The sequence below is a fragment of the Rhamphochromis longiceps genome, linkage group LG6 (assembly GCF_057381845.1).
Source record: "Rhamphochromis longiceps isolate RC_006_pf linkage group LG6, R_longiceps_female_GT1.1, whole genome shotgun sequence".
NCBI classification, from domain to species: Eukaryota; Metazoa; Chordata; class Actinopteri; order Cichliformes; family Cichlidae; genus Rhamphochromis; species Rhamphochromis longiceps.
The window spans coordinates 38,531,380-38,672,283 of record NC_140562.1 but is presented as its reverse complement, the minus strand read 5'-3'; the positions used below and the strand labels follow the sequence as shown (position 1 = coordinate 38,672,283).

Genomic DNA, 140,904 nt, shown 5'->3' with positions numbered 1-140,904 from the left:
CTTTTTGGCCAGGGTGAAGGGAGTATCTGCCATCAAACAAGAAGACAGCCGCATGTAGCTATGATGATGTTTGCTAGTTCACCTTACATGCATTAATGTAATAACGTGGTTAGCCTACTCAACGTAAATTGCACACGAACAACATGAAGCTACTCACGCAGAGAAGAACGGCTGCTGCTGCATCATCATCCGTCATCATTTCTGCTACACTGGCAGGGCTAGGGGCCAGGACTCTATTCTTCGGGTTTTTGGGGGATGTTGCTCCGGGTCCGATAACTGGCAACCCACCCGACGTGCACGGTATGAGGTCTCGCAGCAAGCTATCAAATACGGCACATTTCTCGGCTTTTAAAAAAAACGCTATGCGTCGCCAGCTGTTTAATCGGATTCTTGGTGTTACCTCCTTTGACAGTATCACAGTATCACCTTAAAGCACTTGTTGCAGGCTGCTGAGTTTGCATATTTTGCTGTGAAGTACAGCCAGACTTTTGACCGCTTCGCCTTGGACATTTTTAATCTGTAGCTCTGCTCTAACAGAACGTACGTACCTGGCCCCGCCTACTATCCTCGGAAACGTAAAATGATTGGCTAGAAGTGTATCACAGCTCAGGAAAAAAAGCACCGAAATGTGCGCTGCTTTTCGGTCTGGTTACTACCGTTTATGTCAGAATGGCACCGGACACCGGTACCCATCCCTAGTCCTCTCTGTCCAAAATATGAACATTGGCATCCTCGAAAGAGTGACCTTTGTCCTTAAGATGCAGATGGACTGCTGAGTCTTGTCCTGTGGAGGTGGCTCTTCTATGTTGCGCCATGCGCTTGTGAAGTGGCTGTTTGGTCTCTCCGATGTAGAGGTCTGGGCATTCCTCGCTGCACTGTACAGCATACACCACATTGTTAAGTTTGTGTTTTGGAGTTTTGTCTTTCAGGTGAACCAGTTTTTGTCTGAGTGTGTTGCTGGGTCTGAAATGCACCGGGATGTCATGCTTGGAGAAAACTCTCCTGAGTTTTTCTGATACATAGGGGATGACAATGTTGTTGCGTCTGGACAGAGAGGACAGATGGTTTGAAAGAGGAGTGAAAGAGAATCTATGTCCACTGTGAGCGACCATCTTTGAACAGAGGCGGTGGTTTACGACACCAACTCTCTGCCATCTATAATCCAGTTTTGAGTTCCCTCCCCAGACGCCTTAACGCCCACTCACAGCCTGGGCCATCTGACCTCAGGAATTCGCATGATAAGGTGGGGCCAGGTTTCACAATGAGCTCACCCAAAACCCTGGCTGATTGGGACACACACCCATTTTCACACCTTGGCTCAGGCGATTAGAGGATCATCAGGTTATTAAGGTGGAGAGGTGAAACGTCTTCAAGCAACCTAAATAAGTCCAGACGCTATTCTTTGCAAGCTCCTTTGATTGGATGTTATGTACAAGCTCCAAGTGACTCTTCATTGTGTCACATAAACAGAAGCCTCCTACATAGTGCAGTGATGCTCTGCAGGGCTGCACAAACTCCAAATATGGAACCAAAATTATTGGGAAGTGACCAAATTCTTTCAAAGCTTACTGTTTTATTTTATTACAGGGGGCTGTTTATAATGATGCCTCATTCAGCAGCAAGTACAGGCTAATATAGCCGCCCGCCCCATCTTAATCCCGCTGAGGGGAAAAAACGCAGAGTTTGGCTGATGAACAAACGTTGACTCATGTAGTTTCATAACCGATTGTTCACTCTCTCCCCTTGGACTCATCATGTTCCTCTTTCACTCTCTGTGAAGGTTCAAGTCAGCAGCAGTTCTTTTCAAACATGAAAACACCATCTAAATTAACCCTCGAAACACACACTTTAGTGATAGTAAAAAAAAAAAGAACTAAATAAAACAAAACTTATGTTAGTTTTTTTCCAATTTCAAAGCTCACTTTCTTATAAGAGGCAAACAAACTCATTGTGTACCATTGTTAAATCCACACTTAGAGAGACAGAGTACAAAGATTGTATATAAAAAATGGAAATAGTTGCTGTGATGCCACCCACAGTTTCAAAAGACTGTGGGTGACATCAGTCTTTTGAAACAGACTGGAAAAAAGTGCTATCAACCTCTAGTAAAGGAACTGCATTTTTTTGGCACCCGGAGGCCTTGGAGGTTCCTGCTTGCTAGGGACCAACACACAGAGGCACAATAATTCATTAAGGTGATAAGGCACTGTCTACAAGCAACTGCAAGTTAAATCATTTTTAGTCCCACTGGGGTTGCAAACAAACACTAATGACCTTTTCATGATGAATCTTGCTGATATAATATTGGCAGACCTGTTGATGGAGTTTAATGGTGTGTTTCTGTGGCAATAAGTAAGACATACATCTGCCTGGTTGGATTCAAAGCAGGACTTTGTACCAAGTGTGTAAACGAAATGGTGACTATAGTCAAACCAAACAAGGTGACTAATAATAGGTTTATCAGTCTCTGCCTCTTAGTGTTTCTGCTTCCACACAAACACCTCTGTCTCTCTGCATATTTAGCTGTTGCCCTTTTTATTCTCTCGAGAGCTGTTTTTAGATGTTTGTGGAAGTTGGCCAGCAGGCTCCACCTGGTCCCTTTGTGGATAGAGGATAGCAGTCCAGTAACCCAATGTCCTCTCCACCCACAGTACACAGAAGCCAGTCAACAGTTTTTCACCAAGGGATTTTTACATCATACTCTGGAGCTATAAATTTTAAATTTCCCATAAATTCACACAAAGACCACTTCAGGTCCTGATGCATGTTAAACTGCAAAGTTTTAAAATATTATTGTGCAATGACTTACAAAAAGCAATCCACCCAGACTCCACAGAGAAATAAGCAAACATGAGATCTGCATAGTACAAATCTCATGCGAACAAAAACAGAATAAAAAGTTCAGCCAGTCGGCTGCACAAACTGCCAAAAAGAATGTACTGTACTAAAATCTGTGAAATTACAGGATTTCCAGCTTCACACCCATTGGATTAAGCCTCTATGTAGTTTCATTTTTCATCACTTCTTATAATTGTGCTTCTTTTCCCATTCTCCTCTTTTCTGTTGGGATTAGTGTTTCATGAGTTGAAACATTCCAGAATGCCGTGGAGATCTGAGGTCATACATGGATAGCAGTGCTGCTACCTTTGGTGAAAATTAGGGACTGCTCACTGTAAGAAGGAGCAAAGAGGAAAAATTGTACATTCCACTCTTGCTGCACCTGTTCCATATTTCATAACCGTTTGGTGCCAAGTTGCCAAAGTGGATTCAAAAATTTATTTCACAGTTTAATAAGGCTATTTGAAAACACAGACCAAAATGCAGAGACCCAGGGAGTCAGTGTTCAGAATACAAACAGAACCATTTATTAAGGCTGGTTACAGGACACAGGATAAAGCAGGAAACAAACAGACGGCAATACAACAAAAAACAGAAATAAACTGAGGGCTTAAAGACATGAGAGGTAATGAAAGAAGCAGAAACAAGTGGAGAACTAAACATAGCTGAAACTAACCAAGGATGACAAGACAAGGAAGGTAAAGCTAGGAACGAGACATGGAAGATAACAGCTTCCAAAACAGAACAAGAAGTGACACAGACTTAACAGGATGCAATGGAACACAGGTTAAACTGAAGCTCAAGGACCCCCCAAAAGGTTAATTCTGTTCATCTGGAGGTTTTCAGTGGGAGAAACATTTCGTCACTCATCCAAGTGACTTCTTCAGTCTCAGGTGACTGCAGCTTTCCCCAACCTTAAACATAAACATTGCATTTGCATTTACATTACTGAGGAACAATGGGCTGTGACGTCAGTTTCTTGATTATTAATGTGCAAATTGTCATGACCATTGATCAACAACCACTGATCAAAGCCCATTAATCCATAATCAATGACCATTGATCAATGGCTATGAGTACCATTTACAGAGAGTTAGGGAATGGCTGCAATCACAGCATTGTAAGATGGCGATGTACCCTTAGGCTCCCTCCTTGATTCAGAGATGGTCTTTCCCTTTTCACGTAAATGGCCTCCTTGACTCATCTGGACAGTTGATTCTGTCCAGATGCACAACAACAACTTTTTATGATTTCCTTACCATGATGATTGAGCATGCATCATGAAACTCAAGCCTTTAAATATAAACTCTAACAATAAAATAGAAACGTCACTGTAAAACACAACAAAAATGAAAATAAGAAAATCTAAACCGAGAAAATAACCAACCAGACAATCTGTAACATAATAATAACACAAAATTCAAAAAGAACTCAAAACTACAAAGGACAGATGCTTAAAAATCGGATGAGTCAAGTGGAGGATACCAAAAACAAAAAGGTAAAAGTTCAAGAAGGTGACAAAAGAGCTCAGGAAGAGCTCATCACCAAAGGAAACAGGCAGGTTCAAAATCCAGAGTCAAGCAGCAAGCTGGAACATTCAGTTCCAGTTCAGTTTAGATGCTTAAGATCTGACATAAAGACGCTCTAAGAAGGAATGAAAAAGGTCTTATCACAATGCAGCCTGTAACCATGTTTGCTTCATTAGTGTATTGGTGTTAAACAGTTCCCTACACTGGATGCTGTTCTACATTAAAAAGTGTTAAGTGGATGTGTTGGTGCAGTACCTGTTCTGTGTCCAATATAAAGGAAAGTCCACACAGTAAAAGATACAAGTCCCATGTGTTTCTTTCAGAATCCTTCGTCTGTTTGGGAAAGACAAAGGTATCCTAAAGCTTGCTGTTCTTTTTTCCTCCCCTACATGTTAATTAAGTAGTAAAATAATCCAACACCGCATCAGCTACAGTGTTGACTCTACACTGAGTTACACTTGTCACAGAGTGGGAGGGTGTATGGTATGGACTGGAATTGGGCCGCAGACTATAAACACACAGAGGGATACCAATTAGGCACATGTGCAACACATTAGAACAGGAGAAAGCAATCTTCCTGGTGGTAAACACAAGAGGACAAAAACTGAAACCAGAGGAGTGGGGCGGTGTTGGGAAATAAAAGAAAAGAACCGTAATTTACGATGGAAATAGTGTCTGACTCAGAGACAGACAGACAGAAACAGATATAGCTGATTATTTTAACTTCACAGGTGCAGCTGACATGTGTCAAGTAGACTTTTTAAAAAAGATTTAAATACAGCATTGTGCTAAAGGTCTGTGACTAAAACAAAATATCCCACAATGATAATTTGGTAGCCTTGCCAGCTGAAGATCAAACAGCATTGTTCTTGTAAGTAATACATATGTAGCAATCTCATATCATCACATCATGATGCTGCCTCATAACTGGCTCCTGTGAAACTACTTATGATAGGTTGAAACTAGTTAATGATATTAACTATGGATATACTACTGAAGTTAATGGTTGCTTACATGAGAGAAGATGAACATGTATCATATAAAAATATGCACTTTTCCTTCCAAAGGCAAAACTATTTGCATGTAGAGTTTGCTGCCTTGACAACCTCAGCCATACAGTGTCAACATAAGGAGCAACTGAAAGCATCTGCACTTTTATGCTAAAGTGTCTAAGACAGGATTGGACCACTTAGTGCAACAGATATGGATTGATACATCTGTTGTGAATTGCTAGCACAGCCTTTTAGGTTGTCAGCACTTCCATTTAAGTTTTAAAGCAAGTGGCAATACTGTTTCTCAAGAGGGATCTGTGGGACATCTAATGGGTTTCCAAGTAATAACTTGGATATCCAGCAAGTGTAGGCCAGGAAATAAACTATATTTCCTTACTGGTTTTACCGGCAAAGTCTAAACGTTTATTCAACTGTTTCAATAAAAAAAAAAACCTCATTTAGATTCCAGATGTTTCAATAAAATCAACCAAGGCAAGTAAAAACACAGGTAGCTCACAATTGGCTGCACAGCTCATTTCCTCTTCTAGCTGATCATTTTAAGGGTGAGGCATAGCCTGTATTTCAAGTTAATGGATATGTACAACATGAAGACTCAAACACTGAAAACCAGTGCTCTGAGATGGGCCTAAGTTCAAAGGAAAAGAGATTTACCCCAGCCAGACTTGCTAATGATACGCAGATGCAGATTAGTCAATTGTTCAACAGTCTGCTGAATGTCATAGCCAAGGTTTTCCAGCACTAGTTCTTTGGAACTATACTTTGGAACTATTTGGCATTTATTTCAACCTTTCCCTGATGACAACTGTAAGAGGGCTGCTGATGTGGTGGAGGAAACGCACTTGGAGACAGGAATTCTCTTTATTTAAAAATGCTGATAACAAGGCAGCTCAGGTATACAAAAACACAAAAGCATAACAAAGAAATTCTACTTACCACAAGTCTCTTCTTACAAATACACAAGTGTGTTTGTGATGTTTAAAAGACTATTTGAAAATATTAACAATAAAATTATAAACTTCGCTCTGTGTTAGCCAGTTAGTAAGCTCCAAATCCCCTTTATTTCAAAAATGTTTGGACAACGCCACTTCCTGATTGATAGTCTGGACTTTGAGGATGGCAACAACCTTCAAGCATTTGCAATAATAAATTAGATTGGATGCGTGAGCCCACTGTTTAGTTATATTTATAGTATGACATGAATTATGTTAATGCTTATGAAAATTACAGCAAGTATATATCAAATTTATTCTAGCTAAGTCTCAAGAAAACCAATGAAGGACGGCCCACAGCATTAGCCTCACATTCACAACTAAAACAACTTTGTTTTGCCTGCTAGATGTAATAGAGCAATAGAAAACATTAAGACACATTTTATTTTAAACTTAACAGACAGAGTTGAAAGAAATAAGTCACCGCTGTATGCTGACTGTCTCTGCAGCACGAGCCTCCGGTCACGAGGAGTTTATAATTGCCAGCGCCAGTGACGTGTTCACTTAACATGAATTCTCCTGGTTTAGTTCATTTTTGTTTCAAAAGCAGTATAAATCAGCACTTGACCTACTTTGAACTGACATGAACATATCTGAAAATTGCCAACAGATGTCTGACAGGAACTATTACTGTTGTCACGCATACATAAATATCTTATTACTAAATATTTGTTATTACATGTAATAACACTGTTGGACAAACTAGAGTTTTAAATTAAGCTTGAAATAGAACTGTCATCATCATACCAATCTTATGTTCACCATCCATCTGTCTGTTTAATCACTTATCCAGGGTAGGCTAGTGTGCACCATGGACAGACCATTAGTCTGTCAAGTCCATCACAGCCATAGACTGAATAAAATAAACTTTCTTTCTTTCATAACTATGAAATCTAAACCAGAACTCTGCATTTAAAAATGAATGATTTAGGCTGCTTCTTCATGGTATTTGTGGTGTTTGAAATTATTTCCTTTCTTACAACATGGACGCATTTAACATGGTAACATTGACTGCATGAGGATTCAGTATGAGAAATTCTAACAGAGAAATCGTTAAATGACAGAAAGTTGGCACCAGTCAAGTCACTCTTCATAAAACTTTGGCTTTCCTTTGTTCTCAGTATTAAGGCTTAGTTCTTTTCTTTTTGCACTTTTCTTTTAAAATTTCCTTTCTTCTTCTTCCATTCATTACCAAATGACAATTTTATTTACACACACTCGGCTCATTTGTTTTGCTTCTGTTTTTAGAGACAAAAAATCCAAGATTCAATTTATTTTTTCTCTAAATTTGATCTGCAATATGTAAATATGTTGGGAGGAAAAAACAGCCATTACATATCCACAGTGTTGGGAAGGTTACTTTTAAAATGTATTCCATTACAGAATACAGAATACATGCCCCAAAATGTATTCTGTAACGTATTCCGTTACGTTACTCAATGACAGTAACGTATTCTGAATACTTTGGATTACTTAATATATTATCATGCTTTTTACAACAACGTGAATGTACTATTGCTGTGTGATTTATTACTATTACTGAAGGTCCGCGACTCCGAACTGTAGTAAAGGGACCTCTGACTAATACGGCGGGGTCCCTGTCGGCTCGTAGCCGAAAAATAGCTTTACTTTGTTGTGTGGGTCAACTTTTCTTGCGAGAGATAGAGAGAGGCGTTGAAAGGCTGCTCCAACGGAAATTATTGTTTCGGAGGAAAACATGAACACGGTGTACAGTCGAGTCTTAATAGCTTACTTACAACTGGGCTCGTCAGGCACTCTTCTTGGCTGCAGTGGTTATTATTATATTTACATGCTTCCAGCTCCCGTTTTTGCTCGATGACAACTCGTACCTTTCCACTCCCCTTTTTCTCCCTCCTCGCGCTCACAGACCCATAACGTGTATGGCAGTGCATTCTCCCTGCAACACGGACTACACTGCCCATGATGCTACATTCTTTAGAGCTATGCTTGTAGCATTCTGCCTGTTAGCTTAGCACAACAACAACAACAACGAAAAGGCGCTCTCTCACCCAGGAAACACACAGTCGCAGAGAGAGAGAGAGTCGCCCTGTAACCATGGCAACCGTAACGCTGCCGCCTGGAACAACAGAACGTAGCTGTCAAACAAAACCCAAACAGTCCTGACCCGCGACAAAATGAAACAGGAAAGTACTGCAGTGTAATCCATTTATTTCAACAAAGTAACTGTATTCTAAATACCACCTTTTTAAACGGTAACTGTAACGGAATACAGTTACTCATATTTTGTATTTTAAATACGTAACGGCGGTACTGTGGCGGACCACCAGGTGGCTCCACTCACACACAAGTTGAAGGGAAGTGTGGGGGTGGAGATTTTGGCGCTGACTATATGTGAAGTTCTGTCAGTTAATAAAGTTGTTGGAGTGAGACACTGAGACCTCTCCTGTCGTTGTTACATACCTCCACATTGGTGACCCCTGTAGTGAACATGCTAAGGCTCCACGACGAAGCCAGCTCTGGCCTGGAAGCATCGGCGGCCGCCGGACCTTCACCTCCGCCGATGGCTGCGTTTGCTGTGGCGCTTAAATTGCCGGATTTTTGGCTTCACGATCCTCCTTCATGGTTCATGCACGTAGAAGCTCAGTTTGCTCTTCGTGGAGTTTCAGCCGACGACACTAAATACCACCATGTGGTGGCCTCACTTGACCCGCTGTCAACCCGCCGTGTGATGACTCTCCTCCGGGATCCCCCAGCCCAGGGCAAGTACGCCGCCCTCAAGGGGCTGCTGCTGCGGCGTTACTCCCTCTCTGATGCTGAGCGGGCCGAGAAACTCCTTTCCATCGCGGGCCTGGGCGACGGCACCGCCCTCGAGCTCATGGAGAGCATGCTGTCCTTGCTGGGCGCGGAGGACGGAGGATGCAACACTTTTACACTCAAAAATAATGAGTAAATGCAAAAACAATCACATCTCTTAAATACACCTTATTAATTGAGTAAATCCAACTAAAATGGAATAAGTTGTTATGAACAATTAAAGATGTTACAGTAACATACAAAATTGAGTAAATACAATTGAAAATCTAAGTTAAAACAACAGTAACCAAAAGTTCAAACTACATAAAATATTAATTAGGAAATGCTGAAATGCTTGGCACATTTAACCTACACCATTACAATTATTTGTTTTTAAATAATGGTGCAATTTACTTAATATTTTTAAGTTAATTTAAGCAAAAACGTTAATTACAATTAAGTGTTTATTTTATTTATACACACACACACACACACACACACACACACACACACACACACACACACACACACACACAGGAAAAAAGAACCACGTCAATTCAACATTGTTCACAATGATTTATTTTAAACAGCTTTTTTGTGAATCACACATTTAGCAGATTCCTTCTCTGAACACAGTGAGCTGAAATCTGTTCTACATTCAGTGGATAAAACTTGGATAAAATTTCAGTCACAACAGCCTTATATAATAAAATTGCATCCAAATTGGCATGCTTGATAAAACTCTGTAAAACTGGCATATTGATGCTAACAACAAGAAAAATGTACCTGCCATACAAAGAATAAAAGTGGCTCAAGTGAACGCAGTGCTTTACCTTTTCAGAAAAGGTCAAATGACAAAAATAAAATTAAGATCCCAAAAAGATATAAATCCTGAAAAAAAAAACCCATTTGCACTGTGACATAGTTTTTGAACATCTTATTTTGATTCCAAAAAATTGGGAAGATTAAAACTAAAGAGTGACCAAAAAACATCCATAATGATACTCTACCATTTACACCTTAATGTGAATCTGGAAAGTTAATACAAAAACACAGTTTATGGTACAAACATTATTTATGAACAGGAATGTCAAAACAATGTAATGTCGCAACTGAACCTTTTGATGAGCATTACATGTCACTTAACAAGTCTAACACTTTAAGAACAGCCCTGTGAAATTTTGTCTACAATGAACAGAGGTCATTTTTCAGTCTTTGAACCTTGACAGAAAGGTTTCCTGGATCCAGCTCCATGAACACTTTTCGAAATGCTTCAAATGTGCATTTGAAATTCTTGGGGTATTTCAGATCCAGAGCATAGCACAGTCCCAAAAGATAGCAACAGGCTTTGCTCAGATTCCCAAGTTTGCCCAGAACAGTAACGCCTTCAATAACAATACCCACATCAGTAGGTTCGCCTGACCTGTCTTGATTCTGCAGCAGGTAAATCTTCATCACCTCCTCAGCCAAAGCCTCTTCAACAAAGACAGCATCAGCACCGTCCTTTAAAAAGAGAAACAACTGTTTTAAGCTCACATATTTCCAAACATTGAAACAAAAAGTTTCATTTGTATGACATCACCGGTACTCATAATATGTAGACACTGTGCTCCAAAATCTTATAGCAATAGCAAATGCAAATGCTATTCTTTTGTATGCTTTGAAGTGTTTTTTTTTCTTTAGAACAGTATCTTAAAACTTTTCTATGATCTCACAAGCTAAAATAAACTACCGTAATTGTCGGGCTATAAGCCGCTACTTTTTGCACCAGCTTTGAACCCTGCGGCTTTTAGTCAGGTGCGGCTTTTCTCTGGATTGTCCATGATTTTTGTCATATCGTAAGATTTGTTTTGTTTGTTCCGCTGTTGCCTGGCGGAAGGGCATGTGATCAGACACACAGTATCGGGGTTCAAGAGTGGTATGTTGGTCACATGTCCATCCGCCAGGCAACACAGTGCCGTACAAGTAGCGCGAAAAACAAACTTCAAAGTAGCGCTACGCGTTCAGCGGGAGGCGTGGATGACGAGCGGTGATAAACTTGCGAAAAGCAAGTTATGCTCAATTCCACCGGTGGATTCTGACAGCGTGGAAAAGTGTGAAAACATCCACGATCACCAACGGATTTGAAGGGCTGGACTGTTGCATGATGGAGAGGAGGACACCGCCACGGCCCTTCTGAGGGTGTTCGACTCTGACACTGACAATGAGGATTTCTTTGGTTTTGAAAGTGACAACGAAGGAGAGAAGCTGAGAGTGGATGACGAAGCCATCCTGAGCCTGTTCGTTTCCGACACTGGAGAAGAGGACTTTGGTGGTTTCAGTGCGCAGGAAGAAGAGAAAGATGGTGGTGAATGACTGACTTTTCTTCTTGTTAAAGCCGTGTCGCTGCACCTGAGCCTAAAAGGTAGTCTGAATCTATTTTTCTGGTGTGCTGCAGGTTATTGTTATGTACTACATTTGTTACTCATTTATGAAGCACAGTACATGTGTCCTACTTGTAATTACCGCTACTTGTACATATACCTAAAAAGTTATGCAAATATGTACCCATAACTTGTTTTTCAAGATATTAATAAAAGGGGTGTGTCTCCAAACAGCCATCTCTTTCCTGACAATTCCCTTTGTGCATATTCTCTTACATATGATAAGTCAACATTGAAACACCTGCGGCTTTTGGTCAGGTGCGGCTAATGTATGTACAAACCAGGATTTTCCCCTGATTTTAGCTTGTGCGGCTAATATTCAGGTGCGCTTTGTAGTCCGGGAAATACGGTACTAATATTCCTAAAACAGATTTATTGCACCAACCTCAAAGGTTTTGATTAAGGCACTTGGATCCTCTCCCAGATGGTCAATGAAACATCTGATGATGACTTCTCGTTTTTTCTCGATGGAATTTCCACTCTGTAAAACAGGAAGTCTCAACTGAGGCAAAATTTGCACATTTAAAACATGACTTACCATTTCTAGCTTAAACATAACTATTTTTTTTCTGTTGTTGACCTGTTTTCACACCCACCATCAAGGTAAGAACACCTGTGGAGCTAAAATATTGAACAGAAACCTAAGAAAAGCCGTTTTTAGTGGAAGGGCCTCTTCAATGCTGTGTTGGAACGTTTTTGTGGTTAGAAAATGCAATCTTCCTTACCTGAAGCAGAAGGTTTAACTGTGCCCTGTGGCGTTGTCCAGCAGCACCTTTCTTGGCTTGAAACAAGGACAGGAGTTTGGATGAATACAAGTCCAACGATGACATGAACTTTGGTTCAAGGTTCAGGGTCGTGATCCTATGAAACGCTGCACTGACCTGGATGGGAGAGGACAAAAAATCTGAAGGCCAAAATTCTGATTCAATCAAAAAAAATAAATAAAAAAATAAAAATCTACCATTTTTTGCAACCTGGACCTTATTTTCTAACATGCAAAAGATTAATTTACACATCCAGACATAAATCCATATAAGTGGAGTTGTTCAGTATGCAGACTAAACCCTCAACATAAAGTATTATCTTCCACTAAGCTTCTAAATTTTATGTTATGAATTGCTTGCACTATTTCCCTGTGAGATTGTATAATCTTAGAGGGAAGAGGCGGAGCCAGGTTGCCCTCTGAACCATCGTCTGCCAGGCAGCGATGCGAGAGGAACACACCGCTGAAGTGGCGCACATATTCAGAATCGTGTCAGCGGCTTTACAGAGAAAGCCTTTCAGCTCCTCTGGCAGCTCTGCTTCCTCCACCTTCCTGGAGATGACAAACGCTAGCAAATCAGTGTTGTTAGTCAATGCAGCTGACTGAACAGTGCATTGATGTGCGCGATCAGTGAACCTTGCTATCAGCTGGTCAAGTTTGGCGGGATGGGCCGGTCGCTGTCCAACGACCTTGGTCATTTTGGTGCCGAAAACTGAAGCGAGGCTCGGCTCCAGAGGGGGAACAGGCGGAAAACTCCGGTCTGTGAAGCCCTCTGTGAAGCCCTAGGTAGAGACCGGCGCTCTAATCTTCGCTGGCTCTGCTGCTGCCTCAGAGAGGTTGGTCATCATCCCTGGGAACTGAGGCCAGATGGGATCTGGGCAACGAGAGTGAGTGGAGCCATACCTTCCCGCCAGATCATGGCCTGTATTTATATAGCGCTTTACTAGTCCCTAAGGACCCCAAAGCGCTTTACATATCCAGTCATCCACCCATTCACACACACATTCACACACTGGTGATGGCAAGCTACATTGTAGCCACAGCCACCCTGGGGCGCACTGACAGAGGCGAGGCTGCCGGACACTGGCGCCACCGGGCCCTCTGACCACCACCAGTAGGCAACGGGTGAAGTGTCTTGCCCAAGGACACAACGACCGAGACTGTCCAAGCCGGGGCTCGAACCGGCAACCTTCCGATTACAAGGCAAACTCCCAACTCTTGAGCCACGATCATCAGATGGGGGTGGAGCAGGCTGAGGGACGGGAAGTTCCTTCTCACCAGCTGCCTCCTGGATGATGCCAGGCAGATCCAGGAGCAGCGCACCAACAACTGGGAGCGGCGTCCTTGCCGACATGTGAAGGCCAGGGGTGGATGAGCGTCGGCTCATCCACCCTTCTGTCACCAGGCTGCCCAGCTGGGAGGCAGTGGAGCTGCCACCACTGCCGTTTTCCTCACGGTGGGTGGAATCATCCAATTCCGGCCCACCATCGAAGAACTCGATGGCTTCTTCCAGCGAGTGCCTCTCTTAGTGGGAACGCCTCCTCAGCATCAGCCTTGAAAAAGGCTGACCTCCGCTGCTTTTCCTCTGGCGGGAGGAGCTAACAGGAGCAGCAATAGGATTAAGGTGTGAGGGCAAGGTCCGCATGGTGAGGACCGAGGCAGCCCACGCAGACGGCATGTCGGTCATACGACATGATGTAGCCGGTCTGGCAGGATGGACACAGACGGATGGTCTCGCTGGACATCTTCTGGCTGGCTGAAGAAAAACGGTAGAGCCGATTTCCTGGTCTCACCGTAACTTATACTAGACCAGGGTGAGGCCCACACAGCAGGTGGGCGTGGACTAAAATATGGTAAATGGTAAATGGCCTGTATTTATATAGCGCTTTACTAGTCCCTAAGGACCCCAAAGCGCTTTACATATCCAGTCATCCACCCATTCACACACTGGTGATGGCAAGCTACATTGTAGCCACAGCCACCCTGGGGCGCACTGACAGAGGCGAGGCTGCCGGACACTGGCGCCACCGGGCCCTCTGACCACCACCAGTAGGCAACGGGTGAAGTGTCTTGCCCAAGGACACAACGACCGAGACTGTCCAAGCCGGGGCTCGAACCGGCAACCTTCCGATTACAAGGCAAACTCCCAACTCTTGAGCCACGATCGCCCCAAAATACTTCAGTGCTGCGTGCACAAGGGGAATACCCACTTAAAGGGCTGCGCCTATACTCATGGTGACACTGGATGACAGGCCATGAACTCATCAATATATTTACCGAACTGAAAAATTCTCAAAATTTAGATTTGGCATTTGTATGACTAAAATAACCCACCACAAAACCAGTATAAATATTTAGGTGGTATCACCATCCACTACTCAGCTTGTATAAAACAATATCATATCCTTCCAAAATTTAACACATCAAGTCCTCTGAGTAAAATTACCTGCTTTACTTTGTAGTTGATGCAGATTTTTTTCCTGGTGGTGAAGATGGTGCTGAAAAAATACAAATCAAAACTTTATCATTACAAAACATGTCACTGAGTAATCTGCCATAACACCAATCTCTTATAAGAAAGTTTAGCTTGGATTGAAATAAACATTTATTTATGTAAATTGGGAGTAACTAGGCAAGGCAAGGCAAATTTATTTCTATAGCACAATTCAACAACAAGGTGATTCAAAGTGCTTTACAGAGAAACAAAAACAAATAAAAAGCATGATTTAAAATTGATTAAAGCAAGCAAACAAACTAACTAACAAACAAAACAGTATATAAAATCAAAACATAAAATCACAACAGTAGATAAAATCAGTAGTTAAATGTAAGTTTTGAAATTTAAGCTTAAAAGTGTGGATTTGGTGCTTTATTCAAATGCAGCAGAGAATAGGTGAGTCTTCAACCTGGATTTAAATAAACTGAGTGTTTCTGGAACTATACTATACTAACTATATACTAACTATACTGGAAATGAGCTTTTTTTTTTCATTATTTTCTGGGATCTGAAAGGAAGTAGGGCCCCCAGTCTAAATTTACTTAAGGCCCCATAGTACTTTGGACCGGCCCTGGATGAGGTAATCTGCTGACCCGGGCGGTCCTGTCAGCGTTCTCTCAAAAACTGGCCCTGTTCGGGACAAAGCTGAAAGCAGCGTCTTATATGCTCTGAAAGACCCCACATAGAACAAGAAAGCTAAGCAGCATGGTTGCTGCTATGAACTGTTCCGCGGGCAGGTCTTCTTAGTTACCAAAGCCATTGATGACGTCTGTTCATCTCCTCCTGAACAACCTGACAGAGTGAGTCAGGCCGCGTGACTACCGCAGCTCCCGCACCGCGACTCAACAGGGCCATTTTCTAGAAATGTCTGAGCACACCTGCTTTCACGTGGTTCCTAAAATGCCCCCAATTAAACGGTCAGGTCGCTGGTACCGGGACATTCCGGTCAAATTACCCGGAACGCAGATAGCGACTCAGAACGTAAAAGGATAAAAGGGTGCGGTTTCCCGCCGCCTTGACTGGAAGACGGGTTGAAAACTTAAATTAACGTGCACAAACACGCTGCGAAAAGTGAGCCACCATGACAAACGCTTTCTTCAGAACATGTTATAAAAGAACGGTGTGGATAAAGACAGCTAATGTAAGAATTGGTCACTTACCTGAAAACGTTACCAAGTCTGCAGTGGATGTGTGTCTGTCTCGTTCAACGTGCAGAAAATCTCCCATGAGGCCATGCTCCTCGCGTGCGGTACATGCCAAAGGTCATTAGTCTTACTCAAAGTTTTAAGTTAGTATTGGGGGACAAAATGATATTGATTTTTGAACCATTAATAATTAAAGTTAAAGACAATGATAAGTATGAATACCAGTGTCTCAGTTATTATGAGTACTTTCTATGAGATATATTGAGTAGATTTAAATAATGCACCCTGTGTTTCAAATACAGAATTTTTTCTTTTAAATAAACTTGAACAAAAGAGCTCAGTTCAACTCAAAAACTGGTGTTGAAAATTTAAGCATTCTTTTCAGTATTTTCAACTCAAGATAACACTTTTGTGATTTTCAAAGATTTAATCAAGGTCATCTAACTTAGAATTATAATGATATTTACTAAGCCCCTGAATAATTTTTTAGGGTGTGGCCGGAGGCGGTCCCCCTGGCGTCCACTACCGCAGCAGTGGTGGCCAAGGCGTTTTTGTCGACCTGGGTCTCGCGTTTCGGCCCACCCGCGGACATTACGTCAGACAGAGGCCCCCAGTTCATTTCCGAGCTTTGGTCGGCCATGGCTGATGGACTGGGGGCTAAAGTCCACCGCACAACCGCATACAACCCGCAGGCTAATGGGATGTGTGAACGGTTCCACCGGTCGCTGAAGGCTGCCTTTCGCGCCTCCTTAAAGGATGGCAATTGGGTTGACCGCCTCCCGTGGGTTTTGCTTGGGCTGCGCTCTGCGGTTAAGGAGGATCTCGGCGCTTCCCCAGCTGAGCTAGTGTTTGGTCAGCCCCTCCGCGTGCCTGGAGAATTCTTGCCTGAAAATCCTCCTCCCTGCTTCGATCCATCGGTGCTCTCTCTCACCCCGCTTTTGCACTCGCTTCGGGTTCCTGGTCCGGTGCACCATTGCGTGCCTGACACCTTTGTTCCAAAGACTTTAGAGACTGCTAAGTTTGTTTTTGTCAGGCACGATGCCCACAGGACACCGCTGCGGCCGCTGTATGACGGCCCGTTCAGGGTTATTGAACCGGGCCAGAAACATTTTGTTTTGGATTTTGGGGGTCGAAGGGAGACTGTGTGTGTTGACAGACTTAAACCAGCACATGTTCTTCCGGACAGTGATGTAGTGCCGGCCCAGGCCCCTCGCCGTGGCCGACCTCCTGCGCTGGGGTTGACAGACTCTGGTTTTCCCCCCAGGACTACCCCCGGACCACCAACGTTTGAGCCTCCTCCTGCCTTTCCTGCTCGCCTTCACCAGCCTCGTTCACAGGATGGACCTTCCTCTGCCTGTTCTCTCCCTCCCAGGTTCAGTCGTGCGGGTCGTTTGCTTAGACCCAGGGTCCTGGACTGAATGGAGACCTGACTGTGTGTTCAAGGGGGGGTATGTGTGGCGGACCACCAGGTGGCTCCACTCACACACAAGTTGAAGGGAAGTGTGGGGGTGGAGATTTTGGCGCTGACTATATGTGAAGTTCTGTCAGTTAATAAAGTTGTTGGAGTGAGACACTGAGACCTCTCCTGTCGTTGTTACATACCTCCACAGTACATGTATTCCGTTACTCCCCAACACTGCATATCCAATAGTTTAATCTTTAATATTAGGAAGCAATAGCCACACTTTTACACAATAACTATATACTTCAGCAAAGAATTGCAGACTACTGTGAGCTGAGAATACTAGAATGTATTTTTTATTTAAATTATAATCTAATTTACATTTAAATTAGATTATAAGTGACACTATTAGGAATTATCAAAGGTTTTATATATTTTAATAACCAAAAAGCACATCATGGGCTGAGGGACTTGTGTGGTTGTACTGTAGCTAAACAAATACTCTTACCTGTCAAAACAGCCAGAAAAAGGGAAGGTCGTCTCATGCTGGGTTAAAAATGTGCAACTAAAGCGTCCTTTGAAATGCTGCCAAATGATACAAAGTACTCATTAAAAACATCCATTAACTTCCTTAATGTCTAAGTAGCTAAAATGAGGTTAAATCAGACACTGCTAGTACTCCTGATTTGTACCCCTGTAGACCCTACATTTACAGTAAAAAAAAAAAAATGGCTGTGATTTTAGACAACTTTAAAAGCTCTGTTGTTTTTTAAGGTGGAATATTTTATAGACCTGCAGGTAGTCATGCATGCTTTTCACTTCATGTAGACTTGACTCGTGAAAGTTTGGTATGTTATTTTTAATATTTCCTGTCTTGCACATCTGCAGATGGTACAAAATGCAGCAGCCTGTCTTTTAATAATTTTAGCCTCTAACCAGATGCTTCTTGTGGTTACCTAACAGGAGGATCATGCTTTTCAGGTTGCCGCCATAAAGCTTGAAGCGTGAAGCAATTTACTGCTTTTTATCAGATAAGCCAAAATATTATCTACTTTTAAATCAATCCTTTACACCTGCTGTTTCCAGCAGACGTTTGGTCCAGCTTGAGTTGAGACTTATTAATATTTTTTTATCCTGCTATGAGTAAGCAATAACTTACTTATTATGTATTATTTGTGCCCATTGTTTGAGATAGTCAGTGTGTTTTTCTACGTGTGTGTTTGTGTTTTAGATAGCCTTTTTTTCCTGAGAGTTATGCGGCACTGCTGTAGTTTTGAAATAAGGTCTTGAAGTACACTTTGACTTGACATACAGGGTGAAAGGTCAAACAGAGGCCAGCCTCAGGTGCTGTTGACTCTCAAAGACTTCAGATGCGTTATATATTCTCATTAGTGAATCAGGATGATCAAGAAATGTCAAATTTCATATTTAACAGTGTCTAAACTATTATCCATTATAATATTTATGACTGACATCTGCTCTCAGTATGTGCAAAATGTGAAAAATTCACTCTCTTGCCCAGATCTTGTAAAAAATACTTAGCTTACATGTTATTGATTCCAGATGATTCAAAGTCTGGATTCTCATTCATTCTTTAATCAAAAGGCTATAATATATTAAGAAAAACTCACATTTCTGTTTGAGTACTATATTTATATTGAGCTATGTCTGAAATTGAATTTTAGTTAACTTTTTTCATTTATTGCTTTTACAGTAATTCCTTCTGATGTCTAACAGATGCAAATTAAGCTCAAACTGCTTTTTAACCCCGTAAAATGTGGGCTGTAGTGCCCTAACATGGATAACACTGCGACAGTGTGTGGTTATGAAAAGCAGCTGTTTGTCCCAAACATGTGGTTTTGGTTCAGTGTATGAGGACACGGGGTCATTCAAACATGCACTCGTGCTGTTAACACACCATACATACAAGCAGGAGTTGTGGAGACCTTGCTATTTTACTGCCTTTCACTGAGTTTATTGTGTAAATAAGAAACACTTACAGAATTCAAGCTGGAGTGTTTCCAATGCGATAAGAGGAAATTACAGTATAGGTCACAAAATCAAGTCGCTCTTTTATGCCAACTGCATTTCTTGGCCAGCAGCTCTGTCTCTACCCAACTCTCCCATGTTTGTGAAATTGCACTGTAAGGAGTGATGTAATGTGCTTCTTTTAATGCCCGTCTATCTAAAAGTAGTGCTATCATTACCATCCATATTTTTCCATCAAGTTTCATCCTCAGATATTTACTGCAGAGATTGTAGCAGACGTCCACCTACACAGAATAAGCTCCACGTTACTAAGTGGAAACTTGCACATCAACACGTCCATCAGAAAAATGTTGTTCAAGCACAGCCAAAATCAGAGTGCTGGGATTTATGTGCATTTTTGACTGCATATGTCAATGAATATGTTTGTGTATTTATTTGTGCAGTGTGCACATGTATCTATAAAGCCAGCTCACCCAAAGCATGTTTATAATCATGTTTAGTTGCTTGTGACTAAAAGCCTTGTGTGATATTTGGTCTCTCAGTGTTTCATTAACAACACAGGACTATGAACCGTGAATATATACAAACAGTGAGCCATGCACCAATCACACCAAAACATTAAAACCATTAACAGCTGTGAACTTCCATTTTTAAGCTGGCAATGAAAGTATTAGTGATCCATGTCATTTCTCCTAATGATCCGCATACCATAATCAGCTACAGTATCTTACAGGAGCTTTTAAAACCCCTTTGGTCCAGTTATTTTTCTAATACTTATTCTTTAGAAATGCAGGAGCTTCTGAAAGATGTGTCCCGGTTCTGTGTTTCTCAAATGCCACTCCACAGTTTTATTTTTGTCTAAGAGGAACCAACTGGAAGAAAATGTGTGATACCATCAAATCAGTTTGAGCCCATGCTGTAAAGATGCTGTGGAAACGAGGCTCGGTGATGAGCCTTTGATCCTCCATAAAGCCTCGTGAAAGGGTAGAACAATGACTGACCTCCCCTGGCTCTCACCCCAGCTGTTAGAGAAGAGAAAATAAACAGCCTCCTCAGGACAGCCTCTGTAATCAGAAACGCTGTTTGTCTTTCTGTGCAAACCGTAAAGTGTTGATTTAGTTGCCTGCATTTGCAATCCGTTTGTTGGACACAGTGAAAAGCTCGGAAATTCTAATTTTATCGTGTTATTGATGAATTTCCAAAATATGTCTTTTTTACTTTTGTGATTTTTATTTTATTTTAATTGTTTTATTATGGTGCAAATTAAATTATCTACATATAAGCAAGACAGAAGACAAACTGCACTACCCAGCAGCATGACTGTTAAGCCTTGCAAATCTAAATGTATTTTTTTCTATTAAAGTGACTTCATATCCACACTTTTAAATTACTTTATAAATATCAGGACTGGGTAAGTTTGTATGAACCTTTAAATCTATAAGAGATTTATTTATCTTTATTTTTTTTTATTAAGAACATATGATCATTAACAAAAGTTGACATCTAGTGTGCTTCACAGCAGTACATTCTATTTAAGAAAAAGTAAATAAATAAGGGACAAACAAAATCACAATGTATATATTAAAATTAATTTTAACAGTTCCATCTAACACAAACATTTAGGAGTGAAAATAAAGTAAATAAAGTATAGAATAAAGATAAATAAGTAAAATAAGTAAAAGCTGTAGCCAAACCAGAAAAGAATAGTCCATCAAGCCTAGTCATGTTAGAAAATTCAAAAAGCGAGTCCATGTTTGCTCAAACTGTTCATTTCCCCCTATACTGAATGGAGGATTTTTTCAGGAGTGTAGTTTGATGACAGCTCGTTAATCCAGTGTTTCTGGCTCGGAAGTGCTGTTGATTTCCAGTTTTTTAAGTATACGCATTTTGCTACAGTAGTTGGAAGCAACGCAAAGTATCTCCAAGTATCCAGATCTTAGGAGCAGAGTCCAAATGAAATTCACACACCTCTGAGGTTATTGTGATCACAGCGTTCCAGTAGGACTGTAACTGCACACAACTCCAAAGCATATGAACAAGATCCCCAACAGAGATTTTACACCTTTTGAACTGGTCAGAGATACAGTCTCTCAGTTTACTCAGTCTATATGAAGTGTAATATTCAGTGGATAATATTAACTGTGTTGAGTAGATAACAATCATGTCTGAGATGAATTTAGCAACCAGACAAATTACTGTCTTCATATGTTCAATTTAAGTCTAATTCCTTATTTGATTTTTTTTTGAACAATTATCACAGGCTGGTAAATTGTCAGTGACAATTTCATAAACAGAAGAAATAAGGCCTTTTGTGGAGTTGCGTTTGGTATGGTATGCTAATGTTTGGCTCCTGACCCAATGTTTAATCTGTAGGCATTTAAAAAGATTATGTCTGTGTAGACCATAGAATTCGGATAGCTGTCTGAAGCTAGTAAACATATTATTAGTAGGTCTCCAACTGAACTAATGTCAAACCCAGGTTTGTGATATAGCATCTGCTAAAGCTGCAAGGATATTGGGGTTGTCTTTAAGTGGTGTGTTGACAAACAGCTGTACATCTAGGCCCAAGGCGGAGTGTGACTGCTGCCATGCATCTTAAGTAGCTAAAATAAAAGGGTTTAAAGGTTAATGTGGCAAGCTGCTAGCAATTATCCCCAAGATAGGGGATAATTTCTAATGGTATTGACTTTAATTCCTGATTTATTTATCTTTTTAAAAGAACTATCTTTTGTTTTATCCTCTTTATGAGGCTTTTATTGCTGAGATCTTGTGTTTATAAAAAGAAAAAGTGTTTGTTTTTGGGATTCTACCCTGACAGGATTAATAAATAGTCAGATGGAGTCATGGAGCAACAGATGGCCTGGAAAAGCTAGGACTGATTTTAAAATAAATGACTTACACTGCTTTAAATAGTTATTTTAAAATTATCAGTATTTCAGTTTAGTGCTGGATTTTCCTAAATTTGCAAATTTCATATGATAAAAATTAACAAACATTAGGGAACCTCTATTAAGAGGCAATAACCTATAATGTTAAACCTTTTGCTAGAAAGAAAGGCTCACGTGTTGAAAGACTACCTATACATCCGTACATACATACTTAGTCGGACTAAGGAACAGGATCGTGCTTTAAAAGCCCCTCGTTATCGATCGACCTATCCAAAAATTGGTGATTCTTGTTGAAAGGGAAAAATAATCAACATGTTAATTTCTGAGATGAACTGACAGAAATGATGTAACATTCCAAGTGACAACTGCTCGATGATGGTCTGTACACCTTGGTTAAACTGGTTCACCCATTTGAGTTCAGATATATACACATAAAGGGCAGGTGCACCAAGCCAAAAAACAAAACAAAACAAAAAAACCTTTTTCCTCCATTGAAAAAAACGGACAAATCTACAGAGACAAGACAGGCCAGGTCCTGCTCCAGAGAGTGAAGACTAACAAAAAATGGGCAGGAGATGCATTAACAGGAAGCCAAGAAAAACAAAGGGTCATTTAGCAAGGCTTATGAGTCCTGGAAGGAGTTAGCAACAGGGATTTGACCGAAACTAAAAGGTTTTTGCTCAACAGAAGACCTTATTAGAACACAAATTGACATTAAGGCTAAAGAAGCATTAGTGCATCAACTGTATGAGCCTATCTGCCATAATCATACGTCTACTCCAGATGTTGTCGAGAGAATGGATGAGTGTGTTGCCCTAACAACAGAAATTTGTGATCTTATTGGTAAACGACTAGAAGATATAGATAAGACCTTTAATGACAGGCTCAAGAAGGAGCTTGTAAGGATGATAATAAGTAAAGAGGAGTATGGATCTGTTTTGGGGGGGAAACTGAAACAGAAACAGTTATTTCAGAGCATTCAGATTCTCAGGCTCAGATTCATACTCCAGAGCCGCCTCTATGTCTTCTAGCAAACTTGTGGACGCAGAAGCTGACCTTGCAGCTAAACTAGAACAGACGAAAGCAATGCAACAAATACATGAACAGCAAGCAAAGTTGAGTAGCTTAGCATGAATGGAAAATCAAAGAAGCACAAACAATTGCAGAATTTACAGTAAAACTAGAGGACGAGAGAAATAAACTACAACAGCTACAAGCAGAAAATAAGGTAAAAGTAGCAGCAGCAAGAGTGAGAGCTTACAACAATTGCAATAGATTGGAAGGCTTTAAGGATGAGGCAGATGACAAATCACAGCCTTACAGCCAAATTATTGAATCTCTAAATTCATTGATCCCACAGGCCAAAAACCATTTCAACCTCAATGTGCACCACCTGAGATTTTGTGAAAGCAGGAGGAGGTCAGCCTGACACAGGAGCTTGCAAGCTTGTCTCCAACCGTCTGCCTGCACCTGAACCCACAGTGTTCACTGGTGACCCTTTAAAGTTTAAAGACTGGAAGATATCTTTTATGGCATTGATTGGCCAAAAAATCCTTCCCTGCAGGAGAAAAATGTTGTACTCGAAAAGTTATCTTCCAGGTGACGGGTCACACTAGTAAAGAATGCAAGAGAAGGCACACATGCACTGTATGTGGTCGAAGCCATCCAACCTGATTGGACATAGAGAGAAATGAGGGTGCCAGTGAAATGTCAAAGTGATTCACCATCTGAAGGAAATGAGATAAAGGAAGTTCACAATGTCATGTCACCCACATTGACAAGCTACTCCTCTGCTACATCTAGTATTGTTCCAGTTTTTGTGTCTTTGGCATCAGACCCCCACAGATAGATTTTCACATATGCTCTTCTTAGCACACAGAGTGACTCAACTTTCATCTGGTCTCTGGACTAAATGTGAAGCCTCAGTCAGTGCAGTTCAATACACTGACATAGACAGTCATAGTGAAGTTGCTTGTGGATTGCAAGTTCATGGGTTCAACAGTGAGTTGCATGTTCAACTACGCCAGGTGTACACAAGGGATTTCATCCCAGCTAATAAGTCTCACATTCCTGCAAAGGATACTGCACTTTAGTGGCCACACCTAGGGCAACTGGCAAAAAAGCTACAGCCACTTTAAGACTGTTAAGTGGGATTTTTGATTGGCTACGATTGCCCATCAGCACTGCTTCATCTAGAAATAATTGCAGGCTGAGAAAATCAGCCTTTTGCTCAAAGAAATGTGCTTAGATGGAGCATCATAGGATGGGATAAAATACACTGTTAAGTCTGTTTCTGACATAAGGTTTGCTACTGTGTTTGCATCGTGATATATCTGTAAACTCTCTCGTTCTATACTTACGTTGAATTGCTATTTTTAGCAAATGGATGCATGTGTGTCACTTAAGCTAGCAGCGCTCCACGAGGAAGGGATCAAATGTTTAAATGTTCACGGGAGTTTTCCCCCTTGGCAAGCGGAACAAGGTATGTGATGTAATGTTATATTTTATTTGATTAACCTGTGAAGCACCCTTTTTTGTTTTATTTAATCAGTGACTGAAAGTAAATCTCAGAAGTACTTATTTTTGAATTTACCTGACTTAATTTAAACTAATTTTTTGTTATTGTTTATCGGTAAAGCATAATTCAAAGGGACTGTGTGAGTAGAAATTTTTTCTTATTTTTGTAGTTTGCTCAACGATGCCCAGTGAATGAGACTCTTCTGTCATTGCTGATGCCAGGGGCTGCCACACTTACCTACATATATGCATACATCTATCCATCAGGTAGGATACATCATGAGCAGATCACCAGTCTCTCAAACAAATACTGTTTTGTTTTTTATATAAATCCTCACATCAACTTGCTTTTAGATGAGTTACAGATGCTTTAAAAGCTTATAAAAACAAGTGCTTGAAATTGTATTATGCCATGTCGTATTCATCATCTCTTGGTTTTCTGTAAATGTTATATGGGGTGTTAAAGAATTTATTCCTGCTATTAAGGATAAATGTCCTTTAATCCTAGAGATGAGGTTTGACCTTTATTAGAGTCATAAGACAAATTACCTGACAGTAGAAAAAGGTCAGACAGCACAATAACTGTCAGCAGTGTTACGATTATGTGTGAGCTGGCAGGTTACTTTTGCTGTGTCACCAGGTACAGCCTGTACCAAACTATGCTGAGCAAGATCAGTGTCGTGAAAGCAGTTATCTGTCCTTCAGCCAACACGATGTCCTGCAGCGTCACACAGCTGTGGGCGGCCTGCACTAAATCTGCCACACACTTCAGTACTCTCATCCCTGCGTAACCACTCAAGTAGAAGACAAATGAAGGAAAAGTGAAGGAGGAGCTTCTTATGCAAACAGCTTCCCAATCCACCACAACAGTGTGCAACAATATTGGCCCATTTAAAGGTATTACTGCTGGTCCGTGAGTTCAATACTTTAATCTGAGAAAGCATGTTTTTATCAACAGCTCTGCAATGACACTTGAGTTAATATGTATTCTATTGATATAAAGCTTTAATCTTCAGAGCACTGCCACCCACAGACATTTCATCACGGCTGTGACACTGATGGCAAAACGGAAATTAAATAGGTGGAGGGGACTGGAGCGAAGAAAGATGGATGGCTTTAACATTTCAACCCACCCACAGTGGTAAGGTTTCATATTAGTGCTAGCAATGTAAATCTTCAGCATGAAAAACATTTAAAAAATTAATAATGTATAATTAAGGTCTCTGTGTATATGCATAGAGAGATATCTGATGTCCATCACAGTAGCCAACAAAGTTCAAAGCAATGAAGCGACTTCATTGATATCTGCAAACAAGAGCAATCCTGTGACTCTGAATTGGATAAATTGTTAAGACAATAAATTGATGGATGAAAAAATAAAAAATTAGTTTATGTAAATGATCAAGTTTTTTTCCACATTAAATCCGGGTGGTCAAAAATTTTCTTCATCAGTCTAGTCACATATCTTACACAGTTCATTTGTGGCAGATGAAAGTTGAAAGAAAGATGAAAGAATGCACGAGAACATGAACTGCCAATTGGCAAGACAGGGCAGAGTCCAAAAATGGAGACCATCCAGCATTTATTATAAGGTAAATAGGAGCTTAATGTGTCTTTGTGAGTCTGTTTTAGAAGTCAGAATATTAAAAAAATGACAAAACAGAGACTACTTCTGCTCGTTTTGTTTCTGTCATTTAACTTTGTAAATGTTAAAGCCTTGGGGCTGACTCCATTTGTCTGCGTTAAATGGCATTTCTGTCCTCTCAGCTTCAATTGTTGAATATTTTGTGCTGATAAAATGGTTCTGAGAACCGAGCAAACAGTAAATAGTGACAAACATTACTGAACAAGCTATCACAAGAGTGATAGCCTGGTATTTTTCAAATTAAGACATCTTTAGCGGAGACTGTTGGGGTTCTTAGCAAAAATTCTCGGGGGCAGGGGGGCTCTAATCAGTATTTATCACTTATGTTACAAATAATCTGACGCCACCAACAACAGTGCTATAAAATAACAAGGAAACGGCAGCCAAAGAGCACACTGACTGGTTATTAGGCGTTAATACTCCAGCTAGCTCCTACATTTTTTTGGTCTGCTAGCTATGCTAAAAAGATTACTGTCTGTGTCCTGATGAACTCCACTCTGTTACATTACCACACAAGGCTGCAACATCAAAATAAGCAAAAGAAGTACGTAATGCTAGTGGAAGTTATTCAAATCTTCCTCATATTTAGGGCTAGACTAGCAGCAGTTGATTATTTAGCATTATATTTATTATTTGATACACTCACATCTGTCTCCCTTGTTTTCTCTCTTTGTTTTCATTGTGATGTTTTCCAAGCTGGCATTACTTTTGTCACGCATAATCATATGCAGTGTTGGTCAAGTTACTTTAAAAAAGTATTTAGTTACTTTATTACTTAGTTACTTTTAAAAAACATGATACACAACCTGATTACTTTAGCCCTTTCAGCCCAATTCTATTTTTTCTGCATATTCCAGCAAAAAATAACTAAAAGTAAAGATTCAGCAGCAGGATCTTCAGTGGACGCTAATGTTTGTGTCACTTTTTAATGGAACCAAAATTAAAGTAATGGTGTTACTTACAAGCTTTAAATGCTGCATGGTCGTACTCTCTCCCACACTCCATATTATGCTTTGTTGATCTACACATGTGTGATGCTACCACGGACGCCAAATGCTCGTACGTCATTGTCAGGAGACACTCTCACAAACAACATTACTTTTTTTGCAACAGTAATCCCTTACGTTCCTCGTTACTTGAAAAAAGTAATCACAGTGCCCATCCCTGATCATATATGATACTTGCAATGGAAGAGAGTCAGCTACTGTCGTTGCAAACTTTCTACATTGCCACTGCTGTAGTTGAAAGTTTGTCCAACCTCAGAGCCCCCCTCCCCCACTGGCCTGTAACCCTAAACAGTTGCCTGGCTTACCTGGTATCAAGCAGGGCCTCTTTTTAATTTAAAATACAGAGCTACATCCAGAAAATAATTGGAATCAAGAGGTTATGTATAGATTTAACAAGATATAACACTTTAAATAGGAAGCTATTAGGTGGATTTTGTCAGTACTGAGAACAACAAAAGTTGTTTCTGCCCTGCTTTAACTTAGGGTTGGCTAACGATCTCTGGACTCTACCTTCAAAATACACAGATGTTGGCCATTACAGCATCAGGAATCCTGCTACCTACCTAATCAGCAGTGACTAAGCAGGAGATTACGCATACACTCATAAAATTGAACTTACACCCAGCTGCTACCATTAGATCTTTTCAAAAGAATCACTTCTCTGTCCAACAAAGGCCAGTATGAATTCCCAACCACTCATAATAATAATAATACTTGTCTTCTGAGCTTCATTGGAAATAATAGATTGAGCCAACAAGATTTTAATCAGTTCAGGGTTATTTAGAAAGTTTTATCATGACCTCAACATGTACTACTGCATGGCAGTGAATAAGTTTTAAAAAAAAGTATTCTATAAGCAAATATCTTGATTTAATCTAAATAATATTAAAGAAATCTCACCAGTATTTCAAAACTATGGTGAATAATGCCATCATCTGCTAATAATTAACAGTGACGTTGTTTTTGAATAAAGACGATTTAAAGACTAGCTGGCTTTCCAGGTAAAAGGTTAATGTCTGTTTTTGTGTGTGAGATGGTAGGTGATGAGCACTTGCATCACAGTTTCCTTTTAATAGCATCTCTGCTAATTAGCAGGCTGCGGCTCTTAAACCTCGCACCAATGCAGATGCACTTTAATTACCTCATCCTCGCTTTTCTTCACACTGACAAGAGCTCTCATTAATCACTACACAAAAGCAAGCGCTTCATTTTTATTACCCCAGACATCAGCAAGACCTCTTAACTCTCAGCCCACATAGTGCGATGGTGGGTGCCGCTGTCTGGGATTAGATCATTCAGATATGTCGAGTCTCCTTGCAAAGTTTCTACATCTTCACCCAGCTTGGTGCTACATTGTTTTTTAAATTCAGTAATTGAAGTGGTCCTGAAATAGAAACTTGGAGCGTATTGCGCTTCACGTTAGAATTTATGTTTTTCAATGTCAGTCATGCATTTAAAATTTCTGTCTAGGAACATAACCATCCAACCAACCACGTCGACACAGCTGGAGGTAGACAGAGTCCTCTTTAAGATTCATTCAGAGTATGGGTTTATTTGGCAGGGACAGAGATCTGATGTAGGCCATTAGATGTTGACTGGGAAAACTGTCATTTTTTTTTTCCTCTATGAAAAAGATTTAAGAGAGAAAAGCCCACAAAAATGTTACAGTCTTTTCAAGGATAACAGGAAGGAAGCTATTAGAATTTCTCTTCTTGGATTAAGATTCAGTCTTTTTTCTTTATAAAAAGGTCACTGTGTTCTTCTTGTGTTCACTGAGAATTTACTGCATGAACATTCACAGAACAATTTAGGGAGCTCAGAGTGCTCTGTACATCACCAAATATGATTTTTATTTATTTATTTATTTATTTATTTATTTTATCACAAAAGCTCTGAAAACAGCAGATGATCACATTTATAACTAAAGCACTTTTTTTGACAAAATGGGAATGAGCTCTATTCAGAAAACTTAGCAACGACAAAGTGAATAAGGGAAAAAATCAGATATTTAAAGAACAGGTGTCTCAAGCAAGCCAACCAGTAAAGACTGTGCTTGTACTTGGCAAATCTTGGTTGTAAAAAGCTGTATTGCTAAAACAGCATGTGTGTGTGGTTGGATAGCTTTGAAGTTATAATGTTCCAGTATTGGGTAGCATGCTGGAACAGTGGTTAGCACTCGTGTCTTTCTGTGTTAGCCCTGCGTCAGGTTGGCGACCTGTGCAGGACGTATCCCACCTCTTACCCTATAGTAGCTAAGGTTCCGTTAACTCTGTTCTTTCTTTTAATTTATACAAATCTGTGCCATATCTTTCTTTCCTGAATGAATCAAATTTTTATAGGCTCATATTTTGGCTTTGTCAGTATACAGTGAATGTAATATATACTCACCTGCCACTGTTAGGTGTTTGGACCCTCATTCTTGGCATGAAGACCTATAAATCGCCCTCACAACCACCAAGTTCATCTGATTTCCCAGTTTGCCGAACTTGTTGGCCAGACAGACTGTATATGTAAACTGACAGGAGTTTAATGGGCTTAGAAATATAACTTTCCCTTTTTGTTTTTACCTTGATACAAGGCTAGATGGATCCATAGATATTTGAATTGCTGTTGCCTCCCTATCAATTTGAACCTCTTTTTTTCTGTAAAACCTGGAGATGGTTATGTGAGAAAATCCCAGTAGGTCAGGAAAATTTCAGAGGATCCCCTACTACCTTTTCATCTTTCTTCCCCAGACCTGTTTGAAGTTCAGGAGGCTGTTTTTGTGCCTAAATGCACTGAGCTGCTGACATGTAATTTTCTGATTAGATATTTGTGTTAATGAGCAGTTCAACAAAGTCATCAGTGCTTGTTGGGTAGAGAAAGGTTTGAATCTGCAGAAGTATTTTTGACGTTTCAACTCTCCAGTGGCTGAGCCAACAAAGCTCTAATGAAAGCATATACATGGTGGATTTTGAGGCAAGAGATCTGATGTAAATTTGATTTGAAGAACTCCAAACAAGTCAAACTTTTAAATGAAAATCCCATACTTCAGCAGAATTTGTTTTTGAATATGCAGATTGTTATGGTTTTAATTAAAATAATCCTGGATTGCTTTACAAAAATATTATGTATTGTTGTTGGTTACAGCACAAAAACAATGCGTTGACTAGTTAACGTTTACTCTCCCTTAATCAAATAAATGCTTCTTTTATTTTATGCATTGAGAATGTCTTACTAAATCCAGCTTGGAAAAAACATAACAGCAAGGCCAAATGTGGACAATGGCATCTGTTTTAAATCTACAAATATTTGGTCTGAGTCACAGTCTGCAGTGTCTAAACAAAACACCTAGTATAATGAATGCAGAGTACTCCAGATTCTTGAGCTTCATGCATTCATTTGAGACTGTCATGCCACTCTCCTTTCACATATTGTCACAATGGAGTTATTTTGTATTGCTGAGGAAATCGAGGCTCAAATTGACCAAACTACGGAAGTTCTTATGCCATCTGCTCTTTTCAATGAATCACTGCAACTGCATTTGTACAGATCTAACAACTATATCTGTCTACAAATTTGTTTTTCCCTTAAAACATAAAGTATTAGGAAACCTATCCATTAGGAAAGCTTGCTATTGCCTTTACACTGTATGCGGTTCAACAATAAAACCACACGATTAGTGTCTTTTCCCTCAAATTCTGACCTTGACCTTGAAATCTGCATCACATGACTGATTGTATTTTGTCTCAGAACACTGATTACCATGAGTTCTTCTTAATGTTTATCCATGCTGGAAACCAAAAAATCAACCATAATGATCATGATACACTGCCCAGAGCAGATGTCATCTGTTATTATCTGTGGATCCTACAAGACTGGGATTTTCTATTTCTCCTGGCATAATCAGCACCCGTCTTTACAGAGTTCGAGACATGCAGCAGGCAAAACAGTAACCAAATATTAGAAATTGCTTCTGGGTTCCAGCCTGACAATCTGACAGTGTGTTGTTTTTTTGTTTTACAATTTGCACTGCAGGGAGTGTGTGCTACATCAGAGAAAAGTAGTTGAAATTGTTTCTCTCTTTGACAGCGTGTTTGTCTTTTCTTCTCCCAGCTGAATATTTTCATGCAAACATTCCACTGTTCGGTTTTTGGCCAGACAGATAATGTGTGGCTTTCCACTCATAATAGCAAAGAATTCCCATAAATATAATAAAACTGAGGAATGCACCCATATCATGGACACCTTTGCCCCACTGAATATGTTTGCATGATATCACAATGCTTGATTAAAGCTAGCACAGTATAATTGTGCAAAGTGGTGTGATAGAGGGGAATGTTCTTGATGTTAAAACCAAAACTGCAAATCACTTTTCTAAACCCGTAAAACTCCTGTCAGTTCACATATTCAGGCTCTCTAAACAACATGGTGGTTGTGGTGGGCGATTTGTGAGTCTTCATGTCAAGAAGATTTTTTCTGCATATGCAACACTAGAATTTCTTTTTCTTCCATGTTGCATGTTAAAGGATAAAGGCCTTTGTAACCTCTGAAGAGCATTTCCATCTCCCAGTGCGACAAAAAAAAATCAGGTATGCAGTGAGTGAGTTTTTTCTCTTTGCGGTGAATGTAAGGGTGTAGAAGGAGCCTCAAACCCATAAACCTCAGACTTAGTATTGGACAAGCCAGTGGACTGCAGATGCCAAATGGCATATTTTGTAGTAATTCGTGAAGAAAATGGAGGCAGCAGGGTCTCCTTTAAGAGGTAGGATAACAAACATGTATGGCAGCCAAGCGCTCGATTGTTGCGCTCTCTAAGTGGGCGCTGGTAAAGGAGAAGGATCAGACCTAAATGATTTAGTCCAAGACCAACATAAATAGAGACATGTCTAATTGAATGTCCTAACAAGATAAATGAAGCCAATAAAATATAAAACTATCTAGTTTAGAATTAACATCTTTATGTGCCATCGTTATGTCTCTGTTCTATCAAATAGTGAATTTCTTTCTGTTGGATTTAACAACAAAACTAAAACTAGCTGAAGTGATCTATCTGGTTCTCTTTCACACCTGCTGTGTTTTAGCTCATGGTATTTAAGCACTGGCTGGCACTGCTACTCTCTGCCTTCCATCTGGACTCTGTGAACAATGTCATGAGGTAAAAACTATTTTCATGTAGAAAATTCACCAAATAAAGAAATCAAATGTTCAGGAAATTGTGGCGATTAGGTCAAGTACATGACTCTTCTGGTTCATGAAGAGTAATATTGAGCTATCCCTCTGACTGGCTAAAGTGGGTTTTTATAGTGTGTCCGTTCACTTACACTTTTTTGGGAAAAATGTGCGTCCATGCAAAAGAAAAAGGATTAAAAGCACAGACAGAGGCTGCAGTTGACACTTTTCATTATTTCATTGTGTCCTATAACTTCACTCTCCTTTCCGTCTGGTTCACAGAGCAACAGCAACACAACCAAGAGTGGACCATGGATGGCTGGAGCGCGTGCTTTGTACCCTGCCGTCATCTGACAACAGAGCTCAATGCAGGCAGACGGGCAGTCCCTGGAGTGGAACGGACGGCGAACGTGCTCCCTGTGTTTGACTATAAATCCCACTTAGGTAAAAGGATGAAGAGACAAAGTAACTGGTTAAAAGGAAGACAAGTGGAGAAAAGGAGAAACCTTTAGGAGGCAGTAAGAGAAGCTACTCTTTGCCACGTTGTTGTTCCTATTGTAGTGGGTGTTAAGCCTCTAATGCCTCTAAAAAGTTTTTGTGTTTTTTCAGTCTGTATACCTGCTTTCTTGACTGTTCTTCAGTTGCCCAGCCAAAATCAGAGTGATTGCACTGTTTTCTGGGACTCCTGTTGCTTCAAGGAGTGTCACAGACACTTCCAGTTCCACTTGCCTGGACCATCCAGCCAGTCACTGCTCCTGCAAAGAAAAACACTGCAATACTACAACAACAGGGAACTCATCAGAGGCTAGATCCACTGAATCGCACTATTCAATCAGTGAATTTGAAATTGCCACAACCCTCTGTCACTGAAACATCAGTTCAGCCCAATGTAATGGAATCTGATTTTGTTCCCCTGTGTGTGCAACCCCTGTGTATACACGTGAGCTGGGTTACTGCAGGGGTTTTCTGTTGAAGTGGCCTTTATTGCTCAGTAATACACCCCGTGGCTTCTCTAACGACTACCCAAAGATTTCTCATGTTGTGGGTTTGCTTAATGATCGAGCTGATAACGACTGTGTTGAGTCTGTTCCTTCCCATTCCCTACAAGGCCACCTGGGTTGGCTGGAAGACTCTTTACTTAGCCTGGCAGGGCGAAGGACACTGTCTCAGCTGAACTATGGACACGCACACACATACATATACTGATACTGATAAGCACTCACTGATGCATCACCCTCCCTACCCCGGATCCAACGCCACCTCCAACGCTTACCTCCCCCATGATGTGGACATCGGGTCAGCTGGAGGCGCAGTCGAAAAATTGTAGCGGTCCCAGATCAGATGTACACACTGGAACTCTTTCCCATGTTGCTTGTCTGTGTTTATTGTGTTATGGTGTGTTGATACCTGTGCATTCCTGTATTATCCTTTTGTGTTGCACATTTCAATGTTTTTTTTCCTCGCTACCTGGCCTGACCTGTCTCCCCAATGTGATGTTTGTATTGTATGTACGGTCGGCAAGGTCTGTCATCTCGGTTGTGGGCAAAAGATCTGCAACTGACAAATAAAGGCTATCTCATCTCTCATCTCATCTCTTCGGAGAGCTGAGTCTTATTTAATTAGCAGGTCAAATGAGTCATCCACATAAGTTTGTAAGGCGTTTAAGAGAGTGTTTGATCAGCTAGATGGTTCTTTAATTTATACCAGACAAATACTGTCACTGAGTTCTCAACTGAATTGTGTCAGGGACAAAGGCACTAAAAATCGGTTACCATCATTTCTTAAATAATCAGCTTAAACATGAACTAGCTTTAAAGGACGAGCCAGCATCTCTGAAAGACTTAAGATCTCTAACCACAAGAAACGATAGTCAGCTTTCCAAGTCTTTGTTGATTCCACTGGAGAACAAATCCTGCTTGATGACCAATTGTGGCTCCATCCATCCATCCATCCATCCATCCATCCATCCATCCATCCATCCATCTTCTCCAGTGGGTGCTGGGTTTTTGGAAGACCACATTTAATACACCTTTATAGTATCGCGTGGTGTCTTTTTGGATTAACTAACTCAGCTTCAGCCCTCCAAGCTTTACTTTCTTAAGGAATTTCTGAACAACTTTGTGTTTCTTGATGACATTCTAGAAAAAAATAAAATGCCATTTCATTAAGGCTTTGCAAAAGTAACTGGAAAAGAGACTGTGTGTGAAGGAAAAGAGATGTGAATTTCACACTTCTTTAGTATCATTTTTGAGTTATATTCTCAAGAGTGGGCCAGTGAAAATGGACCCGGAGAAAGTCAAAGCCATGACCAAAGGGCCCACTCCAACCACTTGGAAACAATTACAGCACTTTATGGGCTTTGCCAGCTTCTATTGCCAATTCATCACAAACTATAACCAGGTAGCAGCACCTCTAACTCATCTCACTTCTACCTCCAGAGCTTTTGCTTCATTTCCAGAAGCTGAATGCGCTGACCAGTTACTCCTATTTCATGGCCAGGCTCAGTTGTCATTGACAGGTTCTTAAAAGTAATGCATTTCTTAGCCTTGCCTAAACTTCCCACAGTTACCATAACAAACCAACAATTAGTTTAACATGTTTTCAGGTTGGATGGAATTCACTCAGACATTATTTCTGTCAAATGACAAAGATTCATCTCTCAGGTTTGGAGCGCTTTCTGTGATGCACTATGATTCAAAGTTAGTTTAGTTTCTGGTTTTCATCTACAATCCAGTGGCAAGACACAGATCAAATCATCCAGGCAGCAAATCAGGAGGATTTGCTGATTGGCTTGGAGCTGCCTTGCATTGTGTTGTTTCTTCCAACCCACCTACGTGAAGCTCAATTTGCCTGCTTCTATGAGAATTTGTCCCACTTTCTCCATTTCTCAAATCATACCAGTCACTTCTGTTTTGGCAGCCCTCTTTTTTGGCAAATCCCTAAGGACCTGTGGGGAGGCGTTCATTATCCTGAGAAAATATTTCCTGCTGACCTTTATCACATTACTTCTCCTCAAGCTTTAAAAAACATTTTTTTCATTGCAGACAAAAAATTATAACAGAAGACAGGGGTAAGATGCAACTAAGGATGCCTTAATTTTTATGTGTTTATTTTGGTGGGCACTTTCGACCCTGAAACATCTGTTTGGGTACATGTGATTCTGAATACGAAACTTCAAACCACAGGGATCCAAAAGAGCGCTTACAGTTTCGCTTTGCATTTAAACATTAATAATAATTGCTGGATGGCCTTCATATTTTGTACACAAGGATGAACCCAAATGACGTTAGTTCAGTTTAATTCAATTCGGTTTTATTTACATAGCACCAACTTACAACAACAGTTGTTTCAACACACTTTATATTGTAAGACCAAACAAATGGAGTACACAAACATACAATTTTGCTCTTTGTATGTGTGTTTGTCATTGAGAAAGAGAGAGAAAGCAAGAGAGAGAATGTGAGTGTCTTTGTATAAGCGTTTGTCATGAAACATACTTAAGAATGAGGGTGAGAGACTCCAACAACAACAACTATGCCCCCTCAAAAGCCAGAGGTTAACAGTGAATACATGGGAAGCCCTAAGAAAACCCAAAACCCAAGGCCACACATGCAGATGACGATTGAGCACTCAAATCAGACGGGGGAAGAGAAAGGTCCCGGACAGAGCCGAGGGCAAGAATGCCAAGGGACTGCAGGCAGCGAGAAGCTGACCCCAGTACAAGCCGAGGACGGGGCCCCGCATGCTTCAGTATTAAGAAGTAATGATGCTTAATAGTGAAACCTCTGAAAGGCAGAGTAGAGATCTTTACTGATGTAAATAATGTTACCTGATTGTAATGGAGTGGTGGAGGTGTTCTGATATTTACAGTTCACAGGTAGAGGTCTTGATTTACCCCAGTTAAATCTATGAGCGTAATTCGCTCCAGAAGAGAGTTTTGTGAGTTCCCAAGGAAAAGTAATAGCATCATCAGCGTATAGGCATGTCGGATTGCTGCTGCTAGTGGTTCAATGAAAAGGACAAAAGCTAGGCCTGTCTGGTGCCCCTCATTAGATTAAAGCCTTGCAAATTAAGTTTATTTGTCCTAACACATGCATTTGGATAGCTGTGTTTTGATCCATTTTTTGAAGAATGTACCAAATCCAAATTTGTGTAAAACTGCAAATAAAAATTTCCACTTTACCTGGTCTATGTCTAACGAGACAACTGTGGTTTCTAGTTTATTGATTGTGGAGCAATGATCTATTGCATTAAATGGTCTGTGTGTATTGTTTGCTAAGTGTCTACGCTTGATTAAACCTGTTCAATCAGGATGTATTATGAATGGAGTAATTTCACCTGCTCAGGTGAAATTAACTCCAGGAGGAGGATTTTTGGACTTCTGCTGTTTGCATCAATGTGTGTCAGTGTGAAATAAACCAAGTCAAGGGTAAACAGTGTTGGGGAGTAACGGAATACATGTACCACCGTTACGTATTTAAAATACAAAATATGAGTAACTGTATTCCGTTACAGTTACCGTTTAAAAAGGTGGTATTCAGAATACAGTTACTTTGTTGAAATAAATGGATTACACTGCAGTACTTTCCTGTTTCATTTTGTCGCGGGTCAGGACTGTTTGGGTTTTGTTTGACAGCTACGTGCTGTTGTTCCAGGCGGCAGCGTTACGGTTGCCATGGTTACAGGGCGATGCTCTCTCTCTCTCTGCGACTGTGTGTTTCCTGGGTGAGAGAGCGCCTTTTCGTTGTTGTTGTTGTTGTTGTTGTTGTGCTAAGCTAACAGGCAGAATGCTACAAGCATAGCTCTAAAGAATGTAGCATCATGGGCAGTGTAGTCCGTGTTGCAGGGAGAATGCACTGCCATACACGTTATGTGTCTGTGAGCGCGAGGAGGGAGAAAAAGGGGAGTGGAAAGGTACGAGTTGTCATCGAGGAAAAACGGCAGCTGGAAGCATGTAAATGTAATAATAACCACTTCAGCCAAGAAGAGTGCCTGACGAGCCCAGTTGTAAGTAAGCTATTAAGACTCGACTGTACACCGTGTTCGTGTTTTCCTCCGAAAACAATAAGTTCCGTTGGAGCAGCCTTTCGACGCCTCTCTCTGTCTCTGGCAAGAAAAGTTGACCCACACAACAAAGTAAAGCTATTTTTCGGCTACAAGCCGACAGGGACCCCGCCGTATTAGTCAGAGGTCCCTTTACTACAGTTCGGAGTCGCGGACCTTCAGTAATAGTAATAAATCACACAGCAATAGTACATTCACGTTGTTGTAAAAAGCATGATAATATATTAAGTAATCCAAAGTATTCAGAATACGTTACTGTCATTGAGTAACGTAACGGAATACGTTACAGAATACATTTTGGGGCATGTATTCTGTATTCTGTAATGGAATACATTTTAAAAGTAACCTTCCCAACACTGAGGGTAAACTATAGGTGCCACCAGTGACTATCTTTCTGTTGGAATGAGACAGCAAGCAGCCTGGTCCACCTTACGCCAAGAATCCACTTGCACCAGTCTTTCGTAGAGGAAAATGTTTTTCATCTGCATAAACAAGAAAAAAAAAGTATGACATTTGTGTCTTGGATCATAAATCAACTAAATTTTTCGCCTGTTTTACAAACCTCTTTGAGACTGGGCTTCTTTTTCAAGATGTAATCCCATCTAATAGATGTTTTGATATTTTCTGCGCACTCCTCCCTTTAAGACTCTCGCAGGGCCTAAATTCTTCCTCCAGGTGTCTTGATTTAATTTTTTAAAGGAAAAAAAACAAAATGAAAACAATTTACATGTCAGTGCCCATCTCTGCTCTTTCCTGTGAACCAGCAGCCAATCTCTAATGTTGCTTTTGCTCAGTTTCCAACCCAAAATGTGTGCTAGTGTGCTCCAGCTTGCATTCCACGACCTTGTAAAATTCAAACAAACAAAGCCACCTGGCTTCAGTATGTACTACAGGAAAAATGTCAATCAAGCAGAATACATTTTTCCTTTACACAGCTGCAGAAACCCTCAAGACTAACACCAGGGTCCTTGAGGAACATCTGTTTTATTTTCTAGAGCGTGAATATGGCTTTTCCATACCAAATTATCTAAACTACAACTGCAAAACAAACACCTTCACATGTATCCTCGTCTTTTTTAAACATTTTTTTTTATTTAATTGTTTTTTAAATTATATCTATAAACGTCAGCCTTTTGCTCCTGAATACTGAGGTCGTTTATTGGAATTACTGAAATAGAAGACCCTTCATAGGGAGAACTAATATCCACCATGTACTGGACAACTGATACCTCAGCAGAGGTTATTTTGAGCTCAGAGTTACGCATTCAACTGCAAAAATAAATAGATTAATAGCGCAGCCTATGGAACCGAATCTGTTCAGATCGATTCATTTACAGAAGAGCCAGGAGCTGAAAAGTGTCTTCGCTTCAAGCTGATTACTGCAAATAAAGCTTTATTAACTATTTCGAGACCAACATTTTGAAGTTTACAGGGAAATTAAAACTCTAACAGCTGCTTAGGTAAAAAATAATGACTTTTTCTTTTTAAATTATTTTTCCCTTCACTCTTTTTTTGAGAAATAGTGACGCTAGGTTGCGCTTACTGGTCGTGCAGGTAATGTAAACAGGCTGCAGGGAAAGTGCAGCACAGGGGTGAGACGGACTTGACTCAGGGGGCGAACAGCAGCAGAGACGCCCACACAGACTGGAGGACACCGCGCTATAAAAATGTGAGTCGGTATTTCAGCGTCAGTGGGGATCCTTTAAAAGCCACAGTGAAATAGACAGGAGCCTTAAGCAATGGAAAAAACTCCGCGACGGACATCGCTGCAGTGGAGCTTGTCGAAAGGAAACATGACTTCTAATGAAAACAGATTTTTTCTTCTGGATTTCTTTGGACTATCCTTATGAATCACAAAGATAAACCAGCTGGACTTATAAGATAACTAATCAACTGTCGAGTGGTAAGTAATTTCTTCCATTTAAATAATAATAATGATGAAGAGGAGTAATAAAAAAGAATAAGTCTTTGTTCATTTTATATGTATTATTTTTTGTTAACATCTGTATATATGTTTCTTATTTAGTGGAAATGTGAACTTTTCTGAAAATATACAGATCAGTGTGGGAATTCTCATAGATTTAACAAAGTGGTGAGAAGAAATTGTGATAGGGTGTGTTGTGGTGCAGAAAAGCAGCTTACTGGCTGTCTCTGGGCTCTGTGGAAGTCTGAAACAGTAGGCAGGAGACAGCCCTAAAAAAATAATATTTCTTTCTGGTAGAAACTGGATCCAGTAATTGTTTTAATTAGTTTAAATTAAGGCAATTACTGTTACTGTTTAGACACCACAAACGAGGTATAAGGATTCTCTGTGTTAAAAAAATGTATGTGATTATGGAATGAAGCATCGTGAACAGTGAGCTGAATAATGCTCAGCTCTGATTTCCCCCAATATTTAGTCTTTTTTTTTGTGTTGCTGGGAGTTCTGTTCTGTTTAACTATGTTTGACCTCCAAACTAAACCTAACAGTGACGCTCCACTTTGATTAACAAAGCACTGCAGTCCTGACAGCTGCCTCAGTAGCCTCTACTTGCTGTCTGTCATCCTGTGTCCTTTCATCGCTCAAGTGTGTCAGGTTGGGTTCAAAAGGAATATTTACAAATCAAAAAGAAGAAGAAGAAGAAGAACTTAAACATTTGTCATCTATTAAATATATATATATTAAATATATGTATAAAAGATTGAAAAAATGTTCCTGCCTATGATGAATAATTATAAGTACATTTATAAGACATTTGTGTGTCATACGACTATTAAAGTTCTCTCCTTTGCACTTCTTTCACATACTTCCACCTGAATCAAACTCAGTTATAAAAGAACAAGAGCCATATTCGTGGGGAACGCAATAGATGTGAAAACAATAATTTCCTTCTTTTCTTTCTTGTAGTGTTTTTGAATCTTTTAAATGTCAGCAGCCCTGAAATCTTAAAAGATGACCATTATAGGATGTCACGTAAAGGTGGTGCCTTTGGTTTCAGAAGCGGCTTTACTGCCTCTTGTCAGTGATTCTTTGGCCAGAGAAAGAGATGAACGCATTTCTTCTGAAAGCTATTGTCTCTTTTGGCGTTTTAACAATCTGCCAATATCTAATAGCCTACCCTCTAAGGGCTGTGGCTAAAGGACCACCTGACCTGGCACTGTCCCCCACTCAGGAAGATAAAACATAGTTACGGTTGTAACCGTACTGCATTTTGTGCCCCAGAGTTCAATCGTGTGCTTCAGTGCAGCCACCATGCCTCATTGCAAGGCAGCCACGTCTCCCTGTTTATGCTTCGAGGCAGGAATTCTGTTCACAAATAAAACCGTTAGTCTCATGTTCCCCCCACCTGGTTGGTTTTTGTGTCCTCCTGTGTCATCACATTTAAATAAACAAATCTGGGAACACTATTGTAGATGTTTGGTTGGGTTGGGATTTTCTGCATTCATTTTTTCCAGGATATTTCCTGAACTTTTATTTGTATTTGTGTGAATAGTTATTACAGCTTTTGTTAAATCAACTCATCAATATCATTTTACACGGATCAACAGCAGCTTAAGAGTGCTTTATAACTAAATATGCCTTTTCTATCTCCTGCAGCCTCACCTAACTATGGATCTCACGACCTTCAGAGTTCAGAGATGTTAGCTTTGAGCCACTACAACTCCTCAGCCCCCCTGCTTCTCCCTCATGTGGCTAATGACAGTGGAGGGAAGGTGGAGGTCAGGGCTGCTGTTGAAGGGCTGTCACACCATGAAAACCTCACCTTTGAGGAGCCTACCGCTGGTGGAGCGTTCATTGTCATATTGTCCATGACACTGGGCATCATCTCCAACATTGTGGCCCTCTTCATCCTGGTTAATGCTTACTCCCTTCAGCGCCGGCGCTCCAAAGCTACATTCCTTCTGTTTGCCACGTCACTAGTGATTACAGACTCGATTGGCCATGTGATTCCTGGTGCCCTGGTTCTCCGACTCTACCTCTCTGGAGGTGCAAGGCCTCAGTATGTCAACTCCTCTGATGGGATGTGCCAGTTCCTCGGTGGCAGCATGGTGTTCTTCGGACTATGCCCTCTCTTCATGGGCTGTGCCATGGCTGCCGAGCGATGCCTGGGTGTTACTAAACCACTGCTGCACTCATCTTTGGTCACAAAAAGACGTGCAAAAATTTGTCTTTCCATCATCTGGCTGGCAGCCTTAAGTGTGGCCTTGCTACCCTGCTTTCAGCTGGGTTCCTACACCTATCAAGAGCCAGGGACCTGGTGTTTCATCAAAGTGCTCAGTGACACTAAGGAGGTGGATGTGGCATTTGTAGTATTGTTCTCTGGACTTGGGCTGGCCTCGCTAGCTGTGGCGCTGGTTTGTAACACCATCAGTGGACTGACACTGGTCTTCGCCCGGCTCAGGAGGCAGCCCGGCTCCCATCACTCAACCAAGTCCCACGACATAGAGATGGTGGTGCAGCTCGTTGGAATAATGGTCACTTCGTGTATCTGTTGGAGCCCTCTGCTGGTGAGTGTCAGGAAGTACAAGGTTAAGAAAGAAAAGTCAGTAAGATGGTAGACTTCACCTGTTGTCTAAAAATAAAAAAAGAAAGAGCTCTTACGCATCAAATGTTCTCTCACACAGATGTTTCTACTTAGGTTGGATGATTAGCGACACTCTGAGCATGCTTGCCTTCATGCCCATACTGTGCTTTATTAACTCTCGTCAGTTTTATTGCAGCTGTTAGATCACAACAGCTTTACAGCTCTCTTACTCATTCTGGCAGCTCACTACAAGTGGATTTTTAGCCAGTATGTTTGAAAGCACCTATGTGGTGGTTAAGCAGTATTTTTACTCCTCAAATTTTTGGAGGTTTTCAAGTTATGTCACATAGTGCAACTGTGAGATTAGGGGCAAACTGAGAATTTTGGTTAAAAACTGTGAAGTTAGAAGTAATATTTAAAGTCACACTGCATTGGCAACAGGATCAGTGCTGACAAAGACAAAAAAAGAAAGAAAGAATCTTCTGTCCAAATGGCCTTGTTTCTGTAAAAACAAAACAAAACATGAAATTCTTATTTAACACATTTCTGAAGAGAACTGGATCACATTACACAGCTGGATCATTATGGGATCAAATGTCAGACAGGGAACAACAACTGCTAAATTAAAGAGTAAGTGCTCTTACTTTGTGTAAGTCAATCACTTTGTTTAAATATCAAGCTCAGTTAAGAAAACAAAAAAAAACAATGTGCAAACAGAGACTGAAGCAGAAATGTGGTCAGAAAGAAAGACCGCATATTTAAAAAGTGCGTCACATGCATAATAACAGAGGGATTTTGCACGCTATCAAGGGTTTATATAGGATTAGCAGAAAATGAGAATGGGAAAGTATCTCTCAAGTTAGACCTGCCAACAAACTCTAGCTTACATCTCAAGGAACAACAGCAGTCCAAAAATTCTTGCTCAAGCTTTCATGCAGCCACTCAAGTGAACTGTGCAGCAGTCCTCAAGGACAAAACAACATACACAGCTGGTATCTGGTTTGTATCATATTAAGAAGCTTACAATGTGTTTTTTAATTTGGTGATTTCAGTTTACTCAGATTGTCATTTGCTTGACTGACTCACGTAAAGATTCAGCCAAATTCTGTTTTACTAAAGTGAAATTATTTCCATCCTTCCATTTTCTTAACTGTTTATCCAAATTCAGGGTTTGTGTGGGGCTCGAGCCAATGCCACCTGACAAAAGTCAGGGCGCACCTCGGACAGGTGACCAGTCCATTACAGTTTCAAACTGGGCATGACAGGCATGGTGACTTTGTTATTTTTTGGTCAAACATCAGCACATTGCTGATAGTTACATATCAGTAGCATGCAAATTTAATGTAATGTAATGTAAGAAGGCTCAGGTGTTACTTCTGTGCACAAACATATATGAAGCAGAAGGTTTTTTGTCTTATGATACCTGCATGTGATCAGAGAATTTGCACTATCATTATTAAATAAATGGTAAATACAAGTGATCTCATTACATTGCTCTCCCTAAGATGATTGCGTATTATAGATTTCACTAATTAAAAGTATTGGTATCAAAGCTGAAGATTTTAATACCAGGTATTAGGCGCAATGCAGTCCAGCTAAACTTTTACTCCTGCAGTCTCTACTTTAAAATATCAATAAGAGGTTAGTACAACTATAGCCAGACCTTATAAAGCAATGTCACTGTATCTATGACACTAAGGAGGGCAGAGTGGCATTCTATTTTTATAAACATTTATTTTGCTATTCTTTTAATATATTGTTTTTACTTTTCATTTTACTAACTGCAGTTTTATGTTTCATGTCTGCAGATCTTTGGCCTGATGTCCGTGATTCACTCCTACACGGGAACCATTGGACACAGCTTGTCATACTATAAAACCCTGATGGTGATGGGAGTGAGGCTGGCCACGTGGAACCAGATCCTCGACCCCTGGGTTTACATCCTGTTGCGCCGCACCGTGCTCCGCAAAATCTACCTCATCGCTAAGTGCCAGGCAGGCCTGAGGGGTACTATTTTGGGCCGTTGGGAGCCGTCCTCTTTTCCTAGCTCAGAGAAGAATGATGTAGATCAAGTCTGATCTGAGAGAAAGGCTGACATAGTAATTTGCGGATATATTTTGTTACCAGGTCAGTGAGCATATGAAGAACTCAGCAAAGATCTTTATAAAGAAAAGCCAACAGAAGAGCAGGATGTTTGAAAACACCTCCGTGGCTTTTAAACCTTCTCTAAAAAAGTGCTTCTTGGATTTAATCATCATTTCTCTTTCTCACATCATCAAAGTTTACCCTGAGTTCATGGTCTGGACCTTATAAATGAAAGCTAGCTAATGCTATGATTTTGCACAAAATATACACTTTTCTACTGTTTACCTGCATTGAGTGAACATTCCTTGTTATTATACCCTCATAAGGAAACTCTGAAGAGGACAAGGGAACGATTTAGGCCGCATATGGCTGCAGTACTAACCACGCTTTGTCTGGAGAAGCTCAAAGTTTTGCAGAAGTGCCACTTATACAGGGACTACATACAGTATTGCATTGATTTATTTGTACTCAGTTCTATCTGCTTTTAAAGACATGAATTGCACAGTTGGCATGCCTTCATTGTATGGTTGCAAAAGAAATCGGTTGTACTGGTTTTAACATTTGGAGGGAGCACCGTACTAAACCCAGAAGTATTTAGAGCGTATTCTGCTGAATGTGTTTCATTAAGGAATGTTAATATTCAAATACTGTGGAGTTTATGTATGTTTATATGCTCTATGTGTGCTTATATATTTCTTTTTGTGAAATAAAGTAAGAGGTTATAACGTAATACTTGAATTATACACTCATTTTTCTGAGTGTGTGTAAAGACTGAATGTAAATAAAAAACGATTCAATGTGATTTTATTCCAGAACTTTGTATTTATTTTTTCCCTAAGCTAGAAACAGAATCTTTTAGCTTTTAAAAAATGTTGTACTCTACTATCATACAGATGTCTGTGACATCAGTGTTTATTATTATTATTATTATTATTATTATTATTAGTAGTAGTAGTAGTAGTAGTAGTAGTAGTAGTAGTTCACCTACAACCACATAAAAGCCTTTTTATTTTGTCCTAGAAATGTCTCTAAATTCCTAGAAGATCTAGACTTGCTATTTCCAATTGCTCCTTCATTATTCTGGATAATGTTAAATATTACTGCAAAATGTTAAATAAATGAAATCTGATATTTATTTAACCTCCCATAAAGCTTTCAGTCCAATCATAATAGGTTTTGCCATCCAATCTTGGTGAGTGGACATATGCCCTATTGACCCTTTCTTATTTCAGCTGATCACAGGATCTGGACTGGTTATATTGTGGGGTACAGAGCAGGTAAAATAATTCAATCATGATCATGTTTCTTGCAAGTTTGTTTTTTCATTTACCCATACAGTGATTAACAAAATTATTAGACCACATAAAAACAAGAAAACACAAATATTTTAGAAATCTGTCAGTAACTAAAAGTCATGTTGATGTTTATTAGGGGAAAAAATAAACTGAATTCATGTTGTAATACCTACATTTGAACTGGCAAACTGGACTTCTCTGAGAAGTCCGAAACCAATCCAGCATAACATTCAACAACGACAACAACAACAACAAAATAATATTATTTTTTTTGTTCAGGACTCCAAGTAAATAACTGTAATTTCAATTTCAAAAAAATATTTTTATGTACTAATTTTTTGCTTTTTTATGGAACAGTAAGTTTTAAAATTTGTGGATAACAAAAATTTTTGCATAAAAAAAATATCATTTTGATAAAATAGCTTGTGAAGATGGATTAACATTACAGAAACATAAATAATGATTTTCGCAATTACCAAATTTTAAATTATTAATTTAGGGCAGTTGAGCCTTACATTGGGTGGTGATCTTATAATTTTGTTAAGCACTGTATGCAATGGAGGACACTGATACAAATTCTACATTTTTGTTTTTTGTGTATGCGTTTCTAAATTAAATACAGTTAACTTTATGTGTGTCTGAAATAAAATAAAATACTGACCTGTATTAAAATGGATCTCAAACAACAGAATCCTTTACAAGAACCATTTAGGTTAAGTTCAAACAGAAATATTGGACCAAATAACTGTTTTTAAGTGGACTGGATCATCTTTCCATCCATTTTCTAAATCACTTTCCAAGCTTAGGGTTGCAGGGAGTGGCTGGAGCCTATGCAGCTGTCATAGAGCAAGAGGCACAGAACAACCTGGACTGATCGCAATTGTATCAGATCATTTAAAACTAAAAAATAATCTGCATCATGAATAGAAAAAATTGATTAAATTAACATATTTATTCCTATTTGTTCTCCAAAATATTAGCAGCTAACAACATTGCATTATATCTTTGTTAGTATGAAGCAGGACCAAAGTCTAACCAGATTGCATAATGCAAACTGGTGAAAGCTGACATATTACAAAAAGGGAAATAACGATAGCAGAAGAATATGATGTGAAAAGGTAAGAGTAGTAACTGTGTGATGTAATGTTCCTCCGTGGATATTTTCAGTGTTAGATGTGGACTTACATCACACAGAACAGAAGAGAAAATGGATTCAAAAAAGAAAGATGGTCTGAGTTTATGTAAAGAGGAATTACTTTAATACTATACAAATATTTACTTGGGATGATCAGGGGAGTGGATATCTGAACATATACAACTGAGTCTGATGGCTATATTGGAAAAAAAAATTGACGTAGAGCAGTTAGTTCCAATAATTTTTGGTTTGTAACAGATAGAAGAGGCCCAAGAGGCTTAGATCCCAGAGCCATAAGTAGACACTGAGATCATCATATTCCACTTAGAATGTTTTTCCTCGAATAGTTAGGTCTCAGCAAATGGGTGGGTCAAGATCCAAATATAAACAGAAATGCATAATGAACTTCAAGAGAAGAAATATTGATGAACTAATGGATGACAGTCGAGCGATACCATAATGGAAAACTGGGAGACAGTGAAGGATTTGTGACAGAAGAAGTGGTATGCAGCTTTTCCATTGAGGATTATCTCCTTCCCGTCTGCATTCTCCTCCTGTTGCACTAGTCTGTTCTCCTCCTTTCCTCCTGCTTCAGAGCTCCTTCTTCAACAACCTTTGCCCAGTCTATCCTCTGTCCCTCCTCTGAATATTCAAGATTAAAGATTCAAGGTTTTTATTGTCAGTATAACAATATACACAGTATACAGCATATCAAAATGCCATTTCACCCCTTGCTAAATTTAAGTCAAATTAAAAAGATAAAAATGTACTACTACTAACCAAATATATGTACAATAAACAAAGACAGAATAAGAGACAATACAAAGTGGTCATGTGCAATTACAGTAAAGTGAGACTATTGTGCAGTGGGTATTGAATACCAGGTTCATGTTATGCTCACAATATTGTAGACAAGACAGGACGAAGACATGTGCAAGATGCAAAATGTGCAAATATATTGTAGACGTGTTCAATAACTATGTGACTGAGGTGTGCAAATAAGCATATTGTTCCAAGGTCTAGTTTGTAGTGCATTTGTGGAATGTCCAACATGGAACATGTTCAAACAAGTCATCCTTTTTACTCTTGCTTTTACTTTGCATTTATTTATTTATTTATTTATTTATTTATTTATTTAGTTAGTTAGTTAGTTAGTTAGTTAGTTATGACATAACGCACACTCCGGTTCACCAGGTGGCGGTATACACCTAAACACGGTAATGTGCGACCCGCAATTAAACTAGGAGAAGAAGAAGCGAAACTTCACCGGAGTGACCGATCCTGCGCAGGCCTGGCTCATCTCAAACTAACCTAACATCCTGAAGCTAACAACGTTAAGGGACCTACACCTGTTTACTGGCCCGTTGACAGAGGTGAGCTCTAAAGACATAATCGAAATGTAATGCAACGTTAACAGCACTGACATTCTGGGTAACTTCACCTAGCTTGCTAGCATCCAGTCGCTGTAAACATAGGCTAATTGGCTGCCTTGACTTATGTGGATGGAATAATTATGGGTGTAAGGGACCAGTTTTTTTATTATTATTATCATCATTATTATTATAAATATATTTAGTTTGCTGTGAGCGTAGTTACTGCATCCTAACCACATGTCTCAGCCTGCAGCGTAACAAGTGTACCGCTTAGTTAACGTTAGCATATACATGGATAATGTCAAATCATCTGCTGCTTTATTGTGGTTGTTATTACACAGCCAATTGCCTGCTAACTGTTTTTAACAGTGGTGTATACTTGGGGGCGCACAGGTGGTAGCTTGGGTCCTGCGATCGCGACAGCATGGCGGCCGCTGCAGCGCCAGTGTGGGACGAGCACCAGGCATACGAGGAGCTGCTGTACTGGGACAGCCTGATACAACAGGGACACCGCCTCCATCCGCATGATTTCGACAGGTACACGCACATGATGCATGGTCCTGAATAAAAGATGCCCGAAAGCTAGCATTTGCATAGTACACTCTGTACTTTTCATTAAAATACAGCAACAGGTTCTGTATAAAGGAAAAAAAAAACTAATGAAATTAGGGCTGTGCGATATGACCAAAATCTCATATCCCGATATAAGAATTCTATCTTCCCGATAACGACATAAATCACAAAAATGTAACATTTTCTGTAAATTCTGTGACTCTCGGGAAGCTCGTCTTGCGGGAAGTGTTTCCAGCTGCGCGTCATGTAGCTGGAGTCGAGTGTTTTAACCGATGCATGAAACTATACATTTTTAGACATAAGTTGTAACAGCATAACTGTAACAGTTTTCTTTGTGAGTATTTATTACACAGCGTGCTGCGGGGAAAAGCCTGTTCTAACGTTTGAGTCTAAGGTTTATTTTTTAGCACCTGGCGGCTCTTTTTTTAATTCTCATCCGTAAATAATCTGCTCTTTCACGTGATTCAGTTTATTTTGAAAAGTCTCAACAGGATCTTGAGCTTTATTGTGAAAGGTTTGTGTGGAAAATAAACAAGCGGACACGCGATGCTGTTACCATCTTTGTTGCTAACCACAATGCATAAAAACAGGCGCTTGTCCATTGTAGTGTGGTTATATAAAATATAAGAGAAAGAGAGAACTTTAAGAAATTAATATAGCCACTACAGTGACCATCAAAACGATGAAAAAAATATTGCTGTAAACAGTTTATTTTATGACACCACAAAACAAACGATAGTGTAAAATGAACCATCCGATATATATCGTTATATCGAACAGCCCTAAATGAAATAAACAAAACACAAACTATGAAGAATAATCTCTTGAAGACTGAAAAGTCTCTTTCAGTCAGGCAGCTCATGTTCAAGGAATTGGTTCATTGCAAGCACAGAATAAAGGTTCACTCACATGTTGCCACATTGGCCTGTGTTCACACCATGCTTAAACATCTGGCTGGAGTATGCTTCAGGTTTGTTTGTGCATCTCATTGCCTCTCTCGCTTTCTTGAACACACACACTTTTTAAAGGCACACTTGCAAAATATAGGGAGCTTCATGACTTTATGTATTTTGTTGTTTTTTTGTTTTTTTAGGTAAGTCTTCTCTTAAATGGCTTTTAGATCTGTCAAATAACAAAGCAATCAAGGCTGCTGTTGTTGACAAAATATCTGAGTTTCATGTTTGGGCACAGTTTACATTCATCACATACTGGCACTAGTCAAATAATGTGGACTTTGGGGGGGTCAAACATACTTGAGCACTGTACGGAGTGTGCCTAGTGTGATTATACTTGCACAGCCAGTTTACAGACCTGCATTATACCTAGTTCTAAAGTGTGAAAAATTAAAAAAGAATACCACTTTTTTAAAATTCATTTTTAATCTAAGGTTAGTTTGTGTCTGGGACACAGAGTTTTAGACTTTAAATTCTAGGCTCAGTCCTTCCAAATATGCTTCCTATAAAATTGTGAGAGGCGAGTAAACATCCCTCCCTTGCACGTAGGTATTGATTGAGTGTTTGGGATGTCACGCAAGTAGAATAAGGCACATTATGTGTCTATGATGCGGCACAGTTCGACTTGTCTGCTGGAACAAGTCTGCAGCCTTTGAACAGCTCTGTCAGATAATGAGGAATAGATTTGTTTTCCAGTAAGCTAAATGCTTGTTATTATTGTGCTGAAAACAACCTTTATTACTCTATAGAAGAAATTGTTGTTATTATCATTGAAGCATACTAAGTAGATCAGCCGTTTCAGTGCAAATTTAAGAGCCGATACATTAACAAGAGTATGTTTCCCTGTCCTGTGAAATTAAGCAGAGATGGGCGCGTTACTGTAATCTGATTACTTTTTTCAGGTAACGAGTAAAGTAAGGGATTACTATTGCAAAAACGGTAATTAGATTACCGTTACTTTCCCGTAGTAACGCTGCGTTACTAAAACCGTGATTTTTAGCGAGAATGTCTCATGACAGTGACGTAAGCGAGTGCGACGTTCGTGACAACAACTGTGTGCAGATCAACAGTGCATCATATATCGAGTGCGGGAGGGAGTATGAGCGTGCAGCGTTTAAAGCGTGGAAGTACTGACCTTATTTTGAGTTTGATTCCATAAAAAGTGACAAAAACATTAGTGTCCGTTGTGCGTGGGAAGAAAACTTCTTTTTAAAGTGAAAAAAACCCCCTAAACTTCCAAGCAAGCACGGAGTGCGCTATGACGTAATGGGAAATTCACAGAGAAACTCGCGGATTCTTCCACTGACTGCTGCGGCACACCTGCACCAGGGTAAACCTCCGCCTATGCCACTCCTGCTGTACAGGTGAAAATAGAGCAAAAGCACCGCTAGTCTTTGATGTTATTTATTTTCTGCTGTGTTTTACTTGCATCTATTTGAAAGAGTGAGTGTAAACACACAAAAAATATATATTTTATGTGCTGGAATGTGCAGAAAATAGGTTTAAATAGGTTTAAAACAAATTTCTTCCAGTCAGAGAATGTTGCATATAATTTAATTTTTGCTTGATGCATAAAGTTAAAAGGTTAAAACTGATAAAACAAGTTTTAAAAAGAGACTTTTCCATTTGATTACATTTTGTATGATGGATTATGCAGAAAAAGTAGAATTGGGCTGAAAGATCTATCACTTTATCACCTATTCAGGTTGTAAATCGTGTTTTTTAAAAGGTAACTAAGTAACTAAGTAATTAATTACTTTTGAAAATAAGTAATCAGTAAAGTAACGGGATTACTTTTTTGGGGGAGTAATTGGTTATTAGTTACTGATTACTTTTTTCAAGTAACTTGACCAACACTGAAATTAAGTGACATAAATTATGTCACTTGACACATCTCTTCTAACTTGAGCTCTGAAACTTTTCTTCATATGTTCTCAAATTCTTTTGTCTTCCAGATATGAGGAGTTGCGTTACTGGTATGACTGTCTGTGCTATGAAGAGGAGCTTAGACAGTACCATGACTACATTGCTGCTATCGAGCATATGGAGGATAAACGTTATCGTGAGGTTGGTTCTGTTTTGCCTGATAAATAGATACACTAGATAATCACAGGGTTTCTACTCCATTGTATTACAAACCCTGCAGCTTTCCATGTCTAAGTTTAGCAGAGGTTAACGATTAAATATTATTAAGTGTTGTCCTTCTGGTATTTCTATGATTTTAAACACACAACCTTTTTTTAAGTCTTTTTTTAGTCGTGACAATATAACAGGAGAATATTGTCTCATGAATATCTTGTGACGTTAAGTTACTGTAATAAACCCCCATTTTGGTCACAGTAGCCGCCAGGTCCAACAACTTCCCTGGTGGAAACCCTGAATTCACAGAACATGTCGTATTTTTCCATCCCCATTTTTTTTCCCCTCGTTCTGCAAAAACATTGTTCCTCTTGAAAGCTGTCGCCTGTTTATTTTTCCTTTTTTTTTTTTTTTTTTTTTTAAATCACAGACTTCCTATTACCGCTATTACTCTATTATTATACTTCTTCATATGTCTTCACTGGAATATATCAGCAGCAGTAAAACGTAGTTTAAAAAATGGCTTTAATGAATCCTAACACTTACCTGTCATGAAATAATATTGCAATATGAAGTAATTATACATTTACTGTTATCTGCAGTGAGTTTCCTCCAGTATGAACTTTGTCTTTATTTTATTTATTTATTTATTTTTTCTATTTAAGGAATCTGCAACAACTCACGTACAGGCGGGCCCATATGATCGCTACGTGTTGGCCAAACATTCTGAAGTGTACCCCCCAACAGAGGAGTTGGAGGCAGTACAGACAATCGTCTCCCATGTGGAGTGCGCTCTCAAGACTGTATCTGACCAGATGGATGCTCCAAAAGATGACGAAGCAAATACAGAAGCACAGAGGTAAGAGAGAATAACCTGCGATGCTTTTAAAAGGATATCTGCAAGCTTTTAAAATAAATAAATAAAACTGCTTTTGTTTTAATATAAATGATTTAATTGGCAATTTTTATTTTTTATTTTTTTGCACCCCTCAACTTAAAGTGATGGCTCACAAGAGCGTGTGCTGCGTGGGGTTATGCGAGTTGGTTTGGTGGCTAAGGGACTCCTTCTGAAGGGGGACAAGAACGTGGAGCTGGTGCTGCTTTGTTCCAACAAGCCTACAGTTACTCTGCTGAAACAAGTGGCCGAAAAACTCTCTGCACAGTTAGAGGTAGAAATGAGTGCCTGCAGCATACTTTAAAAACACATGTCACATATTTTGACTTGGATTATTTTAATCCAGGTTTAACCGTCTTAATTATTTGTTCTCTTTTTTTAATAGACTAATTCACCTGAGACATATGCAGTCAGCCAGTGTCCAGGAGATGCAGCCATTGTTGTTACGAGCACCAAGGAGTCAGTTCTGACTCTTATTATCCACCTGACATCACCTCTTGTCAGGACAGTGCAAGAGAGTGAAACTGCTGAAGAAGAAGCAGAAGAAGAAGAAGGTGCGTATGTCGGCCCAGCCCTGATCTGTGTTGTCGGTATGCAGGCGCTGTACTGCTCCACTGATTTATTAATCTGCACTGACTGTTTGAAATCAAACCAGTTGTCCCATCTCATTAAACCTCAGTGGAGCTTGTACAGTGACCGTGTCAGACTGATGCCAGTGAACATTGACTCTTTGCTCGCACGAGAGTCCTTTCGTCGTTTTTGTTGCAAACTGACGTATGCAGGATATTTCCTCTGTAGTCACTGATGCATCCTGCTCATGTTGTTAGTGACAGTGCCTCAGTCATTTTAAAACAACAACAAAAAAAAACTTGTATATTCTTGTTGTTTTCATGTTTCAAGTGAAGGCTTTTTTTAAGAATAACAAGTTCAAGCGCGCATGCATGATCCTTGATGCTGAACATGTGTTTGGAACTAGCTGCAGCAAAACTGATCAGCTGTTGCCTACCTTAGGAGGATTTACAGTATAAGGCAAAAAAATCATTGTTCAGGTGAATATTTTGGTTGGTGTAGTGTTTGAAAGCTCCTGTGTTGATTAGCGTTAGCTGCATTTATCTGGTAGTCTAAAGTTTATTTGAATTTCAGGGGGAGCCTCAGACTGAGAACCATATCAGTCTCAGTGCAGTTTTAGTCCATTTTAATACACTATACACTGGGACTGCACATTAAAAATCCTGCAATATTAGTAATAAAATTATTAGACTGGATAATTATTGGAGCTGTTACGTCCTGGGGTAGGATTATTAATGCTTAATCATTGTTGGATCAAACCATATTTACTCTGTTTCAATAAAACAATCATTTTAGGCAAAGGTCTAATTTAAGGTCAAGGTTTGGACAAGTTAAATGTGCAAGTTGATATTTTAAAACTTTAAGTTGTGTTTGTTAAATGCCACAGTGATTAAAATCCTTGCTAATATCATGCACCCCTGATGAAAATGCATATTATCAATTTAAATTCAGTCAACTCCACTCAACTCAACAGAGTCCAAGCAGAGTTGTGCATAGTATACTGTCCAAACATGGATCAGCCTTGTTAAGTGAGCAGATATTTTTTTCCCAAAACATATTTACTGTTGCATATTTACAGTGGCAGAGATTGATCTTGTTGATCTTTCACATCAATTCTAGGGGTAATAAATACTAACAAAAAATCATGGCATAGGTTACTGCACAAATTATTTGTCATCAGCATTGGCATAGATTATCAGCCGGTGTATCCCTAGCTGTATAATGTAGAACAAATGAGCTAAAACTTGCCCAAAGCTGGTATTTTTTCTTTGTTTGTTTTGTTGTTGTTTTTTGTTTTTGTTTTTTAATATAGTCAGTCTGTCATAAAGCCTTTTTTAGGCCACTTTTTTTCTGAGGGATTCATCAGTTTTGCTGCAGCGTAGGGCAGACGTAAAGCTTCTTAAATGCTTGTGATTTACAACTGATTACCTTTTAGTTTGTCAAGTTTTTTAGGAACGCTGGACCTTTGACCAACTGGACACACTGTCTCAGGAGGGGGGAGAAGCAACAAACCTAATCCCAGTGGCTCAGGGGAGGGGGTATTTGATGTAGTGCAGTGCATATATTTTAATGCTGTGCAATGTTATAAATAAATACTACAGCTGTTTCTGACAGTCGTCTTACTTCCGCATACACTGTGGAAAATATAATTGGGATCTCTTTTAGCAGACCTTTATGGTTGCTGGGACAAAACGTGTCTTTATGTAAACCCCCTTTCCCTGCTGCTGGTTGTTTGCTGGTTTTTGTTTGCTACTCCCTGAGCTGCAAGACAGAGACAACCCCCTTGGTCAAACTGTACCTTTTCTTCTTACCCCACCTCGTCAATAGAAACGCGAACAGTCAACGATCCGCCGGACGTTCTGGACAGGCAGAAATGCCTAACTGCCTTGGCGTCTCTCCGCCACGCCAAGTGGTTCCAGGTTTGCATTCACGTCCTTACTTGTACATCAGGTTGAACTGTTTTCCTTGAGTGATCTTTTATTTCCTGTCCATTTAGAGGACCGTAACAGTTTTTGCTCTCAGTTTTTGTTCATATTGTTAATGATCTTTATAAAATGTCTAAATTAATGCTCATCTATACCAATGACAGAAGTGGATAAATCATTGGTATCAACATGAGTACATGTCGAGAGACTGAGCTCTCTCGATTTCAACGTCAAAGGTCATAAAAGGCTAACATAGCTTGAATAAGTTTTACTTACTGTTGATTTGGAGAAGGCTCAGTACTTATTACTCTTCTGTGCTTGGGTTGTTTTGTTTTTGTTTGTTTGAAATCTCAGAAAGGATTCCATCACAGACAGAAGCTCTGCTAACCTAATGGGCTTTGTTTCTGCCTCCAGGCAAAAGTTAACACCCTGAATTCTGCCGTCGTTGTGATCCGACTCATGAGGGACTTGTGTAACCGCGTTCCTACCTGGACGCCACTCTCAGGATGGGTGAGGAAACTCTTTGTGCATCTACTCCGACAGCAGCAAAGCGGAGATTTGTGTTTAAGTCATTTCAGCTGCTTTCATCCTGAAGTGTCGGTTTTGTCTTCTTGTCTCCACATAGCCACTTGAACTGCTAGTGGAGAAAGCTATTGGTACATCTGAGAGATCACTGGGAGCGGGCGAGGCCCTCCGCAGGGTTTTAGAGTGCGTAGCCTCAGGAATACTTATGGAAGGTGAGATTTTATTTGAGTTGTGCAACTTGCATGTAAATTTATACACTGAGCTGACATTCATGCACCAGTTGAATGGTATTTGTGCACAGATGGCCCTGGAATTAAAGATCCTTGTGAAAAGGAAGCTGTTGATGCCATTGGCTATTTGACTAGGCAGCAGTGTGAAGACATCACACAGAGTGCTCAGGTAAGGTGAGCCTGTAGAAGCACCCACACACATGTACACCTTTAAAATTAAATCAACAAATTAGTGCATAACTTTGATGTTTTTCTTAGTTTGCCTTGAGGCTGTGTGCATTTGGACAGATGCACAAAGTGTTGGGGATGGACTCTAAACCTCTGAGGTCACGAAAATCGCTGGGAGCAAATTACAGAGATGGCATGGGTGGGCTATTATTTTTTTTTATTTTTCTTTATTTCCTGTGTTCGAAAAATCAACACTTCCATCAAATCTCCTTTTTTTCCCTTTTTTTTTTTTTTTAATAACTGTAGCCCAGATACCACCTGTTGGACAACTGAACCTGCCAGCTAAGAGACCTTTCACAGACGTGGACACAGGAGAAGAAGACACACACCTCAACAGCAAACAGAGAAAGTTTCTCAAGTTCCAGAAACGCTTTCAGAAGAAATCCTGTGAGTAATGAATGTCAAATTATTCACTGTAACACAAAAAATACTGCTGTAAAATCCCTTTGATCTTTAACTGTATGACAAAACACAGACTTGGTATTGTGGAATAAATATTCTGTATGTTTACATACATGAACATGCTTTTCTGGCAAGGTGTACATAATTTCCTTTTGCCATAATATTTCATTCTGTTTATCAAAATAATTATAAATGCTATTAAAAGTTAGATTTACTTTTTTAAATCTTTTGGTGTCCTTGGATAGAATATTTAAGTCACATAAGCTGAGTAGTGCTGTGAAAATGACAACTTTGTGACTCCTATGTTAATGTGACATTTGTCTTTTACTCTTTATGCTGACTTCTGTAGCCTTATTTTTCTGTGTGTGCTTCTCAAAATGAATCTGTTTGCTCATTTTGTTGTTTCCTTGTAGTCACCGATGATCTTACCATGAATGCCGTGATGCGTCTGAACCAGTACAGACCTGGTCTGGATTACAGACTTACATCTCAGACTGGCCCAGTTCACGAGCCGGTCTTTACAATGGCTGTCGATCTAAATGGAAAGACGTACGAGGCAACGGGGCCTTCCAAACGTGCCGCTAAGCTTAATGTAGCCACAAAGGTAATGGTGTTTGTTATCTACACAAGCTGACTTTTAGTATAAATACTCAGTACTGTGTTCTTCTTGGTTACTTTTTGGCTGATGGACTAGTTACTGTTTATTGATTGGTTCCATACATTTTGCTAATTGATTGTTTGTTTAAGTGCAGCCCAACTTGTAAGTTTGAACATTTGTAAAGTCAGACTGGGCAAAGAAATCAATGTTGTTTTATGTGTCTTATAGTTTTTTTACTTTCATTTTTCACAGGTACTGCAAGATCTCGGTCTTCCCACAACTTCTGAATCTAAATCAGAGCCCAGTAGTGAAAATGAAGGAAGCCAGGACTCTGTTAAAGCTGTTGCACCGACTTCTTCTACATCTGAAGATGTATGTCGTTGAGCTCTCTTTGGACTCCGTATTTACAAATGCATCCTAAAAGTTCCCACAGAGAGAAACACTTGTGCATTTCACCACAGTTTTTTCTTATGTGTGCTTGCTGTGAACAGACTGGTCAGGGTCCAATCTTAACAAAAAATGGCAAGAACCCTGTGATGGAGCTGAACGAGAAGCGCCGCAGCCTGAAATACGAGCTGTCGGCAGAGACGGGTGGCTCCCATGAAAAGTGCTTTGTGATGGAGGTGAGTCAGCAGTATTGTATACAGCAAACAGAAATCAGGTGTAAAGTGAGCACTGCACTGTATAGCAGCTTTGATATCTTGGGCTTTGTAAAGGCAACTGTAGAGCCAAGTAAAGATTTCTGTATTTGTGTTTAATCTGTTAAGTCCCATGTGGGTGGGATTATTTCAGAAAGAAGGACAGAGGTGGGAGATAAACGATTTCCTTTGGTCCTGTGAGCCATTATTCTGGACAGGATTCTTCCCAAAATTAACAGCATATGGTCTGTAATAGATGTTTAAACTCGGCAGGATAAACCCAAACTAATAAACATCCATAGATCAGAGGATACATTAGAGTTACTATAATGAGCTGTTAGGCTGTGCGGGTGTAACAGGCGATTTGTTGGTGGTGGCTCTCCACTCACTAAAATTCTAATGTTATGCTATGCTGCACATGTGGAGGTTCAGCAGAACACTGTAGCTATGTTTTTGCACTGCTGCTCAAAAGAATAGACACGGCGTGCACAACACACATTCTCCATCTCCTCTACCAGCAGGAGTCACTCTCTGTGTATAAATGCTGTGACATGCTTCATAAAATCCTAAAATCTTTTCTCCTCATTTCTGTCTCACAGGTGGAAGTTGATGGGCAGAAGTTCAAAGGACGAGGCTCCAACAAGAAGGAAGCAAAGGCCTACGCTGCCCTCGCTGCTTTAGAGAAGCTGTTCCCAGATGACAGTGGACTTTTAAATAACAGAAATCCCTCAAAGAAGAAAGTCACCTACACTGACATGGTAATGTATCCAACTGGTGAGCTTTAAAATGCACAACTCAAGCAATTTAACTATCAGGCTGTTTCAAAATGACATTTTTCTCACGTTTCCTTTTTGACAGCACATCCCAGGATTCGGCACCATCCGCGGCATCCCTTCAGACTCAGGGTCCCGTGGCTGGGGTCCCCACAGAGGGGGTCGGGGCAGGGGTCGAGGCAAGCAGTTTCCAGCAGGACCCAGCTATAACAAGAGTAAGAAACTTTATGCTATTTACGAGTCAATTTAATCATCGTAGGAAACCTTTAAACCTGTAAATGGAGTTTGCACTAAATGGTGATTTCTTGTTTTAAAAGCCAACTACAGTTATGAGAGCAGCACTGGCACAGGCTATCGTAAGTATCTGAATGTCTGTTAGCTTTATGCACTCTGGTTTTATGTTAGGGTGTGTGTATTTGGTTTTACATGTTTTTTGTGATGTACACTTTTTTTTAAATAAGGCTTAAATGTCATGCAGAAGCTTTGCTGATTCGTTGAAAGGCATAAGATGCCTAATTACAGTTATATGTGATGGATATATGTGATGATGCATGCAATAACAAGGCTAAAAGACCTTTTTTTTTTTTTTTGTAATTATGTTTACCAAAATTTAAAACTTCTAGGTAAACATTCCAAGATGTGTTTCACTTATTTATCTTTGTCCCAAAAAGTTGATTCTGTTCTTCTGGGCGTAGCTTTTTCAGTTGGAGAAATGTTTCAGCACTCATTCAAATGACTTCTTCAGTCTCAGCTCACTGCAGGTTTCCAACCCAGTACATTTGCATAAAGACTGAAACTAGCACCACTGGTGAAAAATGGCCTGGAGGTCAGTTTCTTGATCATTAATATGCAAATTGACATGACCATTGATCAACAAACATTGAGAAGTGATAGTTGGTCAATGGCCATTCACAGAGAGTTAGGGATTGGCTGCAGTCACAGTGTTGTAAGATGGTGCCCTTAGGCCCCCTGCTTGATTCAGAGGTCTTTCCCTTTTCATGTAAATGGTCTCCTTGACTCTGCGCTCAAACCAGTGTTGCTCCCTGCCCAGGATGTGTACATCCTCATCATTGAAAGAGTGTCCACTGGCCTGTAGGTGTGAATAGACCTGTGGGTTGTTTGGTTTCCCCAGTGTATAAATCATGGCAATGGCTTAACATCCATCCATCCATCCATCCTCATCCGCTTTGTCCGGGGCCGGGTCGCGGGGGCAGCAGCCTAAGTGTGTGTGTGTGCAATGGCTTAACAGCGTACGCTAAATTACTCTGGTTGTGCCGGGGGACCCGATACTTAGGGTGGACCAGTTTCTGCCAGAGCACGTTTTGGGGGTTGAAAGCCACAGAGATGAGGTCTCAGCCGTTCCGATACTCCTGACACATAAGGGATCACTAAAGGTTTTCACTTAGGTAACAGTTGTCCTTCTTCTCTTCTGGATTGCCTGGAGATTTCTTTAGGTGCCCTCCCACCTTTGACAAATGTCCAGCTGGGATAGCGACTTTCACTCAGGGCTTTCTTCAAATGATGTTTTTCTGCTTCCCTGCTACGCTATGTCCAGATAAACAGGATCAACTTTTTGGGATTCCCTTACCTGGATGATTGAGCATGCATCAAGATCTTTATCTTTATGTGTGTGGTGGGGTTTTGTTTGTTTGTTTGTTTAAACTTGAACAAGCGTGAACTGTCTCGGTTCTATGATTTGCAAATAGATCAACAGTCACTTGTAGTTGTCGTCAGTTGCAGCTCTAGGATCGTGTCTTTTAAGAAAATGGCACTTACCTCTCATTTACCTCTTGTTTCTCTTATCTTAAAGATAAATTATATGGCAATAATGGAGCCACTGCCACAGCCAAAGGTACCGCCCCCACCACCTCAGCCTACGGCACCTTTTACCCCGAAAGCACCACCATCACGTACTCATCCCCACCCGTCTCCAGCTCCAACACCAGCACCACGAAAGAAGAAAGCTACCAGTCAATGCCGCCTCCTGCTGATCAGGAGAGTCCGTACAGCTACGGCTACGGAGATGAGAAGAGAAAGATGCTGACCCAAGGTGGAGACTACTCTATGTACAGCACTGCTTACCCCAGCTCTGTCACCGGGGGACAGAGTTATAATAATTATGGCAAGTTCCTTTTCTATTTCTTACAGTAACTTCCTGCTTTTCCTATTTCTTTATATTTAATCTTGATTTATACATATAAATGATCTGGGGTTATAAATGTTTCTTCACAGGCTGGGAAAACCAGTCGTCCTGGGGGAATCAGGGGTACAGCATGTACCAGGGATTTGGAGGACACACCCAGGGCTCATACTCTGGATACGGCGACATGAATTACTGATCATAACATCACTGGTGCTTTTTATTATGCTTACATGACTCCCTTTTTTTCCTCATGTCTTGACTGCTTCAAGCAATGCTATAAGGAAGGATAGGCCTGTTTCCCAGCTCTGAGCTCCTGCAGATGCCTCCTCATTTCCTCAGGTGGGATTTAAGCAGTTCAGAGTTCCTCTGTGATGGCAGAGGGGGAGGGGAAAGAGTGCAAGGAAGCATGTCAGCATAATGAAATATGTAGTCTTTCCCACCTTGATGATTAGGGATCATCCTAAGGTACCTCTCTTAAAAAGAAATAAAAAAAGAAATGCTGGTGTTTTCTCTGAAACTGGAATTCTGCTGATCTTGTTTGATACTCTTAACCTCAGTTGTCAGTTCTTTTGACAAACCAGTAAGCCAGTTTTAAGTTACGTTTCTTTTATCTGTAGCCTTCATCACGTCAATGTTGACATGAGTGTTACGTTGGGTTGTTTTGTCTTTTTAATGTAGTGTACTGGTTCTGTATCAGTATATTTTTTTTATGTAAAGCTGCTTGTTGTTTTAAACTGAAGTCCTTTCTGTCTCATAAAAACGCTCTAATCCTTGTACAAATAAATGACTTATTTTGGAGCTGAGCTTCTGACCATCAGTTTCTTAATTACAGACATTGCAGAGATCTTGTTAGTATGATTGTTGGCATTTTAAGAGCTTCATCTTATTCAAGCTCTGACATGTGACAGCTGCAAATGATTTGTGCATGCACAGCCAGACTGCTGTGAATGCAGGACAAGCATACGGCACCCACGCGCTCCCTACCTGCGCTGCTATCAAAGCTGACAGGAACCCTCACTGACCCGTAATTAGAGGAGTGTAGTTAAAAGTTATTTGAAAATTTAAAGCACATTTTGCAAGCTTGATCCAATATTAGCACTCCCAGTGAAATTTGATAAAGATTAAAGGAGGGGACAAGTGGAAGCTCCAGAGATGAGGGTTTGCTGACTGTCGGCAAAAACAAAAAACTTAAGGACAGCAAATTATTAACAGTAAAACTCATCTTGTGTTTTTGTTTTAGCAAATGAATATCGCTCGAAAACAACTTTAGGGAATTGAGCTCAAGTTCAAGTTCAACTTTGTCACTTCAACCATATACAGTTTAAAAATACACAGTGAGGCGAAACAACGTTCCTCCAGGAACCAAGGTGCTACAAGACAAGTTAGTGCAAAAAAAAAAAATATATATAATATATCTAGTAATAATATTGTGCAAAAGAGCATTTACAGGTTGGTGTGTGCGATGGTTTGGTGGTGTAGGTCAGTGTGTTTGCGCTTTGTGTTGGTTAGTCAGTCCAGTCTCAATGTTTTGAGGTATTTGAGTTAAGCTGAGTGATAATGTTAGTGTATGTGTGTGTGTGCGTGTTTATCAGTCAGTCCCTTTTTGCTGAGGAGACGGATGGCTTGTGGAAAAAAGCTGTTGCACAGTCTGGATGTGCGTGCCCGAATGCTTCGGTACCTTTTTCCAGATGGCAGGAGTGTAAAGAGTGTGTGAGAGGGGTGTGTCCGATCAGCCACAATGCTGGTGGCTTTGCGAATGCAGCGTGTGGTGTAGATGTCCTCAATAGAGGGTAGAGAGACCCCGATGATCTTCTCTGCTGTTCCCACTATCCGCTGTAGGGTCTTGCGGTCTGATATGGCACAGCTCCCAAACCAGACAGTGATGCAGCCGCTCAGGATGCTCTCAATAGTTCCTCTATAGAAGGTGGTCAGGATCGGTGGTGGAAGCCGGGCCTTTCTCAGTCTTCTCAGAAAGAAGAGACGCTGTTGGGCTTTCTTGTGCAGGGAGCTGGTGTTGAGGGACCAGCCGAGGTAACCACACTAAAAGGAGAACTGCATACTTTGTTTTTGCATTAGTATGTGACACCTCTAGGTGTGAGAGACAATTCCAGTAATGTCTTACAGCAGTTTTTCTTGATAGAGGCTTCACATACTTCAACCTTTTACCAAAACTTGTGTGAAACACTGTGAAAAAGTCTTCAACCTCTTTTTTTTGTTGGATATTTGTAAGACTTGCGTGTTTCAGATCAAGCAAGTTCTAATATGAGATAAAGATAAGGCCGGTTTTCAGGTGATGATCGTCATTTATTAAGGGGAAAAAGGCCCAAACCAAAATGAACTAACTGGGATTAACCACGTTTTTTGGAAAGCATTGTGAGTCAGTGTTTTCAGTCGTTATGCAAATGTAGTGTTTGTAAGGTTGGGAAAGCTGCAGTCAGCTGAAACTGAAGTCATTTGAATGGGTGATCAAAGATTTCAACCAGTGAAAATGCAACGTCCAGACGAAAAGAATCAACTTTCTTTGGTTCATGTTTAATGCTGCAAGACTATATTCAGCAATTTGACCCATTATTTTACTGAACTTAGTGTTTTACGTGTTATTTTGAAGTTATTCAAAAAGCAGGAAGCAAAAGATGGAAAGAAAACAAGCTAAACAGGAAAATCAGTGAATAATATTGAAGTGGAAAACATGTCTGGACACCAGCTATATTAACCACAATAGATCACATGTGTGCCCTTATGACCTTCTAGTCAGTGTCTGAGCAATGATCATGCCTCTCCAGCGTGTCCCGGGGCTGGTCCTCCTACATCCTCTCCTCCAGGACTGCTGATAAAAGGCGAGGGGGGAACGACGATCACTCTGAGGATGGAGAGTGTCCCAACAGATCCCATCAGCCGTGAGTGTTTTGTCTTTGACGACATTATCTCTGCATATTGACACCTATTCTTTACACATGAAAAGCTGTTTCCCCCCCCTCATCAATCAGGCAGCACTTCACACTGTTGTTGTGGCGTCTCTGTTGAGGGTCTTTTTATCTGTTTAATTATGTAGACGTTTGACCTTTGCCTCACACACACACGGTTTCTTTGATTGGTTTCTATTTACTCCAGCTGAGGCATGTCAGCTTTAGGCTGCAGCCAATCACAAGTCACCTTTAGGACAAAAAAAAAAGCATAACTGAGGGACTTGTTCTTTAGCGTAGTGGGAGGCAGAGAGAGAGAGAGCGCGAAGCTTAGCGTCACATGGTAGGTTGTGGTTTTGGTTGTTTCATTTTGCTTCTGCTTTGTTGCTTTTGCAGGTGCTGACTTTCATTTCTGTGGTGTCACATCTTGTGACTGAGCCGAGTTTAAATTTGCCGTTAACTTAAATTCCAATGCTTTGTTTGTCTTTGAAGATGGCAGTCACTATTTTATCCATCTTGATTGCTGCCATCCCCGTGGCCTACTGCTATCCAACTGCCTTCCAAAACCTGGAGGAAAGTCGCAGTGAGTATTACGCCACACTGACTTTCATAAGCTTACTTTCCAATCAGAAGTACTAATATTCTTTTCCTCTTACAGGCAACAGAACCTCCATTAAGTTTCTGGCAGTGGGCGACTGGGGTGGTGTGCCTTATCCCCCCTACATCACTGCTGTGCAGAAGGCCACAGCTCAAGAAATGAGCAAAATAGCAGACCAGATGGGAGCTGATTTTGTTCTTGCTCTGGGCGATAACTTCTACTACAAAGGTGTGAACACTGTGGATTCTCCTCGGTTTAAGGTGAGTAGAATAAATGTGGCGTGAAAAAACAACACTGTATTTTAAAACTGTGTGTTGAAAGCAGTAACTATGTTTTCCTTCTTCTTATCAGGAAACTTTTGAATCTGTGTACACTGCAAAGTCCCTCCAAGTCCCTTGGTATGTGATCGCTGGCAATCACGACCACGCAGGGAATGTCAAAGCCCAGATCGACTACAGCAGCAGATCTAACAGATGGTAAGGGGCAGAATATAAAGTTCGGACATCTTAAAGTTTTAAGCTTTTAGGAAATACTCAGTTAAATTTTGATGCCTCTTCATTACCTTTGATAGGAAATTCCCCTCGTACTACTATGAGCTGAACTTCCGCATTCCCAACACGGGGAAGACTCTGACCATCATCATGCTTGACACTGTGATGCTTTGCGGTAACTCTGACGACAATTCGGACAAGAAGCCAAGTGGACCCCTGAATGAATTGGATGCCAATCGCCAGCTGGCTTGGCTGCAAGAGAGACTGGCTCTGTCCAAGGCAGACTTCCTGTTGGTGGCAGGCCACTACCCTGTTTGGTCTGTGTCCGAGCACGGCCCCACAAAGTGTCTGGTGCAAAGCCTCCGTCCACTGCTCATCAAATACAAGGCCACTGCTTACCTCTGCGGCCATGACCACAACCTGCAGGTTGGTTCGGGAAGAGTATGTTTAACATTTGATATAAATCTGCATAGCTACTCTTAGAGCTACAATGAATTTTCCTCTTCTTTTTCCCACAGTACCTCGAAGAGTCTAACATAGGCTATGTGGTGAGCGGTGCTGGAAACTTCCTGGATCCTGACACCCGTCACTGGCACCATGTTCCCAAAGATTCTCTTAAGTTTTTCACCGGCAAGGCTTCAACACTGGGAGGATTCATCCATGCAGAAGTGACAAAGAACAAGATGACCGTGACTTTCTACCAGGCGAAAGGCACTTCTCTCTATCGCACAGTTCTCTCGCAAAGAGATCTTGAATAGACTGATGAGCAGGAACAGTTATATACGGTGTAATCTGCAGCGTAAGTGTGAAATCAAGTAATGAGTCTTGATCTCTTATTTTTTTTAAAAATCTTTGGCATTAATTTCAAAGCATTTTTAAAAGAATCATCTGGTTTTAAATGTGACTTTATGCTACTGTAAAATAAATAGTGCCTTTGTCATCTGTCCTGAACTTTTGAAAATGTGGCTGTGGTGCTTGAATTTCTTACTCTGCAAGTGCATCTGAATTTATGTCTTTCAAAACAAATGAGAAATTAGAGAAAGCATTGAATGATTTGGGGGCTTACACTGATTTCTGAAACCTGTCAAGTCTTATTCAATCCAAAGACTTAAGAAATGTACACGTTTTATTACCAGTTCTGATATAATCATGGTCGCCCCATGATCGGAAGGTCGGCGGTTCGAATCCACTTAACGGCTACCCTGAGGTACCCCTGAGCAAGGTACCGTCCCTACACACTGCTCCCCGGGCGCCTGCTTAGTGGGCTGCCCACTGCTTCACAGAGTGAATGGGTCAAATGCAGAGAAAAACAAGTAATTTCCCCATGGGGATCAATAAAGTATCCATTATTATTATTATTATTATTATTATTATTATTATTATAACTGACTGTTAATCAATGCATTGGTGAGGTATGCATCAAAAGAAAGGCACTTTTTTTTTGCAAATAAAAGACATATTGTGACAAATTTAGAGTTGATTTATTCATCTGTTACATGTGTGCCAGAAACAGCACTTCATCACATCAGGAGATTTAATACTGATGAGGCTGGCTATTGCTGAAGGACAGGAGAGGTCAAGACTTTCACAGGGAGAGCTCTTTTGTCTGTGAGAGAGAACCACCTGGCCTGCCAGCAGAGGATCAGGCTCGACGACAGCAGATTTGCAGTGACTGTGATCTGAATAAATTCAGCCAGCCAGTCAAAGTTAACCTGGGAAGGACGCAGAGACTGACAACAGGCTGGTTTTTATTCTTTCTACCTTCGTCTGCTGATATATATTAAAAAAATTCATAAACTAAAATCTGTTTCATATAAAAAAAGTTATGAGAATCGTTGATTTTTATTCTCCATTGTCAAAATATGTTTACCCATCGCTTTCAGAAACAACAACAGGCAAGAACTATAATTTATTCTACATAATGTAATGCCACAAACATTTTTACCTTAAGCTTGGCCTTGCCTTAACTACACCGAGGCTATTACAGGGCCGGTGAGTGTTATCCTGATCCAATTGGGATGAGTTAAAGTCCACTAGTGTCATGCATCGTCAGAGTGAGAGCAAGAATCACCAAGTGAGTCAATGCTGATGAGAAGTCAGTTGAGGGTAAGCCATCACCTGAAGATAGAGGACTGCCAAGGATCACTTAACCCTGACTTATTTAAATCCACTGTAGACCAAAAGAAAACCTGACTGAGGTACATGTCAGGTCAGACACTAAAGATTAGGCAGTTTCTAAAGTTCCTGTAAGTGAGTCAGTCTACTGATCTTTCACATCTAGTGGATGCCTGTATGTTCTAGCAGTACATCAGCAGCAGTTAAAATTCAGGTTTTAAGTGGCTATCATACATATTTTCAGAACTGGCATGAATGGAAAAAAGCACTAAAAAGGCAAAAATTTAGCAGATTAAGTCACAAATATCTTCTTTAGGAGACCAATATACATCTTAGACTTCTTAAAACTAATTTTAAGAAAACTGTTAAAATAACATACAGATGAAGTCCTTGATCCGCCCTCTGCTGCTACAAAGTTAGCTCAGTTAGTTAGTTAGGTTTGTTGCCACTGACACCACTGAAATAGAAGAGAGCACAAAATGTGGGATTAATAACAAGAAAAAGGAAAACATTGATTTGATTTAAAACAAAAGGAAAAAAAGGTTTTAAAAAGTTTTTTTTAATCTATGTATTTAGTGAAATAAAAAAGTTGTGTCATCAATTAGCTGTTTGAGTTGTCTTGAGAAGCGTTTATGCACCTGCACATCTGCAATGCTCAGCTCCACATTTGTGCATTTGTTTTCCTTTCAAGCAAAAGCAAACATCAGAGGCAGTGTTTAAAAATGCAGTCATAGAAATTTTAACCCTCTGTGCCTCTGTCACACAAAACCCTTTCAGAGAGCTCAATCCTGGGTCACTTAAATCCGATCATTTCCTCTCCCCATTAATCTCTGGCTCTTTACTTCCTGCTTCTGCTCTTGACCCCTCTCTTCCCCGGAAGCCATTGAAGATCTTCAGTCATTCGTCTCACACAAGATTTGGAAGTTCATACACTGAGAATGGCCCGATGCTGTCCGATTATCTAATTCCACAGCTCAAAAGTAATAAAGGGACACTGTATTAAAGGCTAAGCCGCTCATCTAATCTTCTCTCCGTAATCTCCACCCCTCACTGAATGCTGACCTCCGGGTTTCACAGATGGAATGAGCAATGTGAACTCAATGAGCGTTCCCCCTGAAATATGTTACTCTGGTCATTTTTCTCCTTTTAAGCTCCAGGCCTGTACCTAAAAAGGAGATTACTCCACCTTTGCTGGCAAACGTCGTATTAACATGGTCTGTTTTTATGAGTGAAAGTGCTGACAGCGTGCAAATATGTGTGTGTGTTGTCACAGCCTCCATGTGCTTTTAATCTCCACGGATTTTGCCGGCCAATATGCTGCTTAAAATGGCCCCTGAAATCTGTCATTTGGTGTTGTATAACCATGTTTTTTTAATCCCAACAAGCAAAAAAAAAAAGTATCCCTTCTACAGATGTTCATTACATATACACATTTTTTTTAGAATTTAAATAACAATCAATTATAAATTCTTAGAAATAAAAACTTGTTTTATTTGTTGATGTTGCTTTTCTTAACCTCAATATCAAAGTGGAGATTCTTGTTCTGTTTTTGTATTTTCCATTTTTTGAAGTAACCTTCACATCTTTAGAAAGCATCACACAGTCACCTTAAAGAGGTCACACTAATCGAATCAACTTCACCCTATTAATTAGCGAGTTCAGCCTATCCTCCTAAGGCTCAGAATATATTTAGTATAGGAATAAGTCTGTGTTAGCAAATAGACTAAGCACCAATATTCACCACATGAATTCAGCACAAACACCTTCAAGGTGCACTGCTTTCATTATTATTTCTCTTTAGGTATTTAAATTTTGTGAATAAACTTTGTGATATTATTAACAGTTGTTAATAAAAGCTTTAATACATGATATTAACTGAAGTTTGAACCTTTGCCTTTGTTCACAATTATAAATGTGGTTAAATGATCAAAATTAAGTTCTTTATATCTTAGCTACAGACTTTAGTGACAGTTTAGGATGACATGACAACTGGCAGGAGAAAAAGGTATAATCATGACGCTAACTTGGCACAAATCCACAACAAATGAGGGCTGTTAAACAAAGTATCACAGGCTCTACGTGAGCTCAGGACTGCAGGAAATGTGCAGTAGTCTGTTCCCGTCTTGGTCGAATACACATCAGCTGCTCCAAGAGAAGGAAATCCATGCATGCAAACTGGCCTTGTGAGTCATACAACTTGTGTATTTCCAGACAGATAGGGTGACTCTAGGGCAGGTTTGGAAAGGTGTTTCAGACATGACAAAAAGGAGCTAAAGAAGCTCAGCAGAAGAAGGTTGAGATCCTGTCTCAGATCCTTTGTGTTCTTCATGCATCGCTCTCCTTTGGGATTGGTCGACTGTGAGAAGGGCTGCCCAGACTGATGGAGTTGGGGAAAAAGGACGGTATGTAGTGGGAGACAGTCATCAAAGGGCTGGGCAGCGGGCTCTCATGCTCGGGCGTCATAGGGATGATGATGTCGTCTTGATCCCACACGTGGAAGGCATTTGGGTGGGAGTGAGTGAGGGCAGGTGGCATGTGGTGAGGGCTGACTCCCTCCACCTCTCCATCTTTCGTTAGCTCCTCTTCAATTGGTCCCAGCAAACAGTCTGTAGATGGATAAAAAAGCAGGGATAAGATCAAAATTATTGACCTTTACTGTCCTATAATTTACTTCTGAAACACCCAAAATTCAGTCTGCACAGCAGTAAAAGGCAAATCGAGTAACCTCGGGTTCTTTAAGAAATAAACTAATAAATAAAACGGCGAACTAGTAAAGAGCATGTTCATGGTTGCATTGCACATTGACAATGATGTCAGAAAACCTCAGCTGCAACTCCACCAAACCTGAAACTTTGGTAATGACCATAATCATAATGTTTCTGTTCTAGTGATAGTAGTTTGCAGTCTCTTCACTTGTGTTTAGCAGTCCTTTAAAAATAGCGGGTGTGTTTTAAAAAGGATACAGCCTGGTCCCAGTACAGGGATCTCCAAGGTGAAAGGATTTAAGGTTTGGACTATTAATACAAACTACTCCAACTACTACATCACATTAGCAAACACCACAGCACATCACTTTATTCCAATTTTAAAAAATAAAATAAAATATGGTCTTGTATATAAAAAAAATTTCAGATCATTGGAGTGAGCAGCTACCTCTGATAGAATAGATTACCTGTTATATCCAGCATGAGGTCTTTGATGAGATGACCCACAATAGCGTAAGCTACAGCAACCACGACCAGGGCGGCCATCAGAAGGTAGAGGACCGATTTGGGCAGCTGGATGAGATCTCTGGGAGGAGGCTTGTACTCCTTATAGAGAGGCTCCTCATTGTAAACCAAATACTGAAATGATGGCAATCCTTCTTCTGTGTAGTTAAAACTGTCCATATTCCCAGATTAGCAGCCTCCACGTCCAGCACAGAGAAGCAGTTATTCCATTGCATGTATAATTTACCTTCTTGCTGAGACGTCACTCCCAACAGTTTACAGGAAAAGTGTCAAAATCTACATCTGTTATCATTTCAAATCCAGTCAAGGAGTAAATTTACCCACCTGCCAAGACCATGTGTTTGCTGCTTGCAGATTTAACACATGTGGATCCCTCCAGCTCATATTTCTACCCAGCTTATTCTTTAATTTGCATTATGATGCATGTTGTTATCATCAGTTCATCCTCCAGTAAAGCAAAAAAAAAAAATCAGGATATCAGCCTCTGTGCTGCCTCCTGCGTGCTGCAATCTCTGTTCTGAAATAATCCAGATCAGCAGCAGAGCAAGAGAGAGAGACAGAGAGAGATGAAGGGAGGGATTAAGCTCCAAATCACAGCAGCGATCAAGCAACTCCTCATCCCATCCCAATCCCAGCCCACAGAATGACAGAGCACCTAATCCACAACTATCTTGTAAGTGCTTACTCAGCTATAATACTCACTTACTATTAAACCCATTCCCACAAATCCACACATATGAAGAGCATCCCAGTGAAAAGCTCAGACAAACCAGCTTCCTAAAGGTGTTTCACTATTACTACTAGCTTGCATCCTTTCTTTTGAAAAAAAAAAAAAAGATACAACATATAAAAAAATGAACCTATGTCTTGTGAAAAAGTACATAAAAAAAGAGTTTTCTTTCTACAGCCTTTTAACAGGAAGTTGTCTGCATGATAGCTTCAGACACTATTGGCAATATCTAAACCAGCTTAATGGGGTCATCACCTGGAAAGGTCTAAATTTAAAAAGCTGGGTCTTCTTAAACATTACCTAATGTTTGCCTTCTTTTGAGCTCATGAGCTGCGTTGCTCGTCTTGGTCATGTTGGTGCCATATTATTGGAACATCAACCAGTCAATCTAATGTAATATGCAAAGAACTGTTGTTTTCAAGTGCAGCTGCAAAAACTTTGCAGTTAAAGTGCAAAACACATCCAAATATCACTTGTAGGAAAAAAGCTTAACTCACTCACTTACTGCAAGAAGACCACCATTTCTGGAAGCTGATAGAAATAATGTGAATTTTAGTTCAAACTTTTTCTTCTAAGCCAAATAAAAGTCAATTTACATACATGAGAAATATACATAACATCAGTTCAGACTATTGAATTCTCAGTGCACTTAGGTATGTGGACCTGATCAAGGTGACCTGCTAAAGTTCAGTGGGATGGCTGTGCCTCAGGAGGTGGAGCAGGTCATCTGCCCGTCCGAAGTTGGGTGCTCTGATTTTTTTAAGATGATGCAAAAAGGATCTAACATAACCATACTTGATGATACACGCTCATTTACATGATACATGGTTAAAAAACTGTTTGCCTCTGTCCTAACACATCACACCTGAGCAGCATTGAACCTGGATTAAATGGGAGTGGAGACAGTGGCAAGTAGCGTTACTACTCCCTCTTGTGGTGACAAGTTGTAATAGCACCAAAAACATCAAACGGCTCTAACACCAGGCAGAAGTTTGAAAATGTTAGAAACTGCTGATCTATTTGAATTTCCTCACATTTCCCCATCTACAGAGTTTATAGATGGTCCAAAAGTAAGTATCCAGTGAGTGGCAGTTCTCTGGCTCTCTTCTTCTCTACCTTGTTGATATCAGAAGAAAAGTGAAAACACATCATCTCTGAATGCACATAAACATAAAACCTTGAAATCTGGGCAAAAGAAGACTAGAAAAATATTGCCTGACCTGATGAATCGCGTTTTCTGCTTAGACATTTACTGGTATTAAGGTATGTAAGAAATATGACAAATACGTCCATTTTTAAAGTCGGTTAACTCTCAGTTATCCAGACGTCTCAGTTTCAATAAATATGTGTATCTAAGCTGCTTTTTCTTGTATTAGGATATTCTAAAAATAAAGTATATACATAAATTAAGCCGCTTGGACTATTTTTTGTTTTTAGGATCATTCAGATGGTTGTTGTTTTATTAATTTATTACAGTTAACTAAAACTTAACCAGTAGTTTCATTTAGTTTAACTATGATAACCTTGCAAATTGAAGTAGTACCATGGTGTGGATGTACACTTTTGATCTAACATGGATTCATCCTGTGGAAAGAGCAAGTTTCATTTTTAGAGCGTTCTGAATTCTTTAAAAGAGTAGGTCGTATATCGGCAATTTGAAAAGTCTTTTATTTTGGAAGGCAACATCAGACTGATTTGATATTGATATGGTATCACTGTGGGGTTGGATACTATTGATCTAAAGTGGAATTATGCTGTGGAAACAGCAATTTTCCATCTTAGAGCATTTTGAATTCGCTCCAAGAGTAAGTCATATATGGGCAAATTGAAAAAGCTTTTATTTTGAAAAGCAAAATCAGACTGACTTGAAATTGACATGGTAACATCGTGAGGTTGTATACTGTTGACCTAAAGTGAAATTATCCTGTGGAAACAGCAATTTTCACTTTTAGAGCATTTTGAAATCTTTAAAAGAGTAGGTCGTATCTTGGCAATTTGAAAAGTCTTTTATTTTGGAAGGCATAATCAGAATGACTTGATATTGATATGGTAACATCGTGAGGTTGTATACTGTTGACCTAAAGTGAAATTATCCTGTGGAAACAGCAAAATTCTTTTTAAGAACATTTTGAAATCGTTAAAAAAGTAGGTCGTATATATGCTCAATTTGAAAGGGCATTTATTTTGGAAGGCATAATCAGAATGACTTGATATTGATATGGTATCACTGTGGGGCTGTATACTGTTGATCTAAGGTGGAATTACCCTGTGGAAACAGGAATTTTCCATTTTAGAGCATTTTGAAATTGTTCCAGGATCAAGTCAGATATGGGCAGTTTGAAAATGCTTTTATTTTTGAAAGCAAAATCAGAATGACTTGATATTGATATGGTAACATCGTGAGGTTGTATACTGTTGAACTAAAGTGAAATTATCCTGTGGAAACAGCAAAATTCTGTTTAAGAACATTTTGAAATCGTCAAAAAAGTAGGCCGTATATGCTCAATTTGAAAGGGCATTTATTTTGGAAGGCATAATCAGAATGACTTGATATTGATATGGTATCACTGTGGGGCTGTATACTGTTGATCTAAGGTGGAATTACCCTGTGGAAACAGGAAATTTCCATTTTAGAGCATTTTGAAATCACTGAAAGTTAGGTCAATTATGGACAATTTAAAAAGGCTTTTATTTTGGAAGGCATAATCAGAATGACTTGATATTGATATGGTATCACTGTGGGGCTGTATACTGTTGATCTAAGGTGGAATTACCCCGTGGAAACAGGAATTTTCCTTTTTAGAGCATTTTGAAGTCACTGAAAGTTAGGTCAATTATGGACAATTTGAAAAGGCTTTTATTTTTGAGAGCAAAATCAGAATGACTTGATATTGATATGGTATCACTGTGGGGCTGTATACTGTTGATCTAAAGTGGAATTACCCTGTGGAAACAGGAATGTGCCATTTTAGAGCATTTTGAAATTGTTCCAGGAGCAACTCAGATATGGGCAGTTTGAAAATGCTTTTATTTTTTAAAGCAATATCAGAATGTCTTGATATTGATATGGTAACATCGTGAGGTTGTATACTGTTGATCTGGAGTGGAATTACCCTGTGGAAACAGGAAATTTCCATTTTAAAACATTTTGAAATCACTGAAAGTTAGGTCAATTATGGACAATTTAAAAAGGCTTTTATTTTGGAAGGCATAATCAGAATGACTTGATATTGATATGGTATCACTGTGGGGCTGTATACTGTTGATCTAAGGTGGAATTACCCTGTGGAAACAAGAATTTTTCATTTTAGAGCATTTTGAATCGTTAGAAGATTAAGTCAATTATGGACAATTTCAAAGGGCCATTACTATGAAAGGCAAAATCAGACTGACTTGATATTGATATGGTATCACTGTAAAAAGACTGTGGTTGGAAAGTGTTGATATAAAGTTCAAATAGTATTTGGAAATACGACTTTTGCTTTTAAGAGCATTATTAAGTCATTGAAAGAGTAGTTCAAAAATGAAGATTCACAGGGCTTTTACTTTGAAATCCAAAATAAGATGGCCTTGATAGTGACAGGGCACAATTAGGGTACAAGGCTGTGTCATATAGATCTAACATTAGAGTTTGTAAAAAAAAAAAAAAAGCCTAAATTATATGTTATTATGTTCTTAACATATCTGTTAATTCACTCGAAGTTGGCTTTTATTTTGAAATCCGGTTTCCACATCCATTCCCGTAATACTTTGAATACACAGGGAACGTAAAACAAACTGGAGGCTGGCTTGACTGCAAGTCTCGAATTGGAGGCTGGCTTGACACCAGTTTTTAACATCTACAAAATTATAATCATACGTCGGTGGGTTTGGAGTCGAGTGTGGTTTACTGTTGCTTTACTATTCCCAACTTTTCGAGGTATCTGGGAACATCTCCCCGTTTAACCATTAATTGCAGACACACATGATATATACATTCTGTGGTTTTAACACAATAATGTTCAAGTAAGTATGGCTGAATAGGTTTTAGTAGAAAAACCGCCGGATTATGACTCTAGCTTTAATCCTAAATAGGTAGTAGTTAGCCGTTAGCTAGTGTAAAGCATTATTTGTGTAGCAGTTTTGGGCCAAAGCTAGGTTATAGCCCTTGTTTATTACTGTATATGACCAACTGAATAATGTAATATGTATGTTATATAGAGGGGTTCTTTTTGACGCAAATATGCCTGTAACTAAGCTAGCTTTACAGACTAGCCTAACTAGCTATATACTTTTGCTAATGACTGTATTTTAAACTTTTTTGTAATGGTGTGATTGTTTTTCCCCCGTTCAGCTCAGATTTAGCTTTGCAGAGTCAAAAGACCCAAATGGATTTTGGTTTTGAGGACCTACCATCAAATTTTCAGTACACTCCCAAGAAAGGGTGTGAAGTCTCACGGATGGTAATGTGTATTCTCTTAATACAAGAATAAAAACAACACTGGCATATTTAGATAAGGTGACAAAGATTATGTGCAGTTATGATTAAAAACACTATATGAAAATAAATAATGGTCCACAGGTGTGTCATATCAAGCACCTAGCCGTGAAATCTTTCTTCATTTGTGAAAGGATGGGTCTTTGCTACTGTTGCAACAAGTCAGTTTGTAAAATTTCCTCCCTACTAGACATTCAGTGATCAGCTGTTAAGTGTTATTATTGCAAAGTGGATGCATCTAGGATCAGCCATTTACAAGGTAAAGTTGCAGAATAGGGTTTAGGGCATAATTTGTAATGGTTTTGACCCAGTAAGAGGTTCAAACCTCCTCTGGTTTTAATATCAGCACAAAAACTGTTCACTGGGAGCTTCTTGTGTGGGTTTCCATGGATGAACAGCTCCTGCAGGTGTAATGTGTAGGTGCCCCAGTGTTTCTGTGGATACAGTGTATTCCAGGAGGGGCCAGTATCACCACACCACTGCTTAATAAACACCTAAGACTAGCACTTTACAGGCGGCTCTTTCCTTTAACATTGGAATATCTTTTGAACGGTAGTAGTCCATCCCTCAAATTGAGCTCTAAGGAGGAAGGTACTGTAGCCTAGTGCCTTAATTATCTGAGATTTTACTTTGGGTGATTGATGATTATACAGGTTAAACTATAATTTCAGTTCTTCCTGAAATTCAGAGCATCTGCAGCATTAGATCTCCATGATTAATGTTTCTTATACAGCTGATTAAAGTAGAATAATTTCTTTGTTTCATTATGTTTGATGAGGCAGACAGAAGACACAGACTGTGATTCATCAAGGGGGGAATCTTCAAGTGTGAGCGTGACTGAGATTCAAGAGCACCATAGCAGGTAGATCAGTCATCTTTACTCACCCAGCTGTGTAATGTTGGGAACGTTACTTTAAGATCACTTGTATCTTTCCTCAAATAATAAGTGCTTCTGTACTTAAAGGTTTAAGTTACTGTATATTTAATCCAATTGTGAATTAAATGGGTGGAAGAACCATGGACTGCTATGTCTGGCAAATAAGCAAAGTTTCCAATTTACACTAGTTATGAATTTATTGGTTACATTAAGTTACTAAACTAAAATAATTCCTGCCCAATGTGATGAAAAAGAGTGAGTGAAAGAGAGTGCAGCCCTTAAATTATCAGGAAGACAGGATTTCACTTATGTGCTAAAAGAACCAATCTGTGATGGGGGATAGAGGACAGATCGTTAGGTAAAGGAAGTGGGGAAAATGTTAATTAAATAGGAATCTTAACTTCAATAAGGAATTGGATTCTAATCTAATCTACATTTGTTGTAGCTCAAGGACAGATGATATCAGCAGAAAGGCACAGGAATTGGTGGAAAAGATTAACCAAAGCCGCATCAGTAACCAGAAAATGATAGACAGCTTTCAGGAGACGTTGGTAGAAAAGGTACAAAATTAATTTTATGCATCTAGCTGGAGCTAGTAGCAGATGCTCGGCTGTCATGTCTACAAAGCTTCTGACCATCTCTGATCTGTTCTGATCCTTTCCATCTATCAGGTGACAGATTTGTGCATGCAGATGAAGGAGCACATGTACAGGGTCTTTGAAGAGAACAGTGACAGGATGCAGGTGAATCTGCAGGAGCTGCAGGAGGTGCTGGACAGCTGCACAAAGTTCAGTCATGAGCTGCTGGAAGCCAACAGAGCCCTGGCATGTCTCCGTGAAGGAGACATGCCATGAGATTATAATTTCTATCTGAAGTTAATCATATTGTGAACTCATTAAGTTATTCAGTATTAGTAAATATATTCAGTGTAATGTTCAGTGTTTTGCTTCCTCTTTCTTTTGGTTGCTTATAGGACAATAGTTCTACTTAACATTGATGGCTTCAGTCCAAGATAAGAAAAGTTGAATACTGTTTTCTCTCTCTTTTGTTTTAACATAAGTTGATTTAGTAAATAAAATGACAACAAACAAGCAAAATATTCTAAATTACTTGTGATTTACCATTTATGTATTGTTATAAACTGTTGTCTTTACAGTGATCCCAGTGTGCGATTCTTTAGATTGAAATCAACCAATGTGACATGAAAACATTTGAGAATTCAAGACGCGTTATTTAGGGTCTTCAATTAAAACATCTTCCTGTTTATTTCAAGCCATTTATTTACATGCATTGTCATCATAAATATCATATCTCAGTTGGACCGTAAGCTATGTTAGGTTGACCTTTAATATTCACTTTAACAAGGCAATAATATATTGCCTCCCCCAGTATGCTATAAATGTGAATATGATGAGGTGTTTGTGATGTATCCCACCATGAATTGCTCTTAATATGAGGTAAATTAGTTTCAAATTTCATCACTTCAAGTCAGTTTGAAGAAGATAGTTGACATCATTTAGTTTTCCACAGTGAAAGACTGAAGTCCAGTAATCGCTCTGCCCAGGATCAAGGCATGAATATCATGGGTTCCTATAAAGAAAGTAGTGAAATGGAAAAAAGGTCATAAGTTGTTTTCAAATACAAAAAATATCTCAAATACAGTTTAATAAGTAAACCAAAAACGTTCCGTCAATAATCTGTACATTGCTGATATCTAGTGGTGGACATATGTAACTGCTGCTGAGTTTAAAAGCCTTTTCATTACTTTTAATTTTCCCTACCCTCATATGTATTGACAGCCTCCAAGTTCATAACATGACGGATGATGTGGTACTCATCCGAGATGCCGTTTCCTCCTAGCATGTCTCTGGCCTGTCTAGCAATATCCAGTGCCTTGCCACAGCTATTTCTCTTCAGCATGGAGATCATCTCCGGTGCCGCCCTATTAAGATGAGGAAGAAAAAACAAAAGAAACCCTTCTTTAGTTGTTTTTTTGGGGGGGGGTTTTTTGCAGGGGAGGGGCAGTAGAACAGCAAACAATAAAGCAGGCAGTGACACGTGAAAGACAGCCCTCACTTCTTCTCATCAACAAGCCTTCCCAGGTACAGGCATGACTGCAGCCCAATGGTGATCTCTGTTAGCATGTCAGCCATTTTCTTCTGCATCAGCTGGTTTCTGGCCAGTGGCACACCAAATTGGATTCTGTTTGGAGGATACAAAGGTATGAGCCATGTGCGGGGGAAATGGTAACATGGATCTCTTTTCTCTGGATTTTTATGTTTTGCCACGTTTTTGGGCAATGTCTGCAAACACAGTTGTGTACCTGTCCAGAGTGTACTGTCGAGCAGCGTGAAAGCAGAATTCAGCTGCTCCCAGAGCTCCCCAGGCAATACCATACCGGGCATTGTTCAGACAACCAAAAGGACCCTGTATACAAAGACAAACAACAAAAAATTTAAGCTACTAATATTCATACAAGCTGTAAAAATTAAGTTTGCCAAACTTCATTAGATAAAACATTAACTTACACCGAGGCCAGAGACATTGGGCAGCAGGTTCTCCTCAGGAACTTCTACTTCATCCATCAGGATCATGCCAGTGGCAGACGCCCTAAGAGAAAATTTTCCCTCAATCTTGGGGGTAGAAAAGCCCTTCATGCCACGCTCCAAGATGAAACCCCGCACTCTCCCATCTTCACACTTCGCCCAGACTACTGCAATGTCTGCCACAGGAGAGTTTGTGATCCTAGGAAAAGATGTGGGGAAATCAGTGTATTTGATTATTTAGATATTTAAGTAATTTAGTTTCACAGAGAGCAACAGGCTTTGTCAGCATGTCTAAATTATTACACATGTTTACTTCTATATGATTAGTCATCAAATGGCAGAACTATTGTGTCCTCACCCATATGGAAAAGATATATATAAATCTTATAAAGTTTGTATCTGTCTTGTGTGAAACTTGTATGAAAAGCATATAAGAGTGAAAACAGATATAAGATCCCTTGAAAAATTATATAATGAAACTTGTATGTTTTGGATACTTACTAAAACAATGTATGAAAGTAATGAGAAAGTGGCCACTTTCATGAGTAATCACATATAAGTTTTTACTATTTCTTTTCCATATGGGCAGTATGGGGATCCACACAGTTCCAAGTTATATAAACTTATACAGGTCTCTGCTCCATTGTCTTATTTTTACTCCATGCAAGTTTCAAACCAATACATCTTGTTCTATATGTGTCTATCTACCAGGTCTTAGCTCCGCTGATGGTGAAGGTACCACTCGATGGGTTGTACTTGGCCTTAGTCTCCATACTGCTGGGATCACTGCCATGATTTGGTTCTGTCAAACCAAAGCAACCTACAATTTCTCCCCGAGCTGCAGAACAAATAAACACACACCAGAACTCAGATGGATTTTAGCCCTTTGCAAATTTTAAATGTCAAGTACAAGAGGAGAGAATGTCGCACTTACCAAGCCGGGGCAGGTACTTCTCCTTCTGGGCTGCTGTGCCGTACGCATTAATCGGGTGCATGACCAGTGAAGACTGGACGCTCATTACAGACCGATATCCACTGTCCACCCTCTCAACCTCTCTGGCAATCAAACCATATGCCACATAACTCGTACCTGCACAACCATACCCTGCAGTGTAAAGGGAAAAAAAACAACTTAAAAAAACTACTAAGTGTAATCAGTGAAATATAACAAAAAGCAGGAAAAAAGGAGGGAGGGGGGAGCATTAGTTTTTTTGTTTGTTTTACCTTTAATAGTCGGGCCTAGGACTCCCAACTCTCCCATCTCTGAGACAATCTCACGGTGAAAATCTGTAGCATGGCGCATGTTAGAAAATAAGAAAATGACAAATATTTAGATGAGATTCATTTTACACACCTTAATGTAAAGGCGGATTAAAGACAGAAACAGATTTTTTTTCTGAATTATTCACAGTGTGCACAGCCTGAACCACACATATTAATCCTGCTTAACTCACGTTCATGTCTGTTGGCCATAAGGACGCGCGGCATGAGTTTTTCCTGGCAGTAGTCCCGAAACGAGTCCCGGATCATGATCTCTTCCTCCGTCAGCTGACCCTCCAGGTCGAGTGCATCCCGCCAGTTGAATGCCACCTTGGCTGAGCGCCAGAACATTAACACACACACATTCACTATGATCACATCACTATAATAGAACATAAGATTCACTTCAAATCTTTACCTGGCTTTGCTGGCTTTTTGGCTTCTTCAGCACCTAAAGATGTAAATTTAAAGTGTTGTTGATCATCTGAGACAAATATAGAAAACATATTCATGTTTTTCCAGCTCTTATGTGTGCTTTCTTTTTTATCACAACTAAAAATTGCATTTCCTACCTCAAGACACCCATAGACTGTGATTCCAAACTTTACACTACCTTCCTGTGTATCTAAAATATCAGTCGTACCTTTTTGTGCTGCAACCGCTGTGCCCTGAGCTCTGGATGCAGTGACAGCCACGGACATACGGCTGTTGGAGAGTAGACGTGTGAAGGCACTTCTGAGAGCCATTTTACTAAAGGGCACAAAATAAAAGTAAATGCATATTAGAGTGTACACCTCACAGTGTTTGAGGCGTTATTACGCAATAATACCTGAGTGCAAGTTGTAGCAAAGTTACTTTTGTGTTTGGGTATTGTTATATCATCTTATTATATAAGGGGCAAACTTTGGTGTGTAGTTTTTATTTGGGTTAAACAAATATGTTAAAAATGTTTAATCAGACATTTCCTTATAACCTGTGTAAAATGCTTCACACATTTCTCCTTAAAGCATGCCAAATACATCAAGATCAACATATCCAAACAAAATACTTTATAGTAGCCTACCTTTTTTCCCCTCTCAGGTGGGTGATCAGATTATAAGATGACTTTTCGATGGCGATATGAGCTGTGAAAAGTTGCTTAAGTAATAGAAACGTCACAGGTTTACGTAAAGTGTAAGACGGGAAGACTTTTCCGCCATGATAGATGAGGCAAAACACTGAGCCAGCGCATGACAGTAAAAGTAGTGCAACTCGTGAACGTCACGCAACGGACTTTGAAGAGCCTTTTGCGCTTGTAACAGATTTTTATAAGATAAGTGCGGGAAGTTTGAATATTGGAGGTGTTCGAGGCTGCTCCTGCGCTATTTTTACACAAGTGTGCGAAGTTTCAGCAGGTCTGCGGACTGAATTTGGCACATATTTACGCACTCAAAATGGCGTGTGTGGATGGATGGATGAGTTAGGGGTGTGGAAGGTGTTGGCCCAGCCTTCGAGCTCATTGGCCGGTAAAATGAGCCATGTGCAGAATGTTGACCCTGCACTGAAGTTTTACAAGTGACAAGAAGCACATATGTAGGTTACACTGTAACTTTTAAGTTTGGGTAATATAAAGAAGAAAGGCAAAGAAATGAACCTGTAAAATGTAAATGTGCATATATAAATGTTTTTGATGTTTTTCCTGCTCACAGAAAAAAGCCAATTAAATGAAATCTCAACCTATATATTTACAAATTTTAAAAAGAAAGAAATACCAGTGAGCTTTGTAAAATGTTGTATGTTACAGTTTATTTGTTTGGCATATTGTACTAAAAAGCAATAAAAAACATCCTCACGCTTTTCATAAGTAACCTGATAACGTGCCAAACGCTTTAATTATTTATTGTTTTCCTGGCAAACCTTTACATGACACTTTTGGAACCAAAGGCTGGAGCCTATTATGCAATGTGAAGATGCATTACAGTCTTTCCAAACTGTTCGTCTTTCAATCATTAATTAATCTTTCCAAGAATGTGAAAATTGGTTTTGTGTAACACAGCATATCTGTAATGTCAATACCTCCCGCGTGGAGCAAAGAAACAGCAGGCCAGCAGTTTTGCCAGTGATGCCCTTCTCCCTTTACCCTTCTGATGAAAATATGTCTCCAGGTCATAGTATCTTCTTGGTATGCATGAGTTTCCTACTCCACTTTTCTATAAGCTTGAGTCTCCCATGTTATGAGTCAGTAAATGGTAATAATTATCTTACTTATTTCTTAGTAAAACATCATTTCTCAGACTACACGACTGTGCTGGTGGAAGAAGAATCACTTACTAGCAATGATACAAAATACATAGGTTAAAGAGAATTTTCTCTTCATAGAGCCTCAGAGATTTGCACATTTAAGCCACGTTTACTTGTAAACACAGAGACTGAGGGGACTGTATTGACAAATTTGGATTTTCTCTCGGTGGCAGAATCCCAGTTGATACTTTTTCTTTTGAAGAGAAGATTGCCAATAAAATTTCATTTTTATGGGGCGGAAAGTTTCATTAATTTGAGGTAAATTTGACAAAAATGTATTTTTCATCACCGTGCTCTTTGTATGCGTCTTCTTTGGGAAGTAGTTCTCTTCGATTCTCAGCAAACGACGTAATGATGTTTAGACAAAATAAATAACTTAAAATAATTACCGTATTATGCAATAATCTTTCTGAATGCGTTATGTTCTTTAAAAGCACATTTGGTCTTTAAATTCTACACATTCCATTGCACAGCCTTTGTCCTCGTCAGGGTAATCCTGAGTGGCTGCAGCAGCTGTCGGTCAGCAGGCCCCGGTCTCTCATTGGCTGGCTCTCCTTTCCGTTAGACTGGAATGCGCTTTGCTCCAATTTGGCTTGGGGTGGTCTCCGTCTTCAGTCTGCTGTGTGGCTGTTGCAGTCGGTCACTGTTATTGATGTTTTTTTGCCTCGACATTTCCATGGAAACTGTCCTGGGTTAGGTCTGATCAGCAGCAAGCAGCAGTGCGTGAGAATGGAGATGGAGGAGAAAAACCCGGACCCCAAATACGGTAAAAACAGTTTGTTTTACGGCTTTCTCTTCGATCTTTCTTTCTTTTTTCTTTAAACGGGGGAAGAAATGGAAACAATGACTGCAATGGATGGATGGGTGTGGACCTCATGAGTGTCATGCAGATCTGGAGATATCCACATCTTCAGCAACCGGACTATTTTTTTTTCCCGATTTATCTTTAAACTCTGAGAAAACGCCCTTTAAGTTGCATTTAATTATTCAGTTTGCATTGCACAGCGGGTGTAGAATGCGTACTCTAAACGAGTCGTTTATTTGTCATTAAATTACAGCCTGTATAACAAACTAAATATAGCTAAAAAAAAAAAAAATCGAACAAAAACTAAAGGTAGTTAATTATTGCTCTTTCGGTTAATTAGGGGTAATAAACAGAACTAGGTTGCCGGGTTTTTCCCTATTAGGCTTTATATGGAGGCGATTCTGTACTGCAGGAACACACAGAAACAGAGCAGAGTGGAGAAGGAGAGCACATATGCTGTCTCTTGGGCTCCATAACCATTTGGTATTTTGTAGATTGACATATGGCTGCTTCATCCACAGATGCACACAGCCTTTTGCAAACACATACATTTCACAGATGTTCACAGCTTTTGTCTATTTATTACATTTTCGTACACTTAGTGTGGAAAAATAATCTTCTATGTCAGTCAAACGTATGACTCATTGCAGATTATTATGTGCCACACATGCATTTTTTCCACCACCACCAAGTTAGCAGCCCACAGCAGCCTGGCGTGGTCTGGGCAGGGTTGTTATTCATATGGACTGTTGAGTCATGAAGTTTTTGTAACCACTGTTATTCTTTCTTTAATACTCCATGTCTACATTATTACATGAAAGGTTGTTCTTAGAAGGCTAAAAACCAAACCACAATCCTCATGCATTGGGAAAACTGCCCTAATACTGCCTTACTATTGAGCTATTCCTTATTTCACAATGCAAATTGAAATGTTAAATCCACATCTTCTCCAGTCAACTCCCATAGTGGGCCATTTCCTTGTGGTTTTCCTGTTGCTATACAGTGATCTGTTTTCCTCAACTGCCCTCTCCCATGACTCAAGGGTCAAAGACCATAAGCCCTTTAAACTCAAGATAAAGGTTTATACGACACCAATGTACAATACACATTTCAGCTCCTTAAACATGAGTTTTTATTTGGAGTTTCAGTTTAAACTGTAAGCAGTCACTGGCTTCTTACTACTATTGCCACATTTCCTCCATGTCTACGAAAGTGTGCGTGCTTGCAGGCAGGCCACAACCCGCTCTGCCTCGCCTGTGTTCAGCCTTGTCTGTACTACCCACTCAACAGATTTAGGAAAGTGATTTTCAGTCAATATCAAGCTGGGAAATAAACACAAACACACACACACACACACATACAGCTCTGTACACAGACAGAGATGCCGCTGACGATATTCGTCATTTTTGATGATCATTGATTTAGTTGGTTTTAGAAAATCTGCTTTTTCTTGATGTGAAAAGTAGCGACTCTGAGGAGTAACAAGAGACAGTGATCAAAGCCAGTGGATGACAGATTTATGTATCTCCTTTAAAAAGACTTTAGTATGTTTCCTTGTTCCACTGACCTCATTAGTGGCTTCAGGAGGAGTATTTGAAGCAGTTACAGCTGCTTGGCACAGTACAGGAACAGTTTTACACAGAGTGGCTTCTGTCCTGTATTGTAATGATGTTCAATGAATCTGCGTGCCTGGAATATAAAGATAAAAAATTCAGGGATAAGCACTCTTGTGACGAGATATATTCAGAATGTCTCCTTGTGTATGCAGTCTGTGAGTGTACATACAATCATGCACAACCACAGTAGCCACTATCCCATTAAGGTAGGCAGGGAAAGGTTCATCTGATAACCCCTTTGGGCCCATTAGCACATCATCAGTCATGACATCATCTCTCCCTTAAACACGCACACATACACGCACACAAACAAATACACGCAGAGTCACACACAGTACTATACAACTAAAGGCTGGATCATTGGCAGATACTTTTAACCCGTTACTGACCTGAACCTGAGATCTGAAGGGCCTTATACATTTTCACAGCCTAGGTTCTGTGTAATGAAGTACCTGAGGACATCCGGTTACCAAAGTGAAAAAAATATATGTATGTATTTTTAACCTTTTAAAAAATGTGTTTAAGGTGGCAGACTGACATCAGTGAACATTTTGCCAATTACATAAACGAACAAGACGACTTACACGATATTTGGCAGCCTGAACACAACAACAACAAGAAGAACAAATCTGCTCGCATGCTTTTCAGCACAATCAGAGATTGTTTTATGGACAAAACAGGCAAAGAGCCGCCTGTTCCTCCAGCTCTAATGGAGCTGTGTCTCACATTCACAGATGGCCCTACAAATGAAAGGCTGAAGGGAGAATCTCTTAATGTTTATCTTCAGAAGAGAGACAGAGGAAACTTAGTAGTGATGGCAGACTGTGTGGGGTAAAACTAAAAAGCAACAATAATAAATGCTGGAGAAGAAATATCTAAGCACTCTGTTATTTATTTATTTATTGCAACTCTTCTTTTACAGTATTCTTGCCCAGAATAAATATTCTTACACCAATAGCTTTATAACAGTTTGGTAGTTTGAGCTCTGTTCCATTCAGGTGCTATGGCTTAGCGGCTCTGCTATCATTGGTAAATTTATGAATGAGAAACACACTGTAAAGTGGGTTGTAGATCCTAATAAAGGTTCAAAAGGTGCTACGTATGTGTAGATCATTCAAAATTATGTCCCCAGTGGCCCCTACTCATTTTGTTTGAAGAGAAAAAGCGAATCTACTACTACTGTTCTTAAAAAAAAATCGATGTACGTCAGTGCTAATACAGGTTAAAATGCTTGATTCATAAGAACAAGGCTGATTTTTGTGGTCATGTCTATTTGCAGAAGAGGCCAAGATACAATATTGTGCCCAAGGCTAAAGTCACCCTTCATTTGTTTATATTTTGCTAGAAAAATGAGAAATGGGTGTAGCAAATTATCAAAACATCTGCAAACATTCATAGGGATACAGTATGTAAGGCAAAAACAGAACTTGCACTATTCTCATGGGTTTGAAAGTTAATATTTGACATGATGGCCTTTATTCTTCAGCGCACTCTGAACTCTCTTATACCTGCATTCTTGTAATTACTTAAAATAGCTCAGGGGCAGATACATCTCTCGGGTTTTGTGTCAGGTCTTTACTCGATTTTTGGCTAATTCTTAAAGACATGACCTTCAGATAGTGTGCATCTGCTGTAGATGCTTTTTAAGCCTGCCACTTTGTTTGTCTGTTTCTTTTCATCCTCTTTTTGTCAAGTTTCCTCTCATTTTTAAAAGACTGAGATATTTCAAGTCTCAAGTTAAGACTAGACTAAAAGTAAGTTAGACACAAAACAAAACAGCAAACATGTTTAAAGTGACCCAGCACATGATCACATGGGAAGCTGTGCCAGAGTCTCAGAATGTGTAAATTCAATGCACTAAAACTCCATCCGGCCATCGGCTTTGAACTGAGAACCTCTTTGCTTTGGAACAACCACAAGTGTTCACACGTTGCACCACCGGTGGTTAGCAAAGTGCATTGGTTAGCTTTGAGAATTTCACAAAGGTTGATTCATTAACCTGTAACCCCAGGAACTCAACTAGTGGTGTAAGTTTTACCATTATTTTATTTTATTATTTTATTTTATTAGTGTATTTTACCATTATATAGCTATTTATGAAGAAAAAAATGTAATCAAATGTACTGAGAATGTTTTAGGGTTTTTTTAAATTTCAGATAAACTTCCTGTGAAATTAATAGTTTAGCTAAGACTTTATGTTCTAACTGCACCATTCTGAGAGTGTTTAAAGAATGTTGTCACGTTTCAGTTCATAAAATGTTCCCACACTGTTACAATCCAACACTGAGTGTGTATTTGAGGTCTGAGATGAAACATTGTTTCATTATGTGATTCTGAAACTGTTTTCATAATGTTGCACTGAGAATGTTTTTCCACTGTAATCTGTCACATACCAGCAGAGGTGGTCATGTGCCACCAGAGTGGGATGGCGTTATCTCTGATGTGCTTATCAGCTCATTGCTGTGTATATGTCAGACATGCGCAATGCATCAACATTTGCCATAGGATGACTGTGGTTATAATGGCTTTGTTCATTGTTCCGTTTGAAACCACTGAGAGGTGGGTGCACTCAGAATGAGGTAACAAGCTGATAAAACAAAACAGGACGCCGTGGAAACAGAAAGAGGGCAAGTCGGCTAAAATTTTAAGAACAAACGACACAGTAGCTCAGGGGTGAGAATTTTTTTTTTACAGGTGGCAGTGCAGCTGCAGCACATGCAGGCACACTCTGTAAAACACAGCTTATCTTGTTGATTCAGTGAACTGAGCTGAAGTCTGAAATAACCATTATGTGTTGGGGTTAAAGACTGTTTTGATGTGAGAACAAGCACCCACAACTGAAGCAAACACTCTCTGCAGCAAGATGTATAAAACTGGCACATTTTAGTTTTTAGTTCATGTTTTTGGCAGCTTTGGCAGTTATCAGGTGCCACAAGTCTCTGTTTATTTCGATATCCTGTCTCAATTTTTCCATCGATACTTCTTTGCTGCAATTGGGCTGACGCAGCTTTTGCAAGGAGGAAACCCACAGAGTAAAAGAGGGAATTGGAGGTGAAGGCAGAGCTTTGAAATCTAAAATAAGGAAGTGAAGAGTAAGAAGCTAGAGGACACGCAAGCACTGTTATACAGGAAGGACCTTTAAAGAAACAACAACAGAACACAGAACACTGAGACGTATCTGTAAAACCATCCGTGACACAAACTGAGAGCAAAACAGCACCGGAATGACAAAATATGATGGAAAAGGTAATTTGCAAGCCTGCATTTCTTACATAACTGTGACTGAACGTCTTTTTGATAGACTTGTGAGATAGTTGAGTAATGGCTCACAGTCCTCTAATTGTGATGGCTAATGTGCTGCTTCACTGCTAATAAGCATAGTTTGTCTCAGATAACGTGACGCTTTTTGGTCGTTCCTCCATTGTGTGAGGAGAGCACGTGTGTTTAAGTTCTATATGTGTGCGTGTGTGCAAGGGAGAGTGTATTGTTTCCTCGGTAAGTGTAATGCAGTTAGAAGAAACAGATGGGGCTGGCTCTAGTGCTCGGCCCATTGTTTGTGCTATAGATCCTTTAATAAAAGTATCTGTTTTTAAAAAAATGTTAAAAACTGCTCAACTATAGATTTTAGGAGAAAGTAGTAGGCCAGGTTGACGCTGACAGTAATAGGTCATGTGTGACACATCACAGAGTCTGACATCAGTTCATATTTTAACAGGATGTAGCTTGTGTTTATTAGTGAGAAGTCTTTTCTCACTGATTCTCAAAAACGTTGGCTTGCACTTTTGGCTTCGTTTCACTGTAACCAACGTGGGTTTGGTTTATGCTTCTCTCCCCTGTTGAGTATGAGGTGTTTCCATGGCGGCTGGCGATGTCCACAGGGGGCTCCCACTGTCACCGGGGAGCCATTTTGTGGGTTGCTAGGCATGACGGTCAGGCAGAAGAATCCTTTTGTTCTGTAGAAGTCACTACATGAAGTCACTCTAATGAAATACTCCCTTGTACACATATATACATTCCAGATAAAAGCATTTTCTGCAACACTTTGGCCTGCAGCCTACCTGTAAATGTGTAGTAAATGTAGTGACTATTATTTCGTAGCTAGTTTCACTTTGGTTTAAACACAGAGGCAGTGACAGCTATATTTTGAATGCCTAATTTTTTCTTATTATCCAAATTTCATTTATTTATTTCACTTATTTATTTTCGTGTAAAAATGTACCAAAAGCTGCATATGTAAAGCAGCTTACGTCTTTCTCTTTTTCTCTCTTTTGTTTTTGGTTCTTTCTTTTCTTTCTTCTTTTGCATTTCCATAGTAGACACCACAGATACAGACAGGAAATGTGGTGAGAGACAAAGAGGGAGGATGTGCAACATGACTCCATTATTGAAAGGGCGGGCCTGTCATAAAGTGTTTTTACCATAAGCCCAAAAAAGTGTTGAGCAGCTTTACTGAACACTTAGACAGACGTGTTACATAAAAGAGGAAACTTTTTTCATTACAATTATGACATATGCTATGTCAGTCATAGATAGTGCTATATTTAAAAAAAAAAAAAAAAAGGCCCTTTCCTGATTTTTTGCATATTTGATGCCAAAGCTGTCAGAGCAATCAGGTTGCTTATTTTCCAGTCAGCAGTCCAAGACCCATATAATCAATCTGGTATTATTTTAAACATTAGATGCAGCAGATACAAATTACTGAGAAACAACACTGTCCAACATTTTTGCTTCACCGGGAGTTTTTAATTCTATGCTTTCAGCAAAAATGAAATATGAAGACAAGACACAGCAATGAAGGTTAAAAGGGGTCAATTGTTAAATGTGAAAAATAATGACCTGTGACTCAGGCTGGCTGTTGAAGGTTAGGATGGAGTTTTGCAGAAGAAGGAGGCATGTGAGCTGTTAAACTAATAAGCCAAGAAAGGAGGATAAATCTTGACATATTCCCAGCTGCCTATGTTATGCACTTTATTAGAGTAGCTTTGCATGATTCATTGCTTCAAATAATGTTTATTTATAATTTTTTATCTTAGTCTTGAGGCATACCCTTTGTTTTTCCTTTCGAAGAAACAAGCTCCCTTACCTATTAATAAAGTAGTAGTAATGCAGTATGTACTATTTTACAGAAAAAAAGGGGAAATTATATTAGGTCCCATTTAAAAATCACATTGACAGAACTAAACACATCTAAGCGGGCCAAAGATTTTCTGCTGCCAAACATTATGGCATAGAAATCTGAGTGAAACTCCTGGGTAGCTGAAGAGGCCGATGAATGATGGGATGCAGATGTGCAAGTTGTTGAGGTGCCTCACCCACATGGGCGAGGCAAACTCACAAACACAGAGACGTACACAGGGGACAAGAAACACAGGGAATGGGAGGCAAATGGAAAGACGGGAGTCTTGGTGAAGACCATAAAATATTTATGAAAAATCATTATGGACTCTCAAAATAGCTGTAAATTATATATTATTTTTCTGTAATACAAAAATGTATCTTATATACTTTATTCACAATCCAAAAGCAAAGCCCAACAATGTAATTGTATACCTGTGTTGTTAACTTTTAATACATGTTTGGTGTAGTTGTTCTGCCCCTTATCAAAATAAATTCCAAGAAAATTTAAATTAAAAAAATAACCATGCCCTTAAAAGTTGTTAAAATTGTATGATTAATATAGACAGTGTATCCCATAAACGTAATGTTGTACAAGTACACTGTTATACTGTGAATTTATATTGAGCTGTATCTCCCAGATCTTTCGACATGTGTCTGTCTCAGATAGCTGACCGGTCAGTGTCAGAGCCGACCTGACTGTTGTCCATTCATCCATCGGGTCACCAGTCCAGTGCAGGGATAACACAGAAAGACAAACAGCCATTCACACTCACATTTACACCTACACCAACTTTAGAATCACCAGTTAACCGAACCACAAACATGTGATTTGGACTGTGGGAGAAAGCCAAGGTACCCCGAGAAAATCAGTTCAAACACAGGGAGAACATGAACTCCACACAGAAAAGCCCCAGGCCGCCAGCTTTGAAAGCAGGATCTTTTTTTTTTTTTGCTGTGAGGGAACAGAGTTAACCACTGCCCCACTGTGCTCCACTTCTTTCAGCATATGTTTATTTGTTTATTTATAAGGAACCCCATTAGCTTCCACAACAGTGGTTGCTAGTCTTCCTGGGGCCCAAACCATCAAATACCACCAAATAAAATGTTACACAATGAGTTGGATGCAAATTGTCCACATAATTTGGCTTTTACATCCACAATAAGGTTTTACAATTCTGAAAATGTAAACATGTGAATATTAAAAATTATATAAAAAAACCAAAAAAAAACCAAAAAACAAAACACTCAAACAAAATACGCAATTTCCATTACAAGTGACATTACCCTCTACAATTTTTACAAATAAATTAAAAACTGCCTAAATAGGCTTTTAGGTGATTTTTAAAATTATGAATAGAAGCCAATTCTCTAATTGCATAAGGCAACTTATTCCACTGAAAAGATGCTCTAAATATAACAGAGTTTTTCAAAAAGTTACTTTTAACTCGAGGAGTTACTAAATTGTGGTTAGTTGAAAATCGTGTGGCATGGTTATGTATTTCATCTGGATACTGCAACTGAGCATAAAAAAAGTGTGGTGTGTTTACCAGTATTGCTTTCTTTAAAAATACAAGTAAGCCATAGTATAATTTAGCTTGTACAGAAAGCCAAGAAAGTTTATCGTGCATTTTATCAATACTTGTATAATATGAACACCTTAACACTAATCTGGCCGCCCTAGTTTGGACTAACTGAAGTCTGTTCAGATCTGTCTTATTAGCTGCTGACCAAATGATTGAGCAGTACTCTAGATGAGATAATACTAGTGCATTAATGACATCTTTCATAATTGAAGAAGTGCTATAAAAAGAGCATTTCCTAGCTATAGCTATGCCCTGTCCCATTTTCTTAATAACAGAGTTGATGTGCTGAGACCATGAAAGGTGGTGGTTTATGGTAACACAAGTAATTTAATCTGGGTGACCTGTTCTAATACTGATCCAGCTATGGAAAGATTTAGTTGTGGGCTGTTGACTAAGCGTACTCTACTTCCTGTTAACATGGCTTTGGATTTCGACACGTTTAAAATCATGTTGTTTTTACTTATCCAATCAAACACGTTCAGCAAATCTAGTTGTAATACGCTTGTCAATTCAGAGTGGCTACTGGCTGAATAAAACATGGTGCAATCATCAGCATACATTACAAGATGAGATTTATCCAGGACATACGGCAAATCATTTGTAAAGACTGAGTAGAGAAGTGGACCGAGGCAGCTGCCTTGGGGTAGACCACAGTTCATATAACAGCCCTCCGAGAAATAACCATTATAATAAACCTTTTGCCTTCTTCCAGACAAATAACTTTCCATCCAGCACAAAGCAGCTGGTGAAAATCCATAACATTTTAGTTTATCTATCAAAAGATCATGATTTATCAAATCAAATGCAGCACTAAAATCCAAAAATACCACCCCGGCCAAATTCCCATTATCTAGATATTTGTACCAGTTATCTGTCATGTGAATGAGAGCTGAACTGGTGGAATAACCAGGTTTGTAGGCATGTTGAAACTGAGTGAGTAACTGATTTTCTGTTAGGTAATGTTGAATTTGTTCATAGACAATCCTCTCCATAATTTTACTTAGAACGGGGAGTAGACTAATAGGTCTGCTATTGACACCATTAAAAACGTCATTCTTGTTTTTAGGAATGGGAATTATTTTCGATTCTTTCCACTGCAATGGAAATAAGCTGTATGCCAAAGATCTATTAAATATGTGACATATAGGAAGGGACACGAACTTGGCTGCAACTTTGAGCAGTTTACTGTCTATGTTATCAGAGCCGGAGGATGTATCGTCAGGAAGTGATATCAATAAGCGCTCTACCATCTCTACATTCACTGCCTCAAACTTAAATCGGCATTGCTTATTATTCATGATAACATCCTGTATAAGACGACGTGATAAGGTGGGATCACCTCTGCTCATATTAGATTTTAAATTTGTTATTTTATTGCTGTAATAATTCACAAAATAATTGGCTATGTCCTTAGCTTTACTTATAAATGTACCACCCGTGTAGATGTGAGACATCACCGGAGCAAGATCTCTACCCATTATATTATTTAAAACTTTCCACACCTTTTTGCTGTCCTTATTGGCCTCCTTGAGCTTAAGTTGATAATATTCTTTCTTCTTGCGCCTATTCAATTTAGTTACTTGATTTCTTAACTCGCGATATCTTGCCCACTCTTGTGGACTGACAGACTTATGTGCTTTTGCTTTTGCTATATCCCTTTCTGACATTGCAACCTTAAGTTCATTATCTAACCAAGGTGCGTAGTTCTTTTTAACAGTAAATCTTTTTAAGGGGGCATGTTTGTCAGCCAGGTAGCAAAAGTTTTCAATAAACATAGATAATGCCATATCAGGGTCACTCTCGAGGCAGATGTCAGTCCAGTGAATTTCTTTTACGTCATTAATATACTTATCTGCATTAAAATATTTGTATGATCTATGAAAAATAATCTTTTGTGCAGTTTTCAGTGGTTTCATTTTCTTGGTCAAACCTACAAGATTATGGTCACTATAACCAACTGGAATAGAAACAATATTAGAGCAATGCTCAGGAACATTTGTATATATATGATCAATATGATCAGTATATATATGATGACCTATGACCTCCTGCGTTGACCGTGACCCGGGTGGGAATGGTGATCATCTGAGACAGGCAACAGGCCGACGCTGATGAACTTATCTTTTTCCTTAAAGGACAAGAAGGAGCTGACCAATTTATATTAAAGTCTCCTAATAAGAACATGTCTTTGTTTTCCTCAGTTACTCTTTCCAGCATTTTACAAATTCGTTTTACATACAACATATTACTACTTGGGGGTCTATAGCAGCAACCTGCTAATACAGGCCTGCCATAGAGCGGGTGTAACTGAACCCACACAATTTCCAGGTCGTTAAACATTAAGTCCATACGTAGTTTGCTTGCCATATTATCATTAATGTATAGGGCTACGCCCCCTCCAAATCTGTTTCTGTCCTTCCTATACAACTTATAACCGTTTATTTCAAATTTATTATTCTCAAAGGCAGCATCTAAATGTGTCTCGGAAATAGCCAGCACACTTATCGTATTTGTTGACAACAGTGACTGAATTTCCTGAACCTTATATTTAAGGCTACAAATATTGACATGAGCCACTGAAAAATCTTTACCGGAGAATCCGGGAATAAGTATAGGATCCAACATTTGCAGACCGATCGATCTCAACAGCTACAAATGGCAACATTGCTGAAGTCTAAATATTAATTCCGGCGTTCTGTGACCTCGGTTTAACAATTAATTTGTCATATTTCAGGATGGCAATATCACCTCTGTCTCTGGCCGCTCTCAGCTGTGGTTGTGGTTTACATTTTAAAAGACGACCATTAATCAAAAAATATCTCTGAAATGAGAACAAATTAAGGAAACCTCGGGTTTCATTTCCCCAGGTTTAATTTTGGGATCAATTCACCGCAGCCTTTGTCAAGTATCAACAGACTGAAAGCCATTGTTTGAAGTCTAATTTCTAATAACAGGCATTACTAAACCTGTTGTTCTGTTTTCGTCCACAGGGGAGTCCAGAAAGTTTGATCCAAACTTCAAAGGGCCGATCCACAACAGGTGAGACGTCTGCTTTGATTACTGGTGATCTTTTGCTGTCGGCTGTATATAGCAGACTTTAATGGCAACATGTTGCACCTGCTTTCCCTTCCTCTTTTCTTTCCTCAGGGGCTGCACAGATATCCTCTGCTGTATACTCTTCATCTTAGCCTTGCTGGGGTACTTTGCTGTGGGTATCATTGGTAAGACTGATCTCTCATCACTATAGTGTGTTCTGAGCATTATTTATATTTAGGTTGTTATGTTTTTTTACCATACAAAATTTGTGCATGGGTGGTGTCTAATATTATTAATCAGAAGTGGGAAGTGAGGCACTACCTTGGGTGGAGTGAGATGAACTTTATTAACATGTAGTCCAAGTCGTGTGAAAATGCCTGTTTTTACAGTAGCCAGTCTACATAAGCCAAGTTATAAATAAAATAGTTTCTGACTGGTTGTAATTCTACTGCCTCAAAGAAGGAAGTAAAACATCCTGTTCAACATCTCTGTGCAGCTCTCCTCCATTGTGAGGTTTGATGAGACAGAAAGCTACTTATGAGCTCGAAGCCAGAATAAACAAGTGAGAGTGATTTTTCCAAAGGTTTTCTCATCATTAGGCACCACAGAGGTAACACTACCAATAACAGCTCCCAGCTACTTGCATTTTGGAAACATTTGTGAAAATTCAACCATTGGCAAAGTTATTTAGGTCAAAACACCTGCCTGTTTATTGTGCATCATGCACACTGATTACTGCACGTACTACAACATCTGTTTACAAAGTAATTATTTGCATTATCTGCGACTTGAAGTCTTGCACATCGGCTACATTCCCTCCACCCAACCACAAGCCCCCACTACAACCAATACCTTTGAAAAGCAACATAAGTGGCCATCGGTTTTCAAGCAAAACATACAATGTACATTTACTGTTAAATTATAACACATATTCCCAACCTCACAGGACTTATCTAGCAATTTATTAGTGACTTTATAAATAGATTGCAGCTTAGAAAAACCAGGAAATGTCTCAGACACCACCCAGTGGGAAGGAAATATAGCTGAAGCCAAAGTTAGCTGAAATAGATAAGCGTTACGCAACATGTTTTATTTTTATGTTATGAGTTACACTGAGGATCACGCCAGTCTGTCCCACACTCTGTGTATGCTGTCAAAGCTGGAAGGTGTTTACACATTAAAGTCACAATACTGTGTGGGTCTACTTTCTCAGTCTTTCTTTTTAACTCCTTCATGAGGCTGTTGTCTAATTTAAGACCAGGAGCTTTTTTAAACTCAGACTTTAATTCAGAAATGTTCATATATCTGAATTTCTAAATGTATTAGAAGATGTTTATTTTATTTAAGCATTAAATAAAAGGAGCGTGCTCATGAGGAATTTAAGATGGTATTTTATTTCTTTACTTCCTGGTGTTCTCTTTGCAGCCTGGTCTCAAGGGGACCCCAGGAAAGTCATTTATCCCACAGACAGCAGAGGTCAGTTCTGCGGACAAGCTGGAACACCTCTGGAGTAAGTTACAGTGTAAAAGAGCATTTGTGTTCTTGGAAACCTTCTATAATTGGATGATCTTAAGTATGATAATACTATAATAACAACAATAAAAATAATTGCTTTAATCTCATACTCTTTATTTAGTGCTTACATTTATTTATGATGAATGCAGGTGGTCACAACAGTTTAAGAAATGTTCAGAGTTACTTGTGTGGCCACTTTGATCAACACAGGCCACTGTAGCAGTCAGCAAATGCAGTTATTTTACAAGTGATATGGCCTGTTTTACTAACACACACCAAAGGATTTGTTTGGAGGAAATACTGGTACTTTAATTGCATGTTACTCAGCCTGAACTATGAAATAATTACAAGAAATCAAATCAAATTTTCTATTCTAATTCTAACTGGAGAGTTTATTGAATCTTCTGACAAGTGTTGAGCGGGCGGGCAGCCCGGGTTCGAGTCCAACCCGCATGTCTTCCCCACTCTCTCTGCCCCTGCTTTCCTGTCCTCTCTTCACTGTGTCTATCAAATAAAAGTTGAAAAAGGCCAGAAAAAAAACATTATTCTTAGCAACATTGTGATGAGGTTTTTCCTCTGGTACAGAGGAAAAAAATAGGTATTCTTTTGTAGATACACTAATCGATAGCGAAATCCAACAGGTGACCAGGAAACAAAACCAAACCACAAAAGATGGTGATCACAGTTGTAGAAGAAATAAAGTTCCCTAAAAGACAATGGATAAAATAGGACTTCAAATCAAGACTTCAGAAACCATAGAGTTATATTACAATGACTGCATCCTTATCGTCTATGAAGACCTAATAACATTGTCATTTCACTGTGACACAACAGGAAGAAACCACTTCTGTTCTACTTCAACATCCTGAAATGTGCCAGCCCTCTTGTGCTGCTGGAGTTTCAGTGTCCCACCACACAGGTCAGAAGCATTACTCACTTTATTTTAAGTTGTTCTCAGTCTACTGTAAAGTGTTGAAGTTACGCGGTTAAATGTTAATGTCTTTGTTGTTACATGTGTGCAGTTATGCGTGGAAAGCTGTCCTAATAGGCATCTTACATTGATAAAAGCCAAGGTAGGAAATAAAGATGACCAGGAATACTACAAAAAATACTGCAAGGAAGGAGTGGACTTCACTGGACTGGTAAGCATTGAAAAATTAGATTATTCATATTGTACACATTTCAAGGGGTTCTGCTAAATGTGAAGTAAATTGACTGTTTTCTATCAGAGTCCGCCAGAGATCCTTAAAGATGGCTTGTGCCCAGCTATGCTGATGCCCAGTAAAGCCTGTAAGTGAGATTCTCTGTGTTAAACTGTTTTAAAGGACTTTTGTTTCTGCAGGAAAGTGAAACTAATAAAACCCCTCCCTCCACAGTCACACGCCGGTGCCTTCCTGCTTTGGCAACATTAAAAGGTGGTGTTGTGGTGGTGGGCAACGAGACGACTTTCGATGACGGAAATAGTGGCACTGTCAATGCCAGTGATGTGCTGGAGGCATCAAAGTGAGTGTTTTTCATTGTATAGCAACATGTATGTGCAGCATGTTGCTATTTTATGTTGTCTTAAACCCATAAAACATAAACAACAAAGTGTGTGAAATGAGTTTGACCAAGTGAAACTTTTCCTTCATATTTGTTCTTCTTTGTTCATTAAATTTAATGTTTGATTAGCTAGTTTGATGATTAATTTATTAATTCAATATCAGCCTTAAGCTGTAAGCGTAAGACTCTTTCAGCCCTGTCCAACTGCTGTTTAGTGAATGATTGCTTGTTTTCAATGACCTTGGCACTTATCATGCTAGACATGAGGCATATCAGCTTATCAGTCTCCCTTTACATCTCACTGCAGTGACCCTGGCTGAAGCCTCTGTGTGCTTCAGTTCTGCTCTATTTGTGTTTACCTCAGAAGGTCCTTGTGTTACTGTTTTCCTTCCTGCTCTCACTGCAGAGAGGTTTTCATTGCTCCCTGTATGTTATTCAAGAAGATGATGAGTAATACTTCCTGTTGTTTTCTTGCAGCTGACAGCTTCCTAGAGCTGGATAGCTTCATGCTCCAATACTAAATTGTATGTGGCATATTATGTCAGATATGTTTTCATATAAATTTCATATAAATTTATAACTTAATTATTTTGTCTGGTGACAGCTATGCTTGTTTTCTTAATCTTAGTCTATTAGTTCCTCGGTATAGATGTCCAAAACTAACAAAAGGTTATTGGACAGCTAATGTTAAATGTTAAATATTCAAAGGTTAAAACTGTAGCACTAACATCACTGGAACACTGGAAGTGGTGTAAAATCCAAAATTCAGATCATAAATGACCTAGCATGAGATCATAGGGTAGTGATTCATCAGCATAGCAAACAGTACAGACAATAGTTAGGAGAAAGGTCCAAAACTACTGAGTCCGTGCACAAAAGCAACACAAGGAATTCCCTTGAACAAAATAAAGCAAAGTCCTGTGAAATATAACAAGAAATAACTGAACAAAACCCCAAAACATCCTTGTAGCCTCTGATGAAGGTCAGTCAACCTTTGGAGGAAGCCTTGTGTCTCTTAAACCTTTTTAACCTATGGGTAGTCACTCTGAAGTCATATCATGTCAGGGCAACACTACTAAATGAAGTTAGTGTTTAGCCGTGTGTAGCAGGCAAAACAGTCCTCTTCATTGTTTTAGTAAGTTTTTACAGACAGCTGCAGAATGGTGGTAAACTGAAAAGACAAAATGTTTCTGAAAATGTGTTAAAATAGCAGAGAGCTTATGATATATTTCAGTAATTGATCGGTTCATGTGGACATGTGCAGAGGAGACAGTGGATTCATTGGGCAAAGGATGACAAATATAGAGCTGCTAGGTTGAAGGAAAAGAGGAAGAGGCCTCAAACAAGGTTAATGGAGGTAATGAAGGATGATATGAAGAGGGTTAGTGTGACAGAAGAGATAGGGGGCAGATCCACTGTGGTGACCTGTAAAGGGAGCAGCTGAAAGAAAAAGCTGAAGAAGAAGAAGATCAGTTTGTTTACATGACCATTTCTGACTTTTTGAGTAACCTTTTCTTATCTTTTGTGACTTTTAGGGCTCTATACAACACGGGGTTCTTTTTAAGCATCCGTTCTCTAATAAACATAATATTTCTAATATGACAGTTAAATGTTTAAGGATATAATTGGTCATGTTTTTAGACTCATTTCATTTTGTTACAGGAAGTCAAATATAGCTGTGGAAGCTCGTCAGGTTGCCATGAGAATCTTTGAGGACTACACTCATTCTTGGCATTGGATATTACTGTAAGTCTCCCTACTCTCTGCTATCACAGTAATAGACTAAATGTTCAATCACAGAACTACATAACTTATAAATTAGGATATAAAACCAGAATATATAGACAGAACACCTTCATCACCAAGTCATTAACCATAATATGTGTCCAGCGGTCTGGTGATAGCCATGGTCGTCAGCTTGATTTTCATCGTCCTGCTGCGATTCTTGGCTGGCATCATGGTCTGGATCATGATTATTTTGGTTATCCTAGTCATTGGTTATGGTAAGTCCTTAGCTTCTGACAAAGTTAAAGATTGTTCTGACTGAAAAAAAGGTCAGCCAATTAACTTGTCCATTTTTAGGCATTTTCCACTGTTACATGGAGTTTGCCAGCTTGAAGGGTGAGCCTGGTGCTGATGTCACCATCCGTGACCTGGGCCTGCAAACGGACTTCTCTGTCTACCTGCAGATCAGGCAGACCTGGCTGGCTTTCAGTAAGCACAGACACACTTTCATTGTTTAGCATGTCTGTGGATGAAGAGTTGACAAATCCCATTAATCTGTTGTGTTCTGTTCGCAGTGATTATCCTGGCTATTGTGGAGTTCATTATCATCCTGCTACTCATCTTCCTCAGGAAGAGAATAATGATTGCCATTGCCCTCATCAAAGAGGCCAGCAGGTCAGTGTGAAATGTGATTTACACCAGGATCTCCCTGGTCTGTTCTCCTGGTTAAAATTAAAAAGTAACCAGATGTGCTCACATATTTAAAAAGTTAGCAGTAGATCAGATGAGAATTATCCCTCGCTGTTTTGATCTTATGGTATGCAGCTTTAATGTTGCACATCTCATCTCTAGCCTGGCATGACTAGAAATCAGATGGAGTTTTATTAATTTAATTGCCAGCTGTTATGTTAGAGTACGCCTGTCTAGTGTTAAACAGCTGAGATAAAACAGACAAAATTAACCACCAGTGGGTAAAAGTAGCAGAGTACGTCACTTCTTAAGAATCAGATATTTCCTGTATGACAAACCCGAAGACCAAATGTAGCTCAGTGGACTATTGCACATGCATTCATAAGATGTGCATGAACTATTTCTGTCCCAGCAAGTGTTAGGCAATAATATGTTAATGCTGTAATCATTGCTGGTGCTAAAAGATTAATTGCATTTGTTTCCTTAGCAATAAAACATCATTGTAAATCAGCTTTACCTCTCCTGCTATACAGTATTGCACTCTTAGAACAAATGTATTAAAAAAAATGTGTTGGACACATTTAACAAATTTTGTGTGAATTTTGACATGACGTTTTTAAAAAAAAATGTATACCATTTTCTTTGTCAGAGCTGTTGGCCACGTTATGTCATCGCTGTTCTACCCACTGCTGACCTTTGCCCTTCTGGCTGTGGTGATCGCTTACTGGGCCATTACTGCAGTGTATCCTTTCAGTTGTCTATGATAATCAAAGATAATCCGAACCTAATTGTCTCCTTTCATCACGGTAGCAGGTATAGCATGACTTTTAAGCAAGGATGTACTTTGCATTCTTCTCCTTGACATGTCTGAACAGCTTCTTATCCACCTCTAATGAGCAGGTGTACAAAGTTTTCAACACCTCTGACTGCCCATTCTCACGAGAGACCTGTAACCCCAAGGTATGCTTCTAAATGTCACTGTTCTGTTAAATTAGCCTGCTAAAGATATTGTAGGTGGCAAGGTGGCAAAGTTATTGGTTGTAAACAAGCACCTGTTTACCTGCACAGCAGCATAGATCACAGAACGAAAGATGTCTTACAATATGCCCCTTCTCTCTCTTTCTCTTGTTCAAAGACATTCAACTCCTCCAATGCATCACTTGTGTGTCCAGATGCAGAGTGCCTGTTTGCTTTTTATGGTGGTGAGACTCTCTACCATAAATACCTCATCCTCTTTCAGTTCTACAACGTCTTCCTTTTCTTTTGGTGTGCAAACTTTGTGACGGCCTTGGGCCAAGTCACTCTGTCGGGTGCATTTGCATCATATTACTGGGCCTTCAAGAAGCCTGAGGATATCCCTGCCTACCCCATCTTCTCCTCTCTTGGAAGGGCCCTAAGGTTAGAAAATACATTTTTAATAATAACAGTTTTTTTATTTGTAGAATTGTTTTAGCGCAGCTTGAAAGGCTTACATGGTAAGATATCTACAACGCTGACAGGAAGTTTTCTCCAAAATGTTTAAACTTTTGTTACCCTAAGATAGAATGACTGATGCTCACAACTAGCCTCTGTTTCCTTGTGCTGATTAGATACCACACAGGCTCTCTGGCTTTTGGCTCTCTCATCCTGTCTTTAGTCCAAGTTATCAGGGTCCTTCTGGAGTATCTGGATCACAAGTTAAAAGGTGAGCTATAACATGTTACATTTGCCTTTTGGTCTCTGTTTATTGTCTTATAATTAAACTCTGTGTTTATATGCATTTACGTTGTTGATACAGACTGTTAAATATACATGCAAACTGCAAGTTTTGCATGTAAAGTACTTGATTCTTATGTTATCATAAACTGTTCCTGCTTCTAAGGTGCTCAAAACAAATTTGCTAAGTTTCTGCTAAGCTGCTTGAAGTGCTGCTTCTGGTGTCTGGAGAAATGTATCAAGTTCCTGAACAGAAATGCGTACATCATGGTGAGTTCCTGTAACTGGACACAGCGGCCTGACAGACCGTCTCAACCGTTAAAGCGCTTCACGATCGTCTTTTTAAATTTTTTTCCTCTAGATTGCAATCTATGGAAAAAACTTCTGCACCGCAGCTCGAGATGCCTTTTTCCTTCTCATGAGAAACATTATTCGGTGAGATTTCATTCATATTCATATTTTATTCACTATTTGCTATTCTTAGCGTCTTTTAATTCAACACTCTCTCATATTCTGCACAGGGTGGCTGTTTTAGATAAAGTGACCGACTTCCTGCTGTTCCTTGGGAAGCTCCTTATTGTTGGCATTGTTGGTAAGAGAGTTTTTTTTTATTTTATTTTTAGATCCAACTGCAGAGAGAAAAATCTGCCTTTCTAGTGTAGATCTACTAATTCACCTTTTTCCTGCATAGGGATTTTCTCTTTCTTCTTCTTCTCCGGAAGAATCAAAGCTGTAGAGCAGGCTGCTCCATCTCTCAACTACTATTGGGTCCCAATACTGGTAGGCACAATTATATTAATAAGGTTTGGTGTTAGTCTTCAGTTTGTCTGTGGCCATTTAATGACATGTGTGACTTTCTCCTGTTAGACAGTGGTAGTGGGATCCTACCTCATCGCCCATGGCTTCTTCAGTGTGTATGCTATGTGTGTGGACACACTTTTCCTCTGCTTCTGTGAGTAATTTTTGCCAAATATCCACATTTCCTCTCTTCCTTTTTTACAAACAGCTGTCTAAATGTGAGCTGCTGGTTTCGTCTTCTTCCTAACAGTTTTCTGACCTTTCTTCTCTTTGTCTCATTTTTCCTATTAATTTCACTTTACTTTAAACCCTACACATTCCTTTCTTTCACCTTTTCATTTTCCCTTAATTTTCCATTAACCCATTCAAAAACACAACATACCCATGCACTTATAAGGTGAGGACTTGGAAAGAAATGACGGCTCTTCTGAAAGGCCTTACTTCATGTCCCCTGAGCTGCATGATATCCTTTCCAAATCAAAGCCGGTGGAGGAAGATCGCAATGGTGTTGAGCAGGCGGATGCTGCGAAACAAGTGGACGAAGTTAAAGTGGAGGAGGAAACACCTCTTCAGCAGCAGGATGGAGAAATACAGCTGAAAGAACAGACAAAGCTGAAGGGGGAAAATGAGGAGGAGCAGGCTTTGCAATCAAAGATAGATGCTGACGAGTCAAAAGAGGAGAAGACGGAGGAACAAAAGATCAGTCTGGAAGATGAGACTGAAAGGAAAGAAGAACCAGAAGTGAAAGAGATGTCAGAAAAGCAGGAGTTGAAAACGGAGGAAAAGGTGGAGGAGGTGTCCACTGCACCTGTGGAGGCAGAGAAAGAGGAGACTGGTGAAAAGAATGAGAAAAAAGAGGAGACTAAGGAAGAAAAACCTTCATCTGGACCACAGGAGTAGATGTTGCAAAGCACCTGAGGCTCAGAAAATCTCATAGAGCATAAAGAATGAAAGATGTGCAACTATACCTTTGTGATATGGACCTGTTAAATGTATGCCATACAACAAGCTAAAGTTTCAGATTGCTTTGCTATGTGAGTATAGGAGGGATGTCCACCTGGAGAGGGTTGAAGGTTTGAAGCAGGTCAAAAGCCCAGTGCATCTCTGTAGCTTGAAAAAAAACAAAACGCTCTTTGTGTTGGTTTTAGAACAGTGTTGGTTTTTATATCGTGAAGATCTGTTGAACATCGTGAGTGCTGAACCTGTGCCTGATTACTGTCACTAATATTTGTTGTCTTAATGCTGTTAACAAATGCACTACAGATACACTTAAGTACCGTGTTTACAGTCAGAACAAACACATCTCAATCAAATCTCTTTCACTGTTTACAATAATACCAGCTGACGCCAAAATGTTAACAGACATATTTGATATACTGTATGAATATTGGATTTTTTCCCCTATGGAACTTGTACATATACAGTAGTGTACATCTGTTATGTATTTTTTGGCTTCAGTCAAGTGGAGATCCTTGCAGAGAGGGGTTCCATATATTGTCTTTCCACCTACTTGCCTTGGTATTTTGGACTGACGTAAGTGCTGTGATTGTGTCGCCATGATGAAGCCATCGTGACCTCTCGGACTCTACGAACCCCCCAGTTTGTTTACTGATGCCTCCTGCCTTGCTCTGTCCCTCCCCTTAAATCTCTCTCTCTTTAAGCACTGCATGGTACTGACATGACCTTCTGAATGCTAACTAACATCTTAAGTCTCTGGATGCTTTTGTACCTTTTTCTTGTCACTTTGTGAAAAATCTAAGTCGTTTTTCCACTAAATTTTCTGATGACATTCCGTCATCACTGCGTGTCAATCTTGATTAAAGGTGATTGTATTTTAATCGTAGTAGTTCAGAATTTCAAGTTTGGTTGGTGTTTTGAAGCAGGTGAGTTTTCATGTGAAATAAATCCCTGGCAATGATTTAAAGCACCTTTAAAGCACACAACAACAAATTTTACATGCCAAAATCAGTCTGTATAAATTTCTCTTCTTCTTCCTTCTTAAAATAATTATCACTTGAATAAATCTACAGTTGGGCTTTAGATACTTAAATCAGAATATCTCTCTCTTTGTTATTAAGAGCATTTTCTTCACAATTGTTTCCCATTTATAGCTTGTGAGCCCTTAAAAGAAGTGGCATCGTGTATACATTGTGACCCTTAATCACATGCTATTGAATTTTGTGTGGAAGTTACTTGTGAACAGTTTGAACTAAGAGATACATGATGAGGTACATGAAGAAGGGAATGAGAAAAGTCATTAAAATAAACGATACATTGTAACCTAAATGTGCCTTTTCCCCTTTTTTCCTTTTAGTCATGTCATTCAGGGTTTTTTAGGAGTATTTAAAGGATCCCCCCCCCCCCCACCTATTTAGATAATACTCAAAGCAATTTACTTAAGTACACCTTAGGGGGCTGTAAGATAAAACTGGCGGCAGATAGACGATGCATAAATAAAAGAAAGATAGATTACAGATCTGTGTTGGTGTGTGTGAGAAAATTGTTCTTCAACTCTCTCTTGTCCATGTTGCAGTGGAGGACCTGGAGCGCAATGATGGATCACAGGAGAGGCCGTATTTCATGTCACAGGACCTGCTCACACTCCTCAAGAAGTCTAATGAAGATTACAAATCAATGGACTAAGCCTCAGTTTGTATTCATGGGTGTATTTTTCTGTGTGTGTGTGTGTGTGTGTGTGTGTCTCAAGTTAAAAGAACAAAAGGAGGAATTACAGTGCCATTTCATTTGTACATAAACAGTGTATTTGTATCTAACTGTCAAATCGGATTCATTTATATTGGTTTTATAATATTACTCTTTGTTTTGTATTTTGTGACAAACTCTTAATTATCTCTCTTTACCTGCATGCACAGGTTGAGATTTATTACAGAAGGAAAATGTGAGCTGGAGTTACAGATGATAAGCCCTGTTGCCTTAAGAGCTATTGCTTTCTGTTTCATTGTATATTTGGATTTTATGTCTATATGGAAGTTTCAGTGGGTACAGTTTAAGGCAGATTGAATAAAGCTGTGCTTTATTAGTTTAACTAAGCATATTGCACTGTTTAAAAATTAACTCACCAAAGCAAAATTCCTTAACTGCAAGTGATTAAATCTTAGTATGATAACCAAAGCCTTAAGAGATTACAAATGACCCAAGTGGTTTAACCTGGATATAGACTCAATATTTTAATAGCTTTGTCTTTATTCTTTTTTGTGTCATACATGCCACTGAAAATGAAACATGTTCATACTGTGTGAATTTTGACTTTGTAAAATGTTTACATTGTCTTTTCTTTTGTATTCAACTAATAAATGTTGGTTTTGACATCCTTTTTTGTTTTTAGTGTTTTGTTGGTTTCTTTAAGCTTTTCTTTATCATTGGATTATCATTATGACTGATTTACTCAGTCCAGCTGTCCATTACTATATGGTGCTGCTTGATAATGTTGGCAAATAACAGTAATATTTACATAAAATGAAATAGCACATACAAAATAATTTTATTTTTGTAAATATCTTTATCTTGGTAAAAACTACTACACTATAACAGGGTTCTACAGGGAACAAGTTGAGAACCGTCTCTACGACGGCCGTCAAGCCGTTAAATCTCAGCATTCATTCTGAGGTACAGCAGCCCATACAACGTACATTATTATAATTAGAATAATTGTGAAAGTGTAATAATTCTACTAGACTTGTGGGCTTTTGAGACAGAAAATACAGCTTTTAAAAAAAGGAATGCTCGAAAGATCCCTAACTTTCAGTCCCGTTATAAATGTACATGTTGCTAGGCAACGTGTGCACGTAAAACATACCGGAATTTTGCGGTTAGCTCAAGCTAAAACGAAATACGGGATAATTTCTCCTTTGCGCACTCTGTGCTAACTCACAAAAATGGCGGTCAGTGGCAGCATATCTGATCAGAAACTGGAGCTTCAGCGTAAAATCAAATTTCTTGGTATGTTTGTTTGAAATGCAGTGGGTGCCTTGATTTAATTTCATGCTAGTAGGCATGGGTTAGCTGGAATCAGCCAGCCAACTGCCATATTTAGCGTGAATGAATATACATGAATTCTTAATGCTTTATAATTCATATAATTAAGTCGAATAAAATAAGCGAGCTATTAAGTATAAAGTTATGGATCGCCTATTTCCATGCAGTATTATATTTGTCCACTAGAGGGCGAAAAAACATTACGTTATGAGAGGACTGAGGCCACCACCAGGAAGCAAAAAGAGTTCATCCGTCAGCTGAGGCAGGAGAACGAGAATCTGCGTAAACAGCTGGCAGAAACTAAGGCTGTAAGTAAGGCGATCAGATCACAACAAACTAAACATGAAACATGTTTTTAATTGTGGGGAAGTGGTCTGAAATTTGGATAAATCCAACTTACTGAAATAATAAAGGTTACAGATCAAGGTTGGGCACATTTTATTTCAATTTAGTTTTATTTATATTGCACCACATCACGAAAACAGTTGCCTTAAGGCACTTTATATTGCAAACTAACGACCCTAAAATAATACAGATAAAACTCTAACAAGCAAACGACTCCCTACGAGCAAGTGCTTGGTGACAATAGCAAGGAAAAACCTCCTTTTAACAGGAAGAAACCTCCAGCAGAGCCGGGCTAAAGGAGGGATTGTGGTTCTGCCACTGCCACTTGATTGTGAGGGGAGGTAAGTGAAGAAGAAACACTCTAAGCCTATTGCAGGGTAACTGAGGGAGGGTCCAGGGTCTTAACTATAAACTTTATCAAGAAGGAAAGTTTTAACCCTAGATCCATAGATTGGTACATCTCTTTTGAGCAACACCTGACATTAGGAAAATTAGGAATCTCACACATACCACAACTAATTAGAAGTGGTTTCTCAGTGTTTATTTTTTGCTTCATTTGCTTTTCTTTATGCTTTATTGCTTTTAATTTATGTCAGTCTGTATAGCTAGTAGTGACTTGCACCTGGGCACGGCTTTGGCAGCAAAATACAGGTTAATCTGCACTTGTAAAAAATCATTTCTACTGGGTAAAAGTCAAACATTAGAAAAAAGTGTCCTGAAGTGCAGTGTTTTAATAAACTAAAACTCATCAAAATAAAAGACACAGAGACAAGAGATTTTAAAAAATGCTTTGCACTCCCCACAAGGAGTCATCCAGATCAAATGTGTCTCAGTCATTGTCTTGTCTTTCCTCTTAGCCTGATGAACATATAATCAAAGTGGCCTTTAAAAACAGAGATATGGAGGGGAAGGCCTTCTGCAACAGCACAGTGAAGGTGAGAGGAAGTCAGTATACACATCATGAAAAAACAAAGTGTAATAAGATGGGATTTCCTATTTTATATTAAATAGAAGAAAGTTTTCACAGCAGTCTACTGATTTCTATAAACTAAGTACACCTTTACATAATGCCCGTTTGCTGCTATATCTATACTCCATACTGGTACTCAGGTTGTTGTACTCTATTTATTTTATTTGTATTACTTTAATACTTGCATTTATATTACTCAGGTTGTTGCACTCCATTTATTTGTACTACCTATTACTTCTTATTGTTTCTTCTTATTCTGTTTCATTCGCTCCGGGACCGTGTGCACGTAATTTCGTTCCACCTTATGTAAACATGTGATGCGAATGACAATAAAGAAGCCTTGAATCCTTTAGCAGAATTAGGTTAATGTCTTTTTGCTATTTTCTGACCAATGCACAGCCTGACCTCAGAATTAATTTGCATCTACTCCTAGGATGATTGCTGGACCAGCAAACTGGCAAAATGTGTTTATATACAGGTGATCACACTTGTTGATGATCAGTTAATCAAGTGTGTAATTACTCATCCACTTAATTCCACTAGAAAGCGGTGTACATAGTTTTTCACAACCCCGTGAAAACTTTCTTTTTCATTACTGTATACAGTGTCAGTAAATATAGTTTTATTGTATGTTTTATTGACTGTACTGCATTCCTCACAAACGCCTGCATGTTTTTCAGGAGGTAAATGAAATGCTAAATGAAGGAGTGCTGTTCAAGAGGAAGTGTATCAATGCTGTAAAACACACAAATGAGGTCTACCAGCGTCGCCTCAATCAGTTGAAGATGGAGTACCAGAGGCTGAAATCAGAGAGCAGCAGCAGTAAAGTATCCTCTGATGCTCGCACTCGGGAAAAAAAGGACGATGCCATGGTAATTACCTCTCTGACCCCCCAAAAAAATCAAATTTTCTTGGGATTACTTTTTGTTGTTTGTTGTGCTCATTTGCAGACTTGAGCAAAATGACAGATCATAGATGACGATGACCAATGATTTGTGTTTATGTTTAGAAACTGCGGACTCTGGAGAATGATCTGGAGAAAACCCAGTTTAAATGCATGGAAGCTAAGAACATCATGGTTAACTATCTGAAATTCAAAAATCACTTACATGTAAGTCCAGCATGTGAGAAAATGTTTTGTTACGCTTAAACTTATCTTCATTTGATGTGATTTTTGTTAGAGAATTTGTTAATTGTCCTATAATGGTTTGTCTCAGATATTTTTGAAATATCAGTAAATTTGTAGTGATTATTTTGCTATTCACGCTAGCTGTTAACTCTCCATTATGCATTAGCAGATGCCTGCATGCAAGTGGAAGCACTCAAACATGAGCAGTGTTTTGTACAGAGTCTATTATTCATTGCTGTTTGGCAGTTTTGCAGAAAATAGTACATCTTCGCTGTACTCTGCGCTTGGTTGACTGTTATATGGGACTCTGTTTGATACTGTACTTTTTGTCCCTGTTTATTCTTCAATTGACATACTAGTTCTTGATTCCTGTTTTCCAAGGAAACCAGTCAAATTTATTTACATTTAAGGTTTTTTTCCCATTTTTTTTAATGTGTGGTTTAATTGCTACTGTAAGAGCAAGTACGGTATATATAACTGCTGCCACACCATCAAAAGCCCCTTTGACAGAAATAGAGCAAGTGATCTGTCTGTTTATAGTGCAAACAAACACACTGTTACATACACAGGTGGAGATTTTAAATCCAGGTCAGGAATTTTTAAACCTGCTGAAAAAAAATAACCCATCAAAAACTACAAAATAGAAAGGTAATTACAGGATGTCAATCGATAAGTTCCTAATTTAAATACAATGTTAGCAATAAATAACAGCATCAATAGGACCTGACTGTTGAAAATCGTAAGGATTATATGATTAAAATATTATTTAAATTAAATTTTGTGTTAGTGCACATTTTGTCTTGATTTGGTTTTAATTCCTTGATCACAGTCAGGTAATCTAAATACTTTATTTCTCTCACATGGACAACCTTATTTCTGATTCTGTTTATTTCATGTTCACTCACTTTTCCACCTTCACCGCCTCAGGAGGAGAGTCTCACTTACAAGGGCCAGTTGGACTGTCTGGAAGCAGAAATCCTGAAGCAACGAGAGGAGATGAATAGGCTGCAGATCATGAATAATGACCAACAGCTCTCCAAAGAAGCTACTAAGGTGACCTATAAGATATATCCTGTGTGATGAGTTAAAAGCATAAATGTTTCAAGATACAGTGTAAGAATTAGAATCCACTCCCTATTGCTATCATAAGTCAGACGATGTGCTGGAATTATAAATTAGGAGTTATAACTTGGAAACACTAATACACTAGCCTTGCCTTACCTTATCTTATCTTGTGAAGGTAAAATGAAATGATTGAGGATAACATGTCTGTCCACACTTATCTCAGACACCTCCTTCTGGTCTATATTATAGGTAATAATACGATTCTGTCATACTAACAATCTGTTTGTTTCACTGTCTCCATTTAGTTTAAGTGAACTGAAACAAGTTTTTCAGCCATTCTTCTTGTTCTTTGCAGGATGAGTTGCAGAAGCGGGAGGAGCTGCTTTACAAGGACAGTAAGGAGAGGGCGTGTATAATAGCAAGTTACAGGAAAAAGGTTAAGGAATGCAAGGCCCAGGCTGAAAAAGTCGATATAAGGGTGAGAGACATAAGGTGACACATTATGTATGTATTGAATTTTACTTACCAAGAAATGTATAGCCGTAATTATATCAGTGGGGTATTAAATGTATGGATGCGAATAACTGGAGATTTTCACAAGGAAAGAAAGCTAAAGCAGAGCAGCCTAAACCTAATCCACAGTGAAGGCCTCCCTATTCTTTGGTAAAATAATAATAAGGGAAGAAGAGTCATTTACATTTGGAATGATTAATACCTGCAGGATCAGATAACTCTGCCAGAAAAACTAAGCGGTGAGGCCCAGCACATCATCACCAGGATGGAAGAAGAAGATTTGAAAAAAATTTCTACTTTTGAGGAGGCCTTCAGGCGCATCAGCGAGACCACAGGTGTCACAGACACACAGGTATAAATGTTCCCACTGATTCTAGTACACACCGTGTAGTTGCTGTTATTCTTTTTTTCATCCATTTTGTGTTTGTGTAGGAGATACTGGAGTGCTTTAACTCTCAGGAGGAGACACACCAGCATCTGCTGAAACTGAAGGAAGAGAATGAGAAAGTCCTGCTGCAGCTGAAGGAAGAGAAGGAGCTTCTGAGCCAACAGTTTGAGGAGATGAAATATTTTAGACAGGCTAAACACCCCAGGTGAAGTATAGACATCTGCTTGACAATGGTTGAAATCTATTATTACGCTTGTGATAAAAACAAGAAAACACAAATATTTTAGAAATCTGTCAAGAACTACAGAACTACAAGAACTAAAAATTATATTTAGTCAGATAAATATAATTTATAACTTATTCTGTGTAACTTATACAAAGGTTTGAGCCGGCACACTGGGCATAAAAATGTTTTTTATGTCCAGAAATGCAAGTAAATAACAGTAATTTGACATCTTAATCACAAATAATAATGTGCTTTACTAATTTTTTCGAATTGTTGTCCATGAAATTGAATATTCATGGATAACAACAAAAACTCAAGCATAAATATGATTTTGGTTATTACAAATGCTGTTAATTTAGGGCAACTGAGGCAAATAAAAATACATTTGGTAAGCCATGTATTTAAAACTTTAATGCAACAGCTATCACATTGTCTGATAGCCTCTGCTCTTTCTCTGTTTCATTAGTGACCAGCAGGCCCTGCAGGAGTCTGAGCAGCAACTGCAGACTCAGCAGCAGAAGTGTGATGCAGCCAAAGAGCAACTGGATTGGCTCTTGAAGACTCTTCACACTGCCCAAGCTGGAGTTGAGCACCTGGCCAACAAACTTCAACACATCTCACTGGTACTAACAATTTCAACCAGTCATAATATTGAAATAGCCAGTTTATCACTTATTCCTAATATTAAAATATTTTTCTGCCCTCAAACACAAAGCTTTTTAAGTGTAATTCCTTTTTATGTTTGTTCACTCATCTTCTTCAAGAGTGAGGACACAGTTCCTGAAGTGGATCCAGATTCTGATCACTTTGTTCTGGAGCTGATGGCCCAGTGTGAGAAGAAATTATTGTCACTGCACAAAGAACTTCAGGGGAAGGATGTGGCTGGTATAATGAAGGAGCTGGAAAAAAACAAGGTGAGACAAAGGCCCTCTGTAGCAACACGGCTATTTTAAAGACAGGTCCTGAGCAATGTTTCCTCTAATTTTTCATGTGTCTGAGCGAACACACAAACTCCCTGAGCGGTCCCTTGGACCACTGTGAGCAACAGCAGACGTGTGGTCACGCCAGCACTGAATCCCTCTGGTATAACGTGGCCTATCAACACAATTTAAAAACTGGTATAAAGTCCACACTTTTCCCGTCAATTGTTCCGTCTGTCCTGCTCACATCTCCAGTGGTTGTACACGTTGTCATTAACGGCTTCACTCCTTATCAGCCACGCCACTTTGCTAGCTAAAACACCGGTGTCGGCACATAAGGACGCTGTCATAGCCTGTCAACCACGTTGTTTAGTTCGGTATATACAAATGTAAATCGCATGATTCAATGCAATTCAGGTTAGATTTTTTTTTTGTGCACAAGGCAGATTTTTTGTGTGCAGAGACTGTGCCAGCAGTGTGCAATTGCGCACATGCGCAGCTTAGAGGGAACATTGGTCCTGAGTCTGGATGGGATATAGAAAACATGGTTGACATTTGCAGAGGTAGTTCTAGCAAAGATGTAGTAGTCAGAGTGGGAAAGGCATGGGCACAACATTGATTGCATTGCACATGGTGTCTCTATTAACAGAGAATGTTAGAACATTATACGTATATAGTATAACACTTATGAACAGGTGCCTTTGAAGAGCTGAGAGTCACCTGATCAGAGCTATTAACAGGAAAACGTTTGGGAACATTGTCAGACAACTTGTAATAATTAGACTGTCACAGTTTGAAATTTAAACACTGTCTGAGCTTGAGCTTTTCACAGCTTACATAAAGCTGTGTAAAAGCTGCTGTGCTTTCTTTGCTTTACTTATCAGGATGGAAAGGTAACCATTAGAGGCACCTGAAGTGTTTGTTCTTGACTGAACACTCAACAGCACCTTCTCACTTTGAGAATATGAGGACAGGAAACATGCAACAGTCTGCCTGACATTCAAACATGACATTGATAATATGGGTCACAGGTCCGTTTTTAAATGGTACGATCTTTGTAACTGACGCAACTCTGAGCTGATAATTTGGAAATCAGTCCAGCCTTATTTGCCTGGCTGGTGCAGTTGAACTTTACTTGGCTTTCCTTTGTACCTCTACTAAAGGAGAATTTGAAGTGTGGCAAAGATCAGTCTGTTCATCTTAGCTTTTGCAAGTTAACCCTCTCCAGGCAGACGTTGCAGATTTGCAACAGTTAAGACCTAACAACCTGATTACCCCACATACATATTTTATGAGGTTTTTTTACTCAGAAGTGCCACTGCAGGACTTGGTTGTGCATTAGCAACAAAAAACTTAATTTGGTCCTGAGAGGGTTAATGTTGTAGACATACATAAGCCTAGTAACCACTGCTAACACATGGGCTATGTTAAGAATCATATTGGATAATATAAAACAAGTAGCTGGTATTATGTGATAAGGTGGTTAAATTTCAATAAGCTTTTAACTAACTTATTCACTGTATTTAAAAGGGCTGCAATGATTCATTGAGTAAATCAAATCATTTCATTACAAAAAACTTTTGAAAAATTGAAACAGCAACACTTGTTACTGCAATCATCATTAATGCAAGCAGACTACAGTACAAATGTATGTAAGCAGATGATCTGTCTAGATTAGGCATCTTGCTGAAAGCTAATGATAGCCATCCCATTTTCTGTCACAGTGATAAAAGAGGCGGTTTACGACACCTTATTTCAAGGTTATTACTATTTCCATATTATTTTGCAGATTTAAACAAGTATAAAATATCAAATTATATTAGTTAAATTGTATTAATATTTTTAAATATAAAAAAGGTTATTTTTGTTTTGTTTTTTCTGAAGGATGTAAGATCTGGTGCTGTTAGGCTGAGCTGAATTATTCTTAACATTAATTAAGATCATCTGCATCAACATAACATCTGTTTTCTGCAGCAGGAAACACTGCATCAAAGCACAGGCCAAACCTGAGAATGCTGATATGCTCACTACACTTAACCCTTTCATGTATGAATTATGACAACCTCAATCAGGATTTTTTTCTTAAGTATTTTTGATCATCTTTAGGCATGAAAAAAAGATTTTTGAACTTCGTTTTTATAAACATGTACTTTTTTTCAAAGAGTTTTTTTTTACATGTCCACCTGTTAGGAATGTGGACTTTGATGTTTTATTTATCAGGGTACAACCTTAACAGTCTTTCACCCTATGATAGCTGCGATCTTACAGGGCAGTGTCCCTTTATTTATCAATTGAATAATTTTGGGAGGTGACTTGCAAGGTTACAGAAATGTTGTACTCATTGTTCCCCCTGGTGACATAAAAAACAGAAAAGGATGCATGTGTTTAGTGTTGCACACCTGTAGAGAATGAAACTATAATCTTATGTTGCTATCTTTGTATCTCTACACACTGAAGAAGGCACAAGCCAGTAAGTGAATTGCTTTAAATGTGGGCAGGGCTTATGACTCACAGATTTTTAATGGAATTTGAGATTTTTAGTGTTTAAAAAAACATCTTAATTTCTGACTTGATGTTTCTTTATTAGTTGTACATAAGAAGTGAAGAAAAACTGTCAGCATACATCACCAGAGCCAAACCACCTGTGGATCAAGCACATGACCCCCTCCATGACAGTAAGTTGGTATCCTTTTACACACCAACAGTAATGACTGCATACTGTCCCTACTTACTTCACCGCTTCTGTTGCAGAGAATGAGACTGACGAGGGCAAAGCTAAGGTCATCACGCGTGAAGCGCTGAAGCTTCAGTCTCAGCTAATCATTGACTCCCACTCCAAGAGAAAGACCAAGATGAAGGTGTTGAAGAAGAAGGGCAAGTTATAAAGCGACAACACAATCCTCAATGTCTCCCAAAAACATGAAATATAAAATGGGATGATTGTGTCCAAGACTTTCCACCACAATTGTTTCACCTCTGTAATTGTTATTTTGTGTCTTAGCCGGTGCTATAAAGATATTTAGTGTACTGTAAATGAAAACATGTATTTTAACAGTATAACAGTATTAAATGATTTTCATAAATTGATGCTTTGTGTCTATACTTATTGTGTAACTGGGTTTGTTTTGGCAATAGTCAGGTGTCACTGTTGCACCAACACACTCTACCCCACCTCTGTTTTTTGAGCTCACATTTCACCCTGAGCCTTCCTGGAAGCCAATGAAAAAATACTGTTTTTAGTTTTTATTCTTTTTACCATAACTCCCTGTATAGTGTGTGGAATAGAACCCAGTAACTAGCAACTCCTTAGTTGTTAATGTTGTTATTTTCCTGTTGTTAGAAACAATGAATGTTGTCGGTTTTATCTAACAAACCCAAAGTATAGTAGCCTTCTGAAAGCCAATACTTGTGACGAATCCAGCCTTTATTCATGCTTGAATTACATCAAACTTGCTTTGTCCTGCTATAAGTTACAGATGTGAATATGAACCCTCCCTAAAGTGCGTACACCTGAACTATCTCTGCAACGATTGGCATCTCAGACAGTGTTTGTTGCTTCTCTTCTTAACCACTGGTTGAGTAGACTGAATAATACATCTCCATACCAACATGTCAGATAATAACCACAGTGAATGTCTCAGTGTCTCGCACAGGGCTAGGTCAGCAGCAGTGATTGAATGACGTACCAAAAGCAACCAGAAAGACAACTCTGTGCTGTGAACAAAAGCTCTCTGAGCACAGTTATTAGGTTTTTGTGTATATATGTGTGTGTGCTCCAAAAAAGGTTAGAATAAGGACAACTGTGATAAAACATTGTGCCTAACATGGCTCAGGTTGTGTTCATTTTATAAGTTTTGCTGAAGTTTTTTGACTGCTTGTTCATGTCTTTTTTATCCATTGCTCTCTAAAACTAAGTTTATCTACATTTCAGTATATTTTATGCGGGAATAGAAGCTGTTAGAACTTATATGATGTTTGGAAGATAATATAAAGGGGATTTTGTGATACTGGAAACAAAATAAATCTGACTTAGAGCGTAGCTTAACTATCTGAATGCGTATTTGATCCCAGCACAATTATGCAATTAGTACTAAGCCTCTGTTTGTTGTTATGGATGGACTAATAAAAGCTCCTGAGAACATTTATTTAGAGAGTTTTTTCACAGACTTATGCACTTTGAGTTCATCTGAAACATTACATTAGCCTATACCTAAAGTTATTGTTATGTACTGGAATTTCTATAGCACTTCTCTGGTCTTACCGAACACAAAAAGCACTTTAGCTACTAATCACATTTTAACCATACATTCCCACAGTGATTTATTCTATATTCACTGCTCAAAAACATTAAAGGAACACGGAGAAGGCCGTTGGTTTAGTTCACCAGGATAAGCAGTAACCGAGAAATACACCAGATCTCAGTGGGGGAAAAATCACAATGGATATCTGTACTGATATGGACTGGGTAATGTTCAAATGAAATGATGCCACGTCATTTGGTGGAAATTAAAAATAGCAACTTACAGATGGCTAAATTCAAAGAGACCCTGAAATTCTAAGAGAAAACACGATGCAGTAGGCTTGTCCTTTTTACCGAAATTTCATTGCAACAACTCAGGCTCTTATGTGCCTGTAAGCCTTTGTGACAATGTCAGGGCATGCTCCTAATGACATGATGGATGGTTTTTTGGACCTCTCCTCCAGGGCATCACTGAGTTTCCGGATAGTCTGAAGTTCAACCTGTTGCCTGTCGAGGTCTGTGTGTCCATCTATGGTTATGCCTCCCCAAACCATCATTGACGCACCACCAAAGTGGTCACGCTGAACGATGGTTCAGACAGCATAACATTCTCCACAGCTTCTCCAGACCCTTTCACATCTACTACATGTGCTCTTGGTGTGGTGACCCTGGTCTCTGTGAAAAGCACAGGTCTGAACCCATCAATTCTGCTATTCTGTTGGCCACAGGCTCTACAGTGATCGCAGGGCCCACTAGAGAATGCTGGGCACTCATGCCACCCTGATTAAGTCTTTAGGAACTGTGCTTTCTCCCACCGTCAAAAAATATTACACAAAATATTTCTACTATAGTGATATTTTAAGCATCAGACACTTCCTTTGCCACATTCAAGTGAATCTGCACAAATGTATCTATTTTATGCATCAATATGTGGTAGGAATGTTCTTATTAATGCCAATGACCCATATAATCAGGCACCAGGTAACAGTTCAACATAGACTGCAGTTGGTTTTGCTTAATTATGCTCCAGGTTTCTTTCTGTAAATTGGCTTTGATACATCAAGGCAGACGCACAATTTGCTCTTCAGTCCTCATTTATGTTTGCTTGGTTCCATTTGAGGAAGTCAGAGCATAAGGAGACAATACTGCACCAGGCTACTTTTAGACAATTTGAGAAGGTAACCTCTTAAAGTTGGCATCTATTCATGTCAATGTTAATTGCACTTTATGTATTTATTTATTAGGAATCATGCATATCTCTGCTTTGTTGTTTTTAAGGTTTAGCCAGGGAAGTAGCAGCAGTACTTTGACAAAGTGGCTCACTTGTTTTTTAGACTTTCTAGAGAAAAGATGTCCTAATATTAGACTTCCTTGTTTTTCTTTCTGGCTCTTTCATGGCTATCAGCTCTTCTGGTCGTCTGTGCATGGTTGCAGCGGAAAGGCTATACAGCTGCTGACTGACATCACAACATTGCGTGTGTTTAAGGATGTTTATTACCAAAAAGCGCTGCATTATAAACACAGAATTCATATTTTCTAGTAAAAGAGATGCCCATTCCTGCACTGCCCATTTCTTCTCAATAATTCCTCTGCTTCCTTAATTTTATTAAGAATCTAAATTTCTGACGGGGGCTTGTCTCCTCAGCTTCCTGAAATCTACACATGTATGTCTGCTTTATCGCTGCCTTTTTGCCTTTACCAACCAGTTCGTGAGAGGAGACAGGCATGCTCCTTCTGCTGCAGAATTTGAATCACTGCCACAAGTGTAGGCTCGATTCTTCAGCATCTTATGCCAAAAATGCTTTCTGTTGAACATGCCTCAGCTGTTAGTGGAGGCTTTAGGTGTGACTGCATGCTTGCCTTGCCTTTCAAATGCGAAATAATACATTCCTAGGTAAGAAGAATTATTTAAGGGCTTGGCATTTTACCACCAAACTCTCATCAGTCAAAATGAATTCATGGCAATTTGCACTGTTTAACAAAAAAAGGGCACGTTTTTTGGTTTTTTTTTTACATTTCTGCAGCAGAGGTGCTTATTTCTATCCATGGCTGAGGGGGGGGAAAAGAAGGCAGTGAATTTTTGTGAGAAACGATTAAAATGGGACATAATTACATATCACAGAGAGTACAGCCAAACAAGGAGGAGGCCATTCCAACACACACACACATACTCACACATACACACACGTACACACACGTACGTACATGCGCAGGGCATCATCCACCCACAAACACAAAGAACAATCAGCCCTCGGTGATAAATACCAGAGTCTCTTCCTTGCAAGTTTCACACTGCTCTAAATGAGTATTCTGGTTGGACAAGTGCAGCTCTGAACAAGGATTACTGAGAAGCAGTAAGTGACTGTCGTTTTCTTTGCTTTGTGTAGATGTGATCGTATTTAATATCAGACTGATGAAGATTTTTCTTGGAGATTCTGTGGCCGACGCATTTTCTGCATCTTGCAGGTGTTTCAATATGTTAATTTTGTACCTTATTAGAGAAATATTGAATGGTCAAAATGAAAGTAATATGTCACTCAGTGTTCATGTTTTTGTTTATTGTCTTATGTGCCCATTAAAAGCCTTTTTAATAGAAGATAGGCAGCTTTTAAAAAATCAGTATGATTCCAAAAATGTAAGCAGTGTCATTTTAACAAAGCAAACACTGGCGCATTTCATGTATACACTCAGTATTGGGTCAGTTTTATTTTATTAAACTTAAATTAATTCAAGATAAATGCCCCATATCTTAATGCTTTCTTATAGTTCTTTCTGTTTTTTTATGCTATAGAAGAACAGATAGATGTATTTCATTAAGAAGTGAATTAATCAAATTAAAATGTTTTATGTCATAGTGCAGTGCTGTTTTCTGTTGAATATGATTTTATTCAGCTACCGTTATTCCAGTTTTTAGCACTGGTCTGTTTAATAGATTTTAAAATGGCTGGATATCAGAGGTATCAAGCAGTACTACAGTGTTAGCCGCTCTAGAATAAACTTTAAATGACTGTAAATGTGTGGTGGTTGTTGTCACGCTCTCCTCCATGACACAGATGAGGCATCAGGTGTGGGAGAGGTCTGACGAGGTGTGCGTGGGCCTGTAGCGTGACCGGCACAGAGCCAAAACATGAGGACCATCCTGCCTGTGTGTGGAGGCAGTGATGCCGGGGAACCCCGCAGCCTCCGCAGCAGGGTTGGCAGGATGAAGAGGCTGCTTTGGCTGAGGCAGAGTCAGTGCATGGGCGTTCACATGAACACGGAGCCTGGAGTGTGGCTAAGGAGTTTCCAGTTTTTGGACACCGATGGACAGTGTGAGGTGAGTTTGGAGTTTTGTAGCAATGTTGAGAAAAGGCTGGTGTCACGCTCAGCTTTATGCAATAGTGGGGTGCTATTCTTGGTGCACTGTCAACAACTGTGTTTTACATTTTCATCTAAATAGTTCAGGTGAACCTCCTGAAAGTCAATAGTGAAACTAACCCAAAACATCAGTAACCCCAGTTCAAAAATGCCGTTTATTTTCTGAATAGAAAACACAAGGTATGATTTCTATATAATATGACTCACTAGAACATTACATGAAATATAATCTATAATATTATTACATTTTGAGATTTATATGCCTTTATTCAACTTTTATTTGACCGAGATTTGGATTGTAAGCAATAGTAAACAAAACCAGTACACAACATAAATAAATGAATTACCTATAACATTTGTTAGATTCTGCAATCACAAAGTTGCACTGAGCTGTAAAAGCACTTACAGTCCATTATTGCTAAAGAGTCCTGTGTAGTGGCAAGGCCCTGCCAGCCCTGCCAGTTTATGTAATAACCCACAGCTGATAAAAACAATGATCTGCAAGACTTTTCATTAATGATTAACTGTTAAGATAGTTCACACCATTTAGCAAAATATGTTTTAGAAAAGCACCGTTCACTCTCAGGAGACTTAAGTTTCTCCATATTCTTTGTTTTGTGTAACCAGCAAAATATATTCAATTTCTAGAGAAGAAAGGAAGTTATTTATGCAAAGACTGATCCATCAGTTTCAAACTGGAATTAATTATTTTTCATTAAAGGTTCATTTTTCTTTGAATCATTGTGAAACATTAATAGAAGTTGCCTGTTACAGGTTCCTATATCTCAGGTTAATGTTGCCAACAACCAAACCTAATATTCTTTCTAACTATCATGGATGACTGGGATAAAACTGGAAAACAAGAACTTACTGATATCTAAGAAAGAAGTCAAATATAATAGTTTTAAACTGATTACTTAAAAATCCTGTGTCCTGTGTGTGTGCGTGTGTGTGTGTGTTCATGGGTGGGGTGAGTTCAGCTATTGTCCCGTTGTTTTTACAGTCATGACGTCATCACTAACAATAGCCTTTTAGTAAAACTAAGGAAGAACTACAGTGCATTAGACTCTCCAGAAAATATATCACATTTCAGACCAAAGAAAAAGCCTTTTGATCATGCGTGTTTTTCAAAGCAGTCATCGTTAACTGTTTGTAGGCTGGGTTTTACTTGTTGCCTGCCTGCCATCACATCACCATTTATTGTGTCTAATTAGAAGTAATTGAGGTCTCCCCTTCCTCTGTTTCTCCACATTTTTGTTTAGCCTCTTTCGAAATAGAGGGTGGCTTTGTGAGAGTGAATGAGAGTGAAACTCATTAGGCAAACAAAAAGCTCATTCTTCCTTTTGGGCTTAATGATCAATGACAGAAGCCTGACTGAAGATGCTCCATCCGCTCAGCTTGTGTTTTGCTCATTTGTCAGTTTGTCTCCAAATTCATATGAAAGAATTTCTTTGGTTTTAATACGTAGATGCCTATCGCTGTTTTGTACCTTTTTTTTTTTAAATCGCACACATATTTTTAGAACTACGACCTGTCTTTGTGGTATGTCACCGCGCCTTTAACACGACATTAAGCTCTTGGGGAAAAACTGTCCTGACTGGATTCTTTTATGGTGTGACTGCATTGTTTCTAGTTTTTTCACACTGGCCTAGAATTAGCTTTGCATTTGCAAGATCAATCTTCCCTTAACATTTTCCAAAAACAAAAAAATAATATTTCCTCAAAGAAGATGAAGCAAGTGGAAAGCACTTGGGCCTGTTTAAAAGGAGCGTTTATGTCTATTTACAGCTCTGTATCTACTGGAGTCTATATGATTCACAGTTCAAAACAATCCCTGTTTATCTCGAATTGGATGCCTTTATTGTCAAGAAAACAAAAAAATAAGAAAAGGAAAATAAAAATATATACACATTCTTATATATGAATACATATGCATACACACCTACATATACGTAGGTGGCCAACAAGAAGTCATCATTTGGTGGGAGGCTTCCATTAAATAATTACTGCAGCGATTAACATTCTTCGGGTGGGAACTGGTTAGTTAACCCTGACTGATGCAGTGACTAACTTTTTAAACATTTTTTAAAAATATTTTAAAACCACAATTTCAGAAGCTGCCTCCTGTTGTCGTGGAAGAGATGATCGTCTGTTTCAGAAGTGTCCGATTTTAAGCCTGCATCAATCAGAAAACCAAACAGACCATAAAATAAACTGTAGAGCTCATAGCAAACTAAATGGATTGGGGGTAAACAGCTGTTTAGCTTTAAGAAAACCGCTTATCAGTGAGGCTGTTTGGCGAGGAAAGACTTTCACTTTGCTAGGGACTGGACTCTGGAGCAACAGAAAGGTCAAACGGTCAGATGACTCCACATTTATCCTGTTCCAGTGTGACTGGCCCATTAGGATAAGAACTGAGCTGAATGAGGTTTTCCCCCTTATGAATAGCATCTGCTGTACAAGCCTGTGGGGGCAGTATTATGATGTGTTTGCTTCGGTTAGTCAGGTCTTTAATATTAAATCAACCCTGCCTGAATATAGTGTCTTTGGGACATGCTGGAGAAGACTTTAGACAGTGGTCTGACTCCTGCATCATCAGTACAAGATCTTGGCAAAACACTTAATGCACGTCTAGAAAATAATAAATGTTGTGGCATTTTGTAATGCTTTTCAAAACACTGAAATCTAAAAGGTCCCCAATTAAATAGAGTGTGAGGTTTTGGCCAGACATAAACACAAATCTACATGTACACACAGATATATTCATGTATAAACAACAGAAAGTAAAATCCCCAGAGTAAATTGTAGTAGTAGTATTTCAGTAAAACAGTATAGGATGAGGAGAAGTTCTTTCACATGATTAGGAAGTGTTAAATGCTGTTTCTTAGTCTCGCCCTGATTGGATGGTCCTCTACAGTTTTATTTGCTCTACAATTAAGGCCACCCAGACTTTGAGACAGAGGTTCACAAACTTCTTCTGACATGCCCCCAAAACTGTTAACTTCCCACATAGCACAATTTTTTATCCATCATTAAATGATGATAAAAAGTTTCCTCCTTTTCATTAGGCTGTTCCCTTTAGGGGCTGTCGCAATAGATCATGTGCGTCCATCTCAAAATATTTCTTGTAACCGTGCATCAGAATCCAATATATGTCAAGACATACTGAAAAAGATGATAGTTAAGGAAATTAAGGTTTCATCAAGTCCATCTTTTACTATTTATACCATGGCCAGCAGATGTCACAGTAGTTGCCGATTATCATTGTTTTATGAGTTTTATGTGATATAAATTTGAACATTTCTAAATACTTACTTATACTTATTAGTTATTTAAAAACATATAGCTATGACTCACTATTACCACACATATTGTAAGCCGTCACATTGCATTATGTGTCTGGTACTAACACTCAAATGGCACTGTGGAGTCAAGCTTCCCATTCTAGGAAGGGTGCTGGACCATAACAACATCATGGTGGCTTCAGTGAGGGAGGTGAGGCTAAATTTATGACCAGCAAACATGCCAAACCCATGACAAAATGTGATATCTCTGACACTAGAAGTCACAGACTTCACCTGTAATGGCTGTGCTGGGTTCGTCTAAACTCTTTTAAAGAGTCAAACTCACATCAGTGATAGAATATGAAATCGTTACAGAGGTTTCATGCAAAAACAAGTTGGTTTTTAAGACCATTCTTACTCCACTTTATTTCTCATGAAAATATAAATAAAATAATATTTTTATCCGACATGTGTGCTTTGGAGACTTGGAAACTCAGACAGCAAACTCTATATGGTTGGAGAAATAAATATAGAACAATTTAATACCATTCGGGTAATTATGTCTTTGTGACTCTCCGTGGTTTATTTTACTTGAGTGGCTTTCAGTTTGAGGATCCGGCTTTTAAAAAGTAGCCAGACAGACGGATAGATGGGGTCCTTACTTCCTGATGTCACACGTAAACAGCAGTGATCATATTACTCTGCTGATGCTGCTGTGATAACAGCGCTGGAAACCTTTACAGTATTGCCAGTATCAGTAACAAATTTCCAGTCACAACCTCAGGCTTAACATATGCACGATAGCGTCTGATGCTATTTATTTGGCTAATCTTATTGGTTGTTTGTGTTGAGCCGGCCCACACCTGTTTATTAGCTCCGCCCACCGAAATAACTTCTATTCGTTTTACCCGACCAGGCGTCATTCTAGTTAAGCGACAGTTTGTAAAGTTGTTCTCGCGTATCTTTGTATTTATTTATTATTTTTTTAAAGAGACATTTTCGCTATATTATTTATGAAGGATGAAAGTGTCAGGTTTACTTCAGACTCAAGCCAAGTGTCGAAGACCGTGATTGAATCCTTAAAAATCCACTGCCACGAGAGTTTACACACAGAAGGACTTATTTACCCCAAGAGCAGGATAAAGATGGGAAAATGGCACTTATCCATGGTAGGTCAAATGAACGATCTTCTTTCTGGCATGCATTAGTTATAAGTTAACACATGAATCTGACTGCAGCTTTTTCATTCTTGGTTGTTTTCATTTGTTGTCAGCTTCATGTGAACTTAATCGTGATTCTATGGTGTGCAGGGAAAATATAAAAGTTTCATTCACTGTTGAGTATGCGCTGGTGTCACAATGCTTTGCACACTGGTTTCTGTCATGTGGTGTCAGGTATTTTAAAGAGTGCTCTGCTCCTATTGTCATGCATGCACAAAATAACGCTTGTTTACCAGCAGGATCAGCGAGCCTCATTTCAGGTCTGTGAGTATTAGAAGATGAGGTGACACCCAGATCTCATGGCAAGTTTGAGATTGTTTGCCTGTGGGGTTTGGAACCCAGTTACTGTCTAATGTCTGTGGCTTTGTAAAACACCATCTATTTGGAGTTATAGTTATTAGTTTGAAGGGCTGCTGGATCAGTTTAAGCTAGATCAAATAAGTATTGTTGTCTTTTCTGCATTTATAATTATTTGTGCTTTAAGAGTTGCTCTGCAGTTTCACTGCCTGATCTCACATGTCTTCCATAGCTTATATAATTAATAATTCAGCTGATCAGTGGTCTGTTTAAATTCCTTTTAAAGTAAGAGTGGTAAATTTTTATGCTCTTAAAAATCATCATTGTTGTTTGACTGTCAAAGATGTTATAATGTTGTTGTTTGTCATTAATATGACTAAATTACAAAATTCCAATCTAGAGACATCTGGAGTTTTCTCAGATCTGATGTTAAAATAAGTTTTAAGTTAATCTTTCCATTACAAAATGTCATAATTTTGTGTCACACGTAAAAATAAACCAATGGCCCGTTTTTTCCCCTATTACATCTGACTATTTCTCTAAAGTTTTGGAGGAGGAAATATGAGGTTGTATCTAACTAAGACTTTCAAATTCCTCATCAAATTGTAGTCAACTGTGTCAGGTGCAATGAATCATCCCCATGTTTTTTGGCATAAACAAATACGTCAGTAAAACAAAATTTTCTGTCATTGGTCACTAGGTGTGTGTGTATGTGCGTATGTCATCAGTGAGTTTAACGAAGCAGAGTTCGATCTTTTTAAATAAAATCATGGAATTTGTTAAGTTAATTTTGAAACAATCATCTGCGTATTCCAAGGCTTTAAACAAATTTAGATCACATTTTTTTATTCTCTCTTATACACTGAATGAATTCTGGGGGCTCTGCAGAATCACAAAGACCAGAGCAGAACACAGGAAGAAATTTCATGTGCTAGGTCCAGATTTGTCAGATCATTACCTGAATTTTCTCCTGCAGGACCCGGTTCAGGAGTGGGGCGAAGAGGAGGAGGACGGGGCAGTGTTTGGGATCACGCTACGCAGGGAGCCTGTGCCGACCTCGACCATGGGAGAGCTTCCAATGAGCTTCGTCCAGTACCACACGGTGAAGGTGCGCAGGCTGAAGGCAGCTACCCTGGAGCGTCTGGTTACCCATCTACTGGACCCTGAGAAAAGGGAGTCCGACTTCATCCAAGTGTTCCTCTCCACCTACAGGGCCTTCACCTCCACCAGCACCCTCATTGAGCTGCTGTTTCAGAGGTGAGATTTTGTAGACTTGTGTTAACAGAAAGCATGAGGGTGCTGTCAGCTGGTGTGTAAGCCCGTATATGAGATAATTTTGCTGCTTGATTTAACATGTATAAATGTACACAGCTGGAGTCAGATGAAGGCCTTAATTTTTTGTGAAATGGACCATTTGAAAGACGAAATCAGTTAAGCCCTAATCATCGCTCCTTATCAGAAGCCACAGATAAGAAGGCTTTAATAATTGCCTTCTAACTTATTGACATTTATTTATTATTCCACTTTGTGCTGCTTTTAAAAAGGTCATCACTGCTTACAAATGAAAGTGGAGCGCATGCGTAATAACCAGGTTTACAACATGCCCAGTGCACAAATCAATTTCCAAAGGACAGAGCAGTTTAACAGCCTGTTTACATCGCCTCAGCAGGTTTCTATGACAGGTATTATCGTCATGAACTAAACAAAGCAGTCTCGAGCTTTATTCCATTGTGAAACGATCATGGCTACACCCTCCACACCCAGCAACTATTTACAGTTAACTTATTGATTTTGCCTCAGGAAATACCTTCAGGAATCTTTTGCAAAGTACATATTTCGGAGTTGTGTATACACCAATGTGTTAGGATGATAATAGAAATTATTCTATTCTCCTCCTAATTTCTATTAGGAGGAGAATAGGATGTTCTAAAGTTATAAAACAAACACAGCTCAAAGAAACTTTGATGTCTCTTTTCTTTCTAACTCAACTTTGCTAATTACATCATGTATGGATCTGTGACCACTAGTGTGGAGTTCATATATTATTTGTCAAACAGTCGCCCTCATGACTGCAGTGCTGGTGGCAAAAGATTTCCTGGGAAATTTCTTAGAAGCGATCACCATCAGAACAAACTCTGAATTGTGTTTTCCGTCTTTTGCCTTACAGGATTTTGTACAGGATGTGGCCTTTTGCTGCTGTTGTAAAACTTCTTAAAGAACTATATTTTAACTGCATAAGTTGGGTTGAATTAATTTACCCAGCTTACACAGTCTTTGACTTGCTCCTGTGCTGTGACCACTAAGGTTCTTAAAGTTCTGTTTTGTTCCCTGCTTTCATGCAATAAAGGCACAGGATCCTGTTATAAAACTTCCTGCACATGCGACAACGTGGCACCATTCTCCAGTTTTACTGCACGCATATCATTATTAAACACCATGGGGGGCATTTATCTGTTTACACTCTGTAACAAGGACACGGTGTGTCTGCAGGGAGTTAGAGTGTTGCAGGACATTTCCACAGGATGAACAGTTGTTAAGCTGCAACCCTGGGACTTTCCTTGTTTACAGGGTTTATTCTGTCATCATTCGCTCACTATGTTGTCCTTTTCTGTGGTGATAATACATAATCCTGTCTCCCTTGCCGATTACAGAAATGACTCGGTCACAAACCTGGATAACTCAGTGAACGCGAACAGGTGAGTACAAAAAACAGTTACAAGTTTGTTTGTTTTTTAGTTAATCTGTTGTAAATTATGCATGTGTTCCTCAGATATCATCAAGTCTCATGTAAACTAACCTTGTGGAGTAAAATTAACAATCAATCAGTAATCGTCATCTCCCATGAATCTCCTTTAGTACCTTGGTCCCAGTGATCCGGCTTTGGTTAGAGGAATACAGCGAAGACTTCAATGAGCCCCCTCAGTACCAGGCTCTCCGGACTTTGTGTGTCCACATGCAACATCGGCTCTGCTTCAGATGTTTGGTTCATCATGCAGAGGGCCTGCTCAAGAGGTTCCAGGAACAAGGTAAAAAAAACAAAAAACAGATACATAATGTGTGAATCAGTTTTTATCAGAAGAATTTAGTATAACCTGATGTTCAAGACCTTATATCAACAATAAATCATTTAATTTACAGGTCCAGATTAAGCTAATTACTTCTAATAATCTAATCTTGGCTATTTATCTAAAAGAAGGAAGCTACCTGTGAGATACTTGTTTCAATGACCTCATTGGTCTGTTGATTTTTACAAGGTCATTTTTGCAGCATCTGAAACAGTTCTCCTTATTTACAAATACCGCCGCGGGTTCACGAGTGTTTTCCTTCACGTGTGCATTGAGCTGCACGTTTTAATGTCATTTATGATTTGGCGTATTTGACAGATTGCGGCCAGCCTGCGTCAGAGCACAGCAGTGAATCACTGCAGCAGGTAGATGAAGCCGAGATGTCCACTAAGAATGAAGACAAATACAACTTTATGGACTTGCCCGTGAGGGAAGTGGCTGAGCAGCTGACCAGACTGGACGCTGTAGGTTTCGTTTTTATAAAAAATTGAAGTTCTGTGTTTCTCGGGTGATTGTGGGAGGGGTTTTTTTTTTCTCATTAATTTTTTCCTGTCTTATGACAATTTTTTCCCCCAGGACCTGTTTGTCAAAGTGGAGCCCTTCCACTGCCTGGGCTGCGTCTGGTCCCAACGTGACAAAAAAGAAAACCGAAACCTGGCACCAACGGTCCGCGCCACCATCTCCCAGTTTAACGCTGTCACCAACAGTGTCATCACCTCACTCCTCTGCACATCCCCGCACCTCCCTTCCACTTCCTCCCCTGGCTTGTCACCTTCTTTGTCCTCTAACTTCCTGTACCCCTCCTCTGCTCCGAGCTCACCTTGCATCTTGCGCACCAGCCCCTGTCACAGAGCACGCGTCATCGAGCGGTGGATCGCTGTTGCACAGGTTTGCATCACAAAATATTTAGAGATTAACAAAAAGTTTCCATCCAAAAACAAAATGAGGACACAAGAAAGACACTAACAATCTTATTGTATCTGTGCAGGAGTGCAGAGAGCTGAAGAACTTCTCTTCTTTAAGGGCCATCCTTTCAGCCCTGCAATCCAACGCTGTGTATCGCCTCAAAAAGACATGGGCTGCTGTCAGCAGGTCAGCAAATATTTCATTTATATTACAGGGTTGTTTCACTCAAAAGAAGAATATACTACTGCAGGAAAAAGAAACGATCTTTATGTAATAAATATTTTGGGTTTTCAGGGAAAGCATGGCCACCTTTGACCACCTTTGTGAGACTTTTCCTGATGAGAACTGTGTGCTGACCAACAGGGAGATCCTGGTGGAGGTAACTACATGTATTTTCTACACATACACATGTGGGAGAACGTGGACCGAAGATGAGAGAAGAAAGCTGTTATTAGTACCAAGTGTTCCTGAAATAGGCAGAACTGTACTGCCTTCGGGGTATCTGTATCTTTAGCTCAGTCCTCAGAGAATCAAGGAATACAATAATGAATGCACTGCAGGAAGACATTACCAGGATTCTTCCTGGAATGTACAACAAGAGCCTTGTTTGACTTCTCATAAAACCTGCTTTACTTGTATATGTGCCTCTTGGGTCTGTAATTACAGCTGGATGATGATAAATGTAAACTGTGGTAAATTAAAACCTGACAAACAAACATGGACAGAGAAACACCTTTTAAAAACTAGCCTAGAGAGTGTACTGCTACTTAAAATTCCAGCCACGAATACCAATACAGTCACATGAATTCTCACACAGCTCCGTGATCACATTTTCAAACTAAAATGTTTCAAAGGAGGTCCTTAATCATTTCATAGAGAAGCTTCATAGAGAAGTCCTGTCAAGTGGCCTGTTATTGTTCATTAATTACTTTCTCCTTTTTGATGGTTGAGTCACATATTCTTCTGAATTTAATTCACAAGTCTAAAGGTGTGTCCAGTTCACTTACCACTTTGCTTTTTGTTCTGAGAGCCTTTCCCTGTGGAAAGAAACTGATACGAGTGTGTATTCAATGATACTGCTTTTATCAGTGACAAAGAGAAGCCCATTGTTCTTAGCTGACACTAATAAAACTGCAAATAAAAGTTACTCCCTGGGCATTTGTCCTACTCAGTGGTTATTAATATGTTGAGTGCACATGTCTAACACTCGTTTGCAAGTTTTAAACACATTTGTTCTTCAGAAGTACCCTCCCACAGCACCCTGTTAGGAGGCCCTCAACCCTGACAGGAAGAATTATATAACATGCCTACTTTGTTTTCATCTCACATTACAAACCTGAATTTCCATTTTCCTGTAGGATGGGACTCACCCACACAGCAGTGGCATGTCGGCTGATAAATCACCCCGGCTCTGCTCGGAGTCCAGGCAGATGGTAAGAGGATACTCATCATCATTTCTGGTTCCTCAATTTTAGATTTCACCTAAAAAAAAAAAGTGAATCTGTCAACTAAGCAGGCTGGTAAAACTAAAAGAAAGAGGTCATTTCCCCCCCCATCATCAATTTAGCTTCCTTAAATATCACTTGTTCTCAATTTTAGTTCCCTGCTCAGTTTCTAGATATGTTGCTAAGTTCCACTTCTTGTTTAATAGAAATATATTTAATGGAAATTTTAAATGCACTGACAGCTCACACAAATGTTTGCATGTATGGAAAGATGCATACACCCAAGAGGTGTGTGTAGCATTTCCCACGTCCATTTGTTTACTCAGTCTGGGTGTGGCTGTGTGTAAAATGTTTTATACCCCCATAGTCATGATGTCTATATACTGAGATGCTCTTCTCTCTGCTGTTTTGTTTCTGTGCCTGCTTACGTATTAAATATCATTTTCCCTGGTTTCCTTCTGCTCTGCTCACCACCGTCTTAAAATCTCACTAGTTTTTTTTTCTGCTCATTTTGCGGGGATGTTCTCAGTCTTAAATAATGGATTTGGCTTTTTTGTGCTTAGAACTACAGCAGTGGTGTGGTACCATACCTGGGCACTTACCTGACAGTCCTCACCATGCTGGACACAGCGTTGAACGACACAGTGGACGTGAGTTCTTTATTTGTTTGCCTTTATGGCACTTCAGTGGATCTATTATCCAATATAACTCAGGTTGTTTATTTTTCCCTCTTTTGTTCACAGGGTGGCCTCATAAACTTTGAGAAACGCAGACGGGTAGGTGTCGCCTCCTAGTGGTGTCTTGCATAAATTACTGACAGATTTCTATATGCCGCCTTGTTCTTTCTGTTCTATATTTTAACCTCTGCTGTATTTTATTGTTTCCTTTATAGGAATTTGAGATTCTTTCTCAGATTAGGCAGCTTCAAGCTTCTTGTTCCCACTACCGTTTTCCAGTCAACCCTCGTATCGCCGCCTGGCTGCAGACGCACACGCTGCTCACAGACCAGGAGAGGTGAGAATCACATAAAACCCCTTCATATACATTATGAAGTAGGTTTTGGTGAAGTCCATCATGCCTTATTTTATTTGTTTTTGTCTGTTGTAGCTATGAACTGTCTCGTGGACTGGAGCCTCCAGCTGACCTCTGCCCCAGCTCTCCCAACACATGGAGCAGTTATCTGCTCACAAGGAAGCTCGCCGCGTAAGTTTAAAGTCTGTCGGTTTATTTTTAGGTGCTTTAGAGGTTACAATTTTAGTTAATTGAACATTATTTAGTTAAGGTGGGTGTTCATTTCTGACTCCATAACTTTAGAATGTCATCCTTATTTATCTTACACACGACCAGTCAGTCACTTTAATGCCTCTCTCTGTAAAACAGCTTTCTTCCGATTGGCTGTTCCTCTTAAATAGAAGGTTTTTTAAAAAAGCAGGTGGAGGAGGCTTCATGGGAGCCAAGAGCAGAACAAGAGATCTGAGCATGTAGATCAGTCTGCAGTCTGAGATTTTGGCTCACAGAGATCACTTGTATATACTTTGGCCTCATGATTTGAAGTGTTGGTCATGTTTAACATGAGTATCTACTTTTGCTACACTATAAATATGACACAAAATTAGGAAAATCATAATAGCCACTCTTTAAATTCTGTTTATAGCTTTTTGAGTCAGTTGAATGAAAGCTGTAAGTGTTAAAGTGCTCAGAAGTGCTCAACTCAAATTGCATTTGCAGGTTGAGAACATCTGTCGACACTCCTGTCAGGAAGACCCACGCTGACCAGATCAGTGTGTCGTCTTCTGGCTCGAGCGGTTCAGACATGGAGGACCTGTCTGTGCCTCAGCTCTCCCCCCTCAGACTGAAACTAAAGGTATGAAACCTCCACACTCCTGTATATAGTCAGACAGTATAACGGTTACCGGGGACAAATGTTGTATTCATATTCTTTCCTCGTCTCTCTCCCCTCAGTCGTTCTCGGGCTCCCTTCACAACGTCACAGAAGGCACCTCCTCCGGGTCCTCCTCCCCATCCCTGTCTAGATCCTCCTGCAGCTCCTCACATCCAGACCTCACATCCCCCTCCCTGGTGCTAAACCCAGACCCATCGTCCTCATCATCATCCAGCTGCTCTCCTCGGGCGCTGCCTGTTTACAACAAACAGGTTTCTGACTCGTGTATCATCAGAGTCAGTGTGGAGTGTGTCAGCAATGGAAACGTCTATAAGAGCATAGTGGTACGTCTGGTGATCTGGTATATCTGCTCTTTAAAGGTCAGCCAGAATGTTTTTGGCAAACTTTGTTCTAAAATAGGAAATTAGAAGAGTAGTGTCGGGATTACATGATGAACTTTCTTGTCCCCCTTTGTGTTGACGGAAAAAGTTAGGTGTGTTTTTAGCTTCCTTTTAAGGTGACAGTTCAGCGCAACGTTCAAATTTCAAATGCATCAATGCGGATGTGAAGTGTTGACTCTGTTATTTCCTCTCCAGCTGACCAGTCAGGAGCACACACCTCAGGTGATTCAGAGAGCTCTTGAAAAGCACAACATGGAGGACTTCAGTTGCAGTGACTTCGGCCTCTACCAGGTGCTCAAAAATGGAAAAGGTGAATATCTCTGCTTCACACTTCAATTCAAACAGTCTAAACATTTGAGTGCTGGTGTAACCTGCTCAGAACAGAATGAACCTTTATCAGTGAGGACTTTCAAACTGTGTGTCTCCTCTGCTTTTAGCTGTTTGCAAAAACACAAGAGTATGTTCTAAAAAGTAAATAAATCATGAAATGTGACCTTAAACTGTGCACTGCATTAACTAGATAAACGATATACCAATATTTAATCTCTGAAAGCAGGAAACATTTTCACTTGTGCAATGATATGTTTCACCATCAGTCTGCAGCTTTCCATAAATTAAAATGCAAATCAGCCTCAGCACAAGATGACATATATATATTCTAACTCCTGCTCTTGTAATATTTTAATAGCTTTTAATTTCTTAAATAGACTTGAAGGGCAGACATTATTGGAAATTTGTTTCTGCATTAGTCTTGCAAATGGAGAAAACTAAATGGTACTTTACTTCTCTTCTTGCCACAGAGCTCCAGATACCTGACAAAGCCAACGTGTTTTATGCAATGTGCCCCACTGCCAACTATGACTTTGTCCTGCGCCAGCGCTGGAGGAGCCACGGGAGAAATTTTGGCTCTTCAACCAGCCCTGGAGCTCTGCCCAGGTGCCGCCGTGGAAGGTGAAAAGTATTTGGTCTGAATGAAAGGATCGAAGGACACTTTTTTTAGAGCGAGAGTGGAGCTGTTTATCTGCACCAACCACTTCAAGACACATCTGTGGCTGTTTGCATCTACTTATCAAGATGAGATTGTTACTATGTAGCAGCAGACGAGAGCAGAGATTCCCAGACTTCGACTGAAACATAACCCGGAGAAGTTCTCATCGAAGCTTAATATTCATCAGGAGCAGCACTGGAACAAAAGCGATCCTGTGCTCCTTGAAAAAGTTTGAAGGAAATGTTCAGATATACATAAGACTGAATGCAGAGAATAACCTGAGTAACAAAAAGTGCAATCTCACCAAGGATTGGTGCCACGAAGAACTCTTCAGCTTTCACCGCAGGAGATGACACATATCAGGATCAGCTGGTCTTACAAAGCAGTCCTGTGTCATGACCCAAAATTAACTTGCTGTGCGGCTTCTGTCTGTGACCAGTTTAGCACACATGACACTTTTCTCTCAGCCTGTTCGGCTGCGTGAGCAACAGGGGCTGCTGTTTTTCACAAACCCGGCAGAACAAATGGAAGAACAGTGAGTCAGGATGATTAAATATGAGATGTTCGCTCTCAGATGATGAGCACAGATTCCCAAACAGATCGAGGTTGAATTTTACTCATGCTGAGTGCATTGGATGGAGTGAAGCTCTGTTTAGACCAACACCTACTGACCCTGATGTGGACGTGTCTGCAACAAGTATTCATTTGTTTTGTAGTAAATGATTTCAATATTTTAATGTAACTTAATGAAATCTTGTCATTTAAAATTATTTATAGTGTTTCAGTATTCAGCTTTTAGAGCTACGGTGATGTAGTAAAAACGTGTCTGTATGTTTTTTCATGTTTTCTAGTCTTTGATGAAGTGCTGTAGAAATCATGTTAACATTTAGTTCTCATAAGCTCAACTCAGTTTTGTATCTGTTTGATCGAAGAAAGCTATTTCTCTTTTCTTTTTCTATGTTTCTTTTTTAATTTGCTACGGTGAAATGAAGGACTCTTTTTAAGTAAGATAATATGCACATTATGTATGTTTATATAGTCTGTGGCCTTGCCTGGATTGTGGCATTTGTTTTAAGTTTTAATGCTTACATGGGACATCACACAGATCATTTTCCCCTACCCAAACTGTTATTCAGGTGCCGCTTATGGTCACTAATGTCTGTAATCTGGGGTAATTATAGACCACCAGGCCTACTATAATAAGTCAGTTTGCATGCATCACTGTGCATGAAATTAATCTGAAAAATGGTTCTCGTATGTGAAAATAAGGATGAACTAGCATGTGAATTAAATTAGCAGGTTAGAGCTACTCTGTGAGGCTAATCCTCCTGAAAACTACCAGCCAGATGTTTTTATGCATCTAAGATGAAAATTTAAGTCAAGTTCAAAAGTGTTCAGTCACTGAACGACATAAAATATTTTTTGTTTTGTTTTTTAGCTTTTGCACACTGGTGGGTTGTTTTTTGCAGGATTTTGCATCACCCATTCATTTTAAAGCTTCTATGATCTGGTTTAAAAAAAAATCAAGTGAAAAGTTGGTAGCAAAAGGAGTGGCAGCTGCATTAAATGAAGGAAATGAATTAGCAGGTTTTCATCTTTGTTTGTTTTTTTGCACATCAGAAGTTCGGTATGAACATTTTTTAAACACTTTATTTCAGCAGATTCTTTATTTAAGTTTCATCTAAGCATTTGCTCATAATAACTGATGTTAAATGTTTAGTAATAAAATGATTTTTGTCATAGTGACACTGTAATCAGTTGTTTTAATTTATTCCATTTTTAATGGTGTGACTTCCTTGAACACAGAAGAAATGATACACTCGTCCATCCATCCATCCATCCTCATCCGCTTTGTCCGGGGCCGGGTCGCGGGGGCAGCAGCCTAAGCAAAGAGGCCCAGACCTCCCTCTCCCCAGCCACCTCCTCCAGCTTATCCGGGGGAACACCAAGGCGTTCCCAGGCCAGCCGAGAGATATAATCTCTCCAGCGTGTCCTGGGTCTGCCCCGGGGCCTCCTCCCGGTGGGACATGCCTGGAACACCTCACCCAGGAGGCGCCCAGGGGGCATCCTTGTCAGATGCCCGAACCACCTCAGCTGGCTCCTTTCGATGTGGAGCAGCAGCTGCTCTACTCTGAGCCCCTCCCGGATGGCCGAACTTCTCACCCTATCTCTAAGGGAGAGGCCAGCCACCCTTCGGAGGAAGCTCATTTCTGCCGCTTGTATCCGCGATCTCGTTCTTTCGGTCACTACCCACAGCTCGTGGCCATAGGTGAGGGTAGGGACGTAGATCGACCGGTAAATTGAGAGCTTCGCTTTTACACTCAGCTCCCTCTTCACCACGACGGACCGGTGCAGCGTCCGCATTACTGCAGCTGCAGCCCCAATCCGTCTGTCGATCTCCGGCTCCCTTCTCCCATCACTCGCGAACAAGACCCCGAGATACTTGAACTCCTCCACTTGGGGCAGGAACTCATCCCCGACCCGGAGTGGGCACTCCACCCTTTTCCGGCTGAGAACCATGGCCTCAGATTTGGAGGTGCTGATCCTCATTCCCGCTGCTTCACACTCGGCTGCGAACCGTTCCAGTGCGAGCTGGAGGCCCTCACCCGATGAAGCCAACAGAACCACATCATCTGCAAAAATCAGAGATGAGATTCTGAGGCCACCAAAGCGAAAGCCCTCCGCCACTTGGCTGCGCCTAGAAATCCTGTCCATAAAAATTATGAACAGAACCGGAGACAAAGGGCAGCCCTGGTGGAGCCCATCACCCGCCGGCAATGCGAACCAAGCTCTTGCAACGGTTGTATAGGGATCGAATGGCCCATAGCAATGGGCCAGACACCCCACATTCCCGCAACACCTCCCACAGGACACCCCGAGGGACACGGTCGAATGCCTTCTCCAAGTCCACAAAACACATGTAGACTGGTTGGGCAAACTCCCATGCACCCTCAAGTATCCTGGAGAGGATAAAGAGCTGGTCCAGTGTTCCGCGACCAGGACGAAAACCGCATTGTTCCTCCTGTATCCGAGGTTCGACTAACGGACGAACTCTCCTTTCCAGCACCCTGGCATAGACTTTGGTGAGGGACCAAACAAAGAGCGATTCATAAGACCCTTATGAAAAGGAAACCGAGGGAACAGTTTACCCTGCCCGGGATAGGGTTACCGGGGCCTCGCCCTGGAGCCAGGCCCGGGGAGGGTGCCCGAGGGCAAGCGTCTGGTGGCCGGGCCTTAGTCCATGGGGCCCGGCCGGGCACAGCCCGAAGAGGAGACATGGGCCCATCCTCCCGCAGGCCCACCACCCGCAGGAGGCGCCATAGGGGTCGGGTGCATTGTGTGCCGGGTGGCGGCCAGGAGCGGAGGCCCTGGCGGACTGACCCCCGGCTGCCAAGACTGGCAATAGGGACATGATACACTCGTATCGGACTTTATTCACGGCAGAGAGAATTTGGTCCATATTGAAATGACGACGTCACGCAGTTACTGTAGATTTCCCGTTTCACCGCTTCTCACAGGTGTTATATTGGATTGAGATCTGGTGACTGTGGAGGCCATGAACTAATAGTCATCTTCAAGAAATCAGTTGGAGATGATCAGTTGGAGCTTCATGATGTGGCACATTATCCAGCTCACAGGAGCCACGTGTGGATAGGCACACTGTGATCAAAAAGAGATAGATATCGTCAGCAGTAATACACAGCTAGGCTGTGGCATTTAAACGATGTGCAACTGAACAAAGAGGCGAGAAGTGTGCCAAGAAAATATTGTCCACACCATTAAACCACCACCACTGGCCAAAACCAATGGCAAAAGGTAGGAAAGAGCCATGTTTTCAAGTTGTTCACAGCACATTCTGGCCTTCCATCGGGCTGTTGCAGCAAAAATCAAGACTCAAAGACATCAAGACTTAAATCACCCTTTTCTGCAATTATGATGCTCAGTTTGAACTTCAGCACATCATCTTGAGCTTGTCTACATGCCTAAACGATACTGCCATGGGATTGATTAATTACATATTTGCATTAACAAGCGTTTGAGCAGGTGTACATAAAGTGACTGTGAAGTGTATATATGCTAGAAGCCTACAACACAAGGAAAACATTAGAGTGGCCCTTTAAATGCATGTCCCCTCGTGGGTTTTTTTAACCAGATAGGCTGTTAAAAATGTAACTACCTTAAAATGTGTTTAAACTGGGGGAAAGTTACTGTTTTTGAGACAAAGGAAGTCGGTTAGCGCTCTAGAAGACAGGCTTGTTTTTTACAGTGTAACCCTGCTGGATAAATGATGTGTTGTAGGCGGCCACTAGGTGGCGATAGTCACAAAGACTGCTTTTGAGGCGTTGCTTGGCGCCTTTCAAAAGCAAACAACTGGTTCACCCTTTAGTTAAACACTTCTTGGCCATGGCCTACATTTGATGCAATATCAAACGTGTTCGCTTAAAGTGTTTCATAGGAAACTGAGTTGAAATGAGAATAAAAATAAAAATAAAATAAAAAAGTCCAAAAACCACAACCAAAGAGCAGCAGGAACACATGAGGAAAGTCTAGTCAAGCAGGCCATTCTTCTGCTTCTGCACCCTTTACTCTGATGAGGCAGTGTGGGAGGTCAGAGTTCACACTGACAGATGTGTGGGAGGTTGTGACCTGTCTGGCCAGTTCTGCTGCCTGTGACTACAGCTCTGATGTTGGATTTCCATATTTTAAACTGTCAGTAGCATCAAGCTCAGAGTTACTGAGGTGTTTGTGAATCAAATATATTCCCCTCCTCTGATTATCAAGCTTAACAATACTTTAGATTAAATTTTTTCCTCCCTTAAACTCTTTCTTTTATCTATGAAAAAAACAGTATAAATTGTATCAACATGTTAAAAGATTGCCTTTTCTTTTTATATATGCAGCAGCAGAATAATAAGATGAACTGAAATAATCAGTGGCATGGCCCTTGAGGGCAGAGCCGTTTTCTCTTCCCACTTGTGGTTTTTGGTTTCTTGTTGTCCTCCGCTGCCCCTGACGCCTCAGACTGATTGATTGTTTATGACGTCCGTTTTTTACAGGTCACTTCAGGCCATTTTCCTCATCTGAACTTACTCTGCAGATATTGTGGAATCAGCTGACAGGGTGACTAATAGTAAAGTGGCTTCATGTGAGTGGATATTATTTCATGTCAGTTCAGATTAGTCCTGCTGGGTCACAATACAGAACAAATATGGTTGCTTGAATGAAAAGCATTCAGCATTCAACTCTAAATTGTACCTAATGCTGTAAATTTGTTATTTTAAGAACGAAATGTTTTACCTGGACGTTTTTTGGTGTGTATCTAGCAGAATGCATGTTAGAAGTTGTCATCTACAAAAATAAATAAATAAAATTAAATTAAATTAGTCATTAATTAGCAGCTTTGTTTGTTGGGTTTTTAAAGACACTTACTGGTTGGTTACATATTTTAAAACATTATGAAAATATGAATAGATTTTTTTATTAAAATGGCACAAATGATTTTTTATGCATTATATGTTTAAAAAGTTATTTAAATCCCCATACGATGCTGCTGACTCTAGCAAAACTAATCTGGTTTAATGAGCCTTTGGCTTAAGTTAATGAATTGGGTAATTTATTAAGTTAGGTAATAACTACAATACACAAAGTGTGACAGAGACATGCATGTAAGGCAATTGTTCAGGTTGGGGTCTCACATAACTGAAAAGCTATTATTCATTTAAATCCACTATAACCTAAAGTGTTTTCTTTAATGGCTTTTTCGAACTAAGCCACAGAAAATATCTACATGTATAACCTCACTGTTTTCTGTAGTAAATCCCAGGTCTTCATATTCAACTTTTAGATTTTCTTCAGCTAAATAATATAAATTAAATTAAACAACAATCCCATTAAGACGAAAAGTTATGCACAGTTTCTCACAAGCACAGTCACATACTTATACATTTAATCTAAACAGAGACAGCTGTGTTCAAAGCCACACGCCACTGATTCCACCTTCTCGTGTACATGAGTTGCATGTCTCCTGTTCACTCAGCTAATCACAGATTAGTGTGTGCATGTATTTTTCATAAGCGTGTCTGCAGAATGCATGCATGTGACGTGAGCAAATGTGTTCAGTGTGTGTGCGTGCCCGTGCATGTATGATCACACATATTGTAGATTTACAGTACAGTAGGTCAGTTGGAAAAGATTTGCTCACATGCTCATGGAGACATATTTCTAATATGTCTTTTGTTGTGTTGTCCTGCGTGTATGTGCTTTGCTAGTGTCTTAGCGTGCGTCCTGCAGAGCTCGTGCATCAGCAGGTCTGTGCTGTAACAGTGGACAGATGGGAAACATAGCTGAGACTAATCCAAAGGGGTTAATCCCTTAATAACCAACTACAAATGACTGCAGGTTACCTCACTGATTCCAGCTCCAACATGTTGTTTGTAGTCTGTCGGGCTGCTGGAGCGCCATTAAAGTTTGACTGTGAGGAGAATGCTGACTGGGCATTTATGTGGTTAAATAACACATCGCCAGCTTTGTGCACTGTATTGTGAGTTTTTTTGCAAACACTGCAGAAATGTAGAAGAGCTCACAAAAACAAAAGAAAACAAACACAATGTATGGACATGACCTAAAACATCATCAGAAGTGCAAAAAGTGCATTAAGAGAACCCGTTTGAACAAATGAAGAAAAAATAATATTTTCAGTGATTATTTTATAGAAGAAAAGATGCAATATTGCATATACAAAAGGGTCAAACATATGTGAACCTTTTCTTTTGGTGGCTGATGTGACTCCCTGTGTACCAATGTTTCTGTCATGATTGTATTTGAGTTTCTTTTGTTCAGCTTTTGATTTTATCAATTTTTTTTTTGATTGTCTATGTCTCCCTTTGTTTTTACACAGGGACAATAGATTTTATTATTTTTGGTAATAACTCAATTTTGTGTCTCTGGTTCCTTTGTTGCCTCTGTTTTGTTGTCTTGGAGGCATTTCCCCAAACTAACCGTTTCAAATCTGTGATCTTTGATGGTTTACTGCAATGAACTGCAATGAACTAAATCAAAGACATTTAGTGGAGTGAAATCAAGACTTCTACTTGACAGTGGTGTGTGTGTGTGTGTGTGTGTGTGTGTGTGTGTGTGTGTGTGTGTGTGTGTGTGTGTGTGTGTGTGTGTGTGTGTGTGTGTGTGTGTGCGCGCTAAGTGTTGCTGTCTTGGTGCACGTGGATAGTGCTTGATAGTGTTATAACGCTTTACTGCAAACGTAATGTCTTGTATTTAAAACAAAAAGCCAATTTTGTCTCATCTGTTTATTCAGTAAAGTGTAAAAACTGAGGTTACACCATCATTAAGCATCATTCTGATGGTGGACTGATGATTGATAATAGCCTATATAAAAGAGGCCTTTAGGTTCTTCAAAGCTGCCCTGGGCTCCTTCATGACTTCTGAAGTCGTTGCACATCTTGCCTTTGTGTGAGGATGACAAAACTCTTTAATCTTTTCATGTCTTTCACTTTATCTGATTGTATATTGAATTATCAATGTATTCAATTACTGACTGAATTATTTCTAATGGCCTGAAGAAGGCCATTAGAAATGCACTGGGCTGCAAAAATAAGTCCACAACAGTTGTACAACAGCCCTTGGCTCCTTTCTCTTGCTCTCACTAAACACTTTCCTGAAGATTATGTTCTTGCTGAATTCAAGCCATACTGAAAACAACATGAACATTTTGAAGTTTATTAGTGTCCAGAAAGCCTGCTTTGTGACTGACAACCCACTACTGCTACAGGCCTGTAGTCTTCCTCGGCTTCACAGCCAGATCCATTCTTTTGACATCTGGTTTCAAAAAGCTGAGATAGCGATAAGGAAAACGCTCACCCACGGTGGCATCATTCATTAGTACATTAGTAGTCTCTTTTTAAAACTTCTAGTGATTCCTTTTATTTGCTTTGCAAAGATCATGCTTTGATAGTTCACCATTCCTTAAATAAAAAGACTTAAACCTGAGTCAGTCAATAACGGGAAACCCCCTGACTCCAATTTATCATCAAATGAACTTTTAATCATAGAGGTCTGCATG

At 39.5% G+C, this 140,904-nt stretch overlaps 9 protein-coding genes across 17 annotated transcripts; 7 read left to right on the top strand and 2 right to left on the bottom strand.

The window, feature by feature from the left end:
- Window positions 1–9,623: 9,623 nt before the first annotated feature.
- On the bottom strand, window positions 9,624–16,096 carry LOC146668677 (uncharacterized). The gene is made up of 5 exons (XM_085410692.1): window positions 15,988–16,096; window positions 14,777–14,828; window positions 12,293–12,448; window positions 11,953–12,048; window positions 9,624–10,647 (listed from the first exon to the last, which is right to left on the bottom strand). Exons 3-5 carry the CDS (start codon window positions 12,395–12,397, stop codon window positions 10,330–10,332), a joined length of 519 nt encoding a protein of 172 aa, XP_085266818.1. The 5' UTR covers window positions 12,398–12,448; window positions 14,777–14,828; window positions 15,988–16,096; the 3' UTR covers window positions 9,624–10,329.
- Window positions 16,097–41,197: 25,101 nt separating this feature from the next.
- On the top strand, window positions 41,198–44,937 carry LOC146668676 (prostaglandin E2 receptor EP1 subtype-like). Its single transcript, XM_085408723.1, has 2 exons — window positions 41,198–42,123; window positions 43,949–44,937. Exons 1-2 carry the CDS (start codon window positions 41,254–41,256, stop codon window positions 44,216–44,218), a joined length of 1,140 nt encoding a protein of 379 aa, XP_085264849.1. The 5' UTR covers window positions 41,198–41,253; the 3' UTR covers window positions 44,219–44,937.
- A 2,957-nt stretch (window positions 44,938–47,894) lies between these two features.
- On the top strand, window positions 47,895–61,358 carry LOC146668675 (interleukin enhancer-binding factor 3-like). 3 transcript variants are annotated; one of them, XM_085410651.1, is made up of 20 exons: window positions 47,895–48,028; window positions 48,422–48,565; window positions 51,510–51,621; window positions 52,299–52,492; window positions 52,634–52,802; window positions 52,914–53,082; window positions 54,926–55,017; window positions 55,438–55,533; window positions 55,649–55,760; window positions 55,850–55,947; window positions 56,037–56,145; window positions 56,253–56,393; window positions 56,822–57,012; window positions 57,259–57,378; window positions 57,498–57,629; window positions 58,244–58,402; window positions 58,503–58,632; window positions 58,735–58,773; window positions 60,228–60,539; window positions 60,650–61,358. In XM_085410651.1, the coding sequence occupies exons 2-20, from the start codon at window positions 48,453–48,455 to the stop codon at window positions 60,754–60,756; spliced, it is 2,595 nt and encodes an 864-aa protein (XP_085266777.1). In that variant the 5' UTR covers window positions 47,895–48,028; window positions 48,422–48,452; the 3' UTR covers window positions 60,757–61,358. The 3 variants fall into 3 exon arrangements, with proteins under 3 accessions (XP_085266777.1, XP_085266778.1, XP_085266779.1); XM_085410652.1 differs by having other exon boundaries at window positions 48,398–48,565; XM_085410653.1 differs by lacking the exon at window positions 58,735–58,773.
- A 1,608-nt stretch (window positions 61,359–62,966) lies between these two features.
- On the top strand, window positions 62,967–65,901 carry acp5a (acid phosphatase 5a, tartrate resistant). 3 transcript variants are annotated; one of them, XM_085410656.1, is made up of 6 exons: window positions 62,967–63,457; window positions 63,956–64,046; window positions 64,122–64,321; window positions 64,413–64,537; window positions 64,633–64,978; window positions 65,071–65,901. In XM_085410656.1, exons 2-6 carry the CDS (start codon window positions 63,956–63,958, stop codon window positions 65,308–65,310), a joined length of 1,002 nt encoding a protein of 333 aa, XP_085266782.1. In that variant the 5' UTR covers window positions 62,967–63,457; the 3' UTR covers window positions 65,311–65,901. The 3 variants fall into 3 exon arrangements, with proteins under 3 accessions (XP_085266782.1, XP_085266781.1, XP_085266780.1); XM_085410655.1 differs by lacking the exon at window positions 62,967–63,457 and adding an exon at window positions 63,668–63,806; XM_085410654.1 differs by lacking the exon at window positions 62,967–63,457 and having other exon boundaries at window positions 63,920–64,046.
- A 6,268-nt stretch (window positions 65,902–72,169) lies between these two features.
- Window positions 72,170–77,054, top strand: syce2 (synaptonemal complex central element protein 2). 3 transcript variants are annotated; one of them, XM_085408722.1, is made up of 5 exons: window positions 72,170–74,490; window positions 74,961–75,069; window positions 75,887–75,966; window positions 76,427–76,541; window positions 76,653–77,054. In XM_085408722.1, exons 2-5 carry the CDS (start codon window positions 74,995–74,997, stop codon window positions 76,833–76,835), a joined length of 453 nt encoding a protein of 150 aa, XP_085264848.1. In that variant the 5' UTR covers window positions 72,170–74,490; window positions 74,961–74,994; the 3' UTR covers window positions 76,836–77,054. The 3 variants fall into 3 exon arrangements, with proteins under 3 accessions (XP_085264848.1, XP_085264847.1, XP_085264846.1); XM_085408721.1 differs by having other exon boundaries at window positions 72,170–74,546; XM_085408720.1 differs by having other exon boundaries at window positions 72,170–74,632.
- A 154-nt stretch (window positions 77,055–77,208) lies between these two features.
- LOC146668672 (glutaryl-CoA dehydrogenase, mitochondrial-like) lies at window positions 77,209–81,255 on the bottom strand. The gene is made up of 12 exons (XM_085410650.1): window positions 80,851–81,255; window positions 80,431–80,537; window positions 80,206–80,238; window positions 79,982–80,122; window positions 79,752–79,814; window positions 79,462–79,632; window positions 79,236–79,365; window positions 78,510–78,726; window positions 78,305–78,408; window positions 78,058–78,183; window positions 77,763–77,923; window positions 77,209–77,571 (listed from the first exon to the last, which is right to left on the bottom strand). The coding sequence occupies exons 2-12, from the start codon at window positions 80,531–80,533 to the stop codon at window positions 77,498–77,500; spliced, it is 1,323 nt and encodes a 440-aa protein (XP_085266776.1). The 5' UTR covers window positions 80,534–80,537; window positions 80,851–81,255; the 3' UTR covers window positions 77,209–77,497.
- A 1,400-nt stretch (window positions 81,256–82,655) lies between these two features.
- slc44a2 (solute carrier family 44 member 2 (CTL2 blood group)) lies at window positions 82,656–105,524 on the top strand. Of its 2 annotated transcripts, none has more exons than XM_085410647.1 (22): window positions 82,656–82,833; window positions 94,180–94,228; window positions 94,337–94,410; window positions 95,651–95,735; window positions 96,575–96,659; window positions 96,763–96,882; window positions 96,970–97,030; window positions 97,117–97,243; window positions 98,945–99,028; window positions 99,173–99,285; window positions 99,365–99,496; window positions 99,583–99,682; window positions 100,347–100,439; window positions 100,573–100,657; window positions 100,833–101,095; window positions 101,287–101,381; window positions 101,559–101,662; window positions 101,754–101,827; window positions 101,914–101,984; window positions 102,084–102,172; window positions 102,260–102,344; window positions 102,588–103,975. In XM_085410647.1, exons 1-22 carry the CDS (start codon window positions 82,797–82,799, stop codon window positions 103,088–103,090), a joined length of 2,529 nt encoding a protein of 842 aa, XP_085266773.1. In that variant the 5' UTR covers window positions 82,656–82,796; the 3' UTR covers window positions 103,091–103,975. The 2 variants fall into 2 exon arrangements, with proteins under 2 accessions (XP_085266773.1, XP_085266774.1); XM_085410648.1 differs by lacking the exon at window positions 102,588–103,975 and adding an exon at window positions 104,724–105,524 and having other exon boundaries at window positions 82,658–82,833.
- A 490-nt stretch (window positions 105,525–106,014) lies between these two features.
- Window positions 106,015–114,855, top strand: LOC146668670 (outer dynein arm-docking complex subunit 3-like). Its single transcript, XM_085408719.1, has 13 exons — window positions 106,015–106,150; window positions 106,373–106,494; window positions 107,389–107,466; window positions 108,182–108,373; window positions 108,511–108,612; window positions 109,558–109,683; window positions 110,051–110,173; window positions 110,417–110,560; window positions 110,641–110,801; window positions 111,289–111,445; window positions 111,587–111,736; window positions 114,330–114,417; window positions 114,494–114,855. Exons 1-13 carry the CDS (start codon window positions 106,087–106,089, stop codon window positions 114,625–114,627), a joined length of 1,641 nt encoding a protein of 546 aa, XP_085264845.1. The 5' UTR covers window positions 106,015–106,086; the 3' UTR covers window positions 114,628–114,855.
- A 3,352-nt stretch (window positions 114,856–118,207) lies between these two features.
- Window positions 118,208–134,568, top strand: rgl3a (ral guanine nucleotide dissociation stimulator-like 3a). Of its 2 annotated transcripts, XM_085410645.1 has the most exons (18): window positions 118,208–118,336; window positions 119,036–119,298; window positions 125,117–125,397; window positions 126,792–126,836; window positions 126,997–127,166; window positions 127,524–127,669; window positions 127,782–128,093; window positions 128,194–128,297; window positions 128,406–128,490; window positions 129,470–129,544; window positions 130,120–130,206; window positions 130,300–130,332; window positions 130,449–130,570; window positions 130,664–130,759; window positions 131,285–131,420; window positions 131,519–131,782; window positions 132,035–132,149; window positions 132,640–134,568. In XM_085410645.1, exons 2-18 carry the CDS (start codon window positions 119,110–119,112, stop codon window positions 132,792–132,794), a joined length of 2,415 nt encoding a protein of 804 aa, XP_085266771.1. In that variant the 5' UTR covers window positions 118,208–118,336; window positions 119,036–119,109; the 3' UTR covers window positions 132,795–134,568. The 2 variants fall into 2 exon arrangements, with proteins under 2 accessions (XP_085266771.1, XP_085266772.1); XM_085410646.1 differs by lacking the exons at window positions 118,208–118,336; window positions 119,036–119,298 and adding an exon at window positions 123,547–123,792.
- The last annotated feature ends 6,336 nt before the right edge of the window (window positions 134,569–140,904 follow it).

What these genes read in the sequence shown, in the direction of transcription:
- LOC146668670 (XM_085408719.1), top strand. Translation starts at nt 106,087, where the DNA reads ATGGCGGTCAGTGGCAGCATATCTGATCAGAAACTGGAGCTTCAGCGT. An exon ending in AAAAAAAGGACGATGCCATG is followed by an intron (nt 108,374 to 108,510) that starts GTAATTACCTCT and finishes GTTTATGTTTAG; the next exon opens with AAACTGCGGACTCTGGAGAA. An exon ending in TCTCCAAAGAAGCTACTAAG is followed by an intron (nt 109,684 to 110,050) that starts GTGACCTATAAG and finishes TGTTCTTTGCAG; the next exon opens with GATGAGTTGCAGAAGCGGGA.
- LOC146668672 (XM_085410650.1), bottom strand. Translation starts at nt 80,533, where the DNA reads ATGGCTCTCAGAAGTGCCTTCACACGTCTACTCTCCAACAGCCGTATG. An exon ending in GAAGTACCTGCCCCGGCTTG is followed by an intron (nt 79,366 to 79,461) that starts GTAAGTGCGACA and finishes TTTGTTCTGCAG; the next exon opens with CTCGGGGAGAAATTGTAGGT. An exon ending in AGGCTTGTTGATGAGAAGAA is followed by an intron (nt 77,924 to 78,057) that starts GTGAGGGCTGTC and finishes TCATCTTAATAG; the next exon opens with GGCGGCACCGGAGATGATCT.
- LOC146668676 (XM_085408723.1), top strand. Translation starts at nt 41,254, where the DNA reads ATGTTAGCTTTGAGCCACTACAACTCCTCAGCCCCCCTGCTTCTCCCT. An exon ending in TCTGTTGGAGCCCTCTGCTG is followed by an intron (nt 42,124 to 43,948) that starts GTGAGTGTCAGG and finishes TCATGTCTGCAG; the next exon opens with ATCTTTGGCCTGATGTCCGT.
- acp5a (XM_085410654.1), top strand. Translation starts at nt 63,935, where the DNA reads ATGCTTTGTTTGTCTTTGAAGATGGCAGTCACTATTTTATCCATCTTG. An exon ending in TGGATTCTCCTCGGTTTAAG is followed by an intron (nt 64,322 to 64,412) that starts GTGAGTAGAATA and finishes TCTTCTTATCAG; the next exon opens with GAAACTTTTGAATCTGTGTA. An exon ending in GCCATGACCACAACCTGCAG is followed by an intron (nt 64,979 to 65,070) that starts GTTGGTTCGGGA and finishes TTTTTCCCACAG; the next exon opens with TACCTCGAAGAGTCTAACAT.
- slc44a2 (XM_085410647.1), top strand. Translation starts at nt 82,797, where the DNA reads ATGGAGATGGAGGAGAAAAACCCGGACCCCAAATACG. An exon ending in TATCCTAGTCATTGGTTATG is followed by an intron (nt 99,286 to 99,364) that starts GTAAGTCCTTAG and finishes GTCCATTTTTAG; the next exon opens with GCATTTTCCACTGTTACATG. An exon ending in CTCATGAGAAACATTATTCG is followed by an intron (nt 101,828 to 101,913) that starts GTGAGATTTCAT and finishes TATTCTGCACAG; the next exon opens with GGTGGCTGTTTTAGATAAAG.
- LOC146668675 (XM_085410651.1), top strand. Translation starts at nt 48,453, where the DNA reads ATGGCGGCCGCTGCAGCGCCAGTGTGGGACGAGCACCAGGCATACGAG. An exon ending in CATCCGCATGATTTCGACAG is followed by an intron (nt 48,566 to 51,509) that starts GTACACGCACAT and finishes TTTGTCTTCCAG; the next exon opens with ATATGAGGAGTTGCGTTACT. An exon ending in GCCACGCCAAGTGGTTCCAG is followed by an intron (nt 55,018 to 55,437) that starts GTTTGCATTCAC and finishes TTCTGCCTCCAG; the next exon opens with GCAAAAGTTAACACCCTGAA.
- syce2 (XM_085408720.1), top strand. Translation starts at nt 74,592, where the DNA reads ATGATATATACATTCTGTGGTTTTAACACAATAATGTTCAA. An exon ending in GGTGTGAAGTCTCACGGATG is followed by an intron (nt 75,070 to 75,886) that starts GTAATGTGTATT and finishes TTGATGAGGCAG; the next exon opens with ACAGAAGACACAGACTGTGA. An exon ending in ATTCAAGAGCACCATAGCAG is followed by an intron (nt 75,967 to 76,426) that starts GTAGATCAGTCA and finishes CATTTGTTGTAG; the next exon opens with CTCAAGGACAGATGATATCA.
- rgl3a (XM_085410645.1), top strand. Translation starts at nt 119,110, where the DNA reads ATGAGGACCATCCTGCCTGTGTGTGGAGGCAGTGATGCCGGGGAACCC. An exon ending in ACTTTGAGAAACGCAGACGG is followed by an intron (nt 130,333 to 130,448) that starts GTAGGTGTCGCC and finishes TTTCCTTTATAG; the next exon opens with GAATTTGAGATTCTTTCTCA. An exon ending in CCCTCAGACTGAAACTAAAG is followed by an intron (nt 131,421 to 131,518) that starts GTATGAAACCTC and finishes CTCTCCCCTCAG; the next exon opens with TCGTTCTCGGGCTCCCTTCA.
- LOC146668677 (XM_085410692.1), bottom strand. Translation starts at nt 12,397, where the DNA reads ATGTCATCGTTGGACTTGTATTCATCCAAACTCCTGTCCTTGTTTCAA. An exon ending in AGTTAAACCTTCTGCTTCAG is followed by an intron (nt 12,049 to 12,292) that starts GTAAGGAAGATT and finishes CCTGTTTTACAG; the next exon opens with AGTGGAAATTCCATCGAGAA. An exon ending in CCTTAATCAAAACCTTTGAG is followed by an intron (nt 10,648 to 11,952) that starts GTTGGTGCAATA and finishes CTCTTTTTAAAG; the next exon opens with GACGGTGCTGATGCTGTCTT.